This window comes from Lissotriton vulgaris, chromosome 5 (assembly GCF_964263255.1).
Source record: "Lissotriton vulgaris chromosome 5, aLisVul1.2, whole genome shotgun sequence".
Taxonomy (NCBI): domain Eukaryota; kingdom Metazoa; phylum Chordata; class Amphibia; order Caudata; family Salamandridae; genus Lissotriton; species Lissotriton vulgaris.
The window spans coordinates 1,539,146,081-1,539,290,259 of NC_141693.1; the positions used below are offsets into that span (position 1 = coordinate 1,539,146,081).

General features: G+C 43.9%; 1 protein-coding gene across 1 annotated transcript; it reads left to right on the plus strand.

Moving 5' to 3' along the window:
* Window positions 1–5,503: 5,503 nt before the first annotated feature.
* LOC147712966 (extracellular calcium-sensing receptor-like) lies at window positions 5,504–77,916 on the plus strand. Its single transcript, XM_086919751.1, has 4 exons — window positions 5,504–6,116; window positions 32,137–32,236; window positions 33,221–33,512; window positions 77,071–77,916. The coding sequence occupies exons 1-4, from the start codon at window positions 5,504–5,506 to the stop codon at window positions 77,914–77,916; spliced, it is 1,851 nt and encodes a 616-aa protein (XP_086775877.1).
* Window positions 77,917–144,179: the final 66,263 nt, after the last annotated feature.

The window sequence follows — 144,179 nt, forward strand, 5'->3', positions numbered from 1 at the left end:
GCCTTATAGGTTTTAATGCTTTTACACGATCACACACCAGCCGGAAAACTTCACTTGAAAACCATGCACTTGTTGTCTATGGCACGTAGCTGGGTCTTTTTACCTACTGTAATATGTAAGTTGTTTCCGACAGCGTAATTCATCCCCTCATTTATTATTCACTGAAAATCATGATGTGTTCACATATATTGCGCACTGCAGCGGGTTGTATGTGTTTCCGATCTAGGGCCACACTTTGTTCGCACAAGTACGTTCATGCTTGCTTTTTTTAAGTTTAGAAAGATTTATTGAGAGAAACATACCATGTAAAACATCAGTACAGAATCACTAGCAATAGGAGTGAAAACAAGTTGAAATAAACAATTTAGAGGAGAAATAAGGAAATATCCCAAAAAGGGAAATAATTAAATGTACTCAGAGAAAATTTATTTATTTAAAAGGGTTTGTAAAGAAAGGAAGGAGGGGGAAGAAAGAGAGAGGGGTGGGGGAAAGAAAGAAAAAGAGAAAGAGAATGCAAATATTATATAAACTGTATAAATAACAATATAAGCATAAATTAAGGTGTATGTTTAGAAAGAAAATCAGTTAAAGGTAACCATAACAAATCTCTTTTTATCAAAAGAGGAGTAGTAGTAGCAAAAGCACGATAAAGTATATGGTGATGACAAATCAAATTCCACCAAGCATTATAAGAAATTTGTGAAGTGTTCTCCCAGTTCGTAGTAATCACCTGCAGGGAAATAGCTATAAACATATCTATAAAATTACGAACATTTCTTGAAACATTCCAAACTGGGGAAGAACCGCCAAGGAAGATATGAGTGATATCAAAAGCGAGGGTAAAATCTAAAATATCATTTAATTTAGACCAAATTTGTTGCCAAAGGATTTTGACTAGCGGATAATGGAAAAACATATGAAGAAGATCATTATTTGCATGGGGACAGGACCAACATTGACTGGATTCCAAGGATTTGAATTTAAACAAGGCCGATGGGGTCAGGTAAAGACGATTATAAAAAATATATAATGTCTGTGTGCTACTGGCAGAGCGAGAGGCAGTGTGAATTTTGGACTAAATGGAATCCAAGACAGGGATGTAAAATTCTTGAGATAAATCTTTTTCCCATGCAAGTTCAGGTTTGGATTTGGGGCAGTCTGAGGTGGAACGGGAAAGGATCTTTTAAATAACAGTAGCTTTGAGAGGGGTAGAGAAATCTGGTGGAGAGGAATTTGATGAAAAGGAATCTGGTAGGGAATTATGATGTGATATGAGGGTAGTAAGAGCTGATTTGAGAGCTGAATATTGGAAAGAATACTTATTCGTTAGATTGAAGTTGGACTGGAGAACAGAGAAATCTAACAGGGAATCACCAGTGAAGAGCGAATCCGCATGTATTATGCCTTTATTGATCCACTCCTTCCAAAAAAGGGCTCTGTTATTAATTTGAAGGGATGAGGTATACCATAATGGAGTGAGAGAGTGAATGTGTGATTGTGAGAGGAAGGAGCGAAATAAGGAGAGTGCAAATGCCCTACAGTGTTTGAAAATGGGAGAAAGAAGTCTCTTGGGTGGTTGAGACAAACGAGTAGCAGAAAGCAATGAAAAGGGCAAGAGCTGAGCCATTTCAATGGCACTCCAGGCTGTGACAAGGAGAGGAGAGGGATCTGATAAAAAGGGCCATATTTGCTTTAAGGTAAAGGAGGAGTGGAAACGGATAAGATTGGGAAAATTAACACCTCCTACATTTTTGGGTTGTTGGAGACAAGATATAGAAATCCTAGATTTACGATTATTCCATAGAAACCGAATAAGAATGCGATTAATAAGCTTAAAGAAATATGCAGGAAGAGAGATGGGAAGCATAGACAAGTAAAAATTAATAATAGGAAGGAGCATCATTTTGATTGTTGCCAATCTCCCCCACCATGATATGAATAATGGAGAACAACGGTCAATAAGAGCAGAGAGCTTGGTGAGAATATCTTTATGATTAATACTAACAGTATCTTTAATGTTATTCGCATAAAGAATACCCAAACATTTAATATGCCGTGGATTCGATTCAAAACCAGAACCCTGAAACATGTGAGGAAGGCAACCTTTTTTAAGGAGCAAAACTTCAGATTTATCAATATTCAACTTATATCCAGAGACTGTAGAGTATTCACGAAGCAGGGAGAAGAGAGCAGGTAGAGAAGTAGTGGGGTTAGAAATATAAGGTAAAATGTCATCCGCGTAAGCAGTGAATTTAATATTAATGTTCTTATGTACGAAACCAGAGTATGAAGTGGAACAAATTATTTTTTCAAGAAAAGGTTCTAAGGCTAGAATAAAAAGAAGAGGGGATAGGGGACAGCCCTGTCTACTACCTCTGTGTAGTGGAAAATAAGAAGATTGAGCGCCATTAACCCAAATAGAGGTAGAGGGAGCAGAGTACAATAGACAGATGAGTTTAATGATATGAGGACTAAAACCATGCCAACGGAGGGACCCGAACATAAAATCCCTGCTAACCCTATCAAAAGCCTTTTCAGCGTCAAGGGTGATAGTCGCGAGAGGGGAAGACATTTTAGAGGCAAGGTGAATGATGTTTAAAAGAGTCCAAAAGTTATCAGTGATGGATCTACCCTTGACAAAACCGGATTGATAAATGGTAACTAAGTCAGGAATAAGGACATTGATCTGGGAGGCTAAAATTTGTGCGTAGATTTTGCAATCAGTATTGATCAGGGAAATGGGCCGGTAATTTTTACACAATGATGGATCTTTATCTTTCTTGGGAAGCAAACATAACATAGCTTGTGAAAAAGAACCTTTGGATTATCCCATGGAAAGGTAATTATTAATTAGGGAGGAGAGATGTGTAATTAGAACATTTTTAAAATGAAAATAGAAACAGACAGTGAAGCCATCAGGGCCTGGGGATTTATTTTTAGGTAAAAGAGTAATGGCCTGAAGAATCTCTTTGTCAGAAACTGGGATATCAAGCGAGGAGAAATCTAGATCAGAGTTTGCAGCTTTGGGAATGGACTGGAAAAATGAATCTATTTGAGAAAAAGACGGGGTAGATTCAGAAGTATACAAGGAAGAATAGAAGAATAGAAGGACTCCGCAGGCACACGCCGGGAGCTTCTCAGCGCCAATTTTTAAAATCTGTAGAATTGTTGTTTTTAACTTGTGTGTTCAAAAACCTACCTAAGCACTCCTGAAACAGCCGTGAAGCGCTTCATAGCACCGGCTGCAACGACCGCTACAAACGCCACTCAGGCGAGTCCCTGGGCCACGCCCACAGCGCAGGCCACGCCCCCTCCGCCAGGTAGCAAATAAAAACGCGCCACTAAGAGCGCCGCCATAAGAATAGAAGGACTCCGCAGGCACACGCCAGGAGCTTCTCAGCGCCAATTTTTAAAATCTGTAGAATTGTTGTTTTTAACTTGTGTGTTCAAAAACCTACCTAAGCACTCCTGAAACAGCCGTGAAGCGCTTCATAGCGCCGGCTGCAACGACCGCTACAAACGCCACTCAGGCGAGTCCCTGGGCCACGCCCACAGCGCAGGCCACGCCCCCTCCGCCAGGTAGCGAATAAAAACGCGCCACTAAGAGCGCCGCCATAAGAATAGAAGGACTCCGCAGGCACACGCCGGGAGCTTCTCAGCGCCAATTTTTAAAATCTGTAGAATTGTTGTTTTTAACTTGTGTGTTCAAAAACCTACCTAAGCACTCCTGAAACAGCCGTGAAGCGCTTCATAGCGTCGGCTGCAACGACCGCTACAAACGCCACTCAGGCGAGTCCCTGGGCCACGCCCACAGTGCAGGCCACGCCCCCTCCACCAGGTAGCGAATAAAAACGCGCCACTAAGAGCGCCGCCATAAGAATAGAAGGACTCCGCAGGCACTCGCCGGGAGCTTCTCATCGCCAATTTTTTAAAATCTGTAGAATTGTTGTTTTTAACTTGTGTGTTCAAAAACCTACCTAAGCACTCCTGAAACAGCCGTGAAGCGCTTCATAGCGCCGGCTGCAACGACCGCTACAAACGCCACTCAGGCGAGTCCCTGGGCCACGCCCACAGCGCAGGCCACGCCCCCTCCACCAGGTAGCGAATAAAAACGCGCCACTAAGAGCGCCGCCATAAGAATAGAAGGACTCCGCAGGCACACGCCGGGAGCTTCTCAGCGCCAATTTTTAAAATCTGTAGAATTGTTGTTTTTAACTTGTGTGTTCAAAAACCTACCTAAGCACTCCTGAAACAGCCGTGAAGCGCTTCATAGCGCCGGCTGCAACGACCACTACAAACGCCACTCAGGCGAGTCCCTGGGCCACGCCCACAGCGCAGGCCACGCCCCCTCCACCAGGTAGCGAATAAAAACGCGCCACTAAGAGCGCCGCCATAAGAATAGAAGGACTCCGCAGGCACTCGCCGGGAGCTTCTCATCGCCAATTTTTTAAAATCTGTAGAATTGTTGTTTTTAACTTGTGTGTTCAAAAGCCTACCTAAGCACTCCTGAAACAGCCGTGAAGCGCTTCATAGCGCCGGCTGCAACGACCGCTACAAACGCCACTCAGGCGAGTCCCTGGGCCACGCCCACAGCGCAGGCCACGCCCCCTCCGCCAGGTAGCGAATAAAAACGCGCCACTAAGAGCGCCGCCATAAGAATAGAAGGACTCCGCAGGCACACGCCGGGAGCTTCTCAGCGCCAATTTTTAAAATCTGTAGAATTGTTGTTTTTAACTTGTGTGTTCAAAAACCTACCTAAGCACTCCTGAAACAGCCGTGAAGCGCTTCATAGCGCCGGCTGCAACGACCGCTACAAACGCCACTCAGGCGAGTCCCTGGGCCACGCCCACAGCGCAGGCCACGCCCCCTCCGCCAGGTAGCGAATAAAAACGCGCCACTAAGAGCGCTGCCATAAGAATAGAAGGACTCCGCAGGCACACGCCGGGAGCTTCTCAGCGCCAATTTTTTAACATCTGTAGAATTGTTGTTTTTAACTTGTGTGTTCAAAAACCTACCTAAGCACTCCTGAAACAGCCGTGAAGCGCTTCATAGCGCCGGCTGCAACGACCGCTACAAACGCCACTCAGGCGAGTCCCTGGGCCACGCCCACAGCGCAGGCTACGCCCCCTTCCTCAACTACATCATGTGTTGTTACCGGAAGCGCAGCGGACGAGCGCAGCGGACGAGCGCAGCGGGAGCGGCGTTTGCGCGCCGAAGGCGCGCCTAAGGCAAGCCCGTCTGCGCCCGTCCGCGACCAGCCGGGACCAGGGGCCACCCCCCTGCCTCTCCCGCTCCCCCGGTCAGGACCTATAGCCCCACTGCTCTACGGTCCATTGGAAGCAGAACTACTGCCACATGTACCCGTACCTTTCCAGCCCCATCCCTCCCGTCCAGCTGCCCTGACTGCAAACACTCATTCCGAAAAAACTCAGCAGGCCCCCCGACATCAAAATACTGCATGCTGGCACTAAACTGTCGATCATTACCTAAGTATAGCACTCAAATGTCCATACTACTGGAGGAGCGCGAGCCAGATGTTATGTTTTTAACAGAGACTTGGCTTTCCACTCATTCCGACCCTGACCTAGTCGCAGCCCTACCAAGTGGATACCACATCGTTAGATCGGACAGACCAGTGGGGAAAGGCGGCGGTCTGGCTATTATACTCAAAAACCAGTACCGTTGCCGCACCACAACAGAAAGCATTCCCGAATGCGAAAGCATAGAATTCTGTATAGAGTTCAATGCCAATACATCCTTCTCGGGCACCTTGATCTACCGTCCTCCTGACCCATCAAAGCTGTTTCATAGATCGCTCCCAGAGATCATTGCTAAAAGGGCTATGTCCGTGGCGAACTACACAGTCCTGGGTGATTTGAATTTCCACTTCAACTCCCCCTCAGATAATATTGCCAAAGACCTAACAGACGACCTAGGAGCTCTGCAGCTGTCCCAGCTGGTCACAGCCCCAACTCACGAGAAGGGCAACCTGCTAGATCCAATTTTCAGCAGCTGCAGCGACCTGATTGTCGACTCTCCTATCCCTCTCCCATGGACGGATCATTTTCTGATACCGTTTTCCTGGGCAACCCACAAGACCCCTCAGTTACCCCCCCGTACAACACTCAGGAGGAACTGGTCAAAACTCCAGCTGGAAGCCTGGCTGCTTAGCCTGGACGCCACCCATCCGCCTCCCTGCTCAGACCCTAGTGCAGCAAACGAAAATTATGTTAGCTGGATTACGAACTCACTAGACACGATCCTCCCTCTCCAGAGATCCTCGTCTAAAAGAATGCAGAGATCAGCGCCCTGGTTCTCTGACCCCCTAAGAGAATTAAAACGTCGTTGCAGGCAACGAGAGAGAGCCTGGCGCATGGATTTTCTCCCGGAAAAAAAGGACGCATATAAAGAGGCAATAAAAACTTACAGAGAGGGGATCAAAACGGCGAAAGCAACCTTTTACTCTGACAAAATCCTAGAGGCTAAATCAAAACCCAGGGAAATTTTCCAGATAATAAAACAATGTTCTAATGTCACCACTGCCCCCCCTCCGACTAAAACCCAAGTTCAATGCAATGAACTTGCGGACTTTTTTCATAATAAAGTCCTGAAAATTTACTCCACCTTTCAAACAGGAGCAACAGTTCCAGAGACAGCTGACCAACCCCCCCCGAGAACACTCCCTTCCCATGCCCAGCCAACCCTCGAGCACTTCCCTCCCTTGGACCTTGACACCCTCGGTAAAATGGCTCGGCAAGTCAAATCAGGTTCCCCACGCGACCCAGCCCCACCAGAAGTTCTGATGCAAGCTCACGAAACCACCCTGCCTGTTATCCTAGAACTCCTTAACACATCTATAGCCTCAGGTGTTGTTCCTATAGCATGGAAACAAGCCATGGTGCGGGCGCTGCTAAAAAAAACAAACTCGAACCCCGACGACTATTCCAACTATCGCCCCATCTCCCTCCTCCTTTGGGCTGGCAAGGTGTTGGAAAAATATATAAACGTCCAACTGGTCCAGTTTATTGAACACCACTCCCTACTGGATACATCCCAGACAGGTTTCAGGCCAAAACACGGCACCGAAACTGCCTTATTAGCGGTCGCCGAGGAATCTCGAAGGGCTCTGGATCAGGGAGGATCAGTGGCAGTGATCCTCCTTGATCTAAGCGCCGCATTCGATACGGTCAGCTATGCCACCCTGCTGAACCGTCTCCGGGACATCGGGGTCTCTGGCGATGCTCTAAGGTGGTTCGGCTTCTTCCTGTCCGACAGATCATTCCAGATCTTCGATGGGGACACAGTATCAGCCAGCAAGCCCCTCAGCTGCGGAGTACCACAGGGCTCCTCTTTGAGCCCTGTGTTATTCAATGTCTACATGAGACCACTGGCTGGAATCGTCAAACCGTACGGCATCAAAATTGTGTCGTACGCCGACGACACTCAGCTAGTGGTATCATTGGCTCAAAAGAACATCAGTCACCCCCAAGGAGGCCTACTGAGCTGCCTAGAGGACATAAAGGAGTGGATGACCAGCTCCTCCCTCAAATTAAATGGAGATAAAACAGAGCTCCTGCTTCTAGGCCCTGCCTCGCCAACATCTTTTATCTCCTTGTGGCCCCAAGCCCTGGGCACTCCCCCCACCCCCAAGGAAAGCGTCAAGAGCCTAGGAGTGTGGCTGGATAGCAAGCTGTCCTTCTCCACCCAGGCTACCAAACTGTCCGCCACCTGCTTCGGCATCCTCAAAACCCTAAGGAAGGTCCTTCCACTTCTGCCTCCAGAAGCCAGTAAAGTGGCAGTCCAAGGCCTGATCCAGTCCCGCCTTGACACAAACAATGCTCTATACGTGGGGGCTCCCGAGATGACCCTCAGGAAACTCCAGATAGTGCAAAACTGCGCAGCGCGCACCCTGTTAAAAATTCCTCGAGCTCAATCAGCCAGATCTGCACTAAAAAGTCTACACTGGCTGCCAGTTAAATACAGAGTGTCATTCAAGGCGTTGTGCATTGCACACCGAGCATTCTGGAAAACAGGACCTGCTATTAATAGCAAGCTCGTCATCCCCTACCACCCAAACAGGAACCTCCACTCCTCTGAGGCCCTTCTGGCAGTGGTCCCCCGAGTAAAGAGAGCCAGAGCCGGGGGTAGGATGTTCTCGGTGAACACCGCCAAACTTTGGAACACCCTCCCCCTCTCACTCCGTTCCAACCCGGACCTGCTGTCATTCCGTAAAAAACTGAAGACCTTACTATTCACCAAAGTCTCCGAGATATAATGTGTCACATCACCGGTCCCTTCGATTCTTACCTCCCAGCGCTTGGACGCCCCCGGGCAGCAATCGCGCTCAATAAATCCATTCCAATTCCAATTCCGATAGTACTATACAAAACAATCGAGAATTTTATCATCAGAAAAATGACGCTCCCCATTGACATCAGTTATAACTACAATTTTGCACTTGTGTTTCTTAATTTTAAGATAATTAGCAAGAGATTTGCAAGCTTTATTGCACCCACCATACATTTTTGAATTGAATTTAAGAAGGTTGTTACAAGCTGCATCCCAAGAATGTTTATTAAATTGGATTTTGGCTTTAACGAGAGAAGAAAGAGCATCAGCAGAATTGGAGGTATAAAAAAGATGTTCTAATTCCTTAAGTTGCTTGAGAATAAGTGAGGATTTAGAGAGGGCGTGTTTTATTTGCGAGAAACGAAATCAATAATACAACCCCTTGCTACTGTTTAAAGGCGTCCGAGATAAAGTAAAATTGAGAACACGAGTCAAGGTTGTAATGGAAAAATTCCTCCATAAAAAGAGTAAATTGTTCAGTAAATTGAGGGTCTAAAAAAAGGGAGTTGTTAAAGCACCATCGACAAGAACTGGGTGAGGGAGAGGGCAGGTCAATATCAATGATAATGGGAGCATGATCAGAGATAAGGATAAAGCCTACTTCTGCATGAGTCATGAATTGTCGAGTGTGCTGGGTAAGGAAAATGTAGTCTATGAGGGAGTGTGATGCGTGTACGGAAGAAAAAAAGGAAAACTCCAGGGTATCAGGATGGGACAATCTCCAGGAGTCTATGAGGCCTCTTGAGGATATAGCTCTAAAAAAGGATTTTTGCATCTTATTAGGGATGAATCTAGACTGGGATTTGCGATCCAAAAAGGGATCCATCAGTTGATTGCAATCACCACCCACAATTAGATCAACAGATGCATGCGAGGAGAGTAGCATGGAGAAATTATTCCAGAAGGATAAATCCACTACTGTAGGACCATAGACATTGCAAAAGGATAAATCAGTATTATTAACCTGTACATTCAAGAACAACCATCTTCCATTACATAACGACTTGTGAAACAAAATAATAACACGATTTTTGTTGTCAACTGAGGGGGAGCAGAAAATATCGCCCACCCATTTTTTGCGTAAAGAAGACAAATCTTTCAAGGAAAGGTGAGTTTCTTGCAACATGGCAACTTGACATTTCAATCTAGCTAAATGAGAGAGGACTCTTTGTTTCTTAACCGGATTACGGAGTCCTTTAACATTCCAGGAAATGACACGAAGACCAATCATCTCTGGAAGTCAAGGCAGAATAGACCAGATGGTAGGAAAAAAAGAAGTAAAGCCTGAAAGAGATACAAAAGAGAAGAAAACTAGAAAAGAAGAAGAATGAATTTGAAAGAGGACAGCAAATGAGGCTGTGGGAACAAAAACCACCAAGAGAAGACTAGAGGAAAGAGCGAATTGTAAGAAAGTTTAGGATACAAAGAGGATATAAAATGTGAATAACAAAAGAGGCAAGATATACTAAGGAGTGCCATGGAAAGAAATAGGAAACACAACAGGTGATGGACCGAATGTGGATCAATGTCACACACTCACCCCAGTCCAAAGATCTGGGCCCAAATCCATCGTTTTTTTGCACTCCACACCACCCTGGGTTAGACAATGGCGATATGCAAATCAGCTCTGACCCTGTGCCCCATGGGAACAGTCCAGTCCGAACTACAAAAGCCATGTCCTTCCCAGAACGGAATCAAGCATCCGAGGACCGGACCGGTTTCGAGGTAACACCTCTCATCAGCCCGGCTAGCTTGACTCCAGTGGTGTGGAGTGCCTGGGACCCACGTCTGGGTATCCCCAGCGCACTTAGGGCGGAATATGCAAACACAACAGGTGATGGACCGAATGTGGATCAATGTCACACACTCACCCCAGTCCAAAGATCTGGGCCGAAATCCATCGTTTTTTTGCACTCCACACCACCCTGGGTTAGACAATGGCGATATGCAAATCAGCTCTGACCCTGTGCCCCATGGGAACAGTCCAGTCCGAACTACAAAAGCCATGTCCTTCCCAGAACGGAATCAAGCATCCGAGGACCGGACCGGTTTCGAGGTAACACTTCTCATCAGCCCGGCTAGCTTGACTCCAGTGGTGTGGAGTGCCTGGGACCCACGTCTGGGTATCCCCAGCGCACTTAGGGCGGAATATGCAAACACAACAGGTGATGGACCGAATGTGGATCAATGTCACACACTCACCCCAGTCCAAAGATCTGGGCCCAAATCCATCGTTTTTTTGCACTCCACACCACCCTGGGTTAGACAATGGCGATATGCAAATCAGCTCTGACCCTGTGCCCCATGGGAACAGTCCAGTCCGAACTACAAAAGCCATGTCCTTCCCAGAACGGAATCAAGCATCCGAGGACCGGACCGGTTTCGAGGTAACACCTCTCATCAGCCCGGCTAGCTTGACTCCAGTGGTGTGGAGTGCCTGGGACCCACGTCTGGGTATCCCCAGCGCACTTAGGGCGGAATATGCAAACACAACAGGTGATGGACCGAATGTGGATCAATGTCACACACTCACCCCAGTCCAAAGATCTGGGCCCAAATCCATCGTTTTTTTGCACTCCACACCACCCTGGGTTAGACAATGGCGATATGCAAATCAGCTCTGACCCTGTGCCCCATGGGAACAGTCCAGTCCGAACTACAAAAGCCATGTCCTTCCCAGAACGGAATCAAGCATCCGAGGACCGGACCGGTTTCGAGGTAACACCTCTCATCAGCCCGGCTAGCTTGACTCCAGTGGTGTGGAGTGCCTGGGACCCACGTCTGGGTATCCCCAGCGCACTTAGGGCGGAATATGCAAACACAACAGGTGATGGACCGAATGTGGATCAATGTCACACACTCACCCCAGTCCAAAGATCTGGGCCCAAATCCATCGTTTTTTTGCACTCCACACCACCCTGGGTTAGACAATGGCGATATGCAAATCAGCTCTGACCCTGTGCCCCATGGGAACAGTCCAGTCCGAACTACAAAAGCCATGTCCTTCCCAGAACGGAATCAAGCATCCGAGGACCGGACCGGTTTCGAGATAACACCTCTCATCAGCCCGGCTAGCTTGACTCCAGTGGTGTGGAGTGCCTGGGACCCACGTCTGGGTATCCCCAGCGCACTTAGGGCGGAATATGCAAACACAACAGGTGATGGACCGAATGTGGATCAATGTCACACACTCACCCCAGTCCAAAGATCTGGGCCCAAATCCATCGTTTTTTTGCACTCCACACCACCCTGGGTTAGACAATGGCGATATGCAAATCAGCTCTGACCCTGTGCCCCATGGGAACAGTCCAGTCCGAACTACAAAAGCCATGTCCTTCCCAGAACGGAATCAAGCATCCGAGGACCGGACCGGTTTCGAGGTAACACCTCTCATCAGCCCGGCTAGCTTGACTCCAGTGGTGTGGAGTGCCTGGGACCCACGTCTGGGTATCCCCAGCGCACTTAGGGCGGAATATGCAAACACAACAGGTGATGGACCGAATGTGGATCAATGTCACACACTCACCCCAGTCCAAAGATCTGGGCCCAAATCCATCAGTTTTTTTGCACTCCACACCACCCTGGGTTAGACAATGGCGATAAGCAAATCAGCTCTGACCCTGTGCCCCATGGGAACAGTCCAGTCCGAACTACAAAAGCCATGTCCTTCCCAGAACGGAATCAAGCATCCGAGGACCGGACCGGTTTCGAGGTAACACCTCTCATCAGCCCGGCTAGCTTGACTCCAGTGGTGTGGAGTGCCTGGGACCCACGTCTGGGTATCCCCAGCGCACTTAGGGCGGAATATGCAAACACAACAGGTGATGGACCGAATGTGGATCAATGTCACACACTCACCCCAGTCCAAAGATCTGGGTCCAAATCCATCGTTTTTTTGCACTCCACACCACCCTGGGTTAGACAATGGCGATATGCAAATCAGCTCTGACCCTGTGCCCCATGGGAACAGTCCAGTCCGAACTACAAAAGCCATGTCCTTCCCAGAACGGAATCAAGCATCCGAGGACCGGACCGGTTTCGAGGTAACACTTCTCATCAGCCCGGCTAGCTTGACTCCAGTGGTGTGGAGTGCCTGGGACCCACGTCTGGGTATCCCCAGCGCACTTAGGGCGGAATATGCAAACACAACAGGTAATGGACCGAATGTGGATCAATGTCACACACTCACCCCAGTCCAAAGATCTGGGCCCAAATCCATCGTTTTTTTGCACTCCACACCACCCTGGGTTAGACAATGGCGATATGCAAATCAGCTCTGACCCTGTGCCCCATGGGAACAGTCCAGTCCGAACTACAAAAGCCATGTCCTTCCCAGAACGGAATCAAGCATCCGAGGACCGGACCGGTTTCGAGGTAACACCTCTCATCAGCCCGGCTAGCTTGACTCCAGTGGTGTGGAGTGCCTGGGACCCACGTCTGGGTATCCCCAGCGCACTTAGGGCGGAATATGCAAACACAACAAGTGATGGACCGAATGTGGATCAATGTCACACACTCACCCCAGTCCAAAGATCTGGGCCCAAATCCATCGTTTTTTTGCACTCCACACCACCCTGGGTTAGACAATGGCGATATGCAAATCAGCTCTGACCCTGTGCCCCATGGGAACAGTCCAGTCCGAACTACAAAAGCCATGTCCTTCCCAGAACGGAATCAAGCATCCGAGGACCGGACCGGTTTCGAGGTAACACCTCTCATCAGCCCGGCTAGCTTGACTCCAGTGGTGTGGAGTGCCTGGGACCCACGTCTGGGTATCCCCAGCGCACTTAGGGCGGAATATGCAAACACAACAGGTGATGGACCGAATGTGGATCAATGTCACACACTCACCCCAGTCCAAAGATCTGGGTCCAAATCCATCGTTTTTTTGCACTCCACACCACCCTGGGTTAGACAATGGCGATATGCAAATCAGCTCTGACCCTGTGCCCCATGGGAACAGTCCAGTCCGAACTACAAAAGCCATGTCCTTCCCAGAACGGAATCAAGCATCCGAGGACCGGACCGGTTTCGAGGTAACACCTCTCATCAGCCCGGCTAGCTTGACTCCAGTGGTGTGGAGTGCCTGGGACCCACGTCTGGGTATCCCCAGCGCACTTAGGGCGGAATATGCAAACACAACAGGTGATGGACCGAATGTGGATCAATGTCACACACTCACCCCAGTCCAAAGATCTGGGCCCAAATCCATCGTTTTTTTGCACTCCACACCAACCTGGGTTAGACAATGGCGATATGCAAATCAGCTCTGACCCTGTGCCCCATGGGAACAGTCCAGTCCGAACTACAAAAGCCATGTCCTTCCAGGGTGGTTTGGAGTGCAAAAAACGATGGATTTGGGCCCAGATCTTTTGACTGGGGGAGTGTGTGACATTGATCCACATTCAGTCCATCACTTGTTGTTTTTGCAATGGAAAGAAATAGGATCATGATAAAAAGAGAGAAAAATAGATGAAAAAACGTGAATGAAGAGAAAAGAGAAGGAGGGGAGATGGTGAATAGTTGAGGAGAAGTTGGGACAGGAGAGGAGAAGTGGGAGAATAAAGCTCCCAGAAGATGAAATGAGAAAAAAGAGATGGCAGAAAGCCGAGAGGCTTTAGCCATAGAGACCATGAACAAGAAAAACGATGCAGTGGGGGAGGGAGCAACAAAGGACAAGACAGCCGAACTGACCAACGAGGGAAGGGAGGAGACAATTTAATGTGAACACAACAACAACAGTCACATATGAGAAATAAAAATTAAAATTGAGTACCAAGAGTGACCAATGAAGACGAATGAGGGGCACTTACTCCCTCACTCACTCATCTCATCAACGCCTCACTGCTCCAGGGAAAAGTTCCCCCCAGCTGGAAGGCGGCTGTCGTCAAGGCGCTACTTAAAAAACCTTCTCTGGACCCCTCGGACTTGGCCAATTACAGGCCAATCTCTCTCCTCCCCGGAACCAGTAAAATCGCTGAAAAGCTAGTTAACAAAAAGCTTTCGCAGTATCTGGAGACCAACAACCTGCTCAGATGCTCGCAAACTGGATTCCGCCCAGGGCAGGGCACTGACATCGCCCTACTTGCTGCAGTGGAGGAGGCCAGAGCCCTTTTGGACGCAGGAGGATCAGTGGCAGTGATCCTCCTGGACCTCAGTGCGGCCTTCGACACCGTCAACCATTGGGTCTTAATCCAGCGACTCAAGAACATCGGTGTTGAGGGCACTGCTCTGAGCTGGTTCAAATCATTCCTTGGCCACCGCTCCTTTCAGGTCTGGGAAAATGACACCTGCTCTCCCGAAACCCCCCTCCAATGCGGTGTGCCCCAGGGCTCATCTTTAAGCCCGACATTATTCAATGTCTACATGTCTCCATTGGAGGAGGTTGTCAACCCGTTCGGAGTTAAAATCATCAGCTACGCTGATGACACTCAATTAGTGGTGTCACTATCTCACCCAAACCAAGAACCATCGGACCTCTACAACTGTCTTGCAGAAATTCAAGGATGGATGAATAGCTCGTCACTGAAACTTAACGGCTCAAAGACAGATATTCTCCTCATTGGCCAGGAGGGGCTTTCTCTCTCGCAGAACATCTGGCCCCCCTGCCTGGGTGAACCCCCTGCCCCCAAGTCTGAGATCAAGAGCCTGGGAATTTGGCTTGAAAAAGACCTGACTTTTAAGACTCAAGCCAAAAAAATCGCTGGGACTTGCTTCGGTCTCCTCAAATCTATCAGGAAGATTTTGCCCTTACTCCCTCCTGTCTCCCAGAAACTGCTAATCCAGGGCCGTATTTTATCAATGCTGGATACAGCAATACCATCTATCTGGGCGCTCCCGAGGCAACCCTCAATAAACTGCAAAGGATCCAGAACGCCGCGGCCCAGATTCTCACCAATACCCCGGCTAGATCTTCGGCCAAACCAGCCCTGAACCATCTCCACTGGCTTCCAGTGAGAGAGCGAGTGAAGTTTAAAGCTCTCTGTCTGTCACACAAACTCCTACAGGACAAAGGCCCCCCATCCTAAAAAAATTCATCAGGCCCTACAAAGCCTCAAGATCCCTCCGATCTGACCATGAATACCTCATCACTATTCCCAGAGTGAAGAAGGTGCGCACGGGTGGACGGCGCTTCTCTGTCAACACAGCCCACCTTTGGAATTCCCTCCCCCGTGATCTTAGGACGGAACCAGATTATCTCCGATTCAGGAAGTGACTGAAAACTCACCTGTTCCCCTGATCTTCTTTCTCCTCCTCTCTCCCCCTGTTACCCTCTGGCTTGTCTGGATCTTTGCGCTGGGATACTTACGGGTGACTACACGCTTTACAAAACCTAATAATAATAATAATATTAACTTACCAAACACAAGGAAGGGAAGGGCAGCTTGTCGAAAGTAGGACACAAACATCAGGGCAGCACAGAAAATGGATTGGACAACGAAAACCACAAGGTATGGATCTGTCCGACAAAGAAGAGAAAAAAAATTACGAAAACTAAATTACCACAAGGGACAAAATACCGAATAAAAAAAAGACTACAAACATTAGCACATAAGAATTAGGGTTTGCTGAACTCCATGGACTCCTCCTTGTGAGTGTGGATGAACTTTCGAAGGTCTGCCGGATCATCAAAATTGTAAGTTCTTTCTTTATAAGTCACTTTGAAAAAGCAGGGATGGATAAGGCCATATCGAGCGTTCATTGATCTGAGAGTGGGCCTTAAATCCAGAAACTCCTTCCGTCACGCAGCAGTTGGTGGAGAGACATCTTGTGTGAAAAATACCTTATGACCAAACCAAAGCAGTTGTTTATGTTGTTTAGCAGAGTGAAGAAAATTCATGAAGTGGGAATAAAGGAGGAAATAAGCAAATATGCCTCTGGGTTTTGAAGTGGAGGAAGAGTTTTTTGGACCAAGACGATGAGACCTTTGAATATTAACATCTAGGTGCTTGGGGATGCCGGTAACAGGAAGGACTTGTGCTTTCAAGAACGTGATGATATCAGACCCTTCTGAATTCTCCGGAACACCATAAATGCGCAGGTTGTTGCGTCGATTTCGATTTTCTAAATCCTCAGACGTTTTCTTTAACTGATCAATCTCTTTGGTAAGACACGCCACTCTGCCTACAATATCTTGAGCATCACTGACCTTCTGCTCCACATCGTTTAATCTCATATCTAGACTGGACCAATTATCGTCAAGTCTCTAGAGAGTAGTAGAAGTATCTGTCATGAAAGGGCGTATGAGGCGTAGTTCCTCCATAATATCCTCCAATGTGACAGGGAGAGGAGACTTAGACGGCGAAGGGGGGGTCCTTTTTGAGGCGTTTACCAGCAGCGAAAGAGTCTTTTCGTGTAGCAGAAGCAGCACCATGAGCCTTAGAATTGTGTGCTGGCTCCATTTTAAATGTGACATCAAAGGGATCAATAATGACAAGAAAAAAGAGCCAAAAGAGATCCACAAGTAAGTGAGGCAACGACGGAATAGCTCAGAAGATAGCAGCCATCAAAATGAAGAGCCAATGAAGTAGTACAAAAGTGAAGATGAGAAGATAAGGTCCGTGACCCAGGTGTGCAGCTGAAGTAGTTGAAGAACACATTTTAAAGAAACATCATGGAGGAAAAAGGCTCAGCAGATAAAAAAAAACAAATCTCCAACAGGAATGGCGACAAAAAGGCAAGCCATGAGGAGAAGCAGCGGCAAGGAGCAGAAAAAAGCGAGATAAAGGAGAAAAAGACGCTGCGTGATGAGAAGAAAAAAAAAAAAAATGGCGGCCGTCATCCTATACAAAGCCAACCATCTAAATTTCAGGTAAAAAACAGCATGTTGTGCCTGACAAGCGTACCCAGTTGAGCAGGGTAGCTTCCGACAGAAGAATCCGCTGTTTGTTACAAGAAAAGCCTCCAAAATCGAAGCCCGTCGTCATTGAGCGCTCCTCGTCATCCCGGAGCTCATTAGGGAGCAGCCATCTTGTTTCGCGGCATCGCGCTTCTTCGTTCATGCATGCTTTGACCACATTTGTGTAAACGCAGTGACTAACAGTGCGCTATAATTCACACTCGTCCTCGGTAGATAATTGGCACGTGACGCGCAGGATTCACTTCATATACACATCTCTTTGCACTATGGCTTTTCATGACCACCACCTTTATCACTGTGGCCCTTAACTAGAGGCTAACAAAGCGCTGCTCGAGGCCTTGTATCATCTGTGCAGCCACTGTGTACATGCTATCATGGGCTGAGATAGGACCCCTTACTCATTTTTAGGTGATCGCTGCTGCGGTACTCATTCCACCGATCTTCCCACCGGACGGTGCTGAAGATTATATATAAAGGAACAAGGTATGCTTCTACCATTGTTTTTAACAGGGCATACAGACATTACGTTTATCAGCAGAGGCCTGAGTTTCGCCTTGCTTGTTTTATAGAAATTCTTTCACCATATATGACCATGGAGTATGTCGGCTAACACTCTCCATTAACTAGTTGACTTGTGCCCTATTTGTTTTTATCACTGACACACATAAGGCCTTGACCTACCCCCTCTTCATTTTATATCCACAGGCTGTCCCACTTCCCTTTTTTTTGTAGTCCTGATGAAGACCAGCGACTGATGCACACAAATATACGCATTTATCTAGGGTCAAAACGTCAACGTTATGTTCACGTATCCGTCCACACTGAGCCTCAACAAAACAAAGAGATAAATTATCCATTTGAGTCTACTGTATTCTAAAGTGGACTATCTTGATGTAATGTTTTGTTTATATGTTTGATTATGTTTGTACTTTTTCAAAGTATTTACAACACTTTGTCACCAGTCACAACTTATTCACTCAATGTGTACACAGTCCATGTGTTTTGTTTGTTTTGGGCAGCTATTAAAACAACTGTGAATTCAGTCACCATAGGGTTTACACTAAAAGATGTATTTTCATAACTACTGTGGTCAGTGTTTGTTTCCCTATATATCCTACCTTGGATATATTGTTTTATTTTTGTATTCAATACATTTTTCAATTTATTTGCCTTCCCCGACAGAACCATTGTTGTTGTTAAGCTCACTCACCCAGGTTCGGAAGGTCACTGGGTTACCCCATTACTTCTAATGGTAAGTCCTGTAACCAGCCTGTCCTCCATCTTGTTCAGCATGAACTTTGGATTCACCTCAGTGTAGCAGGCCCTCAAGAAATCTTTTAGCGCTATTGACTTCTAAGTAAGCATGGGAGAATTTTGCGAATTCGCGATCCGCGAATTTGCGGATTTGCGAATTCGCGATCCGCAAAATTCGCGAATTTGTGCGAATTGGCGGATTTTTGTTTTTTTGCGTGTTTGCGGGTTTTTTTGCGTGTTCGCGGGGTTTTTTGCATGTTCGCAGGGCTTTTTGCGTCTTCGCGAGCCGCTTGCATAGCGAAGTTACCCATGCAGTCGTTTATGGGGGAGGGAGAGATAGATAGATAGATAGATAGATAGATAGATAGATAGATAGATAGATAGATAGATAGATAGATAGATAGATAGATAGATAGATAGAGAGGGAAAGAGAGAGGGAGAGAGAGAACGAGAGAAAGAAAGAGATGCCGGATCTCTGAAGGGCCAGATTCCTGAGTTGCCCCTACAGAACATACAGCTTTTTATTTTTAGCAAAATGCATATGAAAATTGTGCTGTAAAGGTCTCTTTCAGTTTAACCCCTCCTGACAACTCAAAATGGGTGTATTTGCCATCCTCTCCCTTCTTCCTGTTTTTTATATCTGTAAGTGCTTCCTGTGAGGTTTAATTCTTTGGACAGGTGCCTCGTTGCCTACTTGTAACTATTCTCTGACCCTGCTTCAAGGGTCAGAGCAGGGTCAGAGAATAGTTGCAAGTAGATAACGAGGCGCTAGGAAGCAATTAGCAGCAGGTGTCCAAGTTGAAGTTAATTTGTTTGTAACCCTTTTGTAAAAGGTTACAAAGAAATGAGGTTCAACTTTTGCACCTGCTGCTGTAACCCTTCCTTGGCTGAAAATTCGTCCCCTCTGATACGCGGATTTTACCGCGATTTTGCGAGATTCGCGGATTGCGAAATCGCTGAAAATCCGCAAATTCGCCTGCGAAACGGATTTTATGCCCACCCTTACTTCTAAGCAATATTTTTGGTTTACTCCTTCCCCAGTTCTACTAATTGGATTATTATCATGTTGGTCTTGATTTTTTCTGAAAATATTTTCTATTTTTTTAAACCTTTGGGGAGTCTTTTGTGGTGTGTTGATTGTGTTACTGTGTATGAGTGTGCGTTGCAAAAATACTTTACTCATTGCCTCTTTGTATAAGCCTGCCTCCTCTGTTCCAAGCTACCAGAGGGTGAGCACAGGTTCTCTTTTTGGGTGTATCTAGTTTAACCTGACTAGCGTGAAGGTTCCTTCTTGGACAGGGTGCATATGTCTGCCAATCAAAAAACCCCAGTTTTATCAGGGTGACATTTTACTAGGACATTTCAAGGAATCACATATGCACCACTGCATTACCATAGTAAATATGACGTCTGTACTTTCTAACATATGGCTGAAGCAGCCCTGACAGTAGTGTCCAGTCGTACCTTTAGTTTTTTAATAGCCATCAGAGGTATTAATATAAAAGGAGTTGTAATGGTTCTCTGTTTTAGCACCCATGATTAGTCATGTGTTTTTGGACTGGACTTTTTTCTTCTCCCAGTTCATTATGATTTCCAACCGGTGGAGTTGATTTCTTAAGGTTTTTGGCTATACAGGGCCACATTCACATCGAAAGTCACTTTTAGCATTTTTACAGTAGCCTTATGAGCTGCACTGCTCCCACCCACCTTAAAGATGGAGTAAATTCGTTTTGCGATTTTTGTCCATTTTTTTTTTTTAACATTGTTTTTATTGCAGTACCAAAAAGTTGCATAGACATTACAGCTTGCGATTTTTGTCCATATGGAGCTTTTGGTAGTGACCATATTTTATCTTCAGTCAGACTGAAATAATTCACTTCTATTCACTCTCATATTAGTACACAAATAATTCCTTCACAGTTCACCTATACATTCTGGGTCAAAAGATAGTGTTAGCACTACTTCTTTTATCAGTGTCGTTGTGAATTTTAGGAAATGATACTCAAAATATTAAACACAAGAGAGACAGAGAAGTACAGCTTTATAGGTAAAATATGATGTCTTACATTTAAAGGCATTGTATTGTATAGACAGGGTTACACCCTTTTCTCAGCACTCTCTATGAGTCAAACCACAACCCCCAACCTTTGGATTAACATGATAAATGTATGCATTTTTCAACAGGGATTACTGCTGTGTGTTTTAGGTCCTTTAACTTTTACATTTTGTTGGATTATAGCCTTCAGGCTCTCTGCTAAGGACCCTTGGTACATGGCTCAACCAGAATGGTGCCAATGATTATCCTGCGACAAATGTATGACAACATAAGGGGAGAAATAAATTAGATTAATGTGGTCCCAAATAGTATACTTCCATTCAGCTTTTACTGGTAAAATGAAATATCAGCATCAATTAAATCTGGATTAAACTTCACAATATAATTTGTGGCATCAGTATTTATTAGTTTAGGCTTTCCTTAAGGACCTAAATTACATCTCCTATGGGTGTCTTTTACAAGACACACAGACACTCATTTACCTACATAATATGCTTCATCATCAAGGTCGTGCTCCACTTTAGTTGTGCAATATACAATGTGCTCCACAACATAGCTAATTGTTTTTAGATCTTTGTTGAGACTGAGCTGCTACAGTGTATTCAGATCCTTTTAGATAGGGCTTTATTAATTATTATTACATGTTGTTAGGGCACATTTAAGAATTTACACTTAACACGGTTAGGTTAAAAGCACAAAAGCTGACTTGTGGAAAACATTAATCGCTTGGGAAAATGTCTCAATCTAAATTTAGCTCTCCTAAATATTATCAGGATTTTTATAGAAATAGCTGGAATTTAATGTGTATAATATTATTACATGTACTATATTCTTTAAAAGTTCTATTCTTTTGAATAAGAAAAGCACCAGATGGAAAATTAAGTTATTGAGTCTTATTTATTATGTCGCACTGATTCTGAGGCTTCGGGTGAGACTCTGTGCTGATGTCAGGTAGGTAATGGTCCAGAGGGTGCTGGCTGTTCAGCTGCTGTAGGGAGATGTGCTATTCAATTAAAGGGTTCCAGGAGTGGAACTGTTTGTCTACCGGGATCAGTGAATGGACGAAAACTGGTGATGAATCGGATTTGGATACTGTTGCTACTGGGTTATGCAAAACGGAGGCAATCATATGATGCCTAAGATATGCAATGTTTGATGCATTTGCACGTGGCACTATTTAACTGCTAGTTGAATTAGAGAATCATTAGGAGTGCTCACAGATTTATCCTTTAAAGTATGCATAACTTATTCACATGCAGAGCAGAACACTAGTAGTTAAGCTCTTGCATTGTGGTGAGAGACTAGCACTACCTCTGGTCCCTGGGATAATCCTGCAATGGGTGCTAGAGCATGCCTCTTCTATGCCCTGTGGCTACTGTTCCTCAACACTATGGAGATTAGCATGCACTAAGTGGTATCCATACAATACATTAGAAGTCCCTGACTAATCCCCACAATAGTTTAAACTTTTCTCCTCGGCCACAATTCAGGGTTTCAATGTGAAAGCCTGAGTTAAAGCAAGTGAAGCTACAATTCAAAATACCACCAAAAGGGGAGCTTATTCAATACAATCAAATAAACTAAAAGTACCAATTTTTTCAAACAATGTCCTTGTGTATGTGCTGTCTGCAAAGGAGACTCAGGTGTTGATTAAAAAAGATTTTAATCTTCATTTCAGCTCCTTTAAAAACAGACAGCAAAAGCACTGCCAACACGTGTTGTCACCATCAAGGACTTCATCAGGGTCACGGAGTATTCTCTTTGTGTTTGTTCACGAAACAGCCTCTTTCAAATTTCTCCAGATTAATGACTAATAAGTCTGTAAACAATACTGCATTTTCTGCGTATTACACCTTTCTGCCTAGTTACAAAAATATCAGGAATTATATGGTGGTATGTTGTACTGGCATAGTGAGGAGGGGGTTGGGCAGTTCTACCTTGGGTTTAAGGCACTATTTTACTAATCTTTTGCACTATATGTTATGTTATGTTATTCGCACTTATACCGTGCACAGCTGCCCCAGCAAAGGGGTGTCCTGGCGCATAACAAGGTACACAAAACCCAACTCAGTTAAAAGGCCAGAAAGAGGGAACAGCAGAATACAATTTAATAAAAGCTAGACAAATAAAATAGTCTTAATGGCGCATCTAAATTGCAGAAGGTCTTCAAGAGCCCGGGTGTGAGGGGGGAGAGAGTTCCACCACTTCGCCGCTAACACCCAAAATGAGCGGCCACCGGCTCTACTCAGCCTGAAGCGCGGAACAGCTGCTAGGTTTTGGCCCAGAGATCTGAGGGTTCGCGAGGGTACATATGGTACCAGCAAGTTCTCCAGTATTTGGGGGGGATGAACCCTTGGGGATTTTAAAAGCAAGGCATAATACCTTGAATTTGATCCTCTGGTTCACAGGAAGCCAATGGAGAGAGCGCAGCGTGCTAGAGACCGAACACTGCCTTGGCAGACCTATCACCACTCTGGCTGCAGCATTTAGAACTCGCTGCAGCCGGGTGAGTTCCGACTGATTAATCCCCGCCAAAAGCGAGCTAGCATAATCTGTGTATGAGCTACTTAACCATTTTTGTCAAGTTTGTAGGGATTAAATTCAATGGAGGCTTCAATTTAGTTAGAGACAGGTACTTTCATGTTGCTGATCATTGGTGGGAGTTTGGTTGGGGTACAGATAATGACATCATGCCACTGCTGGGGGAAATTAAGTACAGTTTGTCCTCAATCAATTGCAATAGATAACCTAGTAGACTAAATCAATAAAAAGATTGAATCAAAAAGCATGCCACTTATCTGGACATTGCTGAATTATGAATTTCAGATGTAATAAATATGTAAAAGAAGCACATAGTAAACTCAGCAGCTTGATTAAAAAGTGCTGACACTGAAATCCAAGATGTTTAATTTAGAAGGAAGATTGAGGTAAAAAAACATCAGAATCATGGGTCTTGTCGAATCAAACACTCCACTGAATATAGAGTAATTTGTTGAGTCTCTGCTTATTCAGTTGTTTTAACCACTACGTATTTTTCCCAAGCCTTTATCGTACAATGTACACGTAGATTACTTGTCCTGTCCAATACCTGAGGCCCATCATTGCTATACTGTTAAATTTTATGGACCATGATGATGTGCTACGCCTAAGCAAGGCCAGGACAGACATGAAATACAAAAGATCCACTACTTCCTTCTACCTGGATTTGACTTCTCAGTCCAAGAAGACAGAAGATCATTTCTCCCTGACCAAGAAGGAAATCCAGAATTGAAGCATTAAATACAATGTTCTCTGGAAAAAATCAACATAAACTATGAAATAGAGGTCCACTCCTTCCTCTGTATGAGCCGTGTTTGGCTTTATTTTGCTGCACATCATAGATCATACGCAGAAGAGGTCCATCGCCACAGGCCAAAAATTGAGCCATCTGCTTCACCCCACGCTTTTCCTCCCTAAGTGACAATGACTTGGTATTGTGTCCCATGATGGTTAAGATGCATTTTGCCTGGCTTGTAATGGTTATGTTGATACTTGCATCAGTAATAAATAGTGTGTAGTGTTCTTGCTTGCATTATTGGCCCTGTTATGAGATTAGACTGTAATAAAACTGAATTGTCTGGACACAAAAAGTATTGGTTCAGCAGTGGTGGCTGACATGTTCAAATAAGTATTGTGTTATTTTAACATCTCTTTGTTACATGTTCAATTATGCATAGTAGCGGTAACACTACCAAGTACATGTCTGAAAGATTGAATTCATGGTAAGGTGCTGCAAACCAACCTGTGATATGATCTGATAGAATGCTACATACTGGTGAAAGGTATGGGCAACGTCTACTATGTTGCAGTGAAGTTGGGTAGTGTGCAGCTTTTCAGTAGTATCCTACAGTTAATACAGAAGGGTGCTGAGTTGGATTTCTGCCCATAGCCCACCCAGGTGTGGTGTGCACTTCACCTCTGCATGTTTGTGACTGAAGATAGAGGGACTGCGCCTCATAAGCTTGGGGCTGGAAAATTTGCTGACATTCGGGATATCGGATGGCTGGGGAGTTTTTCAACACAGTTAAAGTTGGCCCAACATTGCTGCTGCCAGCATGATAAAAAATGGATATTTAACCCTAATCCCTCATTTTGGACAAAAAGGCACAAACGATCCCCAGGGTTATTATGGCCACCAGGCAAGCAATGAATGGGCACAATACGGCCAATAATGACACTTACCTGGATTTCTGGGGAATAAATAATCTGAGACAAGCACGCCAGGTGTTAGCCTGCTTGGACCGATATAACCTAAATAGAACTGAGTTGCGGGAGACTTATCGATAGCTGAAAGACTCCCATCCATTTGCTGCATCCTGTAGTAAATATAGATTCTTCACTTCCAACTCTTCTCATGCTAGGGGTGTAATCACGTTCATCCACAAAACGGTTAGCTTTATCCTTCAAAGCAGAGCATGCGATGCACAGGGCATATTTGTGATTGCATAGGGTAGTCACTATTCAGAGAATTTCACTGTTATTAATGTCTATGTCCCCGTCAATCATATTCATCTGATTTTTTTAATGAGGTTATTTATAAATAGACTTCTCTTTCGCACATGCAAATTGTTTGGGAAGGAGTGCTTCAAAATCACATTAAACACTGCAAATAATTTCAGACCCTACTCCTAGACATCTCTGACCTTGCACCAGATAATGCATGTGTGAAACTTGTCAGATGCCTGGAGAATTTTGCATCCTGCATATCATAACTCACATATTACTCCTTGGTACACAATTCCAGCTCAATATTAGACCCGTGGCTCCTGTTGTGTGCAGAGTGTCGAATGTACTCAGCATTGGGATTCTTCCTAGAACTGTACCAGACCATTCCCATGTACAGCTGACTTGGTATATTCTCCACCACCCACTGACCTGTAGAAGTTTGAGGCTACAGGGCTCAGAGTTGATTCACTAAGTATTGAAATCTGAAATCATGAAATTGTGCTGCTAATTACTTTAACATTTAGGACTAGTTGTATGAGGTAGATCTACTTTTACCCCCAGATGCATCAAGCCTAGAGGCCCATAGGAATGAATGGGAAGACAATCTCAAACTGCGATTCTCAATTAGAGAATTGTAAATTGGAATTGCAATTTCAAGGGTGTCAGGGTGTCAAAAGGACACCCTGCTGCACCCCTGAAGTCTGAATATGAGTACATCTTGCGCACACACACGTGCCCTAAGGGCATGTTTACGCAAATTACCATGAAGTTCAACTTCATGGTTATTTGCGCCCCCTATTAGCGAAATCGCTAATTTTTTAACTTTAATGCATTGCATTTAAGGAATCTCAATTTGAGATTCCTTAAATGCAAGAGCAATTGAAGTAATCGCAATTTTGCGATTTCTTAAATTGCAATTTTTTGCATTTGGGATGTTGCATCCCAAATGCAAAAATACTAGTCGCAAAGGGGCAGATTGTAAGAATCTGCCCCTTTGCGAGCGGTTTTAAGCATGATGCTTCTGGGCCTAAAAGTCTTAATGCCTATATCCACAGACTGTGCATTCCCAAAAAATCAGGGATTCATAGGACTTTACTAGAACTCCTAAACAAACTGGAGGAGGGAATGATGAGCTTGGTATGTGAATATGATCCTAATATTGCTGACTGGAATTCACATCAAGGTTAAGGAGTTCAGGGAAATAGCGCACAAATAATTGTTATATTTAGGTATGCGTAAGAGGGCCAGTAGGTTTGGCAAGGGTTATATACCAACTAGAACTTTGGCTTGGGAATTACACAGTAAAATGGGTGACTGACAACCGTGTTCACTGGTAGAGTAGTCACATCCTATCCACTAGAATGTTATGAAACATTTAGTCAGTATTACTCACATGGCTTGTGGGAGAAGTCTGGGGGGTTCTCAATAGACTCTTGATGATGGAGGAACTCTCTGCGACCATCTAGGGAATGGCAAGTGGGAAATCCCCAGTGATGATGAACTCCTAGTGAAGCATGCAGGTCTGTTTATTTCACAACTCTTGAGAACATACAATACAGAGATAGAGAAATTATGACTGCCCTCAACATGTCTTGAGGCTGCGATCATACTACGTCCAAAGCTGATAATGACCACCAATACTGCTACTTTTATTGCCCCATGTCCATATTGAATGTGGACAGTAAAATGCCAGCAGGTACTGTCTAGGGGATGGCAGTACTCTGCTGGCGGAGTTTGCAGAGTTTTGCCTGCTCAGCGCTCACCTCAGAATGTGGAATTCGGCAAAACCTCCATAGCTGAATTTACTGACCACAAGTACTCACAGATGAGTGTCAATCCCTGCTGCGCTGCTCTCACCCTCTCACCAGGGGCGTAACACAGGCCCCCGCAGCCTCTGCAGTGCGGGGGGCCTCTACCTCAAAGGGGCCCCCTCGGCACTGCACTCTGGCCAAAGAGCTCCTCATTAAGCCCCGAGGGGGCCCCTCTAAGTACCGTGCAGGGAGGCCCCCTCACTTTTCGTTACGCCAGTGCCTCTCACCGAGCTTCCTCCGACATGCCAGATGCTGGATATTGTGGACTATGCTGTTCAAGCACTCACCCTTCTCCACCAGGTGTTTTCAAGTCAATAGCAATATAGAGAGACTAGACTAGAGAATTCAACGCCCTCACAACAACAGTAAAACTAAACAAAAGTAAAACCAGTTAGTTGATGTCCTGTGAAAATTTTGAAGGTGAGATCCATCCAAATTCGTATTAAGTGGAATGGTTTTATTTTTGGTATGTAGGCTAAGGTATCATGAAGGATTTTTTCAGTGTGTCATTGGTTACTCAATACCATGATGGACTTTGTTTCTATTTACTTCCCAAGCCTGCAATGAAAGGGACAAGCCCTCTGTATGCCTGCCACTGAATTTTCTCCATAAGAGATCGCTCTGGGAACACGTGGTCCAGCCACAAGAGAGACAGTGATCCAGGTATTCCAGGTTTGTGTGTTGATGCTGAGTTCTCTAGTTTAGTCTCTCTCTACTGCTGTTGGCTTGGGAACACCTGGTGGAGAAACGTGGGCATGTGGGCAGCCTAATCCATACCTACCCATTATCTGGCATGTAGGAGGAAGTTTGGAGAGAGGGTGAGAGCACAAGGGACTGACATTGACCTGTAAGTACCTGTGGGCAGTAAACTTTGCTACTCTGCAGTTGACTGAGTTTTTGCTAAACTCCGCGACGGACCTCAGCAAGCTCCAAAAGTCAGTGTGGCTCAGTGGAGGCACTGACACGCGGCACCCAGTGCCAGGCAGGCCACAGAATGTGGGCGCTCTGAGCCTCAATTCCTCTTGGCCCTTTGGCAGAAGCCTAGCACCTGTGGTGAACAGTGAGTAAACGCATCACTGTGGTTGCAGTGGTTTTACTTACACAGAGAGGATTGACATGCCTATATTGCACCCGCAGATGCCGGCATTAACGCAGCTGAGCGAAACAATACTGTCACAGAGATTCACATCACCTGAGTGCATCCAATTTCGGCCCTCAATAAATACACTTGGAAGGCATGAAAAATAAAAAATAACATAAAAGAATAAAATATAAAATAGAGAAATGGGACATAACGTAAGATAATAACACCTGAGCAATGTAATACTGAAGAAAAGTAGTAAAACGAATAATTACAGCAATGGGGCATGTTGAAGGTTGCCTACTCTGCCCGCTCATGGAACCCTGCAGAATTCGGCTGAGTTTTTGAGTAACTCTGTGGAGTGAAACTCCATGATATCCGCCCCTGCCTAGGGATGATGTAGACAGCTTCCATTGATTCTGTACTTATGCTAACAGATTAAATATAGGGTAATTTCTCAGAGGTTGCCTTTGCACAACCTACATACATTCATGTCTGTCCTGGTCTCTCTGCGACTGCCATCATCATAGAATTTTAGGGCAGTCGTGTGAAATGCCTTTAACTTACTTACTAATTAAATTTATTAGAGGTAAGTCTCTGTTGTTGTTATTGTGTGCCGTTAACATTATTCTTTGATTACAAATGCCAGGCAGCAAAGTGAATTCCATCATTAAAGAAATTGTGAAATTTGTGACTCACTCTTGCTCACAAAATAATTGGGGAAAATTCAGAGATGTTCCCACTAACAGATGCTAATATAGCTCATAATTGTTTTTACTTGGAGTGCCAGACTCAGGAATATATTTCTGAATTCAAGTCACTAGGTGTTAGAAATGTGGTTACTGGTTGACTGTAATGTGAGTCCTGGACAAGCAGCAATCACTATCTTAGTCAGGGTAAGGAACTAGCAACCCACAAATTAACCTGTGCTAACTCCCTGGTAGCTTGTCACAGAGCAGTTAGGCTTAACTTGAAGACATTGTGTAAAGTATGTGTGCAACACTTCAAACAGTACAAACACCAGACAAAAAGATTCCACACTAGGTTCAGAAAAATATAGTGATTTTCAATCAATAAAACAAGACCAAAACTATAAAACTCCAATCATTAAAACCGATATGCTGAATTTTAAAGTTTAAAGTTGAATGAGCGACAAAAAGTGCAAAGTGCCAACAAGAGATGTCTGGTTGCGTAGCACTGGGACAAACTCACAAGGTCAGGCCAACTGTGATGGAGCGCAGGTGGGCTACAGGGACCCAGTCAGGCCCACTGAACAAAGTACCTTAAATCCTGGCTGTTAGTGAATTTCTTGGATCCGGGTCGAAGAAGCACCATGCAGTCGAGGCAATGTGTTGGTTCTGAGATGGGATGAGGCTGTGGTGCAAGCTCCTGTTGCGTTGTCATCAAGGATCCTATTGACGAGGCTTGCAATGTGAAGTCCTGACATCGGGAATGAGGAACGTAGCTGGTGATGCTTCGGTTCTAAAACGCTCCATGGATGTGATTCAGAGTCCATCGTCGTCATTGAGGCTACCCTTGGCGAAAGATGCGAGGACCTGGGCAAGAGATGAACCTCGGTTTTGGCAATTTTTTGGTTCTGCGGACTGTGAGGGTGATGCAGGCCTTTTGCACCGGGTTCAAACCACGTACAAGTGGTGAAGTGTTAGTTCTGCTTGAGGATGCACCGCTCAGCTGAGGAGATGCATCGGTTTGGCTAGGGGATGTGCTGCTTAATAAATGCATTGGTTCTGCTGGGTAGCACCCTAGGTGAGGAGAAGCTTTTAGAGGCATGCGTGTGTAGTGCACAGATTCCCTGCCATGCCAGAACTGACTCCAGACTAATTACAGGGAGTATGCAGTCCTTTGTGTAGGGACAGGACACAGCCTATTCAGTGTAAGTGAGGCTGGTCCTAGCTTCCCCCTACCATTCTGTCACTAATAGCCCACTCAGTCACACCAAGCACTATGTATGGCTATCTCCTAGGAATACATAAAGTCCAACTGTCAATTAGACCCAGTCATGTGACCAGAGACAGCCTGCAGGCACCAAATGGCTAAAGTAAGAAAATGCTAAAGTTCTAAAAGTGGCAATTTTGGAGTTGTAACTTAAAATCCTACTTCACCGTAAGTTAGTATTTTAAATTACGATTCCAGAGACACTAAACATGAATCAGACATATCTTCCCATTTGCGTATTACGCTTATAAAATGTAATATGCAGGCATGGGCAATAAATTCTACTCCCCGGGGGACTTTGCAGAGTTTTGCCCACTCTTGCTTGTAACGCAGGATGGGGGCAAAACTCCGCCAACTGCTCTGACATGTGGCAGAGTTTTTCCTCACAAGTGGCTCTCAAACAGTAAGTTGTCGAGCACAACCAAGAACTGGTGTCCCAATTCTTGCCTAGGAACGCATCTAGAGAGATGCTACTCAAATAGAAAATCTACATAGTGAAGGAGCTAGACTGGGTGATGCGGCGAGCGCAAGGTGAGCGTTTTTTTATTTTTTTATTTTACTTTCCCTATCCGGTCATCGGTCCACTTCCCACCCTACCCTGCCCCGCACCACCCCACTGCTGTTACCTGTGCCAGCCACACCTGAGGTTACGTTAAAACACACAACAGTTGTTAAAACTGATATGTGTGCAGTCCAGCATGCAGTAGATGGGAAGCTCTCACGAGGCCTATACAAGAAGTTGGCTTTGAAGTTCTGGACCCTTGTGTGTATTGGAGGCACATGTACAAGATATCTAATTTGGTTCAATCCATCCATGCATCCTAAACATCTATGGCCTCATTGATGTCACTTTTGTGGCATTCTTTGGCGCAGGAGCCTGCTCCATGTTTACAAGGCAGCACTAAAACATTTTTTTTGGCTTAATGCTGCCTCCTCAATATTGTTCTCATTAATGCAGTTTTCTGCATTAAAGGGACGTTTAATGGGTGTTGCTATGGGCGTTCCCAGCAACATTCATGGCTTTTTGACACTGCCCCAGATTTACGAGAAATTGTAACCCTGAGGCAGCGGCAAAAACGTATGCTTCCCCAGGGGAGGTGTAAGGGAGGCACAACGAGGACATATATCTTTATTTCTCCTGGTTTTTCCTGTTTATATGTGAGCTGAATTCTACAGCACACATTGGAAGAGGAAAAAGCCTCTTGTGATTGTTTTTGTGCAGAAAGGTTTGCCTTCCTGCAATGCATGTACCCTTTCACCCTTGCTCCAAGGTGCCTGCATTGGTGCACAGCAGCCCATTGTGTACTGGTGCAGAGGAAAAGGACTGCACCACATCTGATAGATACGGTGCATTGCTGCCCTTTTATTTTGCCGTAGGGCAGCGCAGCAGGAAGCCCTGAGGCGCTGCCCTACGGCAAAACATCATGAATGAAGCCCTTTGTAACCCTTTTTCATTTGAAAGTGATGTTGAAAACTGTCTCTTTCCAGTATGCTGAAATCAGCAGGTCCTGGGGTGAAGAATAGTTCAAAGCCCGTCACCAATGTGAGATGGACTTTGTGACTAAACCTGGGCGGGTAACTATGCTCCGTCATCGTAGTTTACGTAGATTTGCATACTCCGCATCCCATTGCGAACGAGGAGTTTAGGCAAAATTGCAAATCTGTTCCAGCGCATAGTTAGCCTGCCCTTCCACCCTCCCAAAGTAATTATGAAGTAAGAAAAAAGGCACTTACCTTTCATGGCTGCCTTCTCCTTGCCATGGCCGCTGTCCTTCCTCGTCCTGGCCATCCTTGTTCTCTGATAACTCCTACGTTGTACGTCTTGCTAGCGCGAGGAGGAGGCAGCACGGCAGGTAAGTGCATTTTCTCTTACTTTATAAATACTTTGGGAGGGGGAGAGAGCAGAGCGGAGTTCCACTGAGGTTTTTTCCAACTCAGTGGAACTCTGTGTAGAGGCACTACGCCTACTCCTCCTGTGGTTATTTGTGACAAGTGCTGGAAGTTCTGATGCTCCCAGGTGTGGACTATCCTATTCACTTATGAACATGAATGTACACTTTTTAAATACCTGCATATGCTGTACTTCACACCAGAATGCATTCATTGATTCCTGATTGATGGATTTTTATGATGCAGAAAACAAAGGGTGAGTAACATAGGGTTCATGCATTTGACTTGGCAATGTTCTCCTACATTGACATATTGGAGCCGGTATTCAGCATGGTACAGAAGTTGATTGTCCTTAGGATAAATCACTGTTAGTGACACCAATATGATTCCTCAGGATACAAGGAGATTTACATCCATTGCAATGCTGCTAGCTACACGGTGGATGGCAATAAAATGGATGTGCCTGATTCTACTGAAAAGCACGACCTGGAAAAGTAATTTAGTGTATTTTTAATTATATGATGCACAGCAAGTGAGCTATAGCCTATCTGGCTTGACATGTCAGGGTGCAGATGCATGTATACCCATTTGGACGGGCAACAAACTGACATGAAATTTAGGGGCAGATGTATCATCCGTTTTTTTTGTCGCAAACGCTGCGATTCGGAAAATAGCAGCGTTAGCGACAAAAAAAACGGGAATTGGAATGTATCATTCAAAAAGCCTCGCAATATTAAGGAATCGCTAATTTAGCGATTCCTTAACATTGCGAGGCTTTTAAGAAATAGCAAATTGTGATTTGATATTTGAAATGTATCAAGCATTTCAGTGTTGCGATTTTTGACTAAGAATTCGCAAATTACCATCAACTTGTAGTTGGTGGTAACTTGCGAATTCTTTTTAAAAAGCACTTTTTTTAAATTCTAAAGGTGCCATATGACGCTCATACATGCCCTTAGGGCATGTATGTGCGCCATATGCGTACACATATCAAATTCAGGGGTGCAGCAGGGTGTCCTTAAGACACCCTTGCACCCTTGAAATTATTCACAATTTGCGATTAGCTAATTGCTAATCGCAAATTGAGTATAATTTTACATTCATTCCTATGGGCCTCCTGGCCCATAGAAATGAAGGGGAAATTATTCCTTAATTGCGATTAGCAATTTGCTAATCGCAATTAAGGAATTCTAAGGAATCGCTAATAAATAGCGAAATTCTACATACATACCATGTTGCACTTCTCAAATAGCGATTCCTTAACAATTGCTATTTGAGAAGTGCAAAATGGTATCTTGATACATCTGCCCCTATATTTTTTGATGGCTCAATGTACTGGGATGATGAACTAATGGATATGCTGTCTGTTTTTTATCTTGAATGTACTCTACCTTTTATAACATGGCACTGTCCAGTATAATTTGTGACCAAAGTCCTGAAAAGAGGGTATAATAACACTTCTTCTCTCTGTGTTTTAGCTTCCAGGTGAGGTCCTACAGGGAGGTGCTTGTGGTGGCATTTGCTGTCCATGAAATAAATCTCGATCCTAAGATATTGCCCAACATCACGCTGGGCTTCAGGATACATGACTCTTGCCTGTCCGAAGCTTTGGCTGTGGCAAACACCTTCTCACTGTTATCAGGAAGAGAGGCGCTGGTGCCAAACTTCCACTGCAGTGCAAATACCCTTCTACCAGGCGCTGTGGGAGAATCCTTTGGAGCCATCACCATCCCTATGGCCACCATTCTGGGAGTCTACAAAGTCCCTCAGGTAATAGTTAGACAGGTGATGATTCAGCATGAACAACTGTTGTTTTCTACAGCACAATTACAGGTAAGTGACAATCGAAGGAAAAGTTGACAATGACTAAAGGAACAAGTAAGATTAAGTTTTAGTCCCATGGTTGGGTACAGAAGTTGATGAACTGGTCCATTGGGCAGGTATGTCTTATCAATATGGAGAGTGAAGTACACATAGAAGACAATTCCTGGTAAAAGATATTAAGTGCAAGAAATATGAACTTAATGTGTGAAATTAGGAAAACGTTTTTTGTTAAAACCGTATAAAAATGTTTTTATCAGGAAATGCATACATTATTTTAACAATAAATTTAAACGTGTATCTTTAAGTGATCGAGAGACACTGTTTAAATGAACGAACAAGTAAAAAACGAGTTAACAATTTGAAAGTTAAGAATATTGATTTTAATGTAATCATAGGAAAAAAATAATCCTAGCACCACAAATGTTATGGAGTTAATAGCCTCAATATAAAGGAATTCAGTTTTTACCCCTTCCTACTAAATGATTCCTGAACATGATCAATCTGGCAGATAATAATTATACTGATAGCACTATTCACTTTCTTGACAGCCAGAGTGGCTGCCCCTGCCTATATGATAAAATTACTTCTGCTTGGAGGGGACTCCTGGCTGTCAGAATCTCAGCTCCAGTTAGTCAGTTAGACATAGAGATAATTTGACATCATTCATCAAGGTACTGATGATGACAGAATGTGCACTGCACAACAGAAGACCAGCATTGCGCTGGAATTATTATGTCGGTCACTGAAAGCAGTGGGAACTGGTTAGCCTTTATTTTTATTTGTGTGATGAACAGCTTGAATAAACTGAGAGGACGAGAATACAGTCCACTTGCTCCATTTTCCATGCCACAAGCAGAGCGACATCATACATGTAATAGTTACAAATCACTGAAAAGAGGAAAGACATACCACTGATTTGTCAATATGCATCTATCTATCTATCTATCTATCTATCTATCTATCTATCTATCTATCTATCTATCTATCTATCTATCTATCTATCTATTTATCTATCTACTATCTATCTACTATCTATCTATCTATCTATCTATCTATCTATCTATCTATCTATCTATCTATCTATCTATCTATATCTCTGGATGAATTTTTCTATAATGTATATATATATTTTTTAAGTGAAACAGGAGATGGAAGTATATATATATTCACTGAAAGAAACATGGGGCTCATTTATGAGCCCTTGCATCACTTTTACACCATTGGTGCGTCACTTTTTATGACGCACCAGCGGAGTAAAAAATGTGCTGTGTTGCACCATATTTACAAAGTGACGCATCTAGGTAGATGCGTCACTTTGTTAACCCCTGCGCCACATTATACCTGCCCCAGGTATAATGTATGCAAGGGAGGCGTTTTGGCGCAAGAAAGAGTCATAGAAGTGACGCAGTGAAATCTATAAGAATGACGCAGGCACTAACAACATGGGACTTGCCCATGTGAAAGTACACATTGCTGGACTTGCGTCACTTTTGTGACACACTCCAGCAATGCGTCACTTTTGCGCCTACAGATACATCAGAAATACTGAAGTATCTGTAACTCCTTACGACATGATGCGTCATACTGTAAATATGACGCATCGTTAGTGTCCCAGGGAGATTACAGTTACAGTTAGTTGTACTAACTGTAACTCTCAGGTCCACAATCCACTGGTGATGATGTCACATATTACATCATTTATGACATGGTCAGCGACATCATTGATGACATCACTGATGACATCTCAAATGACATCACTGATGACATCATCCAGTGAATGTGGTTTGGTTTGATATTTAAATATGTATGATTATATAAATACCAATCTGCATTTAAAAATCTGTGAATATATTCCTATCTTGAGAGAGGATTTAGTAGCAGTGTGATTAACTGTTTAGTTGACTAATTTATAGTGTCTCACTAAATATATTGGATAGTGACTAAACTGGGTGAATATCTGTATTATTTTGTCAGTTGTTGTGTAAACTGCTGCACCAGTTAGTAAGTCTGAGCGAAATTTGCGAATTCGCGGTCCACAAATTCGTGTGAAGTGGCAAAAAAATCAGCGAGATCACGAGTTTTCCCGCGAACTCGCAGATTTTTGTGCAATTTTGCAAAAATATGTGACCACGTGTGCCTGTAACTTTGCCACCACGCCAAAAGGCGCCGAGGTCCCTTGAGTGAGCTGGCCAATATAGTGGGGACGGGCAGGAAGACGTTTCATACTGCTAGTGTGTGGTGGACGGGGCCAAACGGGCAGGGCTTCTATGCGAGTTTACATGCATCTTGTTTATAAAGGGTCAGAGACCGAGCAGAGCAGCACATGAGGAGAAAGCAGCCTCCTGGTCACAGGAGCTACACGGGGATGGCGCTCGGGAAACTCATGGATGCAAAAATACATTTGGCACAGGACCCCAGAATCCTTCAGATGTCCAAGATAGCTCTGCTGCACGTGTTGGTACAAAGCCATTCTGATCCTGCTGAGTGGGTTCAGGCGAATGTAGCTGCTGCTGCTGGACAATGTCTCATCTCATACTAAACTGCCCGGTACAGGCATATGCTGGCTCTGGGCAGTAGGGTGCAGTGGCATGCCGGTGCTCCACGCCTGGTACGAGCGCATACCGGTGCCAGGGGGGACACGTGTTTATTGGTGCTGTGTAGCAAGCTATGACTTTACATTTTGACTGCACCAGACGGTGGTACCACCTACATGGATCAGGAGCATCCAGGCACCAGACTTCATGGTGCAAGAGCATAATGGTGCTGTGCGGTACGGGTATATATGTACTGGGGGCAGAGGGGCACTTAGCACAATGTGTGCTCACACCCAGAGGGCTCCCAGACAATTGACCACAAATGATTTTCACACTGAAAGGGCTCTGGGGCAGTTCAGCAGCATGGGGGCTCACACCCACTGGGCATTGGGGCAGTTCAGTAGCGCGTGGGCTCACAACCCCTGGGCAGCTCAGCAGCGTGGGGGCTCACACCCAAAGGGCTCGCGGGCAGTTTATCAGCACCACCCTCTGGTTCACCACTGCCACCCTCTGGATCATCACTGTCACCCTCTGGTTCATCACTGCCACCCTCTGGTTCACCACTGCCACCCTCTGGTTCATCACTGCGACCCTCTGGTTCATCACATCACCCTCTGGTTCACCCCTGCCATCCTCAGGTTCATCACTGCCACCCTCTGGTTCACCAATGCCACCCTCTGGTTCACCACTGCCACCCTCTGGTTCACCACTGCCACCCTCTGGTTCATCACAGCACCCTCTGGTTCACCACTGCCACCCTCTGTTTCATCACTGTCACCCTCTGGTTCACCACTGCCACCCTCTGGTTCATCACTGCCATCCTCTGGTTCATCACAGCACCCTCTGGTTCACCCGTGCCACCCTCTGGTTCATCACTGCCACCCTCTGGTTCACCGCTGCCACCCACTGGTTCACAACTGCAACCCTCTGCTTCATCACAGCACCCTCTGGTTCACCACTGACACCCTCTGGTTCATCACAGTCACCCACTGGTTCATCACTGCCACCCTCTGGTTCACCACTGCCAACCTCTGGTTCATCGCTGTCACCCTCTGGTTCACCACTGCCACCCTCTGGTTTATCACTACCACCCTCTGGTTCATCACTGCCACCCTCTGGTTCACCACTGCACCCCCTGGTTCCCACTGCCACCCTCTGGTTCACCACTAACACACTCTGGTTCACCAATGCCACCCTCTGGTTCATCACTGCCACCCTCTGGTTCACCACTGCCCCCATCTGGTTCATCACTGCCACCCGTGATTCATCACTGCCACCCTCTGGTTCACCACTGCCACCCTCTGGTTAACCACTGCCACCCTCTGGTTCATCAAAGCACCCTATGGTTCAACACTCAATGTTCAATGTGATTAGATGTTGAACCATGTAAATACCAGTAAACGCTGTTCTTCCAGAGGGAGGCTTAAAAATGTTGCGCTACTACGTCATCATTATATATATTTGAATTACAAGCCCATTGAACGGCTGACCGGGCTAGTTCCTGTTCATGCATAGTACGAGGTTCACCGCCCCCTACTCGTCTTTTCAGTGCATTCTCAGTAGCTTGGAATAGGTGTTTGAGGTAATATCTTTCTGGTATGGGAGGGCCATGTTTACTGTAATCTAGGCCTTTAGGCCTGTCAAACTGCCTTGCTCTACCTACGTAATTCAGTTTATCCACTTCCTCTGTTTCTGGCTCATCCTCTCCAGAGGCTAAGTCGTCCTCTTTCTCGTCTGACTCATTCTTGTGTAAGTTCAGAATTTCGTTACGAATTTTCCTGTACATACATTCTATCTTTGACATTGTATCATGTTTACCGGCAGCTATGTTGTCACTCCAATCAATCATACCTTTAGTTACTTCTTTATTTGGCTGGTCTTGTTTCCTGATCAGACAATTAATCAAAAATCGTAAAAGCATGCATTGAACCTCCACCTTTCTTTGTGCCATGGCCTCATGTATACTCTCGGGTCCCTCCCCCGTTCTAATGAAGTGGTATATTTTTTCTAGATGGCCCTTCATGCCTGGTAATGTGATCAAATAGTCTGCAACGCGTCTTAATCGTACTGAGTACATGAGCATTGAGCCTACACCTGGTACTGGATCATATATACAATTTTAAATCGTTACAGTTTGTTTAAGAGGTGTTGCTGTAATTTTTGGCGTTCGTTGTAGTGCTAATTCTCGTAGTGTTCGTGATGGTGGTGGTGTGTGCAGTATGTCTGTGGTGGGCCCCCCTCCCACTGCCCCTTGACTTGAGTCGTCTTTCACTGTCAGTGTCACTACTGGTGTGGGTTGATCCTGTGACACGGGCAGAGCGAGAAAAGGATTGTTTGGATTGTTGCCAGGAGGAGGAGGGGAAGGAGGAAAATCTGCATTAACATAATCCGGAGCGGCGTCTTCCAAATAGGAGGAAAGAAAAATGTCCGCTGCTGTCTGTTTATGTCTACGGACTTTAGTCGAGATCAATGGTGGCGGCAAATTACTAGGCACTTGCGGGGTCACTTTAGGTAGTCCTTCCGCTAGGACGGGATACATGCCTTTAATAAGGGCATTTCTTTGTCTATCTACTTGTTCTGCCTTAACCCATTCACCTTCTTCCTTTAGCTCTTTTTCTCTGGCTTTTTCTGATGCTTCTTTACTTCTCTTTGCTTTGTGTATTTCTTTCTCAGTTCTCCTATGCGCTTCTTTACGCCACAACTCTATGGCATCTTTCTGGGACTGTCTAGCTTTCTTTTTCCATAATGCTTCCTCTACTCTCATAATGCATTCAGCATCCCTTCTCCCTGAGACAGGCCATCTATATTTCTCTTCCAGATCCTTCGTGTAATCTACCCATAAGTCTAAAAACAGTATCTAGCCCGTGCTTCTGGTACATAAAATGGCCAGGAGTGTCCCTAGGCGGGACGGGAACTGCCTCTTCGAGTATCCCTTTCCTGGTCCCTATCTGACGTAATTTCGGAAACAGAGGCATGGTGTAACTAACTTGAACGAAAACACAATATACACAAGAATAGACTGAAAACAATCATTCATACCACAACATTAAAACATTAAAAACAGATACATCCTAACTAGTACATAGAAAAAACACAATCCTGAAAAACTTGTTTACTTTATGCACTGCAAAAACAGTACAACCATACCGGTCTCGTAAAGAGACACGTCTTTACCGCATCCACCTGAATGAACACGTCTTTACCGGATCTGTGTACCCAGACCCGTCTTTACCGGGGATCAAATAAATGAACCCGTCTCTATGCGTTCCCAATAACGGTACTCACCGGGAAGCAAAACTGAAGGCCTCGGAAACTCGATACTGGACTGGACTGCTACTGCTTCTGCTGCGCATGCGCCTCGGAACAGGTGGGCCTCGGGATACCTCGGGCCTTGCTCTCTCAGCTTGGGCTCTGGTCGGGATGGTCCGCAATCCTCACCGGCTCGTGTGGATGCCTGGTCGCAGTCTCCGTCTCCTCCGTGGGCCTGAGGGAGTAGGCAGGAAGTCCCGCTGTCGTGTACACTTGAAGTCCGTCATGGATATAGAAGGGGTCAGGGCGCTGGACCTACATCGCCGGCGCGTGGGGAAGGGGACTCATCCCTATTCGGGCACCAGATTAATGTGGTAAATAATTGATTACCCTGTCAGAATTTCTATGCATTAATAAGGATTGCTCATAAAATGAGAGGCAGAGTCCGTGGTGTCCGATTCAAAAGGGCTTTAATGCAATAGCTCGAGCTACTGGAGAATCGGGTTCCATCACCACTAAGGTTCAGGAAGGATCGTCATCTAAATTCTTTATTCACATAACACATTATATATAGTTAAAACATACATTGCATTGAATAGAGAAGGCGGAGCGCTCCAGGCGGAGCAAGTGAAAGAGAGAGATAAGAACACATGGGCGTGAAAGAAGGCGTGTAAGGAGGCGTACACGTGGGTGTTCACTTGATGAGTCATAGGTGTGTCATAGGTGGGTGGATGCATAGAGGGGGTCTGCATGGTCAGCAGGAACCTTTACCCTACTTGTGCGCGCAAGACTAGTCATGACGTGAAATTGACGTGTAACTGGGGGAAGCTGGGGGAGCTGACTTTAGCACTAGTAGAGGAGTCTGGGATGTCAGAACGACCTGCACCTTTGGCACATATGATATCTTGTGTTTGGAGGATGTATTGTCTGAAGTAAAGGTCGCTCGAGCAAAGGCTGCTCATCACTAAATGCTAGTGTGTGCATATATTTCTTCATGCATTGCGTGGGGGCATGGGCCTTCTATGGAAATGGGTTCAGTAAATCACTTGAATGGAGATGGGAAGGCTAGGCCCTATCTTCTGCAGGCGGAATATTTTTACCCCTTTCACTAGACTGGAATGTGTTTTCTGTGGAGCTGAGCAGATAACTGTAAGCAAAATACTGTCTTTGGCAGGCCAGGCTGGGCACCTCTCGGCTGAGCAGGAAGTAAGGGAGAGGTCAGGGATACATAACTAAACTGCATCTTTCAGAGTCAGAGGAGGCTCGGAGCCTGAATTCGGGTCCTGGCTCAGCTGTGCCACAAAAACGTGTGCATCTCGACTTTTAAACGTGTACCATGTAAATGCATTGGCAACATAGGCCTCAGTGCAGAATTAACATTTCATTCATGGAGGGCCTAATAACTGACATGCTAACATTGGACGGAAATGCAGAGGCATTATTATTACAGACATGGGAAGGGAATTACATGATGACATGGACATACATGGGGCATAGGTACATAGATAGGGTGCGAGTGGGGGACACACTGGCCACGTAAAATTTCTATTTCCTCATTCTCTCCTTGTCCCCTACTGTGCCCTTCAGGACACGTCTATATTCAGGAGACCATCTATTTATTCATATAGCATCATTTGCTCGTCTTTTTTCATTTGTGCACGTGAACGTGAACGTGGACGGGGAATACAGGCAGTGGCACACAAGCCGCAAATCGCTGGGCCACATTGCAGACAGAGACAGCAACTGAATACTATGAGCAGTATTATTCCCAGGAAGGACAACACTGTCCAACCCCATCCCGCTATTACACTCCAGAGCCAACCGGACCAAGACCATGGGTCTTAATGCATTTCACGGGCTATCTTGTGGAGTCTTGTTATTGCTGCATACACTGATGGCGCGTTATTTTGGTATAAACACGCAACAACTGGAGCCGATCACTCTACAAGCCCCGCCCCTATCTGCCAGGATGATGTCAAGAACAAGGCGGTTCTGAAGAACAACAAGTCTCATAGCAGACTGCTCCTCTGTTAAGTTTCCTAAGGCAGAAGTAGTCTCATTCACTACTGCTTCCAAAGTTCTTGTCAATCTGCGTATCAATTTACTATTTTGGACGGGACCTATGAACCAGAAATATCCTTTAATGAAATCTTTATATTGTTCCCACGCTGTCTCAGTCTGATCGACAACTGGGGAATCGGTCTCCCTCTTGTGTCTAACATGTACTAGTCGTGAGTCTCGATGATAATGGGATGGGGCCAGAAAAACAGGTGGCAGTAGGAACGCTATATAACACGTCCCACCCCAGTCTAAAGGCAGACGTACATAGGCTGTCTGACCGCAAATGAAATAGGAATGGCGGGAAGCTTTGAAAGTAGACTTTCCTTTATCATTGAATTCGACCACAGTATTACAATCACTGTGTCCTAAGTGCACTGAACCATTCTTTCTAACGCATAATTCACCTTTTACTGGTAAAACTGTTATGAACGGTGAACCTATATTTGTCTCGGACTGGACGTTTAGAATCATAAGGTTAAGGGAAACATTTCCTAGTTCGTACACTTCATTTTCTAGATCTGTTCCTTTCCTTTGGGGAAAACCATCTTTGTCGGGGAAACATGCCTTATTCATTACTATATTCAGGTCCCCCCAAATCCATTCACTCTGTGAATCTGTGAACTTTCTGTCTTGTGTTGATGACATTAAAGCAAACCATGCTCCGTACAAACCATTGTGCGAAAACGGATAAGGAAAGAGGGGCAGAACTCCCTTCGTTTTCTGATAAGGTGGGAGTCGGCCACATACCCAGCAATTCGTTACATTGCTGGCCTGGTGAGAATGGTGTAACATACGAATAAAAGTATTGTTGCGCAGTGCTAGTCGATATGACAATTCATGGGGTGGCAGGTCACTGAATGTGTGCTCTACAGTGTCATTGAAGGAAGAATGTATATGTGAACCAAGAGGAGGAAAGAAAACATGTAGCGTCAAGCTTATACATATAATCGATATACTTAGAAAAAACATAATGATCAAAGTTACTATGCATCTGCTGCGTAAGGTTTTGCAATATTTCTCTTTCATCTCTCTCTGCCTATCTCTCTGTCTATTTGGGTCTACGATCTTATACATGTCAGGAACCTGTCTAACCGCTTCACCCGAGGGGGACTTAAACAATTAAACGCTGTCTGACTTACTAGACCGTAGCTTCAGTTTGTACTCCTGTTGTGGAGTGTTTTCTAGCAAAGGGAGTTTTGAGTCACTGATATAGGGGCAGTCCTTATTTTCGTTTACCGATCCAAGTCCATGGAAGCGTTTGACGTGGTGGGCATGTATCCAGCCCTTCCTCCCCTCGACCTTGACGGCGGTCCTCGTCGTTAACAGTACCAGCTTCGGTGCGCGCCAGCGGGGCTCGAGAGGACTTGAATGATCAAAGTTCCGAATAAAGACAAGATCCCCAGGGACAATCGAATGTTCTTTCACCTGGGTGTTGTCGGGGAAGGCAGCTGCAACCTGTCAACGACAAGAAAGGAGTGCAGACATCAAAGAAGCCAGGTAATCTGTCAGCATATTACTGTCGACATCGGTTATTCTTTTTGGCATAGGCGTACCCCACATATTCGGCGGTCTACCAAAAACCACCTTGTACGGGGACAGTCCTGTTCTGGAATGAGCTACCATACGCATGTAAAAGAGGGCAACCGGCAAGGCTACCATCCAATCCACGCCTTTTTCTGCACAGACCTTCACTAGTTTGGTTTTAAGTGTCTGATTGTGTCTCTCAACGAGACCTCCTGCCTCAGGGTGTCGTACACAATGGAATCTCCACTGGTACCCTAACAGAAGGGATACTTGTTTCATTAATTCAGAGGAGAATGGCTGACCGTTATCTGAGTACACGACACGGGGCAAGTCGTATCGCGGAATGAATTCACGGACCAACTGCTTGGCAGTGGTCACAGCAGTGTAATCTGGGACTGGGTACGCTTCTGTCCATCTAGATAGTGCACATACAACTACGAGGACGTACTTGTATCCTCGACATCTGTCCATCTGAATATAATCCATCTGGAGGACTTCAAAAGGGTGGTCAGGAGGATGAAATCCACCTTGTTCCACGGGAATGCCTTTGCCTGGATTGAACTGACAACAGATAATGCAGGTACGCACTTTCTGTTTTGCTGCTGCACGTAGATGCTTGTTGAACCAGATATTCTGTAGACTGTCTAACATTGCCTTTTCTCCTAAGTGTGCTGGACTATGTGCTGTATTTATGATAACTTGAACCATGGAGTCAGGGAGAAACCATGTGGCTTTGCCTTTTGTCATCCAACCCTGGTCTGTCTGGACCCCTCCTTGTTCAGTCCATTTCTTTATTTCGTCTGGAGTGGCATGTGTCTGTATGTCGAGTACATCTTGTGAGGGATCCCTAACTGTCATGCAGTTCGTCAGTGATGGTACTTCTGTCTTTGTCTTGTCTGTGGGAATGTCTGTTGGAGTCTGAGCTGTAAGTTTAGCTGTTCGATCTGCCAGGTCGTTACCCTGGGAAATGGTGTCGGTGACTTTAGTATGTGCTTTGCACTTCATGATGGCTATGGCTGTAGGCAAGTGTATTGCATCTAACAGAGCCTGAATGAGGGGACCATGCTGTATCTTGGCCCCATGAGAGGTCAAAAAACCTCTCTCCTGCCAGAGGACTCCGAAGTCGTGAACGACTCCGAAGGCATACTGTGAATCTGTGTATATGTTTACTTTCAAGTTCTTGGCTCGTATGCAAGCTTGGGTCAGAGCGATGAGCTCTGCTGCTTGGGCTGACAGTGTGTCAATTCGATGTGTCTCTATGACTTCAGTATCAGTGGTCACTGCATATGCGGCCACTAACTCTCCTGTGCTTGTTCTCATGCATGAACCATCTACATAAAGTGTCAGGTCTGGGTCTGGCAGTGCAATGTCTGTCAAATCGTGTCTTGGCTTCGTCACTGTATTAATTACTTCCACACAGTCATGTGGTGCAGGGTCTGCTGTGCTTGAGGGCAAGAGTGTAGCAGGGTTCAGGGTATTGCATCGTCTGATCTCTATGTGTGGCTGGAACAATGTCAGTTCATATCCTGTCAGTCTTGCTATAGTCAGGTGTTGTGTCTGAGTCCTGTTCAAGAGAACTTCCACTGAGTGTGGAACCTGTACTGTCAGGGGGTGTCCTAACACGATGGAATCGCTTTGTCTGATTGCTAGGGCTGTTGCTGCAATTGATTTCAGGCACGCAGGCAGAGCCTGGGCCACTGGATCCAATGTACTAGAAAAATAAGCACAAGGCTTGTGTTTTCCTGCTTGATCTTGTGTAAGGACAGATAATGCTGTACCATCTCGTTCAGTGACAAAAAGTGTAAAAGGCTTGCTGTAACATGGAGTCGCTAAAACTGGTGCTTGACATAGAGCTTTTTTCAATTCATCAAATGCGAGTGTATGTTCTTGAGTCCAGGGGAGGACAGTCGAAGACGCTGCCTCCTGTGTTGTCAACTGAATGAGTGGCTTGGCTAGATATGCATACTGGGGAATCCACTGTCTGCAGTAAGAAGTGAGGCCAATGAAGGCCCGTACTTCCTTTTGTGTCTTAGGCTGTGGAAGATTTGCAATTAACTGAATGCGGTCTGGTGTCAGCTGTCTACCCCTCTTGGACAGCAAGTGTCCAAGGTACACCACTTGCTGTGCACAGAATTGCAACTTTGAAGGGGACACTTTGTGCCCCTTGTCTGCCAAAAAGTATAAGACTGTCAGTGATGCACGTTCGCAGTCACGTTCTGTTCGTGCTGTAATCAAGAGATCGTCCACATATTGGAGCAGTGCGGTGTCGGTAGGCATGTGAATACTGTCTAGTTGTCTTTTCAATGCTTGACTGTAAATACTAGGACTTTCTGTGAACCCTTGAGGAGCCCTCGTAAATTTGAAGCTGCGTCCATTTAAACAGAATCCAAAGAGTTACTGGCTCTCTGGATGTATTGGGACACTAAAGAAGGCGTTCTTGAGATCGATTACAGTAAAGAACGTCGCTTCGGAATCAATTGCAGTCAGTAATGAAGAAATGTCTGGGACCACTGGGTACTGGGGTATTATGCACTTGTTCAGTTCTCGGAGGTCAATCACTAGTCTGTAGACTGGTGGTGCATTTGGGTCAGTTCGTTTAAGAATAGGAATGATAGGAGAATTACATACATTTGAGTCAGTTTCTACAACCACTCCCTGTGCAATAAGTTCATCAACAATTTTCAGTAATGCTACTACAGCATCAGGTGGTAACTTGTATTGTCGGATTCGTGGCAGTACTACTCCTTGTTTGAGAGTGACACGGTGTGGCGTAATGTGCATGTAACCTACATCAGTCGGACCTTGCACCCATAAATGCTGCGGTACATTCTGGAGTCTGGGATCAAAATCTCTCAACACATAATGTCCTTTAAAATCACGTAAAAACAATCTCACTCCTTCCGGAGAACAACAAATCACTGCTCCTAGTTCTTTCAATGTCTTTATACCAAGTTGTCAGGATCCTTCCTAATGAACGGCCAGCAAGAGTTCTCAAAATGAGCCAACAGGACTGGAATCTGGCCCCTTCCTGGTCCAAGGCGTGGAATTCACGGAATTCCAAGATGGCGGGCGAGCAGGACAACTGCCAGCCTAAGCTGCCAGTCTAGTCTCCTGAACATTCTAGAACAGAGTTCAGGTGAGGCGCGCGCTCTATCAGAGCTGCGCACTTCACCAAGAATTCAGCCCGAGGCAGTTAGAGATTTCGAGTTAGAGTAGGAAACGTTTAAAGGAAAGGTTATTTACTGATTTCCGGAGCAGTTTAGAGATTTATTCCTGGTAGCGACTAGTACCATAGTTTCCCTGCAGAAATTGCCACGTTGGGGTCTGACAGAAGAAAAGAAAAGAAAAAAGAAACATTCTGAGAGACTTCTTCAAGAGAATGTGTGCCGCTTCAGGAGCAGAGCCAGCTGTCTTCACGTCAAAGAAAACGGCTTTCACAGAGCTAAGTGAAAATTAATTTAGACAGTATTGTTGCAGAAAAAAGGAATTACGCTTTCAGCCTGTGACATTTAAAATCTAAGAGATAACAGTTGCGTTTTCAGCAGGTGTTTCGAGACACAGCAACAAGAAATTAAAATCGTCTCCCAGAGAATTGTAAATAGTTGTTAAAAGGCAATTTAGACAATTACTTGAAGTAAATGGAAAGAAAAGGCTTACCTGAATCTAGTGAGACGAATAACTTGAGCAGGAAAGTAGCAGTCTGAAAAGAAGAAAGACAAGTACAGATCACATAAAAAGAATAGCGGAATGCAGCATTGATGAGGTATTCACAAGCCAACATACAACACAAGAGGAAGAATAAAAGACACAGAGTTGCATAGCGTGGTAGGTCTGTAGTCTAGAAAAACACATATTCTAAGAGAAATAATAGAGTGGAATATTAACACAGTCATTTCATTTTAGTGAGTTTGAACACAAGGCAACTCCAGTTAAGAAAACACACAGTAGAAAGAAGAGCTGCAGGTCTATGCAGTCCCATGGGTATGTAGGTTTAATTAACAATAGAAGGAGGTAGAACAGAGTTAAGATTTATAGGCTAAAAATATTTGTATGTTTTAGTATTCACAGGAACCTAGTTTGGCTGATAAAGTCAGAGGAGGATTCGCTGGAGTATCGAGGGACCGGACCAGTCTCTTCTGTGCCTTTCTTTTATTATGGTTATTTTCTCCACTTTTCCCCTTCCCTTCTTCTGATTGCTTGGAGTTATGATTTTAATCTGACTCCGACTGATTGGAGAGAGGGAGTTGGAAAGTAAGCATCTTCTGTTCCTGTGCAAGTCGACATAGAAGAAAAGGATTGGAAATTCGTGGAGCCCTGACAGAGTGAAGTGCCCACGTTGTAAATTTGCACCCGAACAGAATGGTTGAGGGGGTTAATTTACAGACCTTAGGGGCGGTATTGGATGCCATCCAAAAAGAGTTAGTGACAGTTAAGGAAGAGAATCGGGGTTTGAGGCAGGAGGTGATAAATGCCAGAAAGGAAACAGCAGAGTTGGCGCAGAGGATTAGGGAGTCACCTCCAGGAAATAGGGAAACTCCCACCACATCAGCTGGGGATGTCAATAGGTTAACTACACAGGTGATACATTCTTTGTCACCAGTCATTCCCTTAGCTGCACCAGAGAGATTTAGTGGGGACCCACAGAAAGCTCAAGTATTCATTACGCAATGCTCCCTGCATTTCATGTGTCGTCCTTCTATCTTCCCCGACACACAATCTAAAGTGGCATTCATCTTGTCTTATTTCAGCGGAGATGCAGCAGCCTGGTCAATGCCCATAGTGACTCGAGATGACCCTCTCCTGCAGAATTATGATGAATTTAAAAAAGAATTCTTGCGCATATTTGATCAAAGGCGAATCTCTCAAGCTGTAGACAATGAGCTATTAGAATTAAAACAGGGGAATCGAGATTTGGTGGCGTATTTGGCCCACTTTAATAAGTTAATAATGGAAACAGATTGGCCAGAAAGCAAAAGAACAGCAATTTTTTATCGAGGCCTGAGGGATGAATTAAAGGACGGGTTGGCGCAGATTCCCAACCAACCCACAGAGATTTCAGCTCTCATAGATTTGGTCCTGGAGTTGGATTTCCGGCAAGGTGAAAGGCGAGGTGAAAGGAAGCGAGAATTTCGAAGCACCGTGCCCCGTTTTGACAGGGCAAGAACAGACGTAGGAAGAGTTGCGGAAGGGTCCAACAACCCAGAACCCATGCAGATAGGGGCAATAAGAGGTCCGCTTACCAAAGAAGAAAAGGAGAAGAGACGAGCCAGTAATTTATGTATGTATTGTGGTTCCGGTGGACATTTTGTGAGGAATTGCCCAAAGAAACCCAAGGGATCGTACAAGCCGAAGGAAAACTAGTTGCACCACCTGTAGAAGGAGTTGTACAGGTGGATGCGAGTCAAAATCCAACTCCACAAGAGCATCAGCTGGCCAATATGCTGCAGTCATCCTCCCCGCATCTGATTCAATCCATGACAATTAAATTCCGTCAGGAGGTTAAGAAAGGAGTGACGGTGATGGTGGATTCAGGGGCAACAGGGAACTTTTGCGATCAAAAGTTTGCTGCCAAAATAGGATTGAAGGCAATACTCAAGGAAAAGAGTGAACCAGTTAGAGCCATCGATGGAACAAACCTATCTTCTGGGCCCATAGTGAGTCATACCGAAATGGTGCGGTTGATGAGAGAAGATGGACATCAGGAAGAAATCCAGTTTAATCAAATCGATGCTCCTCAATTCCAGCTAATCTTAGGACTTCCTTGGCTCACAGAGCATAATCCGACCATCGATTGGGCCGCAAGAACTATAGAAATGACTTCGGATTATTGCAAGAATCATTGCTTTGGAGACCAAAAGAAAAAAGATCAAGACAATCCAGCTCAGGCCCTGTGTTCAGCGAATGCAGTCGTGTGCGTAATCAACACACAGTCAATACCATCGCAATATCAAGATTTCGAAGATGTGTTTGATGAGCAGGAAGCTGAACAACTACCTCCCCATAGAGTATACGATTGCAAAATAGACTTTGAACCAGGAGCAAATATGCCATGTAGCCGAGTTTATGCTTTAACTGAGAAGGAGCATAATCATTTAAAGGAATACATTAACAAGTATTTGGCTAACGGATTCATTCGCCCCTCCCAATCTCCGGTATCTTCGCCTTTGTTTTTCGTGCCTAAGAAGGAAGAGGGCGAGTTAAGAACTTGCATAGACTATCGCGCAATCAATCGGATAACCAAGAAAAATAGGTACCCCCTCCCCCTCATCTCAGTTTTGTTGGACCAGGTGAAAGGAGCTCAGATATTCACCAAACTGGATTTGAGGGGGGCCTATCATCTCATTCGAGTAAGAGCCGGCGATGAGTGGAAAACCGCCTTTAGAACTCGCTTTGGATTATTCGAATATCAAATGTGCCTTATGGGTTGTGCAACGCCCCAGCTGCGTTCCAGCATTTCATAAACGATGTCCTTAGTGAGTTTATCGATCAATGTGCAATAGTGTATATAGACGACATCTTGATATACTCCGTCAACACCCAGGAACATCAGAGTCAAGTGAGAAGAATATTACAGAAGCTGAGAGAAAATAAGCTGTTCGTCAAACTAGAGAAGTGTGCCTTTGATGTGACAGAAGTGGAATTCTTGGGGTTTGTCATCTCGCCAGCTGGAATACTCATGGATCAGCGAAAAATTCAGGCCGTCTTGGAGTGGAAGTCTCTGACCAGTGTGAAGGAAGTACAGGCATTTATTGGCTTCGCCAATTTTTATCGAAGATTTATCAGCGAATTCTCTCGGCGAATTCTGCCTCTCACACAATTATTGAGAAAGGGAGTAAAATTTCAGTGGACAGCAGATGCAGAGATGGCATTCAAGGCATTGAAGGAAGAATTCACGTCAGCTCCAATTCTTCTTCACGCAGACCCATCAGAACCCTTTTATGTGGAGACAGATGCCTCAGATTTGGCAGTGGGTGGAGTTCTGTCTCAGAGAAATAAGGAGACAGGTCAATTGCATCCGGTTGCATATCGTTCAAGAAAGTTGTCACCAGCTGAAATCAATTACACAATTACGGAAAAAGAACTGTTGGCAATAAAGGATGCCTTCAAGGAATGGAGACATTATTTGATGGGAGCTCATCATATTGTAACGGTGTACACGGACCATCGAAACTTGAAATTCTTGAAGTCAGCTAGAACATTAACCCCGAGACAGCTTCGTTGGTCATTATACTTTGCCGACTATGACTTTGTCATCACATACAGGCCAGGAGCGCAGAATGGCAAGGCGGACGCCTTGTCCCGAATGGGAACCGGAGAAGAAAAAGATCAAATCAAGACACAAGCCATCATTCCAGAAACCAAAATCATAGGCGTTGTTGAAACTCTGAGTGTGAAAGAACAGATATCTCGAGCCTTGTCACCAGCAGAGATGTTGGAGTGGACGCAGCAGGAAGACAATAGAGAAGTAGTAGATGGTCTACCTTATCACTCAGGAGCCTTGTATTTGCCTACTTCAACACTGCAGAACCAAGTCATGAAGGAATGTCATGATCATTTGTTGGCTGGGCACAAGGGAGAACAGAAGACGATGGATTTAGTAAAAAGAAGTTATTGGTGGCCACAAATGAACAAAGACATAGAGAGATATGTGAAAACGTGTGAGATATGTGCGCAGGGGAAGTCAGAACGACAGGCACCTAAAGGGCTTTTACAACCCTTACCTACTCCTCCTTATCCTTGGCACACAATCACCTTAGACTTGATAACAGATCTCCCTTCCTGTCAAGGTTTCAATACTATTTTAGTAATAGTCGATGCATACACCAAAATGACACATTTTGTGGCTATGAAAGGAATTCCAACGGCAAAACAGTTAGCAACACATTTCAGTGCTCAGGTTGTGCGGTTGCATGGAATTCCTAAGGTTATTATATCAGACCGAGGAACCCAATTTGTTTCTCATTTCTGGAGAACCTTCATGAAGGCACTTGGAGTAGAGACACGTTTGTCCACCAGTTTCCATCCGGAAACGGATGGACAAACAGAACGAGTGAACCAGGAGGTAGAGCAGTATTTGAGGCTATATACCTTAAAACAGGGCGGGGAATGGTTGGACTATTTGTGGGCTGCTGAGTTCGCTCATAACAACGCCACAAATGTGTCCACTGGTTACTCCCCGTTTTATTTGAATTATGGCAAACATCCAAATGTTACTATGTTAGATGTTTCGCTCCCAGTTCCAGCAGTTCAGGATTTGGTGACACATTTGAGTAAGGTACATAATGCAGCATCAGAAAATCTAGAACAGGCAAATATTAAGTATAAGAAATATGCAGATAGGAAGAGAAGAGATTCCCCTCACCTAGAGATAGGGGAGGAGGTTTGGTTAAACACCAAGAATTTGCGCTTGAAAGGGAATCGGAAGTTCCAGCCTCGATTCATTGGTCCCTACCCTATTGAAGCACAAATTAATCCAGTGACCTATAAACTGACACTACCCACGAAACTCAAGGTTCACCCAGTCTTTCATGTTTCTTTGTTAAAAAAGGCAGTTCCAGGATTAAGACGAGAGAATGCTCCACCACCAGTTCAGTTGGAAGCTGGAGTGGAATTTGAGGTTAAGGATATTTTAGATTCCAAAAGAGTGAAGAGTAAGCTGTACTATTTGGTGGATTGGAAGGGCTATGGACCAGAGGAACGCTCTTGGGAGTTAGAGTCAGATGTACATGCACCTAGATTAGTAAGACTTTTCCATCAACGAAACCCAACCAAACCCGGACCGGGAGGGCCTTCCTTGGTGGGGGGTACTGTCAGGATCCTTCCTAATGAACGGCCAGCAAGAGTTCTCAAAATGAGCCAACAGGACTGGAATCTGGCCCCTTCCTGGTCCAAGGCGTGGAATTCACGGAATTCCAAGATGGCGGGCGAGCAGGACAACTGCCAGCCTAAGCTGCCAGTCTAGTCTCCTGAACATTCTAGAACAGAGTTCAGGTGAGGCGCGCGCTCTATCAGAGCTGCGCACTTCACCAAGAATTCAGCCCGAGGCAGTTAGAGATTTCGAGTTAGAGTAGGAAACGTTTAAAGGAAAGGTTATTTACTGATTTCCGGAGCAGTTTAGAGATTTATTCCTGGTAGCGACTAGAACCATAGTTTCCCTGCAGAAATTGCCACGTTGGGGTCTGACAGAAGAAAAGAAAAAAAAAAGAAACATTCTGAGAGACTTCTTCAAGAGAACGTGTGCCGCTTCAGGAGCAGAGCCAGCTGTCTTCACGTCAAAGAAAACGGCTTTCACAGAGCTAAGTGAAAATTAATTTAGACAGTATTGTTGCAGAAAAAAGGAATTACGCTTTCAGCCTGTGACATTTAAAATCTAAGAGATAACAGTTGCGTTTTCAGCAGGTGTTTCGAGACACAGCAACAAGAAATTAAACTCGTCTCCCAGAGAATTGTAAATAGTTGTTAAAAGGCAATTTAGACAATTACTTGAAGTAAATGGAAAGAAAAGGCTTACCTGAATCTAGTGAGACGAATAACTTGAGCAGGAAAGTAGCAGTCTGAAAAGAAGAAAGACAAGTACAGATCACATAAAAAGAATAGCGGAATGCAGCATTGATGAGGTATTCACAAGCCAACATACAACACAAGAGGAAGAATAAAAGACACAGAGTTGCATAGCGTGGTAGGTCTGTAGTCTAGAAAAACACATATTCTAAGAGAAATAATAGAGTGGAATATTAACACAGTCATTTCATTTTAGTGAGTTTGAACACAAGGCAACTCCAGTTAAGAAAACACACAGTAGAAAGAAGAGCTGCAGGTCTATGCAGTCCCATGGGTATGTAGGTTTAATTAACAATAGAAGGAGGTAGAACAGAGTTAAGATTTATAGGCTAAAAATATTTGTATGTTTTAGTATTCACAGGAACCTAGTTTGGCTGATAAAGTCAGAGGAGGATTCGCTGGAGTATCGAGGGACCGGACCAGTCTCTTCTGTGCCTTTCTTTTATTATGGTTATTTTCTCCACTTTTCCCCTTCCCTTCTTCTGATTGCTTGGAGTTATGATTTTAATCTGACTCCGACTGATTGGAGAGAGGGAGTTGGAAAGTAAGCATCTTCTGTTCCTGTGCAAGTCGACATAGAAGAAAAGGATTGGAAATTCGTGGAGCCCTGACACAAGTAAATTTTCCGGACATGATTTAGTAAGTAACAAGTCTGTAGTGCGGGACAATGGACCGACTCCTAAGGAAACTGGCTTTGACACTTCATTAACAATAGGCTTTCCTGAAAATCCCAGGGAAATATTCTGTGAGCCTGAGAGGGGTGCCCCTGGAACCTCGTCATGACTGATGGTAGTTCTGCTCGCCCCTGTGTCAAGTAGAAATTTTCTGTCTTTTCCCAATACACGACTATGTACATAGGGACCCTCTTGATCTACAGGAACCTCAATAAGGGGCAAGCCAACCTACCTCTCTAGGCTATTTCATGAGTACTGTTGATGTTCTGGATAGTCTGACTGTGCGTTCTGGTACATTTGTTGCGTGACATGTTGTGTGGCAGCAATGGGTTCCGGTGTAGCTACTGTCTGTTGCGAGTTCTGTGGCGTTTGCGTGTTCTGCGTGGTGTTATCCTGTCTAGGAGGACGCGGTCTTTCTTTCGTCTTGCCTGTAGCTATATTGTGTTTTAGGACAGCACATTCATTCACATAGTGACCTGGTTGCTTGCAATAATTACAATTCCCTTTGACAGGTGCCGTGCCCTTTTTATGGCCATCAGCTGGTACTGATTGTGCAACTAGTACTTTCATTTTCGTATCTTTCATGCGTCGCTTTTCATGTTCCTGTTCCTCTCTAATTCTGTTCTGGTGGTACTGTAACATTTGCAACATTTGGGATGGACTGTTTGCTTGCCAGGTACTCTCAACCTTCTGTACTCTATTTTTGATCGGGGGTAAGGAATTCTCTACAAATTTGCTCACAAAAAGATGTGGGTACGATTCACTATTTGTCTTAAGGCCACTATTGATAATAAAACATTTTTCGAATCTAGAATAGAAATCACTGGTGTCTTCATCTGGTTTCTGTTTACAGGCTGAAATAGCATCCCAATCTTCCTTTTTAGTAACTAATAATCTCGGCAGAACCTGTATCAATAGTTCAGGTAGTGCTTTGGCTTTTTCCCCAAGACCAACACCAGGGCCTCAGAGTTTATCCTCGTCTTCCAATTCTGTCCAACTGATCTTTTTCTCTCCCACCTCCCAATCTTTTTCTTTAAGCTTTTCATAAATGCCTGCTGGTAATAGTACTTTCAATAATTTAATGATGTCAGCGTATGTGTAATCCCCTATGCGGAGAATGTCTTTTAATTCACGGTGGAACCCCCCCCGGGTCTTTATCATGACAGGGCAGCAATTTTTTTCATTTCCAGTATCTCTATTTTCGTCAAGGGTGTGTAAACGTATACTTGTTGAAGCTCATTGGTTGCATTTCTAACGGGATGTACCTCTTGTTGGGGGTTCTGTCTGTCTATGTGGAAGGTCTTTTTGTCGCGGTGTGGGGCAGGAATCAAGTGCGTGGTCAGAAAAGTCAAGTACTTATGTCGTTGGTCTAGAAAGACATTAATTAATTCGGTACCTAGGCCTCTCCATCTCTCTAAGAGTAAATCGTCCAGTAATTTATACAAGGGACCTGGATCAGAATGCTGGCTCTCGTACAATGTGATTAGATGTTGAACCATGTAAATACCAGCTAAACGCTGTTCTTCCAGAGGGAGGCTTAAAAATGTTTGCGCTACTACGTCATCATTATATATATTAGAATTACAAGCCCATTGAACGGCTGACCGGGCTGGTTCCTGTTCATGCATAGTACGAGGTTCACCGCCCCCTACTCGTCTTTTCAATGCATTCTCAGTAGCCTGGAATAGGTGTTCGAGGGAATATCTTTCTGGTATGGGAGGGCCATGTTTACTGTAATCTAGGCCTTTAGGCCTGTCAAACTGTCTTGCTCTACCTACGTAATTCAGTTTATCCACTTCCTCTGTTTCTGGCTCATCCTCTCCAGAGGCTAAGTCGTCCTCTTTCTCGTCTGACTCATTCTTGTGTAAGTTCAGAATTTCTTTACGAATTTTCCTGTACATACATTCTATCTTTGACATTGTATCATGTTTACCGGCAGCTATGTTGTCACTCCAATCAATCATACCTTTAGTTACTTCTTTATTTGGCTGGTCTTGTTCCCTGATCAGACAATTAATCAAAAATCGTAAAAGCATGCATTGAACCTCCACCTTTCTTTGTGCCATGATCTCATGTATACTCTCGGGTCCCTCCCCCGTTCAAATGAAGTGGTATATTTTGTCTAGATGGCCCTTCATGCCTGGTAATGTAATCAAATTGTCTGCAACGCGTCTTAATCGTACTGAGTACATGAGCATTGAGCCTACACCTGGTACTGGATCATATATACAATTTGAAATCGTTACAGTTTGTTTAAGAGGTGTTGCTGTCTTTTTGGGCGTTCGTTGTAGTGCTAATTCTCGTAGTGTTCGTGATGGTGGCGGTGTGTGCAGTATGTCTCTGGTGGGCCCCCCTCCCACTGCCCCTTGACTTGAGTCGTCTTTCACTGTCAGTGCCACTACTGGTGTGGGTTGATCCTGTGACACGGGCGGAGCGAGAAAAGGATTGTTAGGATTGTTGCCAGGAGGAGGAGGAGGAGGAAAATCTGCATTAACATAATCCGGAGCGGCGTCTTCCAAATAGGAGGAAAGAAAAATGTCCGCTGCTGTCTGTTTATGACTACGGACTTTAGTCGGGATCAATGGTGGCGGCAAATTACTAGGCACTTGCGGGGTCATTTTAGGTAGTCCTTCGGCTAGGACGGGATACATGCCTTTAATAAGGGCATTCCTTTGTCTATCTACTTGTTCTGCCTTAACCCGTTCACCTTCTTCCTTTAGCTCTTTTTCTCTGGCTTTTTCTGATGCTTCTTTACTTCTCTCTGCTGTGTGTATTTCTTTCTCTGTTCTCCTATGCGCTTCTTTACGCCACAACTCTATGGCATCTTTCTGGGACTGCCTAGCTTTCTTTTTCCATAATGCTTCCTCTACTCTCATAATGCATTCAGCATCCCATCTCCCTGAGACAGGCCATCTATATTTCTCTTCCAGATCCTTCGTGTAATCTACCCATAAGTCTAAAAACAGTATGGCATCTAGCCCGTGCTTCTGGTACATAAAATGGCCAGGAGTGTCCCTAGGCGGGACGGGAACTGCCTCTTCGAGTATCCCTTTCCTGGTCCCTATCTGACGTAATTTCGGAAACAGTGGCATGGTGTAACTAACTTGAACGAAAACACAATATACACAAGAATAGACTGAAAACAATCATTCATACCACAACATTAAAACATTAAAAACAGATACATCCTAACTAGTACATAGAAAAAACACAATCCTGAAAAACTTGTTTACTTAAAGCACTGCAAAAACAGTACAACCATACCGGTCTCGTAAAGAGACACGTCTTTACCGCATCCACCTGAATGGACACGTCTTTACCGGATCTGTGTACCCAGACCCGTCTTTACCGGGCTCAAATAAATGAACCCGTCTCTATGCGTTCCCAATAACGGTACCCACCGGGAAGCAAAACTGAAGGCCTCGGAAACTCGATACTGGACTGGACTGCTACTGCTTCTGCTGCGCATGCGCCTCGGAACAGGTGGGCCTCGGGATACCTCGGACCTTGCTCTCTCAGCTTGGGCTCTGGTCGGGATGGTCCGCAATCCTCACCGCCTCATGTGGATGCCTGGTCGCAGTCTCCGTCTCCTCCGTGGGCCTGAGGGAGTAGGCAGGAAGTCCCGCTGTCGTGTACACTTGAAGTCCGTCACGGCTATAGAAGGGGTCAGGGGGCTGGACCTACATCGCCGGCGCTTGGGGAAGGGGACTCGTCCCTATTCGGGCGCCAGATTAATGTGGTAAATAATTAATTACCCTGTCAGAATTTCTATGCATTAATAAGGATTGCTCATAAAATGAGAGGCAGAGTCCGTGGTGTCCGATTCAAAAGGGCTTTAATGCAATAGCTCGAGCTACTGGAGAATCGGGTTCCATCACCACTAAGGTTCAGCAAGGATCGTCATCTAAATTCTTTATTCACATAACACATTATATATAGTTAAAGCATACATTGCATTGAATAGAGAAGGCGGAGCGCTCCAGGCGGAGCAAGTGAAAGAGAGAGATAAGAACACATGGGCGTGAAAGAAGGCGTGTACGGAGGCGTACACGTGGGTGTTCACTTGATGAGTCATAGGTGTGTCATAGTTGGGTGGATGCATAGAGGGGGTCTGCATGGTCAGCAGGAACCTTTACCCTACTTGTGCGCGCAAGACTAGTCATGACGTGAAATTGACGTGTAACTGGGGGAAGCTGGGGGGAGCTGACTTTAGCACTAGTAGAGGAGTCTGGGATGTCAGAACGACCTGCACCTTTGGCACATCTGATATCTTGTGTTTGGAGGATGTATTGTCTGAAGTAAAGGTCGCTCGAGCAAAGGCTGCTCATCACTAAATGCTAGTGTTTGCATATATTTCTTCATGCATTGCGTGGGGGCATGGGCCTTCTATGGAAACGGGTTCAGTAAATCACTTGAATGGAGACGGGAAGGCTAGGCCCTATCTTCTGCAGGCGGAATATGTTTACCCCTTTCAATAGACTGGAATGTGTTTTCTGTGGAGCTGAGCAGATAACTGTAAGCAAAATACTGTCTTTGGCAGGCCAGGCTGGGCACCTCTCGGCTGAGCAGGAAGTAAGGGAGAGGTCAGGGATACATAACTAAACTGCAGCTTTCAGAGTCAGAGGAGGCTCGGAGCCTGAATTCGGGTCCTGGCTCGGCTGGGCCACAAAAACGTGTGCATCTCGACTTTTAAACATGTACCATGTAAATGCATTGGCAACATAGGCCTCAGTGCAGAATTAACATTTCATTCAAGGAGGGCCTAATAACTGACATGCTAACATTGGACGGAAATGCAGAGGCATTATTATTACAGGCATGGGAAGGGAATTACATGATGACATGGACATACATGGGGCATAGGTACATAGATAGGGTGCGAGTGGGGGACACACTGGCCACGTAAAATTTCTATTTCCTCACTCTGGTTCATCACAGCACCCTCTGGTTCAACACTGCCACCCTCTGGTTCATCACAGCACCCTCCTGTTCACCCATGCCATCCTCTGGTTCATCAATGCCACCCTCTGGTTCATCACTGCCACCCTCTGGTTCACCACTTCCACCCTCCGGTTCACCACTGCCACCCTCTGGTTCACCACTGCCACCCTCCGGTTCATCACAGCACCCTCTGGTTTACCACTGCCACCTTCTTGTTCATCACTGTCACCCTCTGGTTCACCACTGCCACCCTCTGGTTTAACACTTCCACCCTCTGGTTCATCACTGTCACCCTCTGGTTCATCACTGCTACCCTTTGGTTCACCACTGCCACCATTGCCACTCTCTAGTTCATCACTGCCACCCTATGGTTCATCACTGTCACCCTCTGGTTCACCACTGCCACCCTCTGGTTCATCACTGCCACCCTCTGGTTCATCACAGCACCCCCTCGTTCACCACTGCCACCCTCTGGTTCACCACTGCCACCCTCTGGTTCACCACTGCCACCTTCTGGTTCATCACTGTCACCCTCTGGTTCATCACTGCCACCCTCTGGTTTATACCTGCCGCCCTCTGGTTCATCACAGCACCCTCTGGTTCAACACTGCCACCCTCTGGTTCAACACTGCCACCCTCTGGTTCATCACAGCACTCTCTAGTTTACAACTGCACCTTCTGGTTCATCACAGTACCTTCTGGTTCACCACTGTAGATTATGGGGAGAAAGCACATCTGCCCAGCCTCAACCGGGGGCTGGTTAATGTGTTACTGAATTTGAGCTTCAAGTCCGGCACTTGCTTCCTTATCTGTAAGAGCTTCCTGTTGTGGTTTATTTTTTGTGACAGCCTGGAGCATTATGCCATACTTGTTACAATTTTCTGACCCTGCTTCGAGGGTCAGAGCAGGGTCAGAGAATAGTTGCAAGTAGGCAACAACTCTGGAGGCGCCGCTCAGGAAGCACTTACAGGGTTACAGCTGGTGCCCAAGTTGAAGTTAATTTCTATGCAACCATTTTGTAAATGGTTACAAAGAAATTATCTTCAACTTGGGCACCTGCTGTAACCCTGTAAGTGCTTCATGTTCTTCATTTTTTTTAAATTCGTCCGGCACACGATTTTCGGATTTTTCTGCAGTTTCGCGAGATTCCCGGACCGCAAAATTGCAGAAAATCAGCAAATTCAGCTAACGGAACAGATTTGACGCCCAGGCTTACAAGTTAGTTGCCAGATATGTGAAAGTCTAAATTAGTAATTGGTTAGTTCAGTGATTATTTGTATGGGAGAGTGAATCTGTGTGTGGTTCGGTGGGGGATCTGTAACTGCCCAAAGATATGTTAATAGTTAATTCAGTAGGTATATGACGTTAAGACTAAATGTTATACTAGTTGTTTGGGTGAGTGAATATCTTTAAGGTGTGGTGATGAGAAAATATATTTCTCAATGGTACATGTCCAACAAAGTACAAACAATAAAAGGCAGTATATATGAAAGTTGTTGTATATAAATAAATATACATAAAAATCATTAATTGCATGAGTGACTGTATAGATAACTGTATACTCGTAATAGTGATTTCATAAGACACTAAGTATCAGTTACTATCTAAATGAATAAATATAGTGCTATTAGTGTAAGTATGTAGCTGAGTAAATGAAAAAAATGTTACATTATTTCCAAAAGTGAGTAGGATGATTGCATACGTGAATAGGATGTGTGCTAGTGTGTAATATCAATAAAGGTGTAGGTGTATAATTGATAGTGTTCTATTGATTATTGACAGCATGTATGAGTGAATCTATAGGTAATTTATTTGATATGTGATTCGATCTAGAAATAACTGAGTAGGTTTTTAGATTCTTGTATTGGTGTGTCAATGGATTCAAATATGATACTCTCTATTTTTTAGTGAATGATGAAAGGTTATACTAGTGTATGATGAGGTGTATCTGATGTCATCAGTGATGTCAATTGAGATGTCATCAGTGATGTCACTGACCATGTCATGAATGATGTATTATGTGACATCATCACCAGTGGATTGCGGGCGCGAGAGTTACCGTTAGTACATCTAACTATAACGGAGGAATTTCAATGGTTTTGTATAAGTGAAATGTAGAACTAACTATAACACCCCTGAAACCTATGTTTTTTTCAGTGAATTTCTAAGGTTTTTTAAATGATAATTCCTAACTATAACCTGCCTGAAACCTATGTTTTTTTCAGGGAATTTCAAAGGTCTTTTTAAATGTCAGTATCTAACTACAATATCCCTATAACCTATAGTGTTTTTAAGTAAATTTTAAAAACAAACTTAACAGTATTGTTTTATAACTGATAATTATACCTACTGGTTTTATGGTATTTATTATTTGGACATTTCCATCTGTATTTACCCATATATATTTCGGGTTTTGTAAAAAAATGACTCTGAAATTAGTATATTTCCACATTTATTTTACTGATAAATAAGCACTCATGGCTGAAATACTGACCGTTTTCACTCATGTAAACACTCTTAGATAATAAACTATACACAACCTACATATTAAAATGTGAAAGTTTTCTTAAAAGAGCATATATATTGCTCTTTAAGGCTCTTTACTAAAAGTCTTTTATAGTTTTTACCCTTTTACTTTTAGACCAACAGACCTATTGGCCTAGTACTCATCATTGACAGCATTTACAATCGCCCAAAAAATAACCCAATTTCCGTATTCATCCACACTTTAAAATAAATACAGAGGAAAATCAATACTTTTCTGTCTGTATTTATCTGTAAAAATCAGTAAAAACAGAAAACAAGGAGCCCTATTTATAATTTAAGAATGTTTTCAACTTAATTAGCAGTAATTAACATATAAGTGTGCTAAAAGTATGACATAACACCTATAATACCTGACTTTGAACAACAGCGTTCACAGTTCGGCTCCAAAGTCCATCAGCATCTTAGCCCACCACAATCTATCTCACTGTAGGTAACACCTTGCTTAATCTTTCCAACACCCCAAGTGCTGGCACATCTTTCTGGGGGTAGCTGTTTGCTTTGCAAATGCTGGCATTTTTTCAATTTAACAGCATAGTGATAACAAAAATATATATTTAAATATCAAAGCAAACAACATTCACTTGATGATGTCATCAGTGATGTCATTTGAGATGTCATCAGTGATGTCATCAGCGATGTCACTGACCATGTCATGAATGCTGTAATATGTGACATCATCAGCAGTGGATTATAGTAATTCCAACTAACTATAACGTGGGAATTTCAATGGTTTTGTATGAGTAAAATGTTCAGCTAACTATAACTGGTGTGAAACCTATGTTTTTTTCTGTGAATTTCAAAGGTTTTTTAAATGCTAACTCCTAACTATAACGAGTGTAAAACCTATGGTTTTTTCAGTGAATTTCAAAGGTTTTTCAAATGCTAATTCCTAACTATAACGAATGTCAAACCTATGGTTTTTTCAGTGAATTTCAAAGGTTTTTTAAATGCTAATTCCTAACTATAATGAGTGTTAAACCTATGGTTTTTTCAGTGAATTTCAAAGGTTTTTTAAAAGCTAATTCCTAACTATAACGAGTTTGAAACCTACGGTTTTTAAAGTGAATTGTTACGTTTTTTTAATAGCTATTTTTTATAGCTATTAATTATTATATATTTTTTTTAATTATTTAAATAATGTATTTTTTTCTAACATACATTTTTCAATTCTTTTTTTCTGTGTTTATTTTTATCTTTTTACCCCGGAGCGCTCAGGGTACGTGCACCCGTGAACACACCCGGAAACGTAGCGAGGGCGCTATTCCCGCGTGCGAAAAAACATATAATTATGTATTTAAAGTAAATAATAATGCAAGACATTCAGGTGGCATACTCATAAAAGTACTAATTTTCATTTTTAATAACCGTATTTCACCTTTAAACGCATTTAAGAAAATCTAGCAAAACGTAATTGTGCTGTGCCGCGTAAGTGCCCCCGGAAGCGTTCCCGGAAGCGCCTACGTACGTACCGCATATGCGCCCCGGAGCGCGTAGCGTAAGTGCACGTCAAGCCATGTGACCTGAAAACAACACTTTTGATTGGTTAATACGTTTTTTTTCACAAGTAGGGAAACACCCCACCCATTTCCCTCACAACCTCTTTGCTTTTGCTGAGACAACACCTCTTGTCTGTTCCTGCAAAAAAAAATCTTATTCAACCATGTCTGGTTCCCAGAACCCTTCCCAGGACCTGTACTCAGACTCTTCGGATGGATTCCTGCCTGAAGCCCCCCCCACAGAGAAAAGTGAAGGACCACTTCATATGGAAGTTTTTCTCTTTTCCAGAGGGGCAGAAAAAATGCAACGCTGTCAAAGTCATCTGTAAGATTTGTGACACTGTCCTATCACGTGGGGATCCCACCCTGAAGTATAGTTTCGGGAATGCTACTTTAATCAGGCATGTTGAGAGGAGGCACCCAAATAATTATGCACAGGAGAGCACCAGGGCCCTGGCTGGCAATCCACCGCAAGATGGCCCCTCCACTTCCACCAGAGCTTCAACATCATCGGTGAGAGGAAGACCAGCAGTGATGATCCCAAATATTCAGCCTATTTTTGCATTTATTACAATTCATTGTAAGCAGTGTGACCAACTGCTCTGTTATGGGGAGCAGAGCATTGATCTGATTGTTAGAAAGAGGGAGGAACACCGCTGCGCCCCTCAGCCCTAAGTTTCCCCTATTGTTTGCTCCTGTTGAGCAGTTTTGCATTCCTGAATTGTGTTTTTGTTCTGAAAAAAATACCCCCAAAATTTAAAAACGTTCTGAAAAAATAAAAAAATTATTTAAAAACTAAAAAAGACGAAAAAAACTGTTCTTTTTAGAACTAACTCCAATTCTCCAAAAAGAGCTACATCCCTTACATATTGTGTTGTTCATTTTTTCAATGAATGTGTACTGCATTACTGTTTGTGTGAAATGACTAAATGAAGGGGAGAAAGTGAATGATGGAATAAATGAGAGAAGGGGAGTGAGTAACAGTGAGTTGATGACAGTGAGGAATGCAAGGTGAGTGAGGGTGAGTGAAGGGGGAGTGACAGAGTTGAGAGGATGGAGGGAGTGAGGTTGAGACGAAAGGAATGAGGAAAGCGGAATGAGGAAGTGAGAGGACAGAGGGAATGAGAGAAGGAGTGAGTGAAGTGGAATGGAGTAAGATGAGTGAGAGAAGGGGAATTACTGAGGGAGCGAATGAAGGGAAGAGAGGGGAAGGGAAGTAAAGCAGGGGAACTGAAAGAAGGTGAATGTGGGAGTGGAGTGAGAGGAAGGGGAGTGAACATGGGGAATGAAGATAAGTGAGGGAAGTGGAGTAAGCGAACAGGGGTGAGGGGCAGTGACAGAAGGGCAGTGAGTGTGAGTAAAGAGGAGTGAAAGATGGTGGATAAAAGCAAGTAAGGGTAAGACAAGGGGATTCAGGGAGTGAGGGGTCAGAGGGAGTAAAGGAAGGGGTGACTGAAGGGGACTCGGTGAGGGACCAAAGAAAGGTAAGTGAGGGAGTGTGGGTACGTTATAGGGAGTGAGCGTGACGGAAGACGAGTGAGAGAGTGGAGGACAAAGAGAGTGAGGCTAAGAGAGGGGGAGTGAGAGAAGGGGACTGAGGTAGTGAGAGGACAGAGGGAGTGAGAGAAGGAGTGAGTGAAGTGGAGTAAGGTGAGTGAGGGAAGGGGAATGAGTGATGGAGCGAAGGAAGGGAAGAGAGGGGAAGGGAAGTAAAGCAGGAGGACTGAAAGAAGTTGAGTGTGTGAGGGGAGTGAGGAAAAGAGGAGTAAACAAGGGGAATGAGAATAAGTGAGGGAAGCGGAGTAAGGGAACCGAGGTAAGGGAGGGTGAGAGAACAGTAGTGAGGTTAAGTAAAAGACTGATGAGAAACAACATTGTGTTTGTTAAACTTACCTTATAAGTAATGTAAACTTAATTACATATTTTTTCTAAATTTAATATCTGTGGAAGAGGAAAAAAATAAGTTATAATTTTTATAACATATATTTCAAAATACAAGAGACAAGGCATAAAAAGGTACTAAGAGATAAAGTAGGAGTGAAGGACACAGAAAGGGAAATAAAGTAACGGTGAAGGACAGAGAGAGGGAAAAAGAAAGAGGGAGAGCAAATTACTAAGAGGAAAATTAGGTTGATAGATTCAGCAACAGAGAGGAAGAGAGGAAGAGAGAAATGAACTGAAGGTGAGTAAGATACTAAAGGAACGTGAGTTAACAAAACTAAATGAAGAAAGGGGAGAAAGGAAAGATGAGTGAGTGAGAGGGAAGGGGGAGTGAGTGAGGGCGCATTCACGACAATGAGGGATAGAAGGAGAGTGAGGGTGAGTGAAGGGGCGTGAAAGAGTGAGGGGACAGAGGGAGTGAGGGTAACAGAGAGGGAGTGAGGGGAGAGGAGTGAGGAAGTGAGAGGACAGAGGAAGTGAGAGAAGGAGTGAGTAAAGTGGAGTAAGGTGAGTGAGGGAAAGGGAATTACTGATGGAGCAAAGGAAGGAAAGAAGGGGAAGGGGAGTGAAGCAGAGGGACTGGAAAAAAGGTGAGTGCGGGAGAAGAATGAGGGGAAGGGGAGTCAAGGATTGGGAATGAGGATAAGTGAGAAAAGTGGAGTAAGGGAACGGCGTGAGGGAGGGTGAGAGAAGGGCAGTAAGGTTGAGGAAAGAGGGGTGATAGAGGGTGGATAAAGGCAAGTGAGAGTAAGACAAGGGGAGTGAGGGAGTGAGGACATAGAGGAGGTGAAGGAAGGAGTGAGAGAAGGGGACTAAGTGAGGGAGCATAGCAAGGTAAATGAGGGAGTGTTGGTGAGTTAAAAGGAGTAAGTGTGAGGGAAGAGGGAGTGACAAAGGGAGTGGATGGAGGGAGTGAGGATAAGAGAGAGGGAGTGAGGGAAGAGGAATTACAGAGGAGCAACGGAAAGAAAGAAGGGGAAGGAGAGTGAAGCAGACAGATTAAGAGCTGGAAAGTTGTGGAGGGGAGAGAGGGGGAGGGGAGTAAAGGAATGGGGAATGAGTGGTAGTGAGGGAAGCGGAGTAAGGGAAAGAGGATGAAGGAGAGTGAGAGAAGGGCAGTGAGGGTGAGTAAAGAGGGGTGATTAAGGGTGGAAAAAGGTGAGTGAGCGTGAGACAAGGGGAGCATAATAAATATTTCACAATACAAAATACAAAATAACTTGTACAATATGTTATATGGTTTTTTTTTGCTGGTCTCAGAATATATTGAATTTCACTAAAACAGTGAGTTCAATACTACTCATCATATGACAGCTGGGAAAAAAACCACAATCAAAAACATTGTGTTTAAAAGACCCATACAATGTTTCAATAAATAATGTAAAACTTAGAAAAACATATCTTAACTCATTTTTTATTCACTTACTTTTCCACAAGGCCAAATAGTATATGGAAAGTTCTTTTCTTCGGAAATTACTCAATAGTACTCTTAAACTAACATTTACCCGACTTTCTGAAAGAAAAGCTCCAACATCTTTTTGATCATGTAACAATAGGTATATTTCTACCTCTTGCTCACTCATGATCAACATTTCCTATAATACTGATATCACTCACTATTTGATACACTTACACTACCTCTCTGACAATTACAACTTTTTTATTATCTTGATCACTCTCAATCACAAAGTAATTTTGAACAGCAGACTAAGTTTTATTAACTGCTCCAATCTTCATAGGCCAATTACTTTTCCTAAAATTTCAGTTGTAAAAACACTAGGTAAGAATTTCGTAAGTCAAAAGGCAAACATTGTTTGAAAGTCAATAGAGTATCATTACAATTATTCCAGCCTTTTTGACATTTTAAATAATCTGTGTAATGTCCTGATGTTGTTGAAGGACCATCATGGAAAATAATTGCTGCAGTTAGAAAGGTTCTTCCTGAAATTGATAATTGAGAAGCCACAACATTTTGAATTAAAGTTGTCAATTTAGTTCCATCAGGTCTACATCGTTGGAACATTAAAATTACATACTGTCCATATCTTTGTATAAATAATGTTGATAGCATTGCAGATTTACATTGAGTACAGACCATGCTTTGATTTGCTTCTCTAACTAGATTATTAAAAGACACTGATTTGCAGTCAGGTAAAGTCAAATGTATAAATATTTCCGTATCTATTGTAATAGTACTTGAAAAGGAACAATTGTTGCAGTTATGCTGCCATTTAAAAGAAAGGCCAAAAAGATTTTCTACATCTATACCTTCATCTTGCAATACAACAAGCATATACATTAGTAATTCCTGAAAATCTTTCTGAATATTCAGTGAAAATTGATTCAGACCAGAACATATGTCTAAAACATTTCAAATTTCAGAAACACTTTCTATTTTTGTTCTATTACTGCTACATTTCTCAAACACAGAATTCAACAAACAACAAAATCTTTGATCCCGATTTTCAATAATCTGTTCTTGTAAAGTTTGGAGAAAAAAACGACATTAACCACTACATTAGCATAGCAGTTGACACCAGAACTGTTTTCAAACTGAAATCCAAAAAGATCTTTAACTGAATCCCTTTCCTTTCTGCTTACAATTACTGGTTCATCTACTTTTTTTCTTTTTGCTACAACTTCACTACAATTTTTCTCATTTATTCTTTTTCGGCCTACCACACGCTTTTCAAATAGAGGATATTGAGGTAAATTTGAAGCATACACTCTTCTTAACCTATTATATTCTTTTACACAATTTAGATCTGCACTAATCTTTGTCTCATCAAAATCAATCAAGTACAATCCAAGTAAAAATTGAGCAGAACAACAACTGAATTCTTGTACTTCTTCAATTCCATCAAATTTAATTTTTATAAATTCAATTCCATCTCTATTTCGGTAATTCACAAAATAAGCAAAATGACCCATTGCTCCATTTACTAAACCTCTTTCCACATATAAATTCCTTCGTAAAATTATACGACAATGTAAACATGCATACAGAGTCTTTTCCAAACCATCAGTTTTAGATATTGTATTCTCTAAAGAATTCAATTTTGATTTCAACTTTTCTGACAAAATAATAGCTGCTCCTTCATGCTCTATTTTATCAATAGCTTCCAGTTTCACAATCTCTTGATTTTCTAACTTTAACATTTGGATGTTGAAGATTGAACATTCTTGCAGAGTTGGCATCAAGCATATCACATTTTAAATAAGCTGTACAATGTCCTGATGTTGTCGAAGGACCATCATGGAAAATAATTGCTGCAGTTAGAAAGGTTCTTCCTGAAATTGATAATTGAGAAGCCCCAAAATTTGTAATTAAAGTTGTCAATTTAGTTCCATCAGGTCTACATCGTTGGAACATTAAAATTGCATACTGTCCACATCTTTGTATAAATAATGTTAATAGCATTGCAGATTTAGATTGAGTACAGACCATGCATTGATTTGCTTCTCTAAATAGATTATTAAAAGACACTGATTTGCAGTCTTGTAAAGTCAAATGTATAAATCTTTCAGTGTCTATTGTAGTAGTACTTGAAAAGGAACAACTGTCGCAGTAATGCTGCCATTTATAAGAAAGGCCAAAAAGATTTTCTACATCTATATCTTCATCTTGCAATACAACAAGCATATACATTAGAAAAACCTGATAATCTTGCTGAATATTCTGTGAAAATTGATTTAGACCAGAACATATGTCTAAAACATTTCGAATTTCAGAAACACTTTCTATTTTTGTTTTATCACTTCTACATTTCTCAAACACAGAATTCAACAAACAACAAAATCTTTGATCCCGATTTTCCACAATCTGTTCTTGTATAGTTTGGAGAAAAAAAACAACATTAACCACTACATTAGCTTAGCAGTTGACACCAGAACTGTTTTCAAACTGAAATCCAACAACATCTTTAACTGAATCCTTTTCCTTTCTGCTTACAATTACTGGTTCATCTACTTTTTTTATTTTTGCTACAACTTCACTACAATTTTTCTCATTTATTCTTTTTCGGCCTACCACATGCTTTTTTTAAATAGAGGATATTGAGGTAAATTTGGAGCATACTCTCTTCTTAACCTATTATATTCTTTTACACAATTTAGATCTGCACTAATCTTTGTCTCATCAAAATCAATCAAGTACAATCCAGATAAAGTTCTGACTCGAGATAAAGCAACATATGCAATACCCTCCTTGTACATAGAACTTCCAATATTCACCAAAGCACTATCTACACTTAAACCTTGAGATTTATGAATAGTCGCTGCATATGCCAAAGAAACAGGAAACTGTTTTCGGCGGACATATAAATCTTTCACAATTAAAAATCGAGCAGAACAACGACTGAATTCTTGTACTTCTTAAATTCCATCAAATTAAATTTTTAAAAATTCAATTCCATCTCTATTTCGGTAATTCACAAAATCAACAACATGACCCATTGCTCCATTTACTAAACCTTTTTCCACATGTAAATTCCGTCGTAAAATTATATGACGCTTTAAACATGCATACAGAATCTTTTCTAAACCAGCAGTTTTAGATATTGTCTTCTCTAAAGAATCCAATTTTGATTTCAACTTTTCTGACAAAATAATAGTTGCTCCTTCATGCTCTATTTTATCAATAGCTTCCAGTTTCACAATCTCTTGATTTTCTAACTTTAACATTTTGTTGTTGAAGATTGAACATTTTTGGTGAGTTGGCATCAAGCATATCACAGATTTGTTTTCAGCAATTTTCTTAAAAATATTCTCTGGGAGAATATTTTTGTTTGGAAATAAATTTAAAAATAATCGTGCCTAATCGTGCCTGTAAAGCTTCTTTGCCATAGTCACTTACTTTTCCAATTCTTACATCTTGCAGAATATTTTTTTAATCTTCATCCTTTGCCTGTCACATATTTTGAAGCAGTTCTGCAGATTTGAAATTAAACCATATATTAACATTTCCAATGCTTCCTAGGCACTTCCTGGTATCTTCATCCGTAAGCATTTTAGAAACTGGTTGTCCTTTCACTGGAGTTAGCTGCAGTAGATCTCCAAAAACAATGATGTGTTTGCCTCCAAATAACACATCATACTCTGTTTTAAGAATTTCTTGCATTCTTAAATGCACAAAAGCAAGCATTACATTTGATACCATGCTTACCTCATCAATGATAAGAAGTTTCATTTTCTCAGGACTCTGGAAACTTCACAACAAGCTTCTCCAGATGGCTTGTAGTATTGTAATTTATTATCATGCTCTACTGGCAGCATCCATAAACAATGTAAAGTAATCCCTTTAATGTTATGTGCTGCCAACCCAGTTGGAGCGGTAACAACACAAGAGAGCGATGACTCCGTTATTTTCTGCAGATAACTTGCAATTGCTTTAATCAGAAAACTTTTTCCAGTTCCTGCTTCTCCACTCACGTAGAGTCGGACAGGCATAAATGACGTACATGCACACTCTTTTTTCTCATGACATAAACCATGCTTAATCTGTTCTGTGACTTCGTCATATATTTGTTTCTGCTCAACGTTTAGTTCTTTTTCCAAATCTTCTAAGTTAACTACATCCTCCTGAGCTTGTTCCATGGCTCTTTCCACTTCATCCATGGCAGTGCCAGCTTCATTTTGGATAATTGGTCCTCCTAGTCGATCCTGACTCAATGAAGCAGAACTCTGACTGTCTTGAGAACTGTCTCTAGCAATCTCTGCTGCAATTGTAGCTTCTTTCTGTATTTCCTCATTCAACATTTGCAGATAATTTGCAAAAACAGGACATTCTATGGTATCCTTGGTTGCATTGAAAGAATCTTCATAACTGAGAAAATCTCCAAGTAGTTCCTCTTCTGTACACCATAGCTTAAAGAGTTGCAAAAGAGCTAAATAGTAAAATTCCCTTTTGTCAGGAGATTCGCAACTCAATTTTCGATGATTAATCAAATGACCTTTTCTTTGTTTCACCAGACATCTTTCACATCCAACTACAGCATATACTCCTTTATTGATATCTTCTGTGATGTTTCTCTCAAAAGTATAGCTTTGCAGAACTTCATAGAGACAAACGTTCTCAAGATGACTACTTCTATTTGGATAGTATGTATCCAACATGTTTGTCTTCAAAATATCTGTACTGTTTGGTTCTTTCCCCGCCAAATAATCAATTTCTTGTACAGATTTCAAAACTCGAATTCGTGTTGCAGGAAGACCTAGACTCACCCAATTGATTGTTCTAGATTTGGCATATAGACTTGCTGATTATAACCGATCCGAACATTCATATGCTCCAATTTCTCGATGCGACAACATCTTTAGACTGTAACTGTACAATTTCTTACTTAGACTCTTTTCATGTGAAATGCCCTCCCACATTTCCTTCAGTTCCGTCTTGTCTGATTTAGTGATGTAAGACGTCACATATCGAGCCACAGCAATAGAGTTGTCAGCAACATATTGAATATCCATGTTAGCATTCCACATGGACAAAATGACTGGGTTGTAGTCATTTATGTATTTGAACTCTTCATTTCTTTTTAAGTTGTATGTATTTTTCGGTGATTTTCTTGTCACAGTATGTCGCAGAGAAGACATAAAATTGTTCACTCTTCCTTTAGATATTACTGGTTGTGGAAATCCAAAACAAAATTTTGTGTAGAACTTGGATTTGAACTTTCGATGACAATATTTTCCACAACGATGGGTTTGAAAGCGTAAAACTTGATGCTTAACATTTTTTTCTTCTGTACTTTTCGGAACAGCACATGTAGAATACTGTTCAATGAAACTCATCACTGTGTCATTCAAATCTGTTCCAAATTTGAGTGCATCTTTGGTCCATAGCAGCATATGTATGTGAGAAGCACCTCTTGCTTATACTCCTTTCTCCAAAAGAAATCCAAAACCTCTCCAAGCGGAGGATTTTTTTTGTTTGTGATAAAAGACATAATAGCTTCAAATCTATGATTGAAATACCTGCATACATTAACTGGATCCAAGAAGCACAGTTCTACAGTTGTCTTGTATTCTATATTTTCAATGTTTGCATTTGCCTCTCGTAGAAATTCGAGTAAGTCTTTCCAAGCATGCTCAGCACAGCTAAGAGTGAGGAACCATGTAGTAGTTCCTAAGTTTCTTAGCATACATTTCAATTCCCCATGACGACGGTACCAGTACTCATTAGTACCACGCTGACATGCCATGAGATTAATTAGGTGACATTCCAAAACACTGTCTTGCAGTTTGACTTTATCCATAAAGTCCATTGCCGAAAAATTTTGCAGATGTACTCCACTTTTCAGTATATGGTTCACTGCATAAGAAAGTCCAGACAAGTCACTCTCAAACAGTAGATGAAACAAATATGGAATGCATTGACGAAACCTTGGATCTTTTGCATATAATCTTAAAGTCCGATATTCAGATGCAGGAATTTGAACAGGTCGGTCATCATAACGTCCACCTTGACCTATTGGAAATAACTGAGGAAAACAAACTTTTTTTCCATACACTAATGGGACTTCCTTTTGCTTCTTTCATTTGAAACAAGTCAATAGCATTCCCCATTACTTCTTTGGAATGCAAAGGATGAACACTATAATGTTCATAAATTTCTTCACTTCTAGAGACATCAACTTTTTCAATTTGACCAGCTGAGAAATCACTGTCCTCTTCTACAGTTCTGTTGACTGGGTGTGAGTGTTTGATTGGTTCAGATGCTCTGTCCATCACCATCCCCTTTTGGGAGCTCTCTCTTAGCTGTGGTGGCCCACAGGAAGAATCACGATGATGCACAGCTGACACAAGCGTGGGCACTCAGTGGCCGCAGCTCTCTCTTAGCTGCAGCTGCCCACAGGGCAAAGGGTGATCTCAACCAGGCTGGCACAATGGCGGGAACTCGGCAGCAACAGTTCTCTCTTAACTGTGGCAGCTCACACAGATTCAGCGAAGGTTCAAAGGATCAAATTAAGGCGGGCTCTCAACACCGGCAGCTCTCTCTTAGCTGCGGCGACCCACAGAGTTAATAGGGTTAACAGTCTGCGTTCCTTACAGTAGAACTAGAGGCTCAGGATTACTCGACGGAGGCCTCACCTGCAAGTAGGATCCTATGCACAGGAATTCAAACGGCTGACGGGGTGAAGTCTAATGTCCCTGAGACTTCAGCAGGAGGCGCTCTCAATTCAGGCCCTCTGGTAGTTACTTCAGTAAGCTTGGTGAAAGTTTCAAAATCCTTTCCTCTGTACACTCTGAGAGAGTTTCGTCTTGACATCCAGAAGGTACACACCTGCAAAAGGTTTCAGCACAGCGTTTTATACCTAAAAAGTCTTTGTTCTCTAAAGTCATAAATCACTGAATCCAGCCAAAACCAGTTTGGTGGGGTCGGGGAGCACTTGGTTTACGAGGCAACATCCTGCCCTTTGAGAATCAGGGGTCTGCTATCAGACGCCCAGTGGGAGGTGGAGCCATCATTCACCTTGCCAGGCACGACCCTGCTCAGATCAAAGAGTCACCCCTCTACATGCTAAAAATGCCGATCTCTCTCTCTAGCCCGGTCTGACCCAGCTGGCCCTGCTGCTTCAAACCCAGATGGCCAATACACATACTAGCAAAGACTACAGGAAACCTCAGGCAAGAAAATACCTCATTTCTAGAAGAGGCATTTTCGAACACGGGATATGCAAATCAACCTTACTAAAAGATGTATCTCAATGACCTGAGCTTAAACATATCAAATTTGAATTTCATATCAGGTTCCTCGGGGCAGGTAGGATTATGGAATATAATACTCAGCCTGCCCATTTTGGCCTATGAGAACTCATCTACAGACCCCTCGGACCCAGAGCTCAGTTCAGCGACTCCATCGACGACCTCACCAGCACCCACGCACTCTCCTCCACGGACTACATCGTCCTCGGGGAACTGAACTTCCACCTTGAGAACAACAACGATGCCAACTCCGCCACACTGATCGACAACCTCGCCAACCTCGGCCTCAGGCAACTCGTCACTGGACCCACCCATGCCGCCGGCCGCACGCTGTAGCCCGCATTCTCCACAGGCTCCCACGTCGCCTTCAACCACACCACCGAACTCCACTGGACCGACCACCACTGCGTCCATTTCACCTTCAAGAAACCAACCACGCACTACCGCACCCAACAGCTGTCTCGCCGCTGCTAGAGCAAAGTCACCGAAGACCAGCTGATCACCTCCCTCACCAAGAACTCACCCACCGACCCCACCAACCAAGACGCCACAGCCAAAAACCTCAGACAGTGGATCGACGACTCCGCCAACACCCTCGCCCGCTCAAGAAACTCTCCAACAGCCACTCCAACAAGAGAGCCACCTGATTCACCACCGAGCTCCAGACCTCTAAATGTGCATGCCGGAAACTGGAGAAGACATGGCTCCACGAACGCACACCGGACAACCACGCAGCCCACAAGGATGCCACCCACAGACACCACCATCTCATCAGATTAGCCAAGAGATTCTCCTTCAAAGACTGCTTGGATAACAACGCACACGACAGCAAAGAGCTCTTCAGCATCGTAAAGGAACTCCCCAACCCCAGTGCCAATGCCAAAGACATCCCCCCCTCACAAGAACTGTGCGACTCACTTGCCATCTTCTTCCACCGCAAAATCGCTGACATCCACGACAGCTTCTACACCACGACCGCCCCGACTACGCCAGACTCCACCTCCCCTGTGAACACCACCAGCGTCAACTGCCTGACCTCCTGGTCCAACATAAACGACGACAAGACACGCAAGGCCATGAACTCCATCCAAGCAGGATCTCCGTCTGACCTGTGCCCACACCACTTATTCAACAAAGCAGACGCAGCCATCGCACCCCAACTACAGAAGGTCATCAACATCTCCTTTGAAACAGTGACATTCCCGTAAAGCTGGAAGCACGCCGAAATCAACGCCCTCCTCAAGAAGCCTAAAGCAGACCCCAAGGACCTCAAGAACTTCCGGTTCATCTCCCTGCTCCCGTTCCCGGCAAAGATCATCAAGAAAATCAACAACATGCAACTGGCCTGACATCTGGAAGACAACAACATCTTGGACTGGTCCCAGTTCGGATTCAGATGAAACCACAGCACTGAGACAGCCCTCATCACCGCTACAGACGACATCAGGCGCCAACCAGACAACGGCGAAACATCAGCCCTCATCCTCCTGGACCTGTCAGCCGCCTTTGACACGGTCTGCCATCTCACTCTAAAGACACGCCTCCTAGAAGCTGAAATCCAAGAAAAGGCTCTTGACTGGACCACGTCCTTCCTCTCCTGCAGAACCCAGAGCGTCCGCCTCCCACCCTTCCGATCCGAAGCCAACGACATCATCTGCCATGTCCCCCAGGCCTCATCCCTCAGCCCAACGCAGTTCAATGTGTACATGGCCCCCTCACACGACCTCAACGTCATCTCCTAAGCTGACGACACCCATCTCATCCTCTCCCTCACCAAGGACCCACACACCGCCAAAACCAACCTCCACGAGGGAATGAAGGCCATCGCCGACTGGATGAGGAGCCGCCGTCTGAAGCTGAACTCTTACAAGACGGAGGTCCTCATCCTCGGACCCACCCACTTAGCCTGGGACGATTCCTGGTGGCCAACCATACTTGGAACAGCACCTACACCCACCGACCATGCACGCAATCTAGGACTCATCCTCGACTCCTCCCTCTCCATGTCTAAGCAGGTCAACGCCGTCTCCTCCTCCTGCGACAACACCCTCCGCATGTTCCGCAGGATCTACAAGTGGATCCTGGCAGAAACAAGAAGAACGGTCACACAGGCCCTCGTCAGCGGCAGACTGGACTACAACAACGTACTCTATGCAGGAATCCCAGCCAAACACCTACGGCGACTACAACGCATCCAAAATGCCTCCGTCTGACTGATCATTAATGTACCCCGCTGCAGCCACATCTCCACCCACCTGAGAGATCTACACTGGCTCCCCGTCGACAATATGATCACCTTCAAGCTCCTCAGCTACGCACACAAAGCACTCCACAACGCCGGACCAGCCTACCTGAACAGCAGACTCAGCTTCCACACCCCCACCCGCCAGCTCCGCTCTGCCAGCCACGCCCTAGCCGCTGTCCCCCGCATTCAACAAATGACCTCCGGCAGCAGATCCTTCTCCTACCTCGCTGCCTAGAACTGGAACACCCTCCCTACCCACATACGGCAGACCCAAGACCTACTTGCCTTCAGAAGACTCCTCAAGACCTGGCTCTTCGAGCAGTAGCAACACCCCTCTCTCCCCTCAGCAATTTCAGACCCTCACTGGTAAGTAGCGTGCTTTACAAGTACTCTGATTGATTGATTGATTGATTGATTGATTGATTGATTGATTGATTGATAGCCTCAAAATAGTATACAGTGAAATGGAGGGTAACTCGCTATTAGAACATGCTACACAGACATACTTTAAAAGCTGCTTCGGTGGGTAGCGCAAATCAGCACTGGAGGCACACCAGCAGGATTTGGTTTACCAGTGCTGGGCACACACAGTGCACTTATACTAGGGACTGACAGGTAAATCAAACGAGCCAATTATGGCTATCCCAATTTATACAGTCATCTTCACACAGGGAGCATTCGCGCTGTGGCACTGATTAGCAGTGGCACAGCACCCAGAGCATCTAAATCCAGCCAACATAAAAGATAGGAAGCGAAAAGAGGAAGGAAGACCTGCGCCAATGATGCCAGGTCTAACACATGCTAAAAATATTGCGGAAAGGAAAAAGCATCCAACATGTGTGTTACTAGAAACAGTTTCAGCCTTGGGTGCAATTGAAACTTTTCTATATGTCCCCATGGTGTGTGCCGGTATTACAGCATTCGCTTGGTGATTTCCAAAACTATCTAGGACGTCACCAACTCAATTTTCCTGTGGGACAGTTTTGCGTCAATCATGGGGGCGGATAATGTGCCATAAATTCGGTGCAGGTAAAAAATGGTAAAAGTCGTGGGAGAAGTGGTAAATGTTTTCAGCATTGTTTTTCCGACTCACCCTTTTTTAGACCTTTATTCGTAGTCCTGTCAACACAATGGTGAACTGGATAAAGGGAAGTTGGCTGCCACTTAATCCATTTTAGAAAGATTTCCATAACAAAGGGAAATAATAGTGAGGGAGGAGATATTTGTTAACAACTTTTTCTATTTTATGTTTGATAATATCACTGATTCGAATACCTACATTTATACTCCTTCTCTTTCTTTTAGACATAAAAATACCATAACTACAGCAAATGGCTTTCACCTTAATCAACAGTTTTCCCCAGTGTTCAAAGATACCAAATTGTCATTTCTTCTTTGCTTCATTGTACAAGGTATGGTTCTGGAGGCATGTGCAAATTATCAGTTAAGTTACAGTGACCTCTTACATAGGAGTTTCCTTGCATGCTACTTTTTTCGGTTAAGTTCACTGAATTCCCTACTGTTTATCGGGCCTTAGTACTCAGGAAGAAAAAGGGATTATTCGAATGCCTGTAATTTGGTAAGTGTTCTCTAAAGAGTACAACATTTCGGATGCGCTAAGTATTGCAGCTGATAAAATCCGACAAGCAAGTGTTCTGAATTAATACGGTGTGATAATGATCCCAGTTTGTGTGCTTTAGTTGAAAAATAGGACATAAAATGCAGATGTAGGTGCTTTCTGCACTAAATAACATGCATTTTCAAGGCATTTTTTCATACAAATAATATTCTGAAGAATTTACACGCCAACATTTAACTGGGGAAAATTGCATAAGGGGAATGGTATAGACTGAGGGACTTTTACTTGAGACCAAAGTGGAGAGAAAAAGTCAAACCTAGTAAAAAAATATAATATATGATAAGCTTTTACTTTCACTGAAGTCCATTGTTGTTCCCCTCCCGAATATGTCAAATCAAAACGAACACTATTTAAGTACTGTTAATTTGTTTCTCCTTTCTTTCTAGATCAGTTATGGGTCAACTGGGCCCATTCTTAGCAATAAACAACTGTTCCCATCTTTCTTCCGAACAGTTCCAAGTGACTTGGTCGAAGCGAGTGCCATTGCCAGCGTCCTGAAATATTTTGGCTGGACTTGGGTAGGAATTTTAGCCTCAGACAATAATTATGGAGTAGTTGGGAGTGAACTGCTCAAAGAGGAGATCATCAAGACCGGTGGATGCGTTGCCTTTATAGAAAGGGTCTCTGATCATCCATCTAAAGAAAGAGTGCACAGGATTGCTGAACTGATTGGAAAATCATCAGCTAATGTCATTGTGGTCTATTCCCATGTGGGAGTTATGGTACCAATATTTGAGATGGTTTCACAGCTGAAAATCAGAGGGAAGACCTGGCTGGGTGCCACTAGCTTCATTATTACCCCAGATTTGTTTACTAAGAAGACCTGGGAGTCACTAAATGGTACAATTGCATTTGCTCTTCATGTTGCTGACATTCCCGGGTTCAAAGAGTTTGTTCACCACCTGAACCCTGCTAAGTCTCCAGATGACATCTTTATTAGAGTCTTCTGGGAGAAGGCATTCAACTGCAAATGGCAAGGCATGAACAGTAGCCAAGTACAAAGTGATGTAAAGAATAATAATGAGTCACGTTGTACTGGAAAAGAAGATGTGGCCAACCTCGACCCAATGCTCTTTGATTTGGATAATCTCAGGTATACCTACAATGCCTATCTGGCTGTACATTCATTTGCACATGCTTTGCAAGACTTGATCAGAAGCAGCGCTTGGGATGGTAAAGTCACCAATTCATCTAGCCACGACTTCAACACAATTCAACCACAGCAGGTATAACCGCCACAATATTTTCTCCTTCAGAGTTTCTCTTGTTTTAATATGAGGTGAGGGATAGGACATTTTAATATTAATCTTTACCTTTTCAATTGTCTACTATACTCCCAATGTTTATATCGATTTGCGCAGGGATCTTTTTGATACACACTCCTTATGATACTTTTACTTGAAGCTACTTTGATACAATTACTAAACATCAACTTGTTGTTTTGATGTATGCCTTTTTCCAATGTCAATTTTGCGTCTTCTTTTCAGCCAGTTCTAGTTCATTTTCGAAGTTGCAGTGCTCGTGTATGCAGAACAAGAAAATGTAATGATGCACCAAATATAGAAATTAGACAAAACATATACAAATGTAATTGGTAATTAATTCATTGTATTGCACGGCCATTATTCCCACCTGTTGTACGTGGTCCTCCCTGCCGGGTCACCCCCAAGTTTTTTGCCTTTACCCTCCATTTCTTTTGCTGAATTCGTTTTTGTTAGCCTTAGGACTCGGTGCACTTTACCGTTGCTAAACAGTGATAAAGTGTTTGTGCTCAATCCCTTAAACATGGTTAAATTGGTTTACAACTCATTGGCTTATTTAATTTAGCTATAAGTCCCTAGAAGTGTGGCATGCCATACCCAGGGCCAGTAAATTAAATGCTGTTTTTGGACCTGCAGCACATATTGTGGCACCCACACAAGTAGATTAACCAAACACAAAGTAGCAAGGGGTCAGTGGAAAGAAAATCTCTGTGTGTGTTTGTCCTCTAATGATTAATACTGTAAAAGGTGAACAGCAAAATCAGACCAAGGGTATCCTCTTTATGCAAAGAGAGGAATTCCCATCAGGAAACCAACCTGTACCGCCCTACATCATTTGGGAAGCCATCTGGCTGCAGGTAGTTAGTCGTACCCTTGGAGAGATTTGGCCTAGTCCTGCCAAATCTAACTTTTATGTCCCAATGGTAGTGAGTTTGAAGGTTCGTATCAGGAGGTGCCTGAAAAGCAGTGCTAAGTGAATATAAATCAAATGTGATGAAGGTGATATGTATAACATTGAGTAGTGAGGAGGAAAGAAACTTTAACTGAAACCTCCCTACTCCCAAGAGTAAAAATCAGTACAAAGTAGTGTCAACAAATAACTACTTGAATGGTAATCTGGTCGACATGTTTCTGCAGTCTAACGGGGCCCGCTGGTCTTCCACTGCTTCATCAGGAGGATATATGCTACTGCTTATATCGTGAGGAATAATGTGAAACAATAAAAGGGAAATAACAATCTTATTGTCACCTGTGATTCTCCTGTTTTCATGGTTCAATTCGTGCCCAGGAGTATAAGAGAGGAAACAAACAAAACACAGAAAAAAGAAGTGTATAATGTTATTAGTGACATTTTCTTATTAGCAAAATCCTGCCTATCATTTTATTGAAGTCAGAATCTCTTATCTCTAGGGTATCATGTGAGTCAAACATCAAAATCCCTGACAGTAGATATTGGTACGGACCGTCCGTGGCAACAACGGAGGTTCACCAATTGTAATAGTACAAACCTTGTGTACCTCATCACGTGCCCTTGCAGCAAAAAATATGTAGGGATGACCACCCGCCGAGTCAAGGTGCGCATCTCCGAGCACAAAAGTTCAATCAGATGCTCTAAGCAATGGACGAGAATGACAAATCATTTTATAGAAGCCAAACATTCACCAACGGATCTTCACTGGACAGTCCTAGAACAACCTTTGATACCATCACACATAGTGGATGTGAGCACTTTCCTATTCAAACGAGAACAGAGATGGGTTTACAGACTTCACACTGACAAAGATGGTTTGAATTAGGACATTCCCTGGATGTCACTATAATGTCCTGAAATTGTGACTAGCACCACTAATACTACTCTGATGGGGTAGTCCTCTTCACTTCCATCATGGTAATACCTATAAAGATAAAGCACGCCACTAAATGTAGTCAATACCAGTGGGTATCTTATTTCGATCACCTTGTAAGAGAATCGAACTTTCATTTCAGTAAAAGATAGCTATCCACTTTTTACTCTCTCCAAATTACATCATGGATACACTGTATATGGGAATCTCACCCTTGACACAGGTTCAATTATTCTTAATACTGAAACCTTTCTGTCTGATCTGATAAAACACGAGCGATCAGACCATTCGAAATGAGTTATAAAGCACAAGCGTTTTGCGTACAAATATTTTACAACCACGGTCCTAGAAATCTGAACAACTGACAAGCCGTGCAAACTACCATTTCCGACTTATGAGGAGCGTAATTACAATACTTAATATCGCACATGTATGAGCTCGTCTGCTATCAGATGTAGTTTATGGAACGAATACAAACTTCCACTAATACCTGTAGACTACAAATCCCAACTCACAGAGGCGCCAGGTGATGACGTCATGGCGTATACCACATTGGACTGTTTGCAGGCACAATAGATTTCCAAAAAACTATGAGGGACTGGGCTTAGACGACGCACTGGGGTGTTTTCTAAGACTCAGATCAGTGATATTAACTTGGCAGCCTTGAAGTGTTTCCTTTGATTAGTTCTTTCTGGTTTTGTTTTTAACAGAGCGGTGCTCCGTTTTACCTGCGCTGTGGCCAGGTGAGGTGGGGCTACATTCTCCTAAAGATTAGGGGGCAGTTGTATCATCTGTTTTTTTTGTCGCAAACGCTGCGATTCGGAAAATAGCAGCGTTTGCGACAAAAAAAACGGGATTTGGAATGTATCATTCAAAAAGCCTCGCAATATTAAGGAATCGCTAATTTAGCGATTCCTCAACATTGCGAGGCTTTTAAGGAATGGCAAATTGCGATTTAATATTTGAAATGTATCAATCATTTCAGTGTTGCGATTTTTGACTAAGAATTCGCAAATTACCATCAACTTGTAGTTAGTGGTAACTTGTGAATTCTTTTCAAAAAGCACTTTTTTTAAATTCTAAAGGTGCCATATGATGCTCATACATGCCCTTAGGGCATGTATGTGCGCCATATGCGTACACATATCAAATTCAGGGGTGCAGCAGGGTGTCCTTAAGACACCCTTGCAACCTTGAAATTATTCTCAATTTGCGATTAGCTATTTGCTAATCGCAAATTGAGTATAATTTTACATTCATTCCTATGGGCCTCCTGGCCCATAGAAATGAATGGGAAATTATTCCTTAATTGCGATTAGCAATTTGCTACTCGCAATTAAGGAATTCTAAGGAAGCGCTAATAAATAGCGAAATTCTACATACATACCATTTTGCACTTCTCAAATAGCGATTCCTTAACAATCGCTATTTGAGAAGTGCAAATTGGTATCATGATACATCGGCCCCTTGGTGAGTGGCCATTCATGTTGATTAAATATACTCAACGAAGAGTGGTATCAAGTCAGACCAGTCAGACTCACATGATGCCCTAGAGATAAGAGATTCTGACTTCAATAAAATGATAGGCAGGATTTTGCTAATAAGAAGATGTCACCAATAACATTATACACTTCTTTTTTCTGTGTTTTGTTTGTTTCCTCTCTTATACTCCTGGACACGAATTGAACCATGAAAACAGGAGAATCACAGGTGACAATAAGATTGTCATTTCACTTTTATTATTTCACATTATTCCTCACGATATAAGCAGTAGCATATATGGTCCTGATGAAGCAGTGGGAGACCAGCGGGCCCCGTTAGACTGCAGAAACATGTCGACCAGATTACCATTCAAGTAGTTATTTGTTGACACTACTTTGCACTGATTTTTACTCTTAGGAGTAAGGAGGTTTCAATTAAAGTTTCTTTCCTCCTCACTACTCAATTTTATACATATCACCTTCATCACATTTGATTTATATTCACTTAGCACTGCTTTTCAGGCACCTCCTTATACGAACCTTCAAACTCACTACCATTGGGACATAAAAGTTAGATTTGGCAGGACTCTCCAAGGGTACGACTAACTACCTGTAGCCAGATGGCTTCCCAAATGATGTAGGGCGGTACAGGTTGGTTTCCTGATGGGAATTCCTCTCTTTGCATAAAGAGGATACCCTTTCTCTGATTTTGCTGTTCACCTTTTACAGTATTAATCATTAGAGGACAAACACACACAGAGATTTTCTTTCCACTGACCCCTTCCTACTTTGTAGTTGGTTAATATATATGATAAGGGTAGTAGCATTGTTGGGTCGTTAAATATTCCCTCGGACCCCAAACCCCCTCTTTGTTGTATTGTTACCCACACAAGTAGCACTTTAAACCATGTCTAAGGTTTGTCATTGCAGATTGAATGCGGTTTTAAACTGCCAATTTAACATGACTATATAATACCCTTGCACAGCCTTAAACTCCCTTTTTATTGCGTATAAGTCACCCCTAAGGTAGCCCCTAGATAGATATAGCAGGGTGCACTATAATTAAAAGGTTGGCCATGTAATTTGGAGTTTTACATGCCCTGGTAATGAAAAACTCCTTAATTCGTTTTTCACTATTGTCCCGTAGGGTAACGTTGATTGCCTTATAGCATTTAATAAGTGTGAACTTTTGATTCGGACCAGATAAGCGTTTGTTTGCTATCTATGAATTGTTATAAAAACTCCTATTTACTGAAAAAGTAGGACTTAAATTACAATTTTGAAAATGCCACCTTTAGAATGATGGCATTTTCCTGTCCTTAGATATTTGGTGCCTGCAGCCTCCCCATGATCACAAGACTGAGTGTAGCTCACAGTTGGACATTCACACAAAAGTGGGATTAGGTGTGCCTGAAATGGCCATCTGCTGACAGGATTCAGGGTCAAGGGGAGTCAGACATAGGCCCATTTGAAACTAAATAGCCTGTGCTCTACCTTCAGACAAAGGGCTTGTCAACTCCACAATGTTACTGTATCCAACTTGGGGCCAAGGTAGGGGAGTTAGGAAAATCCAAGCACTTAAAAGAGAAACCTGTAGAAACTTCTCACAGTGTCAAAGGAGGCATCAGATGTAAAAGTTGGGCCCCCAGACTCACTCTTCAGTTCACTCCTGGACCTTCAAACTCACTCTCAGAGGGCTGCGGGCTGCTGTGCACTCTGCAAGACTGCTTTGCTGTACTTGGAAGGGCTGTTTTACTGCCCGGTGCCTGCCTTGAACCCTCAGAGGCCATTCCTGCTTTTTAAGCCCTGCATCTTTCCCTGAACAGAGGACTAACAGAGTGACTCCAAGGGATAGTTCAATGACCTCCTGTTCAGAGCCACTGGGACATAAAAGGCTCCCACTATCATGGACCACACCTGGACCCAGCCTAAGCGAGATCTGAACCCCCATGTGGTGTCCAATCAATCTACTCTGAGAGTCCTTTCTCAGGTCCAAAAAGTGAACTAAAGAGCAGGTTTGAGGATCCAACTTTTATATATGGTGCCCATTTTGAAGTTGGAGAAATTTCTAGAGAAATCCCTTTGAAGTCCTGGAAGTTTCTTGCCTTCTCTAGGTCTGTGGTTGCTGCATGAACAGTACAGTGGCGGCAATCATTTTTGTGAAGGCAGGGCACAGCCTATTCAGTTGCAAGTAGGAAGATGCCTAGTTCTGCCTTCCCCATCCTGCCAGTTGATGGCCCTTCCAGGCACACTTAATCCATCTATTGGGTGGCTGTCTGGAGGGTTAAACAAAGCTCAACTGCACCTAGTCATGTGACTCAGGAGCTGGTGCAGGCACCGAATAGAGCAGGAAAATGGCAAGTTTCTAAAAGTGGTGTTTTCAAATGTGTTACTTAAAATCTGACTTTACTATTAAAGAGAATTTTTAATTACAATTTCTCAGACACATAACTTGAAATGTGTAGCCGTTGCCCATCAAAGGTTAAATGTAATAACACTCCTAAATGTTAGCAGGATGTGGACGCGTAGCTGTGCAAAGCCCTACTTGCTCTTCAAAAGACACTGTCTCAGCTCACACATAAAGAACATCACACTAGCCTGCTGTGAGTGCATACAGAATAATGACCACAGAAAGGAGGCAGGTAAATCAAGACACCTCTATAGGGGGAAAACTCCAGAAGTTTTATCCACTTCTAAGGGAACACCAGGGATAACAATAAGGCTCTCAGGCCCAATCTTCATTTCACTTCTGGACCTTGGGAAGGACTCTTAGTGGACAGCCCTGCTGCCTGTGACCTGCTGTGTACAGCACAGGACTGCCCTGCTGCATCAAGAGGACTGCTGTGCATCTTCAAGCCCTCCCTGTGCCCTCCAAGGACAGCCCTGCTACTTGATACCACCTTTCGTGCTTGAATGTAAGAATTCCAGAGTGGCTCCAAGGACTAGTTGGCTGCCTCCTGATGAGCCTGGATGGCAGAAAAGTTTCCAACCATCTTGAACCTGCACCTGGACTCAGCCTGAGAGAGTCCTGATTCTCCAATCCTCCAAGTGATGCATTCCAGTCCTGTACTCTTGTAAGAGGTGCTAAAGGTGCCTAGATAGCCCATTTTCAAAACTTAGGACTTAGAAAATGTTCTGCCAAAAGTGCTCTGAGAACCAAGGAGACAGGGACCTATGTGTAGCTGGTCTGCTGAAGGTGCATCACCCGTCAGCCAGACTTTCCCGCAGCCCTCCCTATGTTTTTCTCAGCAGCAGCAAATTGTGTACAGTAGCTCCTCCCAGAAGGGGTATCATGTCTTGTGTAGCCCTCATCCTTTACAGCCTTCAGCCTTGCCCCACTGGAGATTTTTGACTTCCAAAAAGGTGACTAAGTCCGAATTAAGAAATCTTCACAACGGCTTCACCCATCAGCTCCCTGACTAGGACGCTACCTCCTCGGACAAGACCTGCAGGCTTGCTCTACTGAAATTAACCTCAAAACACTGCCAACCAGGACCAATCACATTTTTTGTATCCCACTCCCACTTTTCCGCAGTTAGACATATTTGACATGGTCTCGCATGACTAGATGTCTGCCATTGGTGCTTTGTTCTATTAGGTGCTAGATTTCACCTTAACATTGAATAAATCTGAGTGGATTTGTGTAATTTTACTGCCAGATAATATAGTATTACTTACTCTATGTTTCTAAATTGATGTGGGATTTTTCTTGTGTTATATTTCCACTTTATTACTGTTTGTGTGCAGTATAAGTACTTTACCCATTGTTGCTAAGTTAACCCTGAAAACCTTTGCACCAAGCTACCAGAGGTTTAAGAACAGTTTAAGTTAGTGACTTTTATGCTTCACCTTGACAGGGATTGTGGCTGTTGCTTGAACAGGAGGTCACCACACATTCAAAACAATTACATTGGTTTTCAGTTGTGGGATCCAGTAAATGTGTTTGTGCAGTGCCATACAGTCATTTTTGTAACACAAAAATGCTATATAAATATTTTGGCACCAGTGTTGAACCCTTTTTAAATTCTGCATTGTTTCTAGTTGGCCAGTTTATCCTTTTCTTAAATTTAAGCACCCTACCTCCCCTTTGTTGTTTACCTCCCCTCTGTTGCAGCGCAACATTAACAGCTGCATCAGGCTTGAGCTCAGAGGGTCTGCAAGGAAAGGGTGTTGAATGCAGGCAAGAAGGCCACAATGTTAGACTTCCAGATAAAGCCCTGGGTCCATGAGGAAGACAGGAGTTTGGAGGCCATCCAACAGGAGAATGTTGTGGTAGAGGATGGAGCGCATGTGAATGATGAAAATGAGATGAAGGGCCCAAACCTCTATCCGCAACTGCAAGGAGGCCACAACTCAGCCCTAAAGGATGCACAGGATCAGGCAGAGAGGTGTGTGTCTGACTGCAGCCTTTCCCCATAGGAGCTGGAGGTCAGTAAGAGCTCAGGCTGAGGCTGGCCAAGATGAAACTGGAAGTTGAGGGGAGAAGACTGAGACAGAAACAGCCTTAGCCAGAGTAAAAACTAGTGCTGGGGAGAAAAAGACTTTGAGAACACTAGCGAGGTAGTGACTCACCATGGAGGAAGGTGGATGGCCCATTAAGTATAATCACAAGGAGATGGACATCAAAACTAAGCAGGTAGATTCCAGTGCCATTGGTGGTAGCATTACACCAGTATCCACTGGGGAAAAGACAGTGCACATCTAAAAAAAAATCTGGTGTCTAACTTTGCTGTGGTAGTTTACATAGACAACTGGTTTGAGGCATATGAGTTTGCTCTTGAGATGCATATGGTCCCTGAGAAAGATTGATATCCAGCCTTAGTGGGCACATTCCAAATGAAGGGAGAAATGCTATATTAGCCAAAGGGAAAGTGGACAGTATGAAGCATCCCCACATGAAAGAGGACCTGAACAGGAAATATGGGCTCACTCCAGAGAGATAAAGGCTGGAGTTTAGAGACAGCCAGAAAGTGTCCCAGCAGACCAGAGTGGATTATGTGATTCATTTTTAAAACGCACTGGATGGGTGGGTGCAGTGCAGTAAGGTGACTGATTACAAGGGAAGTACAACTTGATTGCTAGAGAGCACATGTTCAGTCTTTCTTTTACAGAGCCGGGTTCACACCTTGTTGATAGGAAGGTCACTGACCCCAGGAAGCTTGCTAAGGAGCCTAACTGCTCGATCAGCACCAGGGTCCACAAGAAGGTACCTTGTAGTGACCCAAGAAAGGTGGTTCAGGTTCCTCCCAGAAGTGTTAGGGAGACATCAAGGCAGACACAGACATGTCACAGAGTAAGATGGGGAAAGGGTAGCCATTCCCCTTCTTAAAAATAGGGAGAAGGTTCTGGTGGGAAGTAGCCCAGGGTACTCTTGTGGGAGCGAGCCTTTCCAGAGGCCGACCGGGGCAGGGGTTCTCACTTTTTCATCCTCAAGTCCTTAGACCAACAAAATAGAGATTGGCATGGAAGCTGTAATATTAAACAAATATTTAATTATCAACACTCATGAGCGGGGACTACATCGACACAGAACCCTCAAGCAATGTATGAGGCAGAACATGGAATACAGAAATCAAGGTGCCTATATACACCTTTCACTGCAGAGTAAGCATAGAGACTCACAAAGAGGGGGTACAATTATATACAAGAATAGCTATTCGCAAATATGGACAGTTAGAAAATACTTAGTCAACAGAGTGGGAGGAGTAACAAAACTGTTTACATCAGTATAAATAGTCTGAAGGTTAAACTTAAGACAGGTGCATTCTGACAGCTACAAGCCTTTCTGAGCATGCGCAAGGCTCTGGCTCAGTACTGAGGGACTTAACTATGTTGATGACTCAGACGAAATACAAGGGCAGGTAACAGTGAAGACGGGAGAAGCACATGACAAGCATGTGGCTTAACTAAAATGGAGGCCACAAATAAAATGGCTTCAGCTCATGCTAACAGTGATATCTGCCAACTTCCACAGACACCCCTTTTAGCATTAGCTGAAGACATCTCTATATTTTGGAAGGAACAAGGAAAACATCTTGTATGTCGATTTGCTTCATCTCATTAACTTCTTGGTCTAATACATATTGGGCGTTCACATTCATAACGTTGTGTCTGATAGGTTTCTAAGCAGAGGCACAAAGGGAACAATGCATTGGGCCGCATTGTATACATAAACAGCATGACAGTAGAACCACAAAGAATATACTTAGAACTGTGAATAGTTTCCAGCCTCAGTTAACGAACAACATCCATAACCAGCCAGTTAAAGTCCATGTTCCTGAATTGAGATGAATCTCAGCAGCTATCTTATGCAATTTAGACATTGCATCAAAAACTGAAGGGGCATGGTCAGGGATGTACACACAACAGCTTCTCCCGATGATGCGACAAGCACCAGCACGATCAGCCAACACGACGACGAAGATCATTCTGTTTTTGGAGTGCCTCGCAATTTGCAATTCTTCAGTAATGTTTCCAAGTGTCATAGCTGTTTGCTTGGTTACAGCCTCTGCAACACGTGTCAAGCGCCGGATATTTCTGCTGTTCAAGGCGGCACAAACAAAGAAGAACAGTCCCAAATTAAAGTCATCATATTGCTGCAGCGCAGTGTCAGTCTGATGCACCTCATCGTGATTTATTGTTCTCTTTGATCGACTCTTAGAAATGTCATTGTTTAGTTTATAGTCTTTGTGGTAGAATGCAGGAGCCAAAAACACAGGTGGTAGCAAAAACGACACATAGCAAGTTCCGGACCAACCAATGGGTAGATGGTAGTATCCTTTATTCCCGCATATAAAAAAAGTATTGTGTGATGACACAAAACTTTTGTTGTTTACTCCAGTAATATTCAACACCAGAGTACAGTCGCTTTTCCCCGCAGGAATACTTCCAATACTGTTCACACACAGATCTGCTTGCGCTCTGGTAACAGCTATAACAGGAGTCCCATTACCCTTGATAGTTCAAGTGTTTGGGAAAACATAGAGCATGGAGGAGTTTCCTGAGCAATACTCCTCCACTTTCCTTACAGTTCCTTTAGCTTTTGTATCTCCTTCCTCATCAGGGTAGCATACTTTATTAAGTTGAAGATGTAGTCTTCCTACATCAGCATAAGTAATATTAGCAACTCTAGATGCCCATAGCAGGGCAAACCATGCCCGCAGGAGCCGTTATGTGAAAATGGCAGAGGAATAAAAGGCGTCCTCCCTTTTTCTGATGAGCTGGCAACATTCCACACACCCAACAGATGGTAATGTTCCTAGCATTATGGGTGTGGTGCAACATTTAACTTAACATATTGTTAAGGTAGGACACTCTGTGCTGCTGCCCATGATAGGGAATGGAGAACTAATGATGCTCAATGGGGACAGGAGTAGTGACAGCTAGTAGATTTTGAGCAGGAGTTACTCTCTCTATAACCCATGTTATCGTAGCAATAATGATAACAATGGAAGTGAGCCCGACAATAAACGTGGGCTTTCTGTCACAAACTTTGGCAGCAGTCGATGTCTTCTCTATAGGCATATTTATCTCTAAGTTGAACAACAATGCAGATGGAGCTCTAAAGTCCCGGGCAGCCATTGGTTTCTTCACTGAGAGTTAAGAGGGGTATCACTAAGAAAAATATCCCCCCCTTCGGCTCAGCCTTTCACTAACCCATGACAGGTGCTCAACCAGTCTTTTTCAGCAATGCAGTTTCTCTTTAGGGTTGCAGCTGATATCGAGATTCACCAGGGATCGTGTGGTCCGGAAAGACTTCCTCAGGTTCTTCAGGTGATATGGCTTGGCCTCTCTCTGTGTCCAGGATGTCTCAATGGTTGGTGAGTGCAGCGGGCTCCAACACGGCAGATGGAAATCTCTTGCAGTGGGGGGAGTGAATCCAATTTTTCCTATTGGTCAATCGGACTGCAGTTCTAGTCTCCAAGAGCACCTGCTCAGGGCCGCACCACCTCGGTTCCAGGATGTACGACCTCTGGAACACTTTCAGCATAACCAGGTCACCAGGCCGTAGATCATGACCATCACCTTTTGACCTTTCAGGAAGAGCTTCTCGCACCTGTTGATGAATAGAAAGCAAGCTGTCAGTCAACTGAGACAAGTAGTTGCTCATCAACACATAAGGTACATCATGTATACGACATGGCTCAGGAATCCCCCAAATATTCATTGGCCTCCCAAATACTACCTTGTACGGTGTGAGACCAGACTGTGTATGTGGCACCGATCTAATGGATAGCAATCCCAAGGGCAGTGCATCAGGCCATTTCAGAGATGTAGAAGCCTGTGTTTTACACAACTTAAGCTTGAGAGTAGAATTGTATCGTTCCACTAGCCCTGCTGATTGTGGGTAAAAAGCAGCATGGAATTTCTGCTTGGTTCCCAATCCCTTCAAGACATACTCAACAACTTGCCCAATGAAATGGGATCTGTTGTCACTCCACAAATGCCGGCAAACGCCAAATCTGGGAAAAAACTCCTTTAGAAACACCTTGCTGTAGTAAGAGCTGTATTATCTTTTGTAGCGTACACCTCGATCCACTTGCTAAAGACACATACCACTTCTAGGACATACTTCAGTACCTCAAAAGGTGCAGCTGGTGTGGCAAACCCTCATTCAGGAGTTTGTGTTCCCTTTCCAGGATTATACTGAAGATAAATCAGGCAAGACTTAACTATCTTTATTGCTGTGCCAGCAATATCTGGATGATCCCAAACTTGCATAAGTAACTTTGCTATTGAGGACGCTCCAACATGTGCCGGCCCATGTGCCATGTGAATCATGGAGTGGGCTGTGGGAAATCTCAATTTGGTCATGTATTTATTTCTCTAACAGCCCTCGTCATCCAATGTTCCCTCCTTAGACCATTGGTCTAATTCTTCAGCAGAGGCAGATCGCTGCATGTCCAGCACCTCTTGCCTGGCATCATGCCATTGTTCAGCCTGTAACTTAACCACATACATAGATGTAGTGCTTCGCAGCATTGCAGTCTCATGGGCTGTGTGATCTGTAAAATTGCAAAAACAACAGGTGATGGACCGAATGTGGATCAATGTCACACATTCAACCCAGTCAAAAGATCTGGGTCCTAATCCATCGTTTTTCTGCACTCCACACCACCCTGGGTTAGACAACGGCGATATGCAAATCAGCTCTGACCCTGTGCCCCATGGGAACAGTCCAGTCCGAACTACAAAAGCCATGTCCTTCCCAGAACGGAATCAAGCATCCGAGGACCGGACCGGTTTCGAGGTAACACCTCTCATCAGCCCGGCTAGCTTGACTCCAGTGGTGTGGAGTGCCTGGGACCCACGTCTGGGCATCCCCAGTACACTTATAGCGGAATTGCAAAAACAACAGGTGATGGACCGAATGTGGATCAATGTCACACATTCAACCCAGTCAAAAGATCTGGGTCCTAATCCATCGTTTTTTTGCACTCCACACCACCCTGGGTTAGACAATGGCGATATGCAAATCAGCTCTGACCCTGTGCCCCATGGGAACAGTCCAGTCCTAACTACAAAAGCCATGTCCTTCCCAGAACGGAATCAAGCATCCGAGGACCGGACCGGTTTCGAGGTAACACCTCTCATCAGCCCGGCTAGCTTGACTCCAGTGGTGTGGAGTGCCTGGGACCCACGTCTGGGCATCCCCAGTACACTTATAGCGGAATTGCAAAAACAACAGGTGATGGACCGAATGTGGATCAATGTCACACATTCAACCCAGTCAAAAGATCTGGGTCCTAATCCATCGTTTTTTTGCACTCCACACCACCTTGGGTTAGACAATGGCGATATGCAAATCAGCTCTGACCCTGTGCCCCATGGGAACAGTCCAGTCCGAACTACAAAAGCCATGTCCTTCCCAGAACGGAATAAAGCATCCGAGGACCGGACTGGTTTCGAGGTAACACCTCTCATCAGCCCGGCTAGCTTGACTCCAGTGGTGTGGAGTGCCTGGGACCCACGTCTGGGCATCCCCAGTACACTTATAGCGGAATTGCAAAAACAACAGGTGATGGACCGAATGTGGATCAATGTCACACATTCAACCCAGTCAAAAGATCTGGGTCCTAATCCATCGTTTTTTTGCACTCCACACCACCCTGGGTTAGACAACGGCGATATGCAAATCAGCTCTGACCCTGTGCCCCATGGGAACAGTCCAGTCCGAACTACAAAAGCCATGTCCTTCCCAGAACGGAATCAAGCATCCGAGGACCGGACCGGTTTCGAGGTAACACCTCTCATCAGCCCGGCTAGCTTGACTCCAGTGGTGTGGAGTGCCTGGGACCCACGTCTGGGCATCCCCAGTACACTTATAGCGGAATTGCAAAAACAACAGGTGATGGACCGAATGTGGATCAATGTCACACATTCAACCCAGTCAAAAGATCTGGGTCCTAATCCATCGTTTTTTTGCACTCCACACCACCCTGGGTTAGACAATGGCGATATGCAAATCAGCTCTGACCTTGTGCCCCATGGGAACAGTCCAGTCCGAACTACAAAAGCCATGTCCTTCCCAGAACGGAATCAAGCATCCGAGGACCGGACCGGTTTCGAGGTAACACCTCTCATCAGCCCGGCTAGCTTGACTCCAGTGGTGTGGAGTGCCTGGGACCCACGTCTGGGCATACCCAGTACACTTATAGCGGAATTGCAAAAACAACAGGTGATGGACCGAATGTGGATCAATGTCACACATTCAACCCAGTCAAAAGATCTGGGTCCTAATCCATCGTTTTTTTGCACTCCACACCACCTTGGGTTAGACAATGGCGATATGCAAATCAGCTCTGACCCTGTGCCCCATGGGAACAGTCCAGTCCGAACTACAAAAGCCATGTCCTTCCCAGAACGGAATAAAGCATCCGAGGACCGGACTGGTTTCGAGGTAACACCTCTCATCAGCCCGGCTAGCTTGACTCCAGTGGTGTGGAGTGCCTGGGACCCACGTCTGGGCATCCCCAGTAGAATTATAGCGGAATTGCAAAAACAACAGGTGATGGACCGAATGTGGATCAATGTCACACATTCAACCCAGTCAAAAGATCTGGGTCCTAATCCATCGTTTTTTTGCACTCCACACCACCCTGGGTTAGACAATGGCGATATGCAAATCAGCTCTGACCCTGTGCCCCATGGGAACAGTCCAGTCCGAACTACAAAATCCATGTCCTTCCCAGAACGGAATCAAGCATCCGAGGACCGGACCGGTTTCGAGGTAACACCTCTCATCAGCCCGGCTAGCTTGACTCCAGTGGTGTGGAGTGCCTGGGACCCACGTCTGGGCATCCCCAGTACACTTATAGCGGAATTGCAAAAACAACAGGTGATGGACCGAATGTGGATCAATGTCACACATTCAACCCAGTCAAAAGATCTGGGTCCTAATCCATCGTTTTTTTGCACTCCACACCACCTTGGGTTAGACAATGGCGATATGCAAATCAGCTCTGACCCTGTGCCCCATGGGAACAGTCCAGTCCGAACTACAAAAGCCATGTCCTTCCCAGAACGGAATCAAGCATCCGAGGACCGGACCGGTTTTGTAGTTCGGACTGGACTGTTCCCATGGGGCAACAGGGTCAGAGCTGATTTGCATATCGCCATTGTCTAACCCAGGGTGGTGTGGAGTGCAAAAAAACCGATGGATTTGGGCCCAGATCTTTTGACTGGGGGAGTGTGTGACATTGATCCACATTCAGTCCATCACTTGTTGTTTTTGCAATTGCCGCCCTAAGTGCGCTGGGGATGCCCAGACGTGGGTCCCAGGCACTCCACACCACTTGGAGTCAAGCTAGCCGGGCTGATGAGAGGTGTTACCTCGAAACCGGTCCGGTCCTCGGATGCTTGATTCTGTCGCGTAGTACGATCCGTATTCAGTGAATCCGTCCGAATCGTCGCGATCCGTACATATTGCAAGTCTGAAACCGTGAACCGTACGACTCGTACACATGCCGTACGACCCGACGAGTACGATCCGGACCGGGGTATGAGGACGCGATTCGTATGGCCCACGTCGGGTAAGGGCGAGTCGTACAGAAAAGCCAACAAATACATGCACACCATACGGTCCGTACACCCCATGATCGCAGGGGTACGGTACGTAGCCCTGTGATCATGGGGTGTACGAGCCGTACCCCATGTACGATGGGTGTACGAGCTGTACCCCGAGCCGTACCCCATGTGCGATGGGTGTACGTACGAGCTGTACCCCGAGCCGTACCCCATGTACGATGGGTGTACGAGCCGTACCCCGAGCCGTACCCCATGTACGATGGGTGTACGAGCCGTACCCCATGTACGATGGATACACCCATCGTACATGGGGTATGGCTCGTACACCCATCATACATGGGGTATGGCTCGTACACCCATTGTACATGGGGTATGACTTGGGGTATGACTCGTACACGGGGTACGGCTCAGGGTACGGCTCGTACACCCATCGTACATGGGGTACGGCTCGTACACCCCATGATCGCAGGGGTACACACCGTACCCCTGCAATCATGGGGGTACACACCGTACCCGGGGGGGCGTTCCGTACCTGTTTTGCCACGAACTCTGCTTTTACGGCTGTTTTCAGCTCCCATAGAAAAAAGGGTGGTACGGTGCGTACCCGACACGTATCATACTTGCTGGGTCGTAAAAACCAGCCACAAACGGTACAGATGTCGCGTACAGCGGGTTCCGAGGGAGAATCGTACGGAGATAAGAGTCGTACGGTCTTTGTATGACTCGTACGGAGTACGGCTCTTGGTATGAATCGTACTTCAACGTACATAGGGGGGACATTGCAGGGTACGATTCGTACAGGAAAAACGCTCCGAACGGCTATTCGGAGCGGGTTTTCCCAAATCGGAATCAGCCCCATAGTGTGAAGGTCTTATTGTAGTCTGGAGTTCCTAATACTGGTGCAGAAAATAAAGCTTGACGCAACTGTTGAAAAGCATTCTGGCATTCAGTAGTCTATGGGAGAGGCATTGAAGTGTCTTTAGTCAAAAGGCCAACAAGGGTTTAACAATGTGAGAAAAGCTAGGAATCCACTGTCTACAAAAAGAAGTACGACCAATCAGTGCACGAACATCCTTCTGAGTATGAGGAACGGGCATGTCTAAAATAGCTTGAATGCAGTCTGGTATCAGTGCATATCCCTCCTTAGACAGGCGGTGACCTAAATAGGTAACCTGCTGTCTATAATATTGCAATTTCTTCCTAGAAACCTTGTAATGGTGAGATGCAAGAAAGGAGCGCAGTGACAGTGTTTCTGCTTCAAACTGGTCAGGAGTATCTGCAGCCAACAAGATGTCATCAACATATTGTAAGAGAGCCACCCCTTTTAGCACAGGGAAAGAATCAAGCTGTCTTTTCAATGCCTGACTACAAAATACTAGGACTCTCTTTATACCCCTGCGAAGCTCAACAAAATCTGAATGATCAATTATTCAACGTGAAGCCGAACAAATAATGGCTGACAGGATGAATAGGTATGGAGAAGAAAGCATTCTTCAAATCAATCAAAGTAAATGTAATAGCAGTCGGGGGAACCATGGTAAGAAGTGTTGTAATGTCAGAGACTGCCGGGTATTGGGGCACAACGATCTTATTAGCCTCTCGTAAGTCAATGATAAACCTGTTTATTTTAGTATCAGTGTCTTTTTTCAAGATGGGAAGGATAGGGCTATTCCAAATATTGTAAGGGACTTCTTCTACAACCCCCACTCCAATCAGATCTTCAACAATATGTACTAGTGCCTCTTCACCTTCTCAAGATATTTTATATTGGGGAAGTTGTGGCAATAAAGCATCTTCCTTTACTTGAATGTGGACTAGTGGGATAACCATTTTTCCAACGTTGGTAAATGATGTAGCCCACAAGGTACTAGGTAGTGATGCCAAAGCAATATCTTCGCTAACGAAACAAGACCTCTCAACTATGGGGTAGTTATCGTTCAAAATAACACACACACCTTCTGGGGAACATCGTTACGTGGCACGAAAATGTTTGAGCATATCAATACCCACAATATTGTCCGGTGTGTTAGGGGAAAGCAAAAAAGGACAGTCTGTAGTGAATTTATCAACATGAAATGCAAGAGGCTGTGACAGTGGGCTAAGGGAAGGTGTCCCATCGAATCCTATCGATGTTATTGATATGCCAGACAGGGGAGCACTAGGAACCAATTGTTTAGACAGAGTGCTACGAGTAGCTCCTGTATCAACCAGAAACCAATCAGTCAATCCTCATTAGTCGGCAAATGCCAAATCTGGGGAAAAACGCCTTTAGAAGCAGCTTGCTGTAGTAAGAGCTGTATCATCTTTCGTAGCGTACGCCTCGATCTACTTACTAAAGGCACATACCACTACTAGGACATACTTCAGGTTATTACAGCATTCAAGCTGGATATAATCCATTTGCAGTACCTCAAAAGGTGCAGTTGGAGTGGCAAACCCTCCTTCAGGAGTTTCTGTTCCCTTTCCAGGATTATACTGAAGACAAATCAGACAAGACTGAACTATCTTTTTAGCTGTGCCGGCAAATTCTCGATGATCCCAAACTTACATAAGTAACTTTGCTATTGAGGATGCTCCAACATGTGCCGGCCCATGTGCCATGTGAATCAATGAGTATAAGTAGGCTGTGGGCAATCTCTATTTGGTCATGTCTTTATTTCTCCAACAGCCCTCATCATCCAACGTTCCCTCCTTAGACCATTGGTCTAATTCTTCAGCAGAGGCAGATCGGTTTATGTCCAGCATCTCTTGCTTGGCATCATGCCATCGTTCAGCCTGTGACTTAACCACGTACATAGATGTAGTGCTTCGCAGCATTGCAGTCTCACGGGCTGTGTGATCTGCAAAGGCATTGCCCTGTCCTATTTTATCAGTCACTTTCTTGTGTGCACTACACTTAGTAACTGCTACTTTCTTAAGATGTGTCAAGGCAGTAAGAAGATTATGCACTCATTCTCCATGCACTATTTGTGTCCCATGTGATGTAAGGAAGCCTCTTTCCTTCCAGAGTAGCCCAAAATCGTGAGCCACTCCAAAGGCGTATAGGCTATCGGTGTAGATGTTAACAGACAAAGCATTGCTAATCTCACACGCCCTCTTAAATGCTATCAACTCAGCTGCCTGAGCGGACTTCTGTGGGATGCGAGCTGTCTCAACTACCATCTGAAGTGTTGTAATTGCATATGCAAATGATATCGTGCCATCTGGCAGTTTCAAACAAGACCCATCAACCCACAATTCCCCATCAACACTTGAAAGGGGCATATCTTGTAGTTCAACACAACCCTTTGTCTGTTCCTCAATAAGGAATATGCAATCTTGGGATTCTTGTGACTGGGACTGAGTAGCTGGGAATGGCAATAGAATAGTCGGATGAAGAGTTGAACATCTTTTCAAGGTAATATGAGGGGCCAAAAGTGTCAATTCATATCCTGTCAAGCGAGCACTAGGGAAATGCTGCGTTTTTGTTTGGTTCAACAGGGCGTCACCTGCATGGGGTACTAACACAACCAATCTATGTGACAAAACTATCACCTCACCCTGACGTAAGGACACAGCTGCCGCTGCCACAGAACGAAAACTTCCAGGCAACGCACAAGCGACTGGATCAAGGACAGCGGACAAATATGCACAAGGACGCTGCTTATCACAGTGTATCTGTGTTAGACTTGGCTGTCTCTAGTTGGCAGAGGTATACACTTCTGACAAATAGGGAATCACCTCCTCTAGTCAGGGCAAGGGGATCACACACTTAGATAACCCCTGCTCACCACCTCGGTAGCTTGGCAAAGCAGACAGGCTTATCTCAGAGACAGTGCGTTAAGCATTTATGACCATATACAGTAATAAAGTGAATACACTACAAATGGACGCGAAACAGTAGTATTATAAAAATAAGGATGTTTATATAAGGCTTAGCACAAGACCAAATAACAACAATAATATACCACAATCTTAATAAATACTCTTGGAAGGAAAAACAATAGTTCAAGCGTAGTTTCTTTTTAGCACAAAGTCTTTAGTAACAAAACCAACTCTTCTTCTTTAGATCACAGTTCTTGGCAACATTGTAACCCACACGGGAGTCACACGACGTTGAGGCAAAGTTAATCCAACGGTTCGGCGTCGACCGCGAGGAGCGCTACGTCGAGCCCGGAGTCAAACGGACCCTCCACAACACAGTACCTTGGAAAAACCAAGCACACGATGATCAGCAGCGTCGAGATGTCCGGCGTCGCATCTTCGGCGTCGATCAGGCCTCGGAGTCGGGGCGATCGGCAGCAGCGTCGACAGATGTCAGGCAGGAGCAGCGCTCACGAGATGAAGCAGGATACTGCGTCGTCGTCGATGTCGATGATGATGTTGCAAGAGTGAGCAGCGCTCACGGCGTCGAGAGGTCTCGGGGTCGAGGCGTCGGCAGCGGCTTTGCTACAAGCGTCGATCAGGCCCAGCGGCTGGCGTCGAAGATGCGGGACACGGAAGCTGCACTCACGATGTCGAGCTGGATTCGGCGGCGTCCGTCGGCGTCGGGATTGCTGGATTTCTTCAGAGGTGCTGGACTTTCAGGTTCCAGCAACAGTCACTTTCGGCAAATGGTGAAGTCCTTTATCCCTGTGACTTCAACAGGAAGCTGGCACTCTTCCAGCCCTTGGAGATTTCCTTGGCAAAGTTCGAGAGTACACGCTCAGTTCCTCTCTCCTGGTTCCTTGGCAAAAATAAAGAAGTGACTGCAGGATTCCCCCCAGCAAACAGCACTCTGGCAGATGGGGTAGGCAAGTCCTTGGATCAGCAGGCTTCTTGTCCTTGGTTCAGGGTTCCTTGTCAGAATTCATCTAAAGTCTTGGTTCAGGGGTCCTTCTCTTATACCCCTTTTTGGCTTTGATCCCTTTGTCCATGCAGTGGAACTCCCTCTCATCCCGGGTCGGTTGTGGGTGTAGCCAGGCAGAGGCACCTGGCCTATTCACAGTGCAGGGCTGGGTCCTCAGACGCCCAGCAGGAGGTGGAGCCAGTATTGTCACTGGCAGGAGCAGAGCGATCCGTCGCTCGGCAGGAGGTGGAGCTAGCATTGTATCGGGCAGGGCCAGCTATCAGGAGCTACTCTTCCCCTACTCTCAATGCAGATGTACCACTCACCCCACACTGACTCATTCAGAACTCTGGAGCCACCCAGCCCCTGTCACACACACACCAAACCAGCAGAAACCAGAAATAGTTAGACAAGAAAAATACCCACCCATACAGATGCATTATTAAACCCTGAGTTCAGGGATACCAAACTCGACATTGTGCCATGCTCCCCGAGCCCGCTTGGATGATACCATTAATAATCCCGGCAGCCCATTCTAACTTATGGAGAGCAGGCAACCTTACAATAGTGAAGAACAAATATGGCTGTATTTCACTATTAGGACATGCCAACTTCGTCAGGCTTGTCCTACCTTACGCTTACAATGCACCCTGCCCTCGGGCCTACCATAGGGGTGACTAACATGAAGTTAAGGGAAGGTTTGGGGACTGGCAAGTAGGCGTACTTGCACAGTCCGCATGACAGTACCAGACCGCACGTACGTCTAGCAATGGCAGACCTTTAGATATACTTTTACTAGGCCGCTCTTGTGGGTGCACAACGTGTGCTGCAAGCCCACTAGCAGCATTTGCATTTACAAGCCCCGGCACTTCTCGTGCTCTAGACTAGGGACTGACAGTAAACCAAATAAGCCAAATATGGAAGTCAATCAATACAGTAATTTAACATATGGAGCACTTGCACTGTGGCACTGGTCAGCAGTGGCACAGTGCCCAAAGCGATATACCAGCAACAACATTGTAAACAGAGGAGGCAAACAGAAAAAATGGAGGAGAGACTCTGGCCAATGATGTCAGGTCTAACAATCTGTGTTAAAACTGAGAGAGCACAACCGTCCCTCTCGTGTACATATAGTGTAAAGGCCTTAGTCTAGTCTGGAGTTCCGAATACTGGTGCAGAACATAGAACTTGACGCAACTGTGAAAAGGATTCGGGCATTCAGTAGTCCATGGGAGAGGCATTGAAGTGTCTTTAGTCAAAAGGGCCAACAAGAGTTTAACAATGTGAGAAAAGCTAGGAATCCACTGCCTACAAAAAGAAGAAAAGCCAATCAGTGCACAAACATCCTTCTGAGTATGGGGCACCGGCATGTATAAAATAGCTTGAATGAGGTCTGGTGTGAGTGCACATTCCTCCTTAGACAAGAGGTGACCTAAATAGGTAACCTGCAATATTGCAATTTCTTCCTAGAAACCTTGTGACGGTGAGATGCAAGAAAGGAGAGCAGTGACAGTGTTTCTGCTTCACACTGGTCAGGAGTATCTGCAGCCAACATGATGTCATTGACATATTGTATGAGAGCCACAGGGAAATAATCAAGCTACCTTTTCAATGCCTGGCTATAAATACTAGGACTCTGTGTATACCCCTGTGGAGCTTTACACAATCTGAATGATCGATTATTCAAAGTGAAGCTGAACAAATACGGCTGTCAAGATGAACAGGTATGGAGAAGAAACCATTCTTAAAATCAATCACAGTAAATGTAGTAGCAGTCGGGGGAACCATGGTAAGAAGTGTCGTAATGTCAGAGACTGACGGGTATTGGGGCACTACGATCTTATAAACCTCTTGTAAGTCAATGATCAACCTATATATTTTAGTGTCAGTGTCTTTTTGAAAGATGGAACGGATAGGGCTATTGCAAATATTGTAAGGGGCTTCTTCCACAACCCCCACTCCAATCAGATCTTGAACAATACGTATTAGCACCTCTTCACCTTCTCTGGATATTTTATATTGGGGAAGTTGTGGAATAAAGCACCTCCCTTTACTTGATTGTGAACTGGTGAGATAACCATTTTTCCCACATTGGTATCTGATGTAGCCCACAAGGTACTAGGTAGTGATGCCAAAGCAATATCTTCTCTAATGAAATAAAACCTCTCAACCATTGGATAATTATTGTTCAAAATAACACCCACACCTTCTGAGGAATATTGTTTCGTCGCACAAAAATGTTTGAGCATATCGAGACCCATAATATTGTCCGGTGTGTTAGGGGAAAGCAAAAAAGGACAGTCTGCCGTGAATTTATCAACATGAAATGCAAGCGGTTGTGACAGTGGGCTAAGGGAAGGTGTCCCATTGAATTCTATCGATGTTATTGTTAAGCCAGACAGGAGATCCCTAGGAACCAATTTTTAGACAGAGCGCTATGAGTAGTCAAGTCAAGTCAAATAACTTTATTCGGTTGTTCGATTTGACAACCATAAAAGTATTTACATTACAAATAATAACATGACATACACATAATCTTAAAAAAGCGTAATCAATTACAGATAAAAATCACAGAATTAAAAATACAGCACTATATCAAGATATTGAAGACCGTTTAAAAATAATGTTCCTTTGACAACAGTTATAAATAACAGTATCAGTATTATTATCCTTCCATACTGTTTCTAAATTTGATCGCCATTCTTAAAAAACTACATATAAATAAAGTGTAATCACAATTTAGCAGCTGTAAAAAATGTTGTGCAGGACGGAATTGTTGAAAGTTAAATTTTTTCAAACAGGGTTTCAAGCATAGCTTCCTTGGTACAGCATAAAAGGGGCAAAAAAACAGAAAGTGTGCCAGATCTTGCGGAGACTTATCGTCGCAGCCGCAAGCTGGCAACACTTGACCTCGATGAGAACCCCTAGGTACCGCCAGCAAAAGATGAAACAGGTTGAACCTGAACCTTGTTAACAGGAATCGGTCATAGCTTGACATTTGCCATGTCAGGTAGGGTTCCATAAGCAAAGTGCTTTTAATTAGTATGTGATTGCGTACACTTTCTTTTTTTAATTCACATGATTCCCTTTCCTGTTGTCTCGAGTCAATAAAAGCATTTTTGACCGTAATAAGATCCATTTTAGTGATGGATTCCGGGCATAAAAAGAGTTCAGGTCGGCCTAAATCAGTAAAACATTTAGATAGATATTTAAGCCAGGGAACCTCCAACCTGTTATCCCATGTAAGTGCTTCTCTTAGAATAAGCTTGGTCAGGGGGATATTGTCATTTAACCAGCTATTCATCCAGCATAACATGGGATTCAATGCAATTTTATCACTGACATACGGAACCCCCAGTTCTTCATGCACAGAAAAGTTTGCTGTACCCCTTGGGACCCTTAAAATCTGTTTTAGAAAATTATTTTCAACTATCTGGAGTACGTCCAAGGGAACGTATCCCCATATTTCACTGCCGTAACAAGCTGTGGTTACACTTTTGGCCTTGTATAGTTGGAGTAGCGCGGCAACTGGGCTATTTCCCAGCTTTTTTGAAAAATCCAGTATAGCCGCGTTAACCCTTGAAACGTCTCCCTTCTTTTTCTGAATCACGGGTCCCCATTTAAGTTGACTGTCAAAGAGGACCCCGAGATAGGAGAATGTGTGCGTTACAGGTATTTCCACTCCAGCTACTTTTAGGTGGTTTGGTTTTTTAAAGCCTTGACCAACCTTCATTATGTAGGATTTAGTGTTATTAATACTTAAATCTCTGGTCTTCATAAATGTGTAAAAGGAATCTAGTAAAATTTGGAGTCCATTGGCCGTTCTAGATAAAAGGACTGCGTCGTCCGCATATAATAAAACCGGCAGACCTTTTCGACCAATGTATGGATAGTCTGTGTTGGTACTTAAAAGGGTCTCTTCCAGGTCGTTAATGTATAGATTGAAGAGGAACGGGGCCAGTATGCATCCTTGCCGGACGCCCCGAAACACTCCAAAATCTTTGGTTACTTTTAGGTCCTGGGTGTATCTGACATTCGCTTTGGTATCTGAATGTATGTCTTCTAGAAAATTTACTAGGTTTTTGTCCACGCCCATTTTTTCCATGGCGCCCCAGAGTTTCCCACGGTTCACACAATCGAAGGCCGAAGAGAGATCCATGAACGCCATATGAATCGTTCCTCTTCGTGCCTTGGTGTACTTCCCGGCTATAAGATACAAATTCAGACATTGGGAAATGGTAGAATGTCCAGGCCTAAAACCATACTGGATTGGAGATATTATATTATTTTCCTCTGCCCAACTAGTCAATCTATTTAAAATGACTCCTCCTATCACTTTTGCCACAGAATTTATTAGCGATATCGGTCTGTAGCAGGCCGGGCTGCTACGGTCTCCTTTCTTGAATATAGGGACTATTGTAGATACCCCCCATGATTTTGGGCATCCACATAGCACAGCTGCATTAAGTACTGCTGTGAGTACCGGCGCCCATAGTGCTTCGCGTGACTTAAAAAGGTCAGGCGGAAGTCCATCGGGACCCGGGGCCTTATTATTTGACAGACCTTTAATTCCTTTAACTGTTTCCTCATTTGTGAAACATAGAGAGATGTCTCTACCTGTACCTGAATTGTGTTCTGCCTGTGATTCATTATTTATAAAAATAGAACTGAAATGGTCTATCCAATCGTTCTCTGATATATTTGTGCCCACATTTGGGATGATTGGACAATCAAATATTGGTTTGTTGATTATCTCCCAAAACTTCGAGCTATTTTTTAAAGTCTCGGGCTCTAGGAGTGACTCCCATACACTTTTTTTAACTGCTCGCTTGCGAGTAGCCAGTGATTTCTTATAATCGTTCCGCAAACCCCTGATGATCAATGGATCTCTCGGTTTTGTTTTTAAGGCTTTCTTGAGCTCGCGACTGGCCTTTGAACAATCACTGTCAAACCATTTTGGATTGCAATTTGAATTTATCCTTCCCTTATTGGGTACCATTAGAAGAGACTCCACCTTGTTAGCTATCTCCTTGAAGGATGTCAGGATTTGCGACGGAGCTGATGCAGGGGATGTACATATCATTAATTCTTGATTACAAACTGCACTAACAGAGGTATAAAATTGATCGCAATCCACCATTGCCCATTTTAAGCGACGCTTCCCATTAATGCATTTTAAAAGGCCGCGGTCCTCACGTGGAATGTATTTTTCAAGTAGACTCATGCCCATAGTAATGCATAAAGGGTTGTGGTCGCTGTAAATACTCATGAGGATCCTAAAATCCTCGATGATATTAACAAAGTCAGCTGAGATGAGGATGTGGTCTATATATGTACCTGTGGCATGGCCTTTAAAAGTAGGGATTGGGAATACAGTTTGATCAGGTACTGTCGACATTGCCGTGAATAGATTGTTTTCATTCATTAACTCATTTAACCCTGTACCCCTCCGCGAGTGTTCAAAGTGTATTCCTTCCATACTGTTACAGCCCAATTGTCCGGCAGGTCCCACGCTAGGGTTCCCACATAAATGTGTGTTAAAATCACCTACTAGAATTTTAGAGCATGGCAGAGAACTATCAATTGCCCCTAGCAAATCACGTAAGGTTTCTATATTGCAATCTCCAGCCTGGTTCACAGAGTTATAAAAATTAATCAGTACAAAATTAGTTTTACCCCTTCTGAATTCCAAAACCTGTATGTTATTGTTACCAGATTTATGTTCAATTTTCTGACATATAAGCGACAAACTGACAAAGATGGCCAAACCCCCTTTAGCTCTTCTACTTGCAGATGGTATTGCCGGGATTATGAAGCTCTGATATCCCTCAATGTACAGGTTTCTCCCTACTACCCAGGTTTCTTGAAGACATATTATGGGATATTTTTTAACATAGTGCAGCCAGTCTTTATCTTGCATTTCATCAGAAAGTCCGGCTATATTCCATGATAACAATAGAGGTCCCTCCACACATTTTTGACGTCCACATTGTGTTCTGTTCAAACTCTCTGTTGCAGGAGGGTTAGTAGTAGGGATTACAGTACTACAAGTATTCACATTCACTATGCCTACGTCTTCTGGTAGTCATTCTACCCCGTCCAGCCCACCCTCCGCAGAGAAAATATCATACCTATTGGAAGTGGGGATATTAAAGTAATGGGGATCTGTATGATATGGTCGTGGTGGTTGGTCATATCCGTCCCTACTATAGCCCCAGTTATTTACTGGTACATCAAAGCCCCAACCGTTTGTTTTTTCTTGCCATGTTGGTCTAGTGTAGGTATGATTAGGCTTAGGGTATGTCATACTCCTTTGTTTTTTACCAAAAAATTCCAAAGTGAGAGGGATGATAGTACCTCTCCTTCGTTGTGGTGGTAAAATGTTTGAAAGGATATTTGGTAAGACTGCAGAGTTTGCAAGGTTTATAATTATGCAGTCGCCTTTAAATTTTTTGGGGTTTTGGCCTATCCAAGTGGCCCTTCTGGCTGATTTAATATCTCTAGCTAGCTGTTGCTTCCCCCAGGGGGCCAACCGCATATTGCCCGATAGCCAGTGCAGGGCTTTACTTGTTAGCGCCGTGGGTGATTCAGTTTGGTCCGGTGTTAGAGGGGGAGCATTTGCTAAAACCAGCACTAAAGGGGCTGCGTCCTCAATGAAGTGTAGCGTATCTTCTTCTGCTCTTGGTAGGGTTATATCTGGTGGTTGTGGAGGGTGGATGTCCCTTGACGGTGACTGGTTGGATGCAGTATTTGGCGTCTGATCTGAAAGATTTACCCTTGTGATGTTAGGAATTGTGCCTGTATCTGGCTGGAGGCCAAATACCTCTTTTACAGGCATGGCCAGATTTTTAACTGAACCGGATATGTTGGACACTTCTTCCATTAACTTCTTTTGATCTACTCCCAGCTTTTTCACATCTGCGGATAACTTATCCAGTTTGGCCACTACCGGTTTAATTAAGGCTCTAAATTTGGTGTCAAATAAATCTACTATCCTGGATATAAGCTCTTCTTCCATATTTAATTTTTCGTCCTCTTCTAATTTCCTCCTACCTTTTTCCCTGCTTCTCAGTGGTGACGCAGCCCTCTTCCTCCCTGTACTAACTCCACCGCGAAGTAGTTGGGTTTTTCTACACTTTCTGATCGCTCGAGGAGCTGGAGCTTGAACAGGAGGATCGGCTTCTATGGTTGTCTGCTCACTGTCTTGTGCAGTATGGTTTTCTTCAGGGTCTACTATCTGTGAGTCTGAGACATTGATCGTAGCTATATCTTGATCCTGAGCTATATTAATACTCATGTTTGATGGACCATTTTCAAGTGTCTCAGAATCTAAAATTACACTTCCCTCAGCCTGAGATGGGATATCTAACCATGGTGAGTCTGGTGAAGGGCTTAAGGGAGATAAATTTGGGGAGTGACTAAGACCTAAAGATTGTCTCCTATCGTTATTGATCTTTGACACTACTTGTACCATATAGTTTTCAATGGAATTACCCCCCACCGCAACATTCTTCTTTGGCATTTTTAAATGAGGTTGGTGTTAAGTCCTAAAATTTGGCCAATTGCCAAAACAAGCAAAATCACGGTAATATAGTGCAAAATTAACAAAGGGTGAACAAGTATTTCAGGGATTAATAGTCTTACTGTATGGTAAAAATCAGGTTCAACAGAGGCAGAGTGACGTGCCCAGTCCAGTCTCAGCCTGTCTCGGACTGTCTAAGACTGTCCGCCCTTTGTCCGGGCTTCGTCCGGCGTCCCGCACACGCGTCCCGCTATGCGTCAGAGGCACATTTTTATAGGAGGGGTAGGGGCGGGAAGAGACTCCAGGTGCGCTGCGTTGATCCTGCGCGGAACCCTGGGTCTCGCAGTCCCGGCCCCTGTTAAAGACGCCTCACACTCTCCTTGTTGAAGGTAAAGGGTCGGTTACTCCACTCCACCGCTTCTGCAGGCAAACAGGCAGGGTTTCCAAAGCAAGTACACGAGTTCAGCAAACAGCTGCGAGCGGCTCCCGCGGAGCGGGGGCCGCGAGCTGTTATAAAGGCACAGGTCAGCACAGGCTAGGCAAACGGGGAGGAGCAGGGGCGGGAAGAGACTCCAGGTGCGCTGCGTTGATCCTGCGCGGAACCCTGGGTCTCGCAGTCCCGGCCCCTGTTAAAGACGCCTCACACTCTCCTTGTTGAAGGTAAAGGGTCGGTTACTCCACTCCACCGCTTCTGCAGGCAAACAGGCAGGGTTTCCAAAGCAAGTACACGAGTTCAGCAAACAGCTGCGAGCGGCTCCCGCGGAGCGGGGGCCGCGAGCTGTTATAAAGGCACAGGTCAGCACAGGCTAGGCAAACGGGGAGGAGCAGGGGCGGGAAGAGACTCCAGGTGCGCTGCGTTGATCCTGCGCAGAACCCTGGGTCTCGCAGTCCCGGCCCCTGTTAAAGACGCCTCACACTCTCCTTGTTGAAGGTAAAGGGTCGGTTACTCCACTCCACCGCTTCTGCAGGCAAACAGGCAGGGTTTCCAAAGCAAGTACACGAGTTCAGCAAACAGCTGCGAGCGGCTCCCGCGGAGCGGGGGCCGCGAGCTGTTATAAAGGCACAGGTCAGCACAGGCTAGGCAAACGGGGAGGAGCAGGGGCGGGAAGAGACTCCAGGTGCGCTGCGTTGATCCTGCGCGGAACCCTGGGTCTCGCAGTCCCGGCCCCTGTTAAAGACGCCTCACACTCTCCTTGTTGAAGGTAAAGGGTCGGTTACTCCACTCCACCGCTTCTGCAGGCAAACAGGCAGGGTTTCCAAAGCAAGTACACGAGTTCAGCAAACAGCTGCGAGCGAGCGCTATGAGTAGCTCCTGTATCAACCAACAACCGATCAAAAGAACCCAATACATTTGCATCTACATAGGGACCCTTCTGATCTACTGGGATTTCAACTGGTTCCTCACCCCATCCTAGGTATTCCTATACATAATTAGAATCCTTCAAATAATCAGTCAAATAATTAGATATGTGATATTGATTTCGCCTGTTGAAAGTATATGAAGAATTTTGAGTATGCTGTACTGTCCCAAACCTAGTGCAATTATTCATACTGCCCCTATTTCCTAGATTCCCTAGGCGGTTTCTCATTTGTCCTCTACCAAGCTGATACTGCTGACCTTGCAAAAGAGGGCACTCAAAACACCAATGTCCTATCTCCATACAATAAGCACACTGATCAGAAGACAAAGTAGCTTGAGGGACAGAGGGTACATCAGGATGACACATCACACGTCCGTCTCTACCACCACCTCCATAAGATGGACCATAAACCTTAAATCTTTAGCCTTTTTATCCTCCTGGCCTTTTTATCCTCCTTGCCCTTCACTTCCAATTCCTGACGTTCATAATACTGAGCCATAGTCAAAAGAGAGACTGGGGAAGACGTAGTCCATGAACTCTCGCTGGCCTTTAGGCGACTAGCTATTTCTGGCAACATTTGTCTACAAACAGATGCCTGCCAGTGACATCCGTCAATGACTGCCCACTAAAATCATGGAATGTCTCCTCAAAACGTGTAAAGAAATCAGAAACTGTCTCATTCGTTTTCTGCTTACAGGATACATAGTCCAATCTATCTTTTTAGGAGCTATAAGGGGTTTCAATTTAGTTATGATAGCCTTTGGAAGGCATAATATTTCTTGCTGCGGTTTCTGTGCAGGTTCTCTTTCTGCATCTTTTCTCTCTAATTCCCTCCAAATATCTCCAAAAGCGGCATGATAGTCTACTTTATGAATACATCTCCACTTATCAGGGGGTAAGATAAGCCCAAAAAACATGTCAATATCAGACAAAGTCATAGTACAAGAACTAATAGCTCCTTCAACTTCTTCATAAAAAGCAGCCAGATTTTTCTGAGGGTCAGGCAAAGCAGCTTTAAGAGCCATGACATCTGCTCTACTCCAAGGAGAATAGTTCCAATTGTAAACAAAATATCCCTTTGCATCAGTTGAATCTTTTGTCCTCGCTCCCCTAGGAGGGACATATAAAGGTGCAGCTTCACGCATTGGTTTCCCATGAACTACATTATCCTTATCTGTCCCTGGTTCTTCCTCCTGCGACACAGGGGTCTGAACTGATTGTTCAGCCTTAGCAGCTGCCTATTTCTCCTCTCACAAACGGAACACATCAGTTCCTAGTTTAACCGCACGTCTAATTAAATCGGCCACTTGGGAAGGGAGAAAAAGACCGTCACTCAATTGTTTATGATCAGATTTTATATCAACAGGATCTAATTCTTTGGAATGTTTCCTAAAATGTTCTATTACTTCTCCAGTAAAAGATTCTGCAAAATATAACTGCTCTGATTCTGGGCATTGCTGAACATCTGCTATAATGTCTGAGCAGAGATGGTACCACAAGCTGCTTCACGGCAAGCAGATTTAAGAGAGGCCAGGTGGTCAGCAGTCAAGAAAGAGCGAGTTTTCCGTTTATTTTCTAATTCTGTCCTTTGCTGACCTGAGTGAGATTTATCGTCATCAGAATCATCCTCGGGGCAGAGGGAAAAGTATATGGAGGTGGAGATTGGTCTAACAAAATTGAATCATCCTGAGGTTGATTAAGGATAAAGGGGGCACCAGACAGGGTATTGGCTATTTACCAGTAAACAATGCTCCCTATTCTCTTTCTCTTTTATTTCCTTAATTTTTTATTTTTCATTTCCAGCACTTTCATATAGATATTTTTGCGCTGTTATTTTTCTGCTAAAGCTTGCTCATTCCTCGCTTTCTCATGCGCTTCTTTCTCCAACATTCATACACAGTCAAACATATCTTGTCTACTTTTATGCTTAAACACACATTGTTCCACAAACTGAATCTTTCTAAGATCAAATGACCCATTTATTGGCCATCGCAAATCAGGATCCGTTTTGGTGTATTTATTCCACAGTGCACTATACATTATGGAAGAAATACAGTTTTTAATGTAAATATACCTATTTGGTGTTCCCTCAGGGGGAACGGGCTGACTTCGTTCTAAATCCGTTTTGGTACCTCCAAGAAAGCAACACATCCAACGAAGCATGCTAGTGACAGGCATGTCGTAAATATTATAGCATGTATAATATTATAACAAAATAGTACTTATCACATATACAGTACTGTTCATAAATGTAAAGGTTAGAGAAAAATCTCCAATTGGCCTGCCTATGTATGTTGCAACACACATATTACCTAAACTAAAGCAGAATGTTGGCCAAAAATCAAGAGTGCTGCTTTAGCGACCTTACCGAGCAAAAATCTCCAGCCTCCAAGTGCCAAGCTCTGAGTCAACCTAATGGTCACTGTAAGATGTACACCAAAGGAATTTCAGTTGGGGACCGGTTTCCACCTGGAGGGTCAAATCGGGAAAATCGGAAAAGCACTTCAGTCTGCAGAGACAAGGGTCTCCTCCAGCATCAAACGTCCTCAGCTAGATTCCAACTCTCTATCAAGACCACTCCATTGGGCAGCCGTGTCGCCGATGAGCCCCACGTGACGGGGCCAACTTGTGGGAGCAAGCCTTTCCAGAGGCCCACTGGGGCAGTGGTTCTGCTTTTTTCTTTCTCGAATCCTTACACCAACAAAATAGAGATTGGAACGGAAGCTGTAATATTAAACAAATATTTTATTATCAACACTAATGAGTGGGGACTACATCGATACAGAACCTTTAGGCAATGTATGAGGCAGTACTTGGAATACAGAAACTAAGGTGCTTAAATACACCTTTTACTGCAGAGTAAGCATGGAGAATCAAAAAGAGGCGGTACAAGTATACACAAGAATAGCTATTCAAAAATATGGACAAGTAGAAAATACTTAGTCAGCAGAGTGGGAGGAGTAACCAAACTGCTTATATCATTTGAAATAGTCTGACAGTTACACTTAAGACAGGTGCATTCTGACAGCTACAAGACTTTCTGAGCATGCGCAAGGCTCTGGCTCAGTACTGAAGGAGTTAACTATGTTGATGACTCAGACAAATTAAAAGGGTAGGCAACAGTGAAGACGGGAGAAGCACATGGCAAGCATGTGGCTTAACTTAAATGGAGGCCACAAACAAAATTGCTTCAGCTCATGCTAAAAGTTATCTCTGCCAACTTCCACACTCTGTTTTCAACCCCACTGCTTTTATTGTTCTCAGCTAGGACAGAAGCAAGGGGTCTGTCTTAAGAAACCACAAACTGGTGGGACCTCTACTTGGCAGGCCAATATGGCCTTTGGGGTGAGCAGTCACCAGCGGTAGGAGTTAGTCTATGCCCTAATCTCCCTTAGTTGAGAGGTGGGCTTGTGATGCCTGAGGGTAGGAGTCATCACAAGGTCAAGGTGAATGAGGTCCCTGAATGGGGTCCCTGTCTCTGCCCTACAGGACACTGAGATGAGCCAGACTGTGGTAATAGAAAGGCTGGTTTTCCCAGAGCAGCACACTGGCCAGGTGTGTAGGGTGACTCAGCCCTATGGGCTAAAGTTTTTCTGCCCCATGGCTCTCGTATATTTGGAGTGGAATGGGGAGGTGACCCAGGGGAGGTTAAGAGTTAGTGCTCAGATGCCCATTGACTGGATTCCGGAGAGTGAGTTACAACTGGTGATGGAAGAGGTAGAAGGGACAGCTGAAAGTTCAGATATCTGGGTGTACTACTCCCAAACAGAAGGTACAGTTTCCCAGATGGAGGGGGTGGGAGGAGGAAGGACTCACCCCTGAGTGTTGCTCATCTCTGGATACAGATCCTAGGCTAAGTGGCCAGTCTCAGATAACCAGCCATGGACTGGTGGGAAAGTGAGTGAAAGAAGGTTGCATACTCCCAGACTTGTTGCCCTCCAATCTGAGAAACCTCAGAGGTCATCAATCCCTAGATGGCCTAGGGCCTGGCTCATGATTTTTTTTTTAGTCCTCATTTTACCATTGGCCTCTGAAATATGAACAATTAAAACCAGATTCCTAAAGGGCGCCCAGGGCTAGTGTTCTTGCATTCACCTTGGGCCTACCAGGCCTGCTTCTTTGTACGAGGCATCGTGTCAGCATAGAACCTTTGAGGCCTTAGACCAGCCTCCTCTCTTTGTCCCACAAGATCAAAGGTTCCCACACATTGTTGTTGCCATTATCTGCCAAGCCCATATCTAGACGTGCCCTGCCTTGTGCTGCGCGCAGCCAGTTTTCATAAAGAGGGGGACTAGGGTCCTTCCACAGTTTGCATATCTCTCTGCGAGTGATCAAAAAATCAAACAGAAAAACAAGCCCAGATAGCAACTTTATGAGAGCATATCCAATCCAAACAGAACTCGAGCTGCATTGAGGCACACCTTAACTTTAAAAATACATTCCAGAGCCCTTCTCAGTCTAGCCCAAAAATAATACAAAATAACACAATCAAAAAAAGTTTGAATGTCATCAGCCTCCAACAGGCCACATCTAGGGCACTTAGGGAGAGGACAAACAACAAATGTTGCTATTTTCTGGGCGTATAATACAACCTATTAGTAACATAGAAATGTTTTTTTAAGAGAAGCTGGCCTGACAAACTTATATAACATTTTGAGGGATAAGGCATAGAGACTAGCTGAATCCTCTTCCAGGGTGGAGGAATTCCATACAAGGTGCGATGGGGAAACTTCTGCGTCTAACAGGCTTCTATACCAAAATCCCACCTCTTTTTTCCTGGGATTCAGGCTTTGGAGGGCATTCTCAATCTCCTAATTTGCACCAATATTCTGCTTCTCTGCTGCAAACCAGGAACTAAGTTGCAAGTATATAAATCTGGAAAAGGAATCCCCTATCTTTAATCTCAAAAGTTCCCAGGGGAGAAGCTCCTCAGATGTTACTAGGTAAGACCATATCTTAATCCCTGCACTCTTAATGGGGGACTGTAGACCAGCTCTAAGGCACTCGGGCGATCCCGGGGAGTCCCAAATTGGGGAAAAATCAAAATAGTATCTTATACCCCATCTCCCTTTAACTCTGTACTAAACATGAAGTGCTAGTTTAAAACCTTCAGGCGAACCTTCTTGAAAAACTTTTGCGCACCAAACTTATACAAGAACCCAGTATCCCCTCCCTCAAGATTAACCATTGTAGTCAAGATCCGGCCCCAGTTGGAATTGTCAGGACTAGAGAGCAGACAGCGTACATTTTTTAACTGGAAAGAGAATGAATACCAGAGCACATCCGGCAGCGCTAGGCCTCCCTTTAAGAGTTTTCATTTCAACTTTTGCCAGGACAACCTGGAACTTTTATTTGCCCATAAAAAGCTGCCTATTTTACCCTGGATTTTCCCCGGAAGCTTATCTAGAAAGACTAGGGGTATAGTCCTGAATAAATACATCAGTTTGGGGAGGATGACCATCTTGACTAGATTAACACGGACGTATATTGTAAGAGGAAGATTTTGCCATCTAGCAAACAGATGGTCAATCTCCTTGGCCACCTTCTTCAGATTCAACTGGGTGATACTATTTAGGTCCTGTACTATACTTATCCCCAGATACTTAAACTCGCTACTGCGAGTGCCTGGCCAGTTGTCAACCCCCCAACACATTACCTCGGTCTTGGTGTTGTTAATCGAGTAGCCAGAGTACAGACCAAATTCGGTCAAGGCAGCCTCCACTCTATGGAGCACACCCGCTGGGTCACTGGTATAAACCAGCAAATCATCAGCATACAGAGCTAATTTACAGCAGTATTCTGAAACTTTAAAGGGGGTGATCATAACATCCATCCTCAATGCCTGCGCAAGGGGTTCAATATAAATATTGAACAAAAGGGGCGAGATGGGGCACCCCTGTTGTTTTCCCCTTTTTATACTAAAGCTCGGTGTCAGGGGACCATTTAAGAAAATAACAGCAGAAGCGCCCTCATAACACCTAATAAGTGTTTGTATAAATGTTGAGCCGAATCCCATCGTTTTAAAACTTCCCTTAAAAACCCCCAGTTGACTCGGTCAAAAGCCTTAGCTGCATCATACCCAGCCACTGTCAGGGGCTCTGACCGTGCCAGCGCTAGGTCAATACCGCCTATTAGTTGCAGAGGTTGTTCTTGGATATATCTGCCCCTGATAAAACCATTTTAGTCAGCATTGATAAATTGTGGGGCCATCTTAGCCAATCTCCCTGCCAAAATGCTGGTGAAGATCTTATAATCTGCATTAAGCGGGGAGCTAGGGATATAGGAGTCAGCTTTGAGGGGACCTTTCCCTGGCTTTAAAATAAGTACTATAATGCCCTCCTTCCATGATGGAGGGATCCTCCCCACTGAACTGTATATGTAATTAAAAAGTTCACAAAGCCTTGGAACTAAAACCTCCTGAAAGACTTTGTATACTTCCCTTGGAAGGGCATCGGTGCCTGCAGCTTTCCAATTCTTTATTTTCTTTATATAAAGCCTGATTTCATCCTCTGTAAAGGGGCTATTCAACACATCTCGAACCTCGTCTGACAGCCTTGTTAAAGCCTTACTTTCCAGCCATTTTTGAATGTTATTAATGCTTGGGGTAGCCTCTTCCGCATAATGTTTAGAGAACAAAGTAAGCAGACACCTCTGCATATACTCCTGATCACAAGAGGTAGTCCCTGAGTCGTCAATTATTAAATTGTTAATATTGTTCCTTACACGGTCCGCTTTTATTTTCCGGCTAAGATGGCTCCAGCTTTTTCCCCATATTCGTAATTTTCTATGCCATGGACAGCCCATTGTGCCTTGACCTTCTGATCTAACAAGCCCCTATACTCCAGTCGTAAACCTTCCAGATCATCAAGAATTTGTGGCAGATTACCCGGTTGGCTACTCAATCTTGCTCTTTCTAGGGAGGATATCTTATCTTCCAATTTTTGAAATTCCAACGCCTCCTCCCTATTCTTGGCGCAGATCAAGCTATGCAAAAAACAAAGAGTATGGGCCTTAAACGCAACCCAGACATAATCAGGCGATGTTGAACCTATATTTTCAGAGAAGTAGTTGACGATGGAAGTTCTAACAGCATTATCTATATCCTGATTATGTAACATTGCCCTTTTTAGGGTCCATCTGGGCGCTGAGTTAGACTTTAGTCTACCTATCATGAGTGAAAATGAGATAGTGGCGTGGTCTGATAAGATACTTTGAGAGTATAGTAATATCATTCAAAGTCTCTAAGCCTGTTCTATCCATGAGAATATAATCAATTATTGAAGCATGCCCATGTTTTTTACTAAAGTATGTAAAACCCGGGACTGCAAGCATCTTAGCCTTCCAGACATCAAAAAAATAATAATATTAATAAAACCATTTTTAAAGCGCCTGGTTACACCTATGACGGTGTGTCCCCGCTCTGAAATGCTACTACTCCCAGATGAAGCAGAATGTACCAGGATACTATTTACTTGGGAAAGAGATAAGTTTTTAAATATTGTCTGAATCTTGTTTCGGAGGGCTCCATCCGAAGGTTCAAGGGGAGGCTATTCCAGTGTTTGCTAGCCAAGAAACGGAAGGAACTACCTCCCATTCTGGTCTTGTGAACACGGGGAAGTTGGAATAACATCGCTCCGGCGGATCTGAGATTTCGAGTGGGGCGATGGATGGTGAGGAGTCTTTGCAGATAGTTTGGGCCTTTTCCCTGGGCAATACGATGAGCCATACATAGTGCCTTAAATTTGATACGCTCCACAATAGGGAGCCAATGAAGTTTACGCAATGCCGTCTTACCGGATGCCTTGCGTGGAAGGTTAAGTACCAGGCGGGCAGCGGCATTTTGGACACACTGTAGTTGTTGAATGCCTTTTTTACTCAGGCCTAGGAGAAGGGCATTGCCATAATCCAGATGTGGCGTGACTAGGGCGTGGATAAGTTTCTTCCTGGCACCAAAGGGGAGCAGATCGAGAACTTTGCGGAGAGTTTTCAGTATTCCAAAGCATTTTCCAGTGATTTTATTAATCTGTTGCTTGAAGGAAAGCTCCGCATCGATCATAATTCCCAAATTTCTAACAACCTCTGCTGAGCGGGGGATTTGCCCTAATTCCGTCGGCCACCAGTCCTGCGACCAGGTGGAGGGGGACTTACCAACCACCAACAACTCGGTTTTATCGCCATTTAGGCGAAGGCAGTTGCTGTTCATCCATCCTGCCACAGCCCGCATACAGTTGGAGAAGTTAATGGCTTCCTCAGGCTGGTTGTTGGCAAGTTGAATTATTAATTGGGTATCGTCAGCGTATGTGACGATATCCACACCATAGGATTCCACGATATGTGCCAAAGGCTCCATATAAATATTGAACAGCCTGGGGCTCAAACTTGAGCCTTGTGGAACCCCATGCCTCAACTTACGAGGAGATGATTTATAAGGAGGGTAGTGCACCTGAAAACTCCTGTTTTCCAGAAAAGATTTTATCCACTCCAGGGCAGGACCCTCTATTCCCATGTCGGAGAGGCGCGACAGCAGCGTTGAGTGCAGCACGGTGTCAAATGCTGCACTAAGGTCTAATAACACCAATGCTGCTGTCTGCCCTCCATCAACAAGTTGTCTCAGGCGTTCTATGGAAAAGAGGACCGCGGATTCAGTTGAATATCCTGCTCTGAATCCTGACTGGGTTGAGTGGAGTCAGGAGTTCTCTTCAATAAATTTCATAAGTTGCTTGTTCACAACCTTCTCCACAACTTTCCCACAAAAGGGGAGGAGGGATATAGGACGGAGGTTTGCAGTTGGGAGATATGAATGTTCGCTTTCTTTTTCAGGGGTATAACCTGTGCGGTTTTCCAAGCCTCCAGCACATGGCACTCCTGAAAAGAGAGAGCGATAAGCTGTTCAATCTGCTCGATCATGCCATCAAGAACTCCTGTACATCGATTAGGGGAGATTACATCCAGAGGGGATCCAGAATGAATTCCTCTCATAGTGGGAAGCAGATCTGATCTCTTAGGGACTGAGAAGCTTGTTAACTGGAGCTTGGTAGCGGGAGCATTTCTCTCTATTGAGTGATAGTCATGTGGGCTATCTGTGAAAGTGGCATGTATTAAGTCTACTTTTTTCACAAAAAAGTCCGCAATCTCATCACATAGCTCATTAGAGTATGTGTCTTGAGCCTCAAGTCTGGTGGGAACCGTGAGCTCTTCATATATTGAAAAAAGTTCCTTAGTAGGGTTTTTTGCGGATTCAATACGTTCTTTGAAATGCACACCTTTCGCTGCTCTTATAAGTTTATGATACATTTTTAATTCCTTTTAATATTTTAGCTTGTCCTCTGGATCATAATTTTTTCTCCAACCTCGTTCAGTGTTTTTACATTTAGCTTTAGCTTCCTTAAGTTCTTTAGAGAACCAAGGAGCCGTTTGAGTCTTTCTGACAGGGGGTTTAAATGTCCATGGTGCTACTGTGTCCAGAGCTCTGGACATCCATTTTTCATAGCCCTCCCATGCCTTAAGCAGAGTGTCGTTGGAGGGAGGAGGTTCTCTACATAGGGCAGATTTAAACTTTTCCTCTGTAAAGTTCTTCCAGTCTCTGCGTTTCAAGGGTCTAGAATTGGGCACATTAGAATTAGTCGCACGGCATTCCTGTAGAACATTTTCCACCTCAAAGGGGATGACAAAATGATCGGACCATGTGATTTGCAACGGAGTGTTTATTTTAAGATCCTCCCAGTTAGCAAAAACAGGGTCAAGAAGATGACCAAGTTGATGAGAAGGAGATATAGATTGCAGTGTTAGTGATAATGATTTCAGAGCCTGTACCACGGCCTGTGCCTCCCTACATTTGAGATCTTCAAAATGAAAATTGAGGTCTCCTAAAATGAGAAATTTCTTATGTCGGAGCGCATGTTGCGTTATTAGTTCTGTCAGCTGAGTGGCAAATTGTGAGGACTTACCAGGAGGCCTATATACTAGAAGTCCATTGATATTACTTTTGGGACTAGTTTTAATCGCAAAAAACCCACCCTCACTGTTCGGCAGTGTAGCCTTCTCTAAGGTACAGTGTAGGTCGCTCTTGTGAATTATAGCCAGTCCTCCTCCTATCTGTTTTTCTCTATCAATTCTAAGCAAGCTATATCCTACCGGGACCGCCTCCAAGGTTTCTGGAGTCGAGGCTATATCAAGCCACGTCTCTGTTAAGAAGAGTACATCGAGATCACCATCTACCACAAGATCATGTATCTCTAATCTGTGTTTTTTGAGGGATCTACAATTGAGTAGTGACATTTTCAAAATCTTCCCTATTAACTCACCATTCTTTCCCTCCTTAATCGTAAAATGGCAGGACGCACAGTACATCGTGGGAGAGTCTACTGACATAGTATGGCGGCAACTATCTTTAACATTGGGGCGTATGGCAAGCAGTTCCTTGGTAGTGTACTTAATATGTGTCGTATTGGTTATGGCAATCGGGGTGGAATGGACAGGGGTTCTGGCCCCGTGCCCCGATCTGCCGCGGACGGGCGCAGACGGGCTTGCTTTTGGCGCGCCTTTGGCGCGCCGCCGGCCGCCCGCTGCGCGGACGGGAAGACGTCATCCTTATATCCAGTGGGGGGAGGTGAGGAGCTTCCTAACAACTGGACCGCTACCCTCTTCCTTCCTTCCTCCCCAAGATGGCGACCTTTCTAACCTGCCGGCGTCAGCCCTAAAATCGGCTGCACCGGTCAAGCAATGTCCTCGGGGGGCCTCGGGCCAATGTTAGTCTTGGCACGAGGAAATAGTCTTTGTCAGCAGGTAAGCCAAGCTGATTAATCATATTAATCATGGCCCGACGAGAGCGAGGAGCAGCAATATGCCGACTATGGTTTGACCGGCCTTGACGGGGATCGAGAAGGACGTTAAAATAACCCCTTACGACCACCGGGAGGTGACCTCCACCAACTTAGTCTGTACTCTGAGTAAACAGGCAGGATTGTCGATGTTAGGGCCATAATAGGATACAATGGCTAGCTCCCTCCCCAGGAAGTCTGCCTGTACCATAATCCACCTACCCGTTTGGTCCGTAGACATTAACTTTATGGAGCCGCCAGTTCCAGTTTTAATTAAGACTGCAACCCCCTTTTTAGGAGCTGTCTTATCAGAGCAACAGAATGATCCCACCCATCTCTATTTTCCAAAAACAACCTTACTCTCGATTGAGCTTAGGTGAGTCTCTTGAATGAGGAAGACTTGAGCTGGAGATTGTTCTAAGTATTTCATTATAAGCCTTTGTCTTCATGGGCAACGAAGCCCAATTACATTCCATGAGATAAAACTAATCCTAGTAGTAGTCATTGATTAAGGCTCATCTACCACCATCCCTTGAATTAGGTGTCCCAAAGCCCACTCGCTCAACTGAAAAAAAAGAGAAAAAAAGGGGAAATTAGGACTCATTTTTATATTTTTTCCCACTGCAACCCCACTCGTGCCCCCCTTCCCACCCCCACTACCCCTCTGTGACTCTGAACATCCCTCTCCTCCCCAGGGAACCCTCCCTTCTTCTCTGACCTGGGGGTGGAGCGGTGACGGAGCCTTCCTGGTTCTGAGAGCTGGGTGCGGCCAGAGAGTGGCGGAAGAATCAGAGGAGATTACCCCGGCACCCTGGTCCCAATATTGGAGGTTTGCAGGTGCACTTTTTGGGTGGAGCGGTAGGATCAGTTTCTTGCCAAGTAAGTCTTGTGGGAGCCTCCGGGCAGGGAGGTGAGTCCTGGTACTTCAATGAGCGAAGATGTGGTGTAACTGAACCCTCCCGATATTGCGATCAAGGTGAGGCGGTTCCACAGGGGTCTGATGTAGTTCTGGGCGGTCACCTCCGTTTGAGGTCCCTAGGGCCACATGAACAGGCGGTATTTGCTGGAAGCAGAGCCCCGATAAAGTTTGTAGGGTCTTTAAATCTTTCTTTGGATGCTGCTCTGGGCCCTTTAAGCGAAACTCGAGAGTCCTGTATGGAGAGGGGAGGGCATAGTGCCGCCAGCATTCATCCTAGTAGCCATCCCAGTATTTCAGGCTGTCCCATGATGGTACTCATCTGAGGCGGGGATAAGCCGCTATACCTTACGCAATAGAACCGCCAGCATTCTATCTGCCTCGCTTAAATCATCTGTTTCACCCCCAATTATTGAAATCAAGGCTACCTCTAGACAAGGGAAGGAGAGTCACATTGGTGAAAATACACCCCCAGGTAAAGGAAAGGGCAGGAAAAAAGCAAGAGGGGGTCCCTCTGCTGGGCCCAAAATTACGTCATAGTTGAAATCCTATAACAGGGTCCTCTCCTCAACTACCTCTGACCGGGGGAAGGATACATTTGGCAGTATGGCCTCCACTACTGCTATCGCTACTGCTATGGCCCTTGATTCCTCTACTGCTCCCCCTAATGCCCCTATAGATAGCATCTCTCAGCCTTCTCCTGTGATGTGCACCCCTCATAATAAAGTCTCAAGAGGTGTGGGCGCTATAAAAAATAATAATGAACTAATTCCCTTGAGAAAAATACAGAAAAAGCTAAAATATAGCCTCAAGGTAAACTATAGAGTCAGAACTAAAACATAATTAAAACATAGCCTCAAGGTAAACTATAGAGTCAGAACTAGTGCAATCACAAAGGTAAGATACAGCAAAATGTATTAAAGAAGTAAATAATAAAAACAATTCATATTATACCTATACGTAATTATCTAGACAAAATAGTTAAAAACTGGAACATACAATTAATAACACAATCTATTGTGGCCTGCACAATGAAAAAGATAGACAGAAAGGTGAAAAACATAAAGTTTGTTAAATACAATTGGTACATTCAAAGCTGTTTTATAGTCACACCCATGTATCATACCAATTTCTATGTAAACATGGGAGGGGGAGGCTTGAATTGTACAGAAGATTGGCGTCGACGCGTTTCGGTGGTTTTAGGCGAAAATGGCGTCCACCTTTGTCAAGAATTATGTTGGTTGTCTATCGTGCTTAGGGGTCTGAACAGATACCCTATGCCGGTAGTTCATAGGAGATAATTGATACACGTAGTAAAAAAATCTCAGCCGCATCAGAAGTGTCTCTTAAAATGTTGTACTGACGATATGCCGTTTAAAAAAAAATTATTATTCAATGAGTCTGCTATGCAAAGAATATATTAAATGTCACACTGGTGGATATTGGAGGCAAGTGCGATGCCCTCTTGGTACTTGTGCGTACAAGTCTTGTTCAGTCTGCTATGGCAGGAGCTCGCTGTCACCGAATGTGGGTAGAGAGAAACTTGCAAGCGGGTTATCCTTCTATAAAACCAGGGGGCTGTAGGGGCTTGCAGAACCTGTGAATACAATGTCCGTGGTACCCTCTGGCGGAGCACTAATGTTGTAGTGAATTCGTCCGCCATGATAAAAAGAGGAACAATAGCCTCCTTGTATGGATCAATCCCGCTGCTTCTGGGGGTTCTGAGATGAATAACCAACAAATCACTGTTCACCCATCCCTGGAGTTATCTAATAGATTTTCAGTGTTGGATAGTCAAGGTATAGAACAGGGAGAACGGGGAGATCCCTGCCTAAGTACTCCGGAAGAAGAGCCCTCTGCTCCTGTCCCTATGTTAACTGCTCCACAGCTTTCATCGGACCCAGGGACTTTGGCCGATATCCTGCTGAGTCTGAAGGAGGACATTGGTAGGAGATTTTCAATCTCAGAGGCGAACCAGGTTGCTATTCAGGCATCTTGCGAGATCCAGGCCCAGAAAGTTGAGGAGGTCTCGCAAAGGACGGATGCTCTTGAGGCAGAGATTCCTCAGATCAAGGACGCTTTAAGTTCGTCATCCCCAGCAATGGACAAGCTGGTCCCGCAGAACCGTGAGATGAAGGATGATATTGAGCGGCTTGAAAATCACTCCAGGACAAAAAATCTAAAAATGTTGAATGTCCCCAAGATCTTGAAAGGGGGGACATAAAGTCTTTTGTGGTTTCGCAATTAAAAGTGGCCATCCTGAAGGACTCTCCTGATGTAGATCTGGATTTAATGGGAGACATCCGAAGGGCACATCGTGACCCATACAGGAGAAACCCCGGGAAAGAGCGCCCTAGAAAAATCCTGGTGAACTTCCTTAGGTATGCCATCAAGGAGAGAATTCTGTCTTTGGCTTTAAAAGCAGGGCCCATAAAGTGTACTTCCTTTTGTAGCCCCTTCTCTTTCTCTATTCGCTCAGATGTCTCCCATATTACCGCTATGAAACAGTGGGAGCTGGGCAAGAGATTGGCAACTTTGAATTTCCTACCACATGTACAATGTACGCCACCCAGAGGAAGTTGATAACTTAATTCATAAGATCAGAAAAGGAAGTAGAGGTGGTAGTGAGGCTGGTGTAAAGTTAATTGGGATTTATCTGTCGTGCGGTCACAATGGAGCACGAGCACTATATAAAGTAGAAAAAAAAGGGAGGGATAATATATTATAAACCTGTATATAATAAGAATACGCAATCACTCATGAAGAGTATTGACTGTCACAAATTGCTGCTGCAGTTCAGATAGGCTCTTACTATATGTAATTATTTACATACTATTCAGTCACACATGGGGGGGGGCGTCCAAGAACATATGCCTAGGGCCTGGCTCTTGACACTGACAGATGTCAGTGAGCTCCATTGGTTGCTGTCCTTGTCAGCAGAGTTTTCCATGGGTTAGGGACAGACGTTTGATCTGATCCAAAGGGGGAATGGGCCATGTCACTCTGTTGGCCATGGTGGGATTGGCTGTCTACTGGGATGCATCTGTGAGGAAGTTAAAGTTAGGTGTTGGACAGATTTGGGACACATGTGAGGAATATAATTTCCCATGGGTCCATTCAGTGGCTCAGAAGAGTGCCGAGGTATCCAAATGAATTCATAGAAGCAAAGAACAGGCAAGGGCCTCTGCAATAGAGGGCCATTGTCCATGTTCAATCATCTAAGCAGTGAAGCCCTTCAAGGATTGAATAGTCTCTCCTGGTGTTTGGCTGGAGGGGGGTAGTGTTGGGCATTGCCCTTTCTTCAGGGTCATCCCAAAATGTATTGCCTTTACTGTCCACTTTGGCTGAAAAAATTTTTGGGCTGATTCTAGGATTCTATTTACTTCGCCACAGCTCACCCGTGCCAAAGTGCCTGTGCTCACTCCTTTAACCATGGTAAAATTGGCCTACACCTGATCAGCATATTCAATGTACTTATAGCTCTGTTGCTGAGGGGAATACCATATACTCAGCATCTGTAAATTAAAGGCTATTAGTGGGACTGGCATGGAGTTTATATTGCCCTGTAAATTGGAAGTTTAAAACTGTATACTGGCTCCAATGGCAGACCTGGTAAATATTTTTAGAAGCTACGTACGTGGGTGGTACAATAGGTGCTGCAGGCCCCTTACAGCATTTAATTTACTAGCCTTGGATATATGAGATACCACTTTACAAGGAATTTATAAGTACATTAAGCCAATTTTACAATGTTTTAGGGAGCAAGCACTTTGGCACTGGTTAGCAGTTGTAAAGTGTACAGAATCCTAAAAGCCAGCAAAGCGGGTTCACAAAAGAGGAAGAGAGAAGGCAAAATGTTTGGAGGTGACCTTACAGAGAGGGCCAAGTCTAAAATGACCTTCCTCCAGCCGAAATTCTGTGGAGACTAATCACTTGATGGGCTCATTGGGCTTCCCTGCTTAGGTTAGAGAACACAAACAATGGCCCTCTACTGCAGAGACCCTTTCCAGTTCTATGCCATCCTGAACTCATTTGGATCAATCTGTCTATACTCTCCTGAGCCACTGTACGTACCCATGGGAGCCCTTTCCCTGTGGGCCCTGTGGGCCACATCTCTGAAGCACCTAACCTTATCTTGCTCACAGATGCATCCCAGTAGACAGACAATACAATCATGGCCAAAAAAAATGGTTGGCCAATTCTACCCGCTTGGATCAGACTCCTGTCCCTAACCAAAGGAAAACTCTGCCCAGAAGAACGGCAACCAACAGAGGCCATTGACAGGTATCCATGCCAAGAGCCAGGCCCTAGGCCATCCAGGGTTCTTTGACCTCTGAGGTTTCTCACAGGGGGGGCAACAGCATTGGGTGTTTAGCAACTTTTTTCTACTCTCCTTCCCACTAGTCCAAGGGTGGTAGCCGTGAGACTGGCCACTCAGCTCTGGGTCTGCATCCAGAGACTGACCTGAGGTCACGGGTGAACCTTTCCTCCCACTGCACATTCATCTCGGCCTCTGTACCCTCTGTTTGAGAATGGTGCACCCAGATATGTGAGCTTTCTGAGTGCTGTGGGAGGCCATCCCTCGTAGTTCTAGTTCATTGCTGGTGGTAACTCATTCCCCAGAATACAGCCAATGGGCATCTGGGGACAAACTTTGACCCTCCTCTGAGTCATCTCCCTATCCCACTCCAGGGATACCAGAGACATGGGGTAGAAAAAGCCCTGCCTCTGAGTCTGAGTTACCCTACACACCTGTCCAGTGTACTGATTTGGAGAAACCAGCCTTTCCACTTTCATGGTCTGGCTGGCACCTATATCTCTCCGATCTGTGAATGGGATCTCATTCACTGTGACCCAGTGTAAGTGAAGACTTCCACCCTCAGGGATCACAAAGTCACCCTGAGAGTCAATCTCACAACTAAGGGAGGACTACTTACCCCTAAGGTCACGTTGCCCACTACTGCAGAGTTCCCACCAGTTGGTGGTTTCTTAGGAGAGGCAGATTCCCCCTTCTTGTGTCCCAATTTAGGACAATCAATGAAACAGGACAGGGAACGGGGTGCACTGCACCATCACTCACCAGAACATTCTCCCTGTTTCTCAGAAGGGGCATGGAAACGCTTTTCCCCGACCTTATTCTGGGATTTGGCTGTGTCTTCCTTGACCTTCACACCACAATGTTGGAGAAAACCTGAACCACCCATCCCAGGGTCACTCACAAGTATCTTCTTTGACACTCTGGTACTAATCCAGAGGTCTGTCTCCTTAACAGGCTCACTGGGGGGCTTACTATCCACTGCAGCTCTGTAAAACAGATATCAAGCATGTGCTCTCTCAGAATCAGATTGTATAGCCCAATATAATTATTAACATTTCTGCCTCTCACCTAGTCACTAAGTGCATTGCTGGCATAATTCAGCACATCTGTCTACGACAGGTTTGGGAGATTGTGATTGTCCCTGAATCTGAGGTGGCGTGGTACCTCTCATGGGTCAACCCAAATAAAATGTCCTTCATGCGGACACACTGTATCTGTTTCACAACCTCTGGTGTTAGAAGGTTGTTTCTTCCCACTGTGGGCCTGTGCTTCAACAAGCTTGCTCCCCAATCCACCTTTGGGACCCAGTGCATTCGGAGGGCTACCTCTGATGCTGAAAACCATTTATCTACATAATCACCCACCACATAGCTGGACACCATATATTGCAACTCACCTCTTAATTGGACACTTGGGGTATGCTGCCACCATTATTGCTAGACTCTACTTGCTTGGTTGGGAAGACCAGCTCTCTGAGACTTAGCTCATGGACTATTCTCCTTACCTCTATTGCATTCTTCTCCTCCAGGGTGAGCTTCTTTTCCTCAAGGGCCTGGCCAACCTCTTCTACCACCCTTGATGTATGAGCCTCCTCCTTAGCTGCTCCAACCTCAAGTTTGTCAGCTGCAGCCTTTTCTTCCTTTCACCTCTACTGTTCTCTAGCTCCACCAGTGTCAGTCCATTGGAAGGCGTACTCTTCTCTGACATGGCAGGGGGCTCTTCCTCTCCAAGCTGTTGCAGTCAAAGACCTGTGCCCAGGTCTCCATCCTACTCCACCATAGCCTTATCATCACCCTGCTCATCTGTTGTGGCTTGCAACTTGTGAGCCCCCTTGTAGACTCTGAGAGCCTTCTTGAGCTCTTCCTTCTTGGGGGTCCATTTGGCTGTAAATCATCTGTTCTTGCCGAATTCTAGTGTACCTCTCAGGGTAGACTGAGAGTAAATTTAGGAGAAGCAAAAATGTACAATTAAGGAGAATTTAAAATAAGCCTGAATCTGGTATCAAATTACTCCTAATGAGACTATAGTTTAAAACAAATCACTGTATAGTAATACACAAACAAAAGTACTGCATCCCATCGCTGAGCACCAGTGTAAGAAACTGGGTTGTTGGTTGAGGGAAGTGAAACCACACTCAAGCAAACTCCATAATCCTTGTCAGGGTGAACCACAACAATTCACTGAATTAAACTGTGCTTATCCCTCTGGTCACTTTGAACAAAAGCAGTCAACCTTAAATTAGAGGCAATGTGTAAAATGTTTATGCAGTGTTTTAACAGTAATACACTGAAAAACAACACAAGAAAAGTCCCACACTAGCTTCAAAACAAAGAGTATATTTTAATTAATTATGTCACACCAAAGCAACAAAAATTCAAACAGCAAATCAAGGAATATGAATTTTTAAAGTTTAAAGTGTAAATTGCATGAAAGATGAACCCACCAACAGGGGACATCTAGTGACTCAAGACTAGGGCAAAGTCAAAAATTAAGGCTGATTGATATGGGGTGCAATTCGGATACACAAAGCGGAATGGGGTCGGTCTACCCTTACCTTCAGACTTAAAAGAATTTCAAAAGAAAAATGTCTGAGAAGGTAAAGTTCATCTGGTCAAGACGGACAGAGCTATCTGACAAGGAGGCGTTGTTGTCAGGGAGCTTCTGGATGAAGTTACGGTGAAGATTTATATGTTCAGACTTAGGCCCACATGCATCAACAATGCCTTTTGCGATTCCTTATTAGCGAAAAATAAGGATTCGCTTATAAGGAATAGCAAAAGGCCATGCATCAAGAAATCGTTAAAAAAATGGTGATTTCTTAATATTCCTTAATTGTGATTCGCAAATTGCGATTCACAATTAAGGAATACCTCCTCATTCATTCCTATGTACACCATGACTGCTCCTTTCACTGCTGGGGGCTTTGCCAATCAATACCACTTTGAATGCACCCACAAGGATTTTTCAAAACAAAAAAATGAATGTCCCCGACACTTGGAGAGCTTTTACCCTGTGTGTGGGGGTCCACTAAATAATTTCTTAGGATTTGAGGACGCCCTTGTGAATTTAAAGTGTTGTGTTAAAAGTATAACAAAAAGAGGTGGAGTAATGTACCTCACAGTACTTTCCTGTAGGGTGATCTTTTGTTGAAGGGAATGCGCTTTTTTCAAAAAATGTGAAAGCATCCTGACCTATTAATAGAGTAATAGGGAACTGTAGAAATATTTTGATTTTGTTTTTTGTTTTTGTTGAAGAATAGAGGGTGTATTGTATACAAGAATATTTGATTGTATATAAGCATACACAAAAAAAACACATACATAAAAAGGTTTTGATTAAAAATCTTTTTAAAGACTTTTGTTTGAACTTCCCGTTGTCCATGATTTGAATTGATATTCGATTTGTCAAGAGAGTGAAGCTCGTGGGGAGGATTAATTCAAGTTTTCCTTCATTCTACCATATAGTATATATTTGTACCAAAGCATTGTTTGTATATAATATTGTTCATTTCCCCAGATGCTGTTGGGTTATTTGGGTTATCCCTTTGAAGTGGTGGACTTGGTGAGCAGGCAGGCCCAGCTGCTCAAGGCTCCTGGGCAGGTGGTCTTGGTTTCCCCTCACCCAGTAGGGAGACTGGCAGATCTGGGTTGCAAGTCCTGGTCACATGCTTCTCCTCTTCGTACAGCCTGTTTGGCTGCTTGACAGATGACAAAATGACAAAATGCGGGGTCTCAAACTCTCCTACCTATGGTCCTTTTCAAGGCACAAATTGTAATTTTGAGCCTGAATATTTGAAGTTTTATGTTAGGGTTCTGCTTCTTTGAAATTGAGATCTTTCCCCTTTCTTCTTCCTCCTGAAGGAGATCTGTCACAACAGGTAGGACTCCAAAGCTTATTAACTCACAATACAAATAATGGGAGTAACCAGAGTTCACAACTGAATGTCAGCAACATCAAAAGGTTAATCCTGGGCTCCCAGCCCTACTCTTTATGATTCCCTTATTAGCCCCATCTCTCTCTTTCTGATATGTGCCCAGGCTCCTTCCTTGTGATCTATCATTGAATCAAAGAGTCCTTTGAAATGCACGGAGAGGGCATGGCTCACCCATCCTACAGTGTATGTCCCTCCAAATTCCATTACAGGAATGCAGCCAAGGGTCCTCCATTTAATGTACCAGTACAATCACACTTGCACTCAGTGATCATCCACATAATACTTACTGTAAAGCACTGTGTTTACCATGTCTTATGCCATCAGAAGCATAACTACATGCAGCAAACACATTTAGTCTGCACACACTTCAGTACTGCAGCAGTTCTGTATTATACAAGATTGTATCATTTTGAAAACACACACTGTCAGCATTCACACCGTTACCATACACTCACTGTACAAGACTTCACCTTTGTATAGTGTACTTGCACACATGCACTGAGCTCATGTTTCATCACACGCACCCTTCCACATCTACCTGATGTAGACCAGGGGTGAGTTAAGCACCCAGCAGCAGAACTTTAAAAAAAAGTGAACTTGTAAGCCTCACTCCTGTGACACAGGGCAAGAAGGTGCTGTTCACTACTGCTGATCAGTACAAGGCATGCTGCCACCACCACACCACACCACACTAATGCTGCTTAACCCTTGGTGTAGTCGGTAGCCTACCACCACCACGAGGGCAGGACTTTAGCTGCCCCTCCCAGTCCAACAAGACCACAATCCAAGAGACTTGTCTTGGGAATGCTGCACATGCATGATCCATGTTCTTCTAGACAAAAATATCAGCATAAGGGATCCGGACAACAGTACAGTTGTGTACTCAGGGCAGAGGTACACGTCTCTTACCTTGAGGAGGACTTTTCCGTCCCAACACTGGGGTAAGTGTAGTGTGAACACATATAAATCAGAACTTGTTTGTGTGTTAATACATGTGAGCTTTATTCCACGACTCCCCTGAGCAGGTTGACCCCCGTGCTCAGATTCAACTCCACTGATTTCCTGAAACTCAGCATTGCCAGTTGTTGCATTCTTGCTTTTTCTATGCTTGTTTTATTCTCTGTGTTTTACCCCATTGTGCTGGAGCCTGGAATGTATGATGCGTGCCTGCATCTTACAAGCTTGGTTCCAGATTCTGCTCCAACTGTTATCATTGCCTGGATCTACTGCCTAACGGATGTGCTGTGCTTCTTCCATCCAACTTCAAATAAATCTACATCTTTTTATATAAAAGAGCCTCTTACTTTTTTACACTGGCGACGAGGGACTCTCATCTATTTTCTGCCACATTTCTTCGAAGCACAGGAGCAGAAATTTAAAGAATCCACGTTATCAACGACGAAAGTCATTCTATTTACTTCAGAAGAGAAGCGGAGTATTCCTTGCTGATTTTCCAGTTACTCCGGTAAAGCTGCGCTAAGTATTCAGCTTATTATTGATTTCTTCGTGTTTTCCTTGTTTTCCTTCGTGAAATCAACTGCTATGCTACGTCAGTAAACGCCGACGCTTGGACCAATCAGCATCTTCCATTGCCTCTTGCTCCTGATTGGCTACTGGTAACCAGCCTCTGTGATTCATCGCGCGTCATCGCGCATCATCACGCATCACATTTCAAGCTATTGCGCATCACGCAGGCCTGCCTGGTTCGTTGCCATAGCAACTGAATTACCGAGCGAGTGAAACACGAAGGTTGGCTCCATTTTCACCGGGCAAGAGTATTTGAACTATTTCTCTTTAAACCGAAGGATAAAGGTACTATTTTACACGCTTTTACTATTATTGCGTGTGTTCCTGTATTTTTTTTTTTTTGAAAGATCGATTTCTTAAAAAAAAAAACTATATTGCCACAAACTTGATATTTTCCTCAACAATACTACTTTTTCGGTATATTATCTCATTGACTTGTTTAATATTGCTTGGCTTCACACTACTTCTACATTTCAAGTTTTATTCTGAAATTTTCTGTGGAAATCTGCAGTGGAAGTCTGTGCATTTTATTACTAGACTGCCATCTACTGGATATTTTTATTATTTACTTTGTTTCACATTTATTAGTTTTGTTCTTAGGTAGCTATTTTGACATTTATTTTTCATTCTGCATCTAACATGCAGTTTGATCCGCCATCAAAATTTTTACAATCTAAGGGTGATCCACCTATTCCATGGACAAGATGGAAAGAGGAATTTTTTACATATCTCAAGGCTATGGATGGAGAACGCATGTCTGCGGAGAGGAAAAAGAACATATTTCTACACTGCCTTTGCTCAGAAGGGCAATTAGTTTTTAGAACCTTACCTCCTGTAAGATCTGGAGGTGATAGCAATGTTTATGACGAAGCTGTTTCTAGGATTGAAGGGAGATTCAAGCCTATTACTAGTGTTGCACTAAATAGGTTTAAGTTTTATACTAGAATTCAAGATGAAAAAGAATGTTTTGATGATTTTCTTACAGCTTTACGTGCGTTATCTTTACATTGTAATTTTGGCCTTATGACAGACGAAATGATCAGAGATCAGATCATTGTACATGTGAAGAGTAAGAAGGTTCAAGAGCAATTGTGGATCTTAGGTGATCCTAGTTTGGAAATAGCGATCAGTACTGCGAAAGCTCTTGAACAGTCTGATAAGTGGATAAAAAAATTAGATAAAGCATCTACTACTTCTACCTCTTCGAGTACTTCTACCCCTTCTAGTGAAGTTAGTGTAGTTAAACCCCAGGAACAAAGAAATGTTTTGTATTCCAACAGAAATGATGGGAAAGCTAGACAATTCTTTTGTTTTAGATGTGGTAATCCTGACCACATTGCTTCTTTTCCACAATGTTCAGCTATTACTAGACAATGTAATAAATGTGGACGCTCTGGTCATTTTTCCAAAATGTGTAAAACTCCCTCAAGACCGTTCCAAGACACAAAAAAATCTTCTTTTTCTACACCTAAACGCCCTTCTGGAAATGTATCATATGTTAATGACGAAGCATGTAATGATTCAGATATTAGGGAGTTTGGTATTGTCGTTTCTGTACAGGAGTCATTTGACATGTCTCAAGCAGACACACTTTCTTCTCCTAAGAGTTGTGTTACCATTTTGGGTAAAGTATTAGAGCTTATGGTGGACTCCTGTTCTCCTTGGACCATTATCACACATGAATATTGTATTAACTCTTTTGGGGATCTTCTTGATATTAATTCCTTATCAAAGCCTGATATATGTGCATACAATTTTGATGGGTCCAAGATCAATTTTATTGGTTTTAAGGAAGTTTTACTTACGATCAAAAGTAGTTCTGCTAACGTGAAACTTTATGTTGCATGGAAGGGAGTGAATGTCTTGTGGTGGAGGGACCAAGCGAAACTAGGTGTTACTTTGAACCCTAGACTTAAAGATCCTGTGTTAGTTCTGGCTATATCTAATGGGGAGTCTACTGAATCACCTGAGTTCACAGAGATCTCTTGTGCCTTTCCTAAAGTGTTTTCTGACAAGTTAGGCAAATTGAACGGGTTTAGTCACAAGATCAAAGTCAAACCCAATTCTGTCCCTGTTAAACAGAAATTAAGGGGAGTGCCTATTAGTATTAGGGACAAACTTAGAGACATGCTTGATACCATGGTGAAAGATGATATAATTGAGGAAGTGGAATCGTCCGAATGGGTTTCCCCCATTGTTTTGGCCATTAAACATGATAAAAGTATTAGGCTATGTGTAGATTTAAGGGCACTTAATAAGAACTTGGTTACGGACTGTCACCCACTTCCTAACATTAATGAAATGCTTTGCATGTTAGATGGGGCCAGTGTATTCTCAACTTTAGACCTTAGATCTGCATATCACCAGATCGAACTCACTGATGACTCTAAAAAATTTACTGCATTCATCACCCCTCATGGGTTATTTCAGTTCAAGAGAATGCCATTCGGTCTGGCTTCAGCTGCTTCAGTGTTTCAAAGGGCTATGTACCCCATTTTTAAAGACCTAACTTTCGTCAAGTGCTTTCAAGACGATATTCTTGTATTTTCCAAAAATAACTGTGAACATCATGCTCATATTAAGGAAGTCTGTTCAAAGTTAGAACAGTTTGGTTTGACTATTAAGGCCAGCAAGTGTAAATTCTTCTGTAAATCGGTTGAATATTTGGGACATACACTCTCTGGAGAAGGTGTAGTACCAAAGACAAACCTTGTAGATGCCATTACGAATGCACCAGCCCCTGATAGTAAAGAAAAGTTGCTCTCTTTTGCTGGGTTATGCGAATATTACAAATAAATTCATTCAAAATTTCGCTAACAAGATGGAACCCTTAAGAGAGTTGACTAGGAGTTCTGCCAAATTTGTTTGGACGGACAAGCAAGATATTGCCTTCAAGCAAATTAAGAGTGAGATTGTTAATGCCCCTACACTCAAATCATTCTGTATAAGTAAGAGATGTATCATCACTGTTGATGCTAGTTTGTACGGCATTGGTGCTGTGTTGAGTCAGAGTGCTGGTAAGGATGAATGGTGCGTAGCTTTTGCTTCTAGAACCCTATCTCCCACCGAAAGAAGATACTCTGTTATCGAAAAGGAGTTACTAGCCTGCATTTGGGCTGTGGAACATTTTAGAAATGATGTGTGGGGGAACAGATTTGTTTTGAGAACGGACCACAAACCGTTAGTAGGAATTTTATCTCCTGGTGGTGGTTGGAACTCGACTGCTAGGATTGCTCGTTTGTCTTCACGTCTTCAGGAATATGACTTTGAGATCATGTATGTTCCTAGAAAAAGCAATATCACGGTAGATTTCTTTCCAAGTTACCATGTAGTGTTGATAAGGGTTCTACCATTGACCTAGATGTTGATGTGGTTGCTTCAATTGAAGATTGTATATCTCAGGAGTTCTTAACATTAACTGAGGAAGAATGGTTTAAAGAAATGGGAAAAGATTCTGTATGTCAACAAATTTTGGACTTTGTAAAAGGCGGATGGCCTAATAGTAAGTCCATTCCTTCTGACTTGGCTTCCTTTTTCCAGGTTGCTTCGGAAATTGAAGAGTTTGGTGGTTTTCTTTTCAAGACTGGCAAGTTAATTCCTCCTGCCTCTTTACAAGAGAAGATTTTGTTGCTAGCCCACCAAGGTCATATTGGTATGTCATCTATGAAACGTCTGGTTAGAGAAAACTTCTGGTGGCCTGGAATCGACAAAATGGTTGATAGAATGGTAAGGGAATGTTCTCCGTGCATTAGCAGCGACAAAATGCTTCATTTGTCTTCTGCTCCTCTTAAACCTATAGCTTGGCCTAAATTTCCGTGGCAAAAAGTGGCTTTTGACATCTCCGGCCCTTTTAAACATTTGCCTTTAAATGCCCGTTTTGCTCTTGTTTTGGTAGATTACCATTGGAAATGGCCTGAAGTTAAATTTGTAAATAATGTTTCTTCTCAGGCTGTTTTATTTTTTTTGAAAGAGACCTTTGCTAGGGAAGGCTTTCCTGAGACCTTTGTCACTGATAATGGTACACAGCTGATTTCCTTTGAGGTAGAACAGTTTCTTGACGGCTGTGGTATTAAACATCATACTGTTTCTCTATATGAGCCTAGGGAGAATGGTCAGGTGGAACGTTTTAATCGTGTCCTCAAGGATTGCATTTCTGGTATTGGTTCTTCTGACGATTCTTGGTTGGAGGTGGTCAGGAAAAGACTTTGGGTCTATCGCATCACGCCTCACTCTGTCACAGGTGTGAGTCCTTTCAAACTCTTGAAGGGTAGGGAACCCACTTCCGTCATTTGCCCCTGATGGGTTAAAAAACTAAACAGGAATGATTCTAAAATTGATATTGAGAGTGTTGCTAAACGTGTTGAAGATAAACAACAATGTATGAAAGTTGTGTTTGATTCAAAAATGAATGTTAAACTTCATGATTTTGTTGTAGGTGAGTGGGTGAGAGAAAAAAAACCTGGATTTTTGGTTAAAGGATTTTCTAAATTCTTTCCTCCTATTAAAGTGGTCAAAGTGGTCAAAAACTGTGTAGCCACACAAGATGGAAGAGTTTGGAATGTTCGTAGGGTTGCCAGATGTCCTAATTCCTCCAACTTGTCCAATTCTCTTGTTTCTCCTAATTCTCTTCCTTCACCATCACGAGCACTGGTCAATGCGCCTCCTCATGCACAGGTCAATGCATCTCCTCATGTGCATGTTAATGTACCTCTCCAGAGCTTTCCTCATAAAGATTTGTCTGTTGCTTCTAGGGTTAAATCTGATGTTAGACCCAAAAAAACACCTAGTAGGTACTTGTGTTGATTTTTCTTTTATAGGGATAAGATGTGTTGCATTCTTGCTTTTTCTATGCTTGTTTTATTCTCTGTGTTTTACCCCATTGTGCTGGAGCCTGGAATGTATGATGCGTGCCTGCATCTTATATGCTTGGTTCCAGATTCTGCTCCAACTGTTATCATTGCCTGGATCTACTGCCTAACGGATGTGCTGTGCTTATTCCATCCAACTTCAAATAAATCTACATCTTTTTATATAAAAGAGCCTCTTACTTTTTTACACCAGTGTTCTGTATTCGACATTCCTTTACAGAACACTGGCTACACTCTCGTTATTACATGAGCCAGTCTTGTAATGGTTAAAACATAATATATGTCCTCACTTACAATAACCTTTACAAAGGAGAAAATATTATCAAAACATAAATATAAATGAAAACTATCAAACCCCTGTAAAAAATAGTATACCAACAAACAAATAAATAAACAGATGCTTAACCTGACTTAGAGGGTGCATCCTGACAAGAAGTGTTAATATGACTTGAGGTAGGCAGGGTTTATGAGTCCATGATGGCTAGATATCTGTTGTCATTATGAGGGCTAACATGAGGTTGAAGTTTAAATATGAGTTAAGTGAGTTTATGTCTAGAAATGATTTAGCTTTCCACATGAACCTTTAATATCACATTGTCTTCTGTATTTGTAATAAATAATCAAAATAGTGTTTTGTTGGCAAATAAAAATAAAATCTCATTTGGTTACTTCCTCAGTGTTGGCATGATTAATCATGCATGCTTAAGTCTGTTTATTGCTGTGTTTCCTCTGAATCATTGATATTGCCTTATAAAGAAATATAAAAAGTGTTAATTTGTTGCAAAAGACCTGGATCAGATGTGAACTGTCCCTAAGTGCCCAATGCATTCCCAATGCTTTGGAAAGTAAGACACATCTCAGATAAACCAGCTGTTACATACCACACAGGCTATTATGAGAGATGCCAATAGAAAGGTATCGAAAGGTATTTTATGTTTTACAAAATTCTAACTCTTTAGGTACTTCACTACCTTAAAAAAGTACATTTTTTCACCGGATCTGGAGAGGAAATATTCTTCGATGAGAATGGAGATCCCGCAGCTGTATATGATATTCTGAACTGGCAGATGTTTCCGGAAGGAGTGGACATGTCTTTGACAGTTGGAAGCTTTGATTATCGACGGGAGCCAGGTCACAAAATTTCAATAAACTTAGAGGCGTTGCTTTGGAATTCAGTGGATTCAGGAGTAAGTTTTTATTATTCTTTCTTTCCAAATAAGTATGCACCTAGCCAGACTAGGTACCACATGTGAATATTCCATTCCTTCTTCATGTGAAGATAAAACCAAAATCTGGCATTCATGTATTATTGCCCAACTTCACATTAGATTGTAATCTCAATGAAACGATTAATTATGGGCCCATACAGCATAAATGTGTTGTTTTCAAATCATTTAACATACCTCATGGATCGCACATTATGTGTGAATTATTGAACATTTAAACTGTACTTATTACTTAAGCATTATACATCCCTTCATACATGAAAATAATGTTTTCGTCCTGACCGGGAATATAAATCACACTTAAGTCACATTTAAAATGTAAGTAATAGACCTCAGTGCAAACATCTTCTGGAAACTAAAAACTGAATACTCGTGAAATAAGTGATATTATCATAAGCATTTGTAAATGGTCCTAAAAGCTGTTCAAATGATGAATAAGGAGAAAGAATGAATGTGTAAATGATTTGATTTTTATGCGTAATTTTTAATTCAGCAGCAAGATGAGCACTGTTTGCCAATGTTGTTAGAAATCAAGGGAGCTCTTTTAGCCTGGGGATGGACCTCTGATTCACATTTCACAATGGTGCCTTAACTGAGAAAGTCCCTCATGACGGTTCGTCGGTGTGACATCTGGTTTGGTGTGAAATATGTAGAGTCTGAATGAACACGGTAAATGTTATCAAAACCGATGTCATATTATATGATTTGCCCTAATAAAATAACATCCTAGCTAACAATGATTGGGAATAATAGATCTTTGGGTTGTGGGCAAGATGGCGGCCGGTCAGCTGGGCGAGTGAGCTGGTGTTCGCGTTCGCTCCCTCTCTCCAGGAGCTGCCCGTGCTTCATGAGCTCCCGAAGAATCTAAAGGATACCGGACTTGTGGCAATTGTCATCCTAGAAACCGGCCTGAATAGGATGTGCTGGCAGCTTTGTGCGTATCGGAACAGTTTGAAACGGACCTCGGCGTTGTGCTGTGATTCAAGCAGGTCGTTCCTCACGCAGCAGTGGCTGCGTTACCTGGCGTCTGCAAAGCCTCACAGAATGCCGCCGAAGCCCCAAGCAAAGAGCCTTCCATGGGTGGCGGCAAAGTCTACTGCCTCTACAGCAGGACCAGCGGCGGCGGCGGCTTCCTTAGCTGCATCTCGAACAGCCTCACAGTCAGCCCCCGATATCCCGAAGAAGGGGCAGATGGGGGTCGGTAAAACATTAAAAGCAATTCCAGTACCGGCAATATTTAAACCTCGGAGCTTGGCAGGAAAAGGCACGGGGAAAGACGCAATTCCCCTTATGTGTGAAACAGAGCTGGCAGCTACAGGTGGAACAGCCGATACCGGTAAGACAGATGCAGGCACGCTGTTCCCTTCCCCAGTGGTAATGTGTGGGACGGAAGGCGGGGGGGGGGGCTGCCTGGGACTCTTAAGTCACAAAAAGACAATGTACAGGCGATGAATAACCAGGAGGTGGCTCCCCCAGGTAATGACTCTGTTTCAAGTTTGGATATTAAAACAAAGGGGGTTCTGGGAGATGTAGTCCTGGAGGGCCCAACATCGCAGCCACAGATTGAAGTCTCTCATAACGCTTCCTTGCATACACCAGTACCACCCAAAAGTGCTGATGGTGATCCTGATGGGGACAATTTTTTTTCTTTATCAGAGAACACGGGATCTTCAGCAGAAGACAAGGGATTGGATAAAGACTGGACTGATGACGATGAGGGCAGCGACCTGGGGGATTGGCGTACTAATGAGATATTGAACTCTATCTCTATGACCAACGGCCCTTCCACAATCCGTAAGGCACCTCAAGACCCTATTACAGATGCAGGCTCTCTGACCTGGGATTATTCGTTTTCTAACCAGTCAGCGCTACAAGTCATGGATCATGAACAAACTCCTTACCCCTCGATCTCAAATACTGGCTCTCCCCCAAAGGAGATTTCGTTGGCCGTAATATACCAGACTATTATGGCCCATAGAGAAGAGACGCGCCAAGAGAGTGCCCGGGCACAGGGGGCCTGTCGCAGGGTCCAAAATTCACTGCGCAGGGTTATTAAGACTTGTACAGACATAGCTTCCAGGGTTACGGAGGCTGAAGCAAGGATTTCCACGTTGGAGGATGATTTTGTGGCACAAAAAAGCACAGTAGATGAAATTCAGCTGCAGAGGGCGGACATTCAAGCAAAGCTTATTGATATTCAGAACCGGACTCGGAGGAACAATTTAAGAATATTGGGTGTTCCTGAGGGGGCAGAAGGGTCAGACATCCGCCAGTTCGTGATTGACTTATTCACAGAAGCATTCCCTGAAGTAAGGGATTGGGACTGGCGTCTTGAGATCCAACGTGCCCATCGTTTCCCTTTCAAATTAAAGCATCGCCCAGGTCAAGCAGAGAATTGGCCCGTGCTATAATGATTTGCATGCAGAATTTTCTAGCAAGAGAAAAAATCTATGACCTGGCCAGGCCCGATAGACAAAGTTCGGGGAAAGGCTGTCAGTTTTTTGTAAGGCCAGATTTTTGTCCGGCCGCTCCGTCAACTGATTAATCCTTTTCAGGCTAAGGGGGCGCAGGTATTTTTGCTTTTCCCGTCCAAGCTTAAAATCGTCTACCAGGGTCAGACCAGGTATTTTGAGTCTGAGGTTCAGGCCAAAGCCTATTTGGATACTCTGAAATAAAAAAGCAGAAATTAAAAGCAGCTAGTTCAGAGCTTTTGGTTACTGACTGTAGGGTCACTCCTTAGGTTACTAGTAGGATCTCCATCATTTATTGAGTTGAATATTTAAAAATGGGTTGTTTCTTAGTTGGCGCTACTAGAGAGTTATGCTCTTGTTGGTTATTTTTGGTTGAGGCACGGGTGGCGGCAGCACCTGTGGGGGGGGTGGGTGAGCTCATACCAGTCTCCTCATCACTGGAACCTCGGTTCCTGCCTAGCGTGGGGGGTGGAAGGGGTAAGGGAGAGGCGGAGGGTGGGTCAAAGGGGGTGGGGGGTGGAGTGGGGGGCGGGGGTTGGGGCGCACACAAAAATAAAAAGCTTGAAAAATGTTCTTTTCTATTATGAAATTCATTGCAATGATGTATTAAACCAAAGACGGAATTTAAATGTAATGTTATTGGTAAAAATGAAAATGTATAATGGTGTCAGTTAGTGTAAGCATAGCATCATGGAACGTATGTGGTCTAAACAATGGGAAAAAGGGAATAATAGATCTTCTGTCATGAGACAATACATAGAATGTGTTCAATAGCTGAAAGCTGAAGGCAAAGATCCCACTACAGCTAGCAAGGCCAGTTTACATTTCTTGCCACCCTATCCAACAAATAAATATAGAAATAGGGAAACTATTGGAACATTTTCAAACCTCAAAATTCACGTAACACACATTGTCATACTATAAAAAGCTTAATAGTAAAAAAAAAGCAACATTTATGACTGCGCTTGTGCAATAAATATAAACACATGACACCGATAAAGGGAAATCATTAAACCTCTGCGCTAGTATGCTTGGTAAAGACCGTCTCCTTGAGATGTCACTGGAAATTCAGTTTGAGCACGGACTCTTTTTTGCCTCACAATACTTTAACGTGCAAAAGTAAGTTTTGACAGTTGGAATGTGCAAATATTGGAGACAGCCATGTAAATGCTCTTCTAAGACAATCGTGCTCCCTTGCTAACTAAATTTGTCCTACTCTTGCCCTAGTCTAGCCTGCAAATTCTTTTTTCAATAGGGAGAAAAGGTGAATTGGTGAAAATGCAAATGTGTTTAATCCCTAATCTACTGATTTTCAATACCCTACAAGCATCTTTCACTTTGTATTTGAATCAATTATGGTATTACGCCTTCTTCACCCACCAACAGTAACCTACTCTTAGGTCGTCCCTTGTGACTCCACAAAAGTTCTGAACATTAAACCAAGGTCTGGCACAATTTAGATTTGTTTTTAATTGAAGTCCTTAATAGCAATACAAAATTATAAATAATATACAGCCAATCGATACTTTTAAAACTCTTTTAGCATAGAAAACATTTACATAAGCCTAATAAATAAGTCATGTACCATACACCAAGCAATCCAAAAGCAGGGAATTAATGAAAATCACAATATAAGCATATCATGTGCTGTAGAGCTTTAAAACTACTACATCAAGTTATAACAATAATGTCTCTCAATTTTAAACAAAAAATGTCCCCCAGATCTTATTAAATTTTCAAGTACCTCCAACTCGTAAAAAGAAAGTCCGCTCACTGCTTTTAACCCTTTTCATCTTATGTATCCACTCATAGATAGATGGATCTGCTCTGTACACCATTTTTGTAGCAAAAGAGATCTAGCCACTGCCACAGCAATATATAACAATTTAGCCATCTGGTCAGGAAAAGAACGATCAGGATCAAAACCATACAAAATTAATTTCTCATTCACTACGATCTTGATACCACATTCATTCTGAAGGTAGCAGAAAATCTCTTCCCAAAATTTAGAGATCTTGGCAATATGAAACATGACATATGACCAGTTAGCTGGAGAATGATGAATACATTGAAAACAATGTGGAGGATGATTAGGATACATTTTGGAAGTTGAAAAAGGTGTTTGGTAAAGCAGCCACTTACTAAAAAATAGCATTCTTTGCCAATTTGCCCCTCGTAATGTGCTAAAATTAAATATATTTACCACTGACCAAACATTCAAAGGCATGGCCTGATTTTCCTGATCCAGCCAGTTTTTGATCGCCTTCTGACTGAGACCCACCTTCCTGCTTTGGGCAAGAGGATGCTTCAATACCCCCGGTTTATATTGGGTACTTCAACTAATAACTCATTAACTAATTGAATTTGTTGGTCCAACTGAGTAATATCTAGTTGAGCAAAAAATTTGTACAAAATGTTATATGATCCTAGTAGAATGAAGTTTCTAATAATTATTTGAGACATTTCCACCAGGGTGATCCATTTCCCATTTCTCCTAAAATCTGCGACTTACAAAAATCCTACTGCAGCTCAATTAACAGCAAGTTCTAAACATTGTGTAACACCAGCCAGTGGCAGAATGCTGGACAATAAGGTTGCTGAATTAATCACGGGGATAAAATATATTTTAAATAGAGCCTGAGGTTTAAAAAAAAACACCGTAGGGACTTATAGCGGACTAATTTTGGGAGATTTAAACATCTGCAGAAGAGTATGTATCTGATTTTCTTTGCACATTAGATCAATAAAAGTATTTATAAATAGATTTTTTGTTTGTAGTTGAAATTTAAATCTGGATAAATAATGTGCAAAATATGCGTTATAATAATCCCTGAGATTTGGAAGGGCAAGCCCTCCCTGGTCCAGATCTTCATATAAGGTGCTAAGTGCAATACGAGGCATTTTCTTTGCCCAGATAAAGACTGTAAGCATGGATTCAACTCGAGTAAAAAAAAGAGCCTGGCAAAAAACATGAAATGGTTGAAAACAAAAAATTAAACAGGGGAAGGACTGACATTTTGATTAAAGCCACACGGCCTAAAATAGATAATGGCAGATAATTCCAACGTGAAAACAATGTCTGAACCCTTCGAAGAAGCGGATAAAAATTCAGATGATATAAATCCCTGACAGATGCCGAAAAAAACCTCCCAGATATCTCTAAGGTCTAGTACTGGTACAAGAGAGAATGTCAGAATGTAACTCCAAAGCTGCGCCCCCGCATTGTAGTATTTCGGTTTTCTCTTTATTTATACGTTATCCCGCTAAGGCTTCACAGTCCTCAAAAAGCTGAAATACTTTATCTTGGACTCTCAATTCGGTTTTATAATAAGCATGATGTCATCTGCATATAATTTTAGTTTTGCCATCAATGGAATTAGAGGGGATATTTCCGCACAGTTTCTTATTGCTATTGCCAAAGGCTCAATGAAAAAAGCAAAAAGGACCAGCGATAAAGGACATCCTTGTCTTGTGCCTCGTTAAACTAAGACTGACCCAGCCACTGAGGTGTTGATGATTACATTAGCTTTGGCATTGGTATACAGACTACGAATCAAGGATATAATTTTAACAGAAACCCCACAGTGACATTAAATAATAAACAATGTCTCCCACACCACAAGGTCGAAAGCCTTTTCAGCATCTAATAAAAAAACTAAAGCAGGTATCCCCGTGTCTCAAAATAATCCAAAGCCTCAATTAGATAATGAGTATTAGTAACTAACTGTCTATCCGCGATAAAACCATTCTGATCTGGATGGATCAATTCGGCTGTAAATTGATTAAAACGCAATAATAGTACTTTAGTTACTATTTTGTAATCCGAGTTTAACAATGTTATCGGACGATAAGAATTTGGATCTTCGCTATTCTTCCCCTTTTTCAAGAAACTCACTACATTACCCTGTCTGAAGGATTCTGGTAATGTCTCTCCCTCTACCATGGAATTTATTAATGTAAGAAAAAAATCAGCAAATGTACAAACAAAAATTCTGATGGACACCCATCTGGGCCGCAGGTCTTACCATTAGGAAGATCTTTAATAACTGTCTCCAATTCCTCCATAGAAAATAAACTAGCCATGGATTGTTGTTCTGTTTCTGGAAGTGTAGGTAGTTCATTATTATGCAAGAAAGTTTCTAACAAAAGGGTATCTACTCTCTGGTGCTGGCCATAGATAGATTCATAGTGCTTAAGCATTATATCTCCTATTTTAATCAGGTCATCTGTCACTGAATCAGTGAGAGGACATTTTAACGCTTTAATTTGATTCGCGGCCGCATGTTGCCTAGCCTGCCAGGCCAAAAATCTACCTGTGAAACTGCTTTCTTCATATATCTTTTGATGTTGTTGCCGAAAGACAGCTTCGCTCTGAGAATAATAATTAGCATTAACATCACGTTTGGCCTGATCAAGCTGATGTTGATTGGCTATAGATGGATAACATTGTAGAGCTAAGTGCTTGCACTTTTTGCTCTAGCTTTCTCTTCTTAGCTCTAATTTCCTTTAAATTGGCTGCATCCTTTCCAATGATTATTCCACGGTTAAAGGCCTTAAGTGAGTCCCAAACTATGTTTAATGGAGCAGACTCACTATTTTGAGTAAGGAATTCTTTAATCTCTGCCTTCATAAATTTAACCCAGACTTCATCACTCAAATATAGTCTGTTGAACACCCATCGTTTGGGTATTTTTACAGAGTTTTCTAACTGAATCTGGAGAACTAACATAGCATGATCCGAAAATCCATTATAGAGAAATCTCTGCTGATTAAAACAAAGATCTCTAGAGACTAGAAACGTGATGAGGACTTAAATCTGCCTGACCAGCACTTAAATTTTGCTTTAGTTGGAAAATTCATAGGCCAAGGATCATGCAAATCAGGGGTAACTCCGTAATTTTGCAGAATTTTTAAGGATTTAGGTTTTAGCTGTCTTCTTGTCTGAGTAGTGTAGTGTAGTTCCTATTTTCCCAATAGGCTCTGTGCATTGGAATAGCATAAACGATAGTTTAGACGAAGGACTGAGGTCGACTAGGTCTCTATTTAATATGTTAGACCTAATTTAGGTTTGCCAGCTAGCTCAGAGGTCACTAGAAACTTTCTCGAATGAACAAGGAGGAGTGAACTTCCCTGATTAGACAAGAAGGGATTCAGCTTCTGACAACCGCATAAACATGACAACTTTGCTCCCCCAGAATAAGGAGTATATCTCCAGAGTTGTGTGAAAACAATAGATAGCTATTTCACTCAGTCAGTTGTGCATACTTAGTTTCACCAGAGTGCAGAGAAATAGAGAGACGGGCGTTTTCAATAAAAGGTGTTATTTATTGAACAGTCTTCTTTCTCATGCAAGAGAAATTAATTGCTATGATTCCAATACTTGTTATAAAGTAAAGTGCGTACAGTAAAAGGAGTATTATGAAATAAAACTGTAAAAGCATTGATATGGTTTCTGAGCCATATGATAATTAAAAGGTATAAAATATAAACAGTTACATACAGAGATAAAAGCTTGACTAAACGTACTCAACTGGTGCTTCTAAATACGCCTACCCCGGTGTACCTAACCTAAGCCTAGTACGTGGGAAGAAGTAGATGGGCTGCAGTTTAAATTAGGTTAGTTTTTTGCCAAGTATCGAACCCAAGAATTCTCTAATGATCTAATCAGCTCCGTACCTTGGTTTCTAGAATGGAGGAGGTCTTGTATCTCGCTCTCAGGACTCGATCTCCCAGTACCACACGAGGGAGACTGGAAACACCGGAGCTGGATTTTCTCGGCAGGAGAAAAAGACAGCGTCTTTCTCAGTGCGTCAGATTGGCGGGACGGCTTCCTTCGGCACTCGCATCAGCTGGGCTTCGGATATGTAGATAGCCGCTCTGCTCCACACCACCGCAGTTCCCATGAGGCACAGGGTCAAGGCTGATTTGCATAAAGCCATTGTCTGACCTAGGGTGGTGTGGAGTGCAAAGAAACGATGGATTTAGGCCCAGATCTTTGTACTGGGGTGAATGTAAGACATTGTTCTGCATTCTGTCCATCAACTGTGTTTTTTGCAATTTTCACCCCAAGTGGGCTGGGTATGCTCGGACGTGAGTCCCAGGCTCTCCACATCACTGGAGTCAAGCTATCCAGGCTGAAGAAGGCTGATAGCCAGAAACCGGTCCTTGGATGTTTGATTCCGGTCTAGGAAAGACATGGCTTGGTAGTTCGGGCTGGACGGTTCCCATGAGGCACAGGGTCAAGGCTGATTTGCATATAGCCATTGTCTGACCTAGGGTGGTGTGGAGTGCAAAAAAACGATGGATTTAGGCCCAGATCTTTGTACGGGGGTGAATGTAAGACATTGTTCTGCATTCTGTCCATCAACTGTGTTTTTTGCAATTTTCACCCGAGTGGGCTGAGTATGCTCAGACGTGAGTCCCAGGCTCTCCACACCACTGGAGTCAAGCTATCCAGGCTGAAGAACGCTGATAGCCAGACACCGGTCCTTGGATGCTTGATTCCGGTCTAGGAGACACATGGCTTGGTAGTTCGGGCTGGACTGTTGCCATGAGGCACAGGGTCAAGGCTGATTTGCATATAGCCATTGTCTGATCTAGGGTGGTGTGGAGTGCAAAAAAACGATGGATTTAGGCCCAGATCTTTGTACTGGGGTGAATGTAAGACATTGTTCTGCATTCTGTCCATCAACTGTGTTTTTTGCAATTTTCACCCCGAGTGGGCTGGGTATGCTCAGACGTGAGTCCCAGGCTCTCCACATCACTGGAGTCAAGCTATCCAGGCTGAAGAAGGCTGATAACCAGAAACCGGTCCTTGGATGCTTGATTCCGGCCTAGGAAAGACATGGCTTGGTAGTTTGGGCTGGACTGTTCCCATGAGGCACAGGGTCAAGGCTGATTTGCATATAGCCATTGTCTGACCTAGGGTGGTGTGGAGTGCAAAAAAACGATGGATTTAGGCCCAGATCTTTGTACTGGGGTGAATGTAAGACATTGTTCTGCATTCTGTCCATCAACTGTGTTTTTTGCTATATGAGATGCATTGCCATCATCGGTGTTTGGATCAGCAATGTTCACAGAAGGTTGTACCTATGTGCTGCTGCTTTCATCT

Bases quoted from the DNA above. Each gene is read 5' to 3' on its own strand.
- LOC147712966 (XM_086919751.1), top strand. From the start codon at position 5,504: ATGTCCATACTACTGGAGGAGCGCGAGCCAGATGTTATGTTTTTAACA. The intron at 6,117-32,136 runs GTACAACACTCA...ATGATTCCTCAG, and splicing joins GACCCCTCAGTTACCCCCCC to GATACAAGGAGATTTACATC. The intron at 32,237-33,220 runs GTAATTTAGTGT...TCTGTGTTTTAG, and splicing joins GAAAAGCACGACCTGGAAAA to CTTCCAGGTGAGGTCCTACA.